The sequence below is a fragment of the Alnus glutinosa genome, chromosome 7 (genome assembly GCF_958979055.1).
Source record: "Alnus glutinosa chromosome 7, dhAlnGlut1.1, whole genome shotgun sequence".
NCBI lineage: Eukaryota > Viridiplantae > Streptophyta > Magnoliopsida > Fagales > Betulaceae > Alnus > Alnus glutinosa.
The window spans coordinates 1,881,143-1,983,282 of record NC_084892.1 but is presented as its reverse complement, the minus strand read 5'-3'; the positions used below and the strand labels follow the sequence as shown (position 1 = coordinate 1,983,282).

The window sequence follows — 102,140 nt, the reverse complement described above, 5'->3', positions numbered from 1 at the left end:
ATAATATAACAATAAATTCATTTGAACAATTTTTAGCACTGTGTTGACTGTTAACTTTTAATGTTCGACTCCCACCCTCTATTCTTTGTATTTAACTCATTTTATTAATGAAATTTTATCTTATCTATAAAAGAAAAACTTTAGAGTTGTGGGTTACTAAAAGTATACGCAAGTGGTAGGGCAAAATGGTAATACTCCTAGGCACGGTGTGTGAAGCGTCGAGGCAGGACCCAACCACGTGAACGAACTGAAGATCAAAGAGGTTGACGTGGCATCTCAACCTTGACGCTTGGCACTTGGGGCTCGTTAAAAGTCGATAATGGGGCTAATTTGGACGGTGTCAGTGCACCCCGTTAGGATTGGCGACGTGATCGAGGGGCTGGCCGGCTGGGTCTAATTTTCTTTTTCACACCTAAACACGCCATTGACGCCGTTTGCGGTCCCTTTCTGAGTGGAACATGAGGGCTGGGTCTTCTATTATTTGTGTGGTTTTCTCAGTCGTATTGAAGCACGTCAGTGACGCCGTTTTTGTGGTCCCCTTATAATGAGGCAGCTTATCTAACTGGAGGTTGGTGGTGTTAATTGGATTTAGTGCGTATGGTTTCGGGAAGTTATGATTTCTGATCAGATGGTGCTGAACTTCTGGGACTTTTGTTTCTGCAAATTATTCGTGATCACCCTATTGATCACACCCTATATTATAATTTAGGATGAAAACCTACGCGGTTAAAAACTATTTTATTTTTTCTTTATACTTTATTTATGGTTAAAGATAAATATAATACTCTTAAATAACTTTTGTAATAAAATTGATAGAAGTTCACGTCATTGGCCTTAAAAAATTAACCCATGTCTCTTGCTTAATTAAAAATAATAAAAACTTTTAAAAAATTAAAAGAAAAAAAAAGAAAAAAAAAAAGAGAGAGGGGTAACTCGAGCCACCTCCATGGCTGGTATGAGGTGGCCGAACCACCACATGGCCCTTGGGGTGGTCTGGGGGTGATAGTAATTTTTTAATGTTTTTATTTTTTTAAAGACTTTTAACATTTTTAGTTTTTAATTGTTTTATTGTTTAATTTTCTTTTTAAAATGGCATAGAACATGTGTCAGTTTCTTAAAGGTGCTGGCTGACGTGAACTTCAGCTAACTTTTTGATGGAAGTACCTTCTTTGTTTTTAATTATAAACAATGTATCACATGTAATACGAAATAAAGTATAAAGAATAAAAAATAAAATCTTTAAACCACGTGTGCCAAAAAGGTATTTAACTTTATAATTTATCATATTATTTATTATTTTTATTATTCCTTCAAAATTCTGCATGGCATGCAATTATCCATTCCTGCGACTCCAACGTAAAACAAGGTTCTTTAGCTTACCAGAAGTCTACAAGAAACTCCAAAACTTTAGCCGTCTTTGTAAAAGTACGGGTGGCCTACCATATCCTTTTATTCAGACTCTTTTTATTATTATTATTATTAATTGTTTGAATTTTATTTTAAGTTTGGACGTATTGAAATTTTTAATAATTTATATAGGATCCACTTATCGAAATAAGTTTTAGGTTTTGATAGATAAATTTTATGTAAACTATCTCGTAATATATTACTGTTTAAATTACTGAAAATTTCAATCCAATTTAGATTGTCTTATTTGACTTGAATAATAATTAACTTTAGTATCAAACGTGCATCATTTGAAAATCATTCTGTATATATATATACGGTGCAAAAGTATATGAATTTATTTAGGTATATGTGTTCATGTGTCATGCACACACGTGACTATTATCATTTCTCTAATTATTTTATCTATCAAATTGACCAATCAAAAGATTTTATGATAATTAAATTTGAAAATAGTATTCATCTCGTGTTGGACACTATAAATTATCCATCGATCAGTTCATTTGAACTATTCTATTGGATTATTAGGTTATAGTCTTTTAAAATTTTTAGAGAATGTTATATAATGGTGTTCTTTAAATTTTTATGTGAAAAAGAATTTCTTTTTGTCTATTTCGCAAAAGAATGGAAAACTTCAGCCATTCTTGTAATAGCCACCGATAGTATTGTAATCGAATCGGCTGGGGATCACGTCTCATGAAGTAGAGGTCACTAGTTCGAATCTCTACTCTCTCCTCTTGTGTGGACATGTCAAAAAAAAAAAATTGAGTTAGTTTGAACTTATCACCTAATTAAACAATTTGTTGAAATTCAGCTTATTTATTTTGAACATACTTGAACTTATTCACGAACTACCCAATTAACGTATTCATTTATTGTAAAAAGTAAAGAGTAATGGTATATACTATATTTTTATTTTACAAATATGCTATAATGTTGACGTAACAGTCCCAACCGATCTTAAAGATTCGTCCTTCTTAAAACAAATTTAAAAGTTTGTTGAGACTGTCATGTTACACTTTTATTCCATTTTTCTCTCACTTTGATAATGTAAAATCGTCAATGAGCCCTTAGATTAGTTCTCGTTAAAATAAAATAAAATAAAAAATTATAATGGCCAATTAACAATGCCACATTAACAAAATAAGATAAAATGAAATAAAAGTGTAATTTGTAATATTTCTTTTACTTATATATTTTAAAAAATGTCATTTGCATTTTTTATTTTTTATTTTTAAAAATTAACTATTAAATTTGTAGGACCACGTTAAATGAAGGTATGAGTTGTACGAATTTAGTGACTAATTTCTCTTACTTGAAACTCATCTCCCGCATGATCATTGATCAAAACTAAAAGCGGAAATTATGATGAGATGGTGAACTACAATCTAGCGGTGGCAGCTCTATGAGAAATTATAGGCCGCAGCTACACATGAGCTAACGGATCTGATTTCAAGAAGGTTGCGTAACCGTTCAATGCTTGTCTATCCGTAACGCCTTGGTTTTCTCTTTATTCGCTGAGTGACCGCACTGATCTGTCGGTCACAACCACCTCTCGTGACTCTCGAGCTCGAAGCGAATCTTTCCTCCTCTCTCTTTTTTGGCTTTTTTTGACTGCTCTGTTTCGAGAGGGGATGATAAAGTATGCAACCAAGGAACAAGTTGTTCGTGACATGGGGTTCGCATTCTGACGCGTGTAAGGTGAGAAGACAACTCGATCCTTCTATTGCGCTTGTCCCATTGGCTGGTTCGTTCGCGATTTCTGACGTGCTAGTTTTGTCGCTTCCCCTTGTTACTTTTTCTGTGTTTGGTTCTGCATGAAGCGGGGGCCAGTTTTAGCATTTCTCGTTTTTCTCCTACTTTAATAACCTCGGAACTGAGATCTCCAACAATTCCCTTTCTTTCCGTACTTCTCATTTCCATCAGAATGTTTGAATTAAAGTTCTAAAAGGTCATCATTTATTCTAAAAGTTTAAACAGATAAAAAAATATAAAATTAATCATTTAATTTATATTTTAATATTTTCTTTCACGTGTCGACTTAAACACTTATTTAATAAGTGAGACCCAACTCATAAAATATTTAATTAAAATAAAAAGTGAATGACAAAAATAGAGTTCGATCTTTGATACCATGTTAAATCATTACTTATTCCAAAAGCTTAAGTTAATTAAAAAAATGAATTAAATTATCTAATTTATAATCTAAATATTTCACGTGTTAGACCTCACTCGAAAAAAAGATGCGAAATAAGTAAAGTCTAACATGTGAAATATTTATATTATAAATTAACGAATAAATTCATTCATTCCTATCGAAAGAAAAGATAGACACATAGGAAAAGAAATATAACAGTGGAAATAATAAAATGGAGAGAAGAGATTTTACGCGGTTCGGTCTATGACCTACATCTACAGGATAAAGCCCAAATGGCTACATTATGCTTTTATTCATTAATTGATTTACAATACAAAATACTCATATTTATAAAATAATTGAGATAAGTAAGAATGATTGTCAATTTTGATTGATTTGATTACTATCAAACCTAATTACAATCACCCTGCTTATAAATGGGAAGTACCGTATAATATATTCCATTTCACTATAAGGAATATATTAAGGGAAATAATGTACAATATCAATATAATACATTTCTTATAATAATAAGAAATATATTCTTCTAACACCTATCAGCTCAAGCTTTTGGGATAATGATGATTTTATATACTCATAACGTATAATACATGTAATGATTTAGGAAAAATGTTAGTCACGTATACAGTATCACACCAAAAGAATTAGTTAAATTGTAATTGAACTATTGAAACTTCTTAAAATTACTTATGAAACTCATTGTCGCCTAGTAAGAAACCGTAGGACTTAGCGCCTATAAACTCTTTTATATCATTCACTTATATTAAATCATCACTTATTTCAAAAATTTAAGTTGATTAAAAAAAATGAATTAAATTATCTAATTTATAATATAAATATTTCACGTGTTAGACCTCACTTGTCTAACACGTGAAATATTTATTTTATAAATTTAACAATTAAATTCATTAATTCCTATTAAAAGAAAAGATAAACACATAGGAAAATAAAGATAATAACGGAAATAATAAAATGAAGAGAATATATTTTACGTGGTTCGGTTTATGACCTACATTCACAGGATAAAGCCCAAATAGTTACATTATGCTTTTATTAATTGATTGATTTACAATACAAAATACTCTTACTTATAGGAGAATTGAGATAGGTAAGAATGGTAATCAATTTTTATTGATTTGATATTATCAAACCTAATTACAATTACCCAACTTATAAAAGGGAAGTACGTATAATATATTTCCTTTTAATATAAGAAATATATTCAAGGTAAATAATGTACAATATCAATATAATATATTTATTATATTAATAAAAAACATATTTTTCTAACATCTATTAGCTTAAGCTTTTAGGATAAATGATGATTTTATATACCCATAACATAGAATACATGTAATGATTCAGGAAAAGTAATAGTCACGTATACGCTATCACACAAAAAGAATTAGTTAAATTGTAATTAAACTATTGAAGCTTTTTAAAATTACTTATGAAACTCATTATCGCCTAGTAAGAAACCGTAGGGCTCAACGCCTATAAACTTTTTTATAATTCATTCACTTTATATAAACTATTCATCCTTTGAATATGATATATAACATGGATTTCATAACCCCAAGGTAGGGAGGTGCAAATTTGATTCCAATTATATATACATAAGAAATAAATAGTAGAAATAAAGAACAAGGATAGGATAGAAAATATAAATAAGGTATTTCTAAATTTTGCAGTTGAATGCATATGGCAGAATGTGCCTTTGTGGCAAAAAATAAAAAAAATAAAAAAAATTACAAATTGGGCAATTCTAAATTCTGCAGTTCCACGCATAGATTTTGTGATACCATAAAGGGCAAAGCAACTGAACTACTGAAGTCTGAAGTCTGAAGTTGGCATGCATTGGTCCTGAACTGAAAAAGGTTTATTTTCTACTTGGCTGACGTATTTCCTACTTTTACTTTAGAATTTTCTCCTTTTGGGACTAGAGTCAATCCAATTATTTACCGTTATAACTGTTATAATAATTACTTTGACAAATTAATATATTGAGGGGTAGCCGAGCCACTCGGCCACTCTTTTGACCAAATGAGAAATAGCATAGAGGTAATTCTGTCACCTCCAAATGGCAAAAAAATAAAATAAAAACCACTCACCCTCCATTTGGTTGAAGTAGATAGTTGGACCACCCTCTTTGTTTTTAATTTTCTCTTTTGATATTTTTAATATATTTCATTTTTAGTTTTTTAGTACTTTTCTTTTAGTTTTTTTGTTTGACAATGTGATTAGTGTTGATGTTGTGTATTAACAAATTTTATCAACTTTTTAACAGCAAAGACCTATTTTATTTTTTTAACTTACGCCAAAAAAATGTTTAGTCACATTTTAAATCTGACAGAGCTATTTATAAAAACCTTAACCCATGAGCCAACGGAAAGGATCAAAAGAAAATATTTTCTTCGATCACCTCATATATGGAGCCACTATATGAAAACCACTCTCTTGTGTGTGGCCGCTGCTCAATGGAAGTCTTTTTGAAAGAGTAATGAGTATTATTGTTTATGAGAGAAGTTGTATATTCATCTCTTACTCATCTTTTATTTTTTATAAATTTATTATTGAATTTGTGTGACATTTCAAGTGGCCGGTCTCACATATTCAATAGTAAATTTACTCATTTCATGTAGAGAGATGAACAAAATATGAATAAAAGATAAAAACTAAACATTTATCACTCCTCTATATACTCGAGGAGTTAACACAATATTCGGATTTGGATAGGGTATAACGCTCATGTGGGAGGAATTTTGGACCCTGCCTGCCGAGTGATTATAACATTCTCAAAATAATGATTATAACATTCTCACAAAATTGCATAAAACAGTTTTGTTTAATAATATATTTTTTAAAATAAAAGTATTAACAGATAAGAAAAATACAAAACATTCAAAACTAGCTACTTTTACTTCTATTCCATATAAAAACATTTTTTTAAATTAATATATATATATATATATATAAACAAAGCCACTATTTAGAACTAGGTTTGAAATCTACACGTGTTGAATTACGATAATTATTAGTTTCACATGCATTGATGCGGGCTTAAGAAGCGTGTACATTTCTTTTTATAATATAGTTGGTTGTTCCAAGACCTCAAGACTTGGGTTATCAGGTTATGTAACATTGAAAATGGTGGTTTAGTGACTTGGGATTATGCCTAGAGATACGGGCGGACCTAGGTATTAGTTTGAAGCCTCTCAAAATTTTAAAAATTATCTTAAAGTTTATATTTTTCTACAAAGTGGACGTTCAAAGATTAATTGTGCTATGTAGTTAACAACAATCTAGTGAGAGATGCTCTCCCATCTCTCTAGAAATATCTTGATCTTCTTTTGCTACTGGTGATCCCTCCATGGGAGGGGAGCTTCTTGCTTCCCTCCCGTATGTTCCCTCATCCCCATCCGCTACTCCCCCTCCCAAAACACCCTAACACCCACACCCATAACCCAATAAATTTGAGATTTTTTTCTCAAAACACCAAGCCGGCTTTGCACCGGATTTATCCTCACCCTTTTCCTGCTTTTCCTCAATTTTCTTTCAACCAGCAGATTCTTTTGGCTTTACCCCTCTTTATCCACCATGTTTATGGGTTTTTAAGGTTTGGAGTTTGGAATCGTTTTTTGGGTTTTAGATCTACTCACCTCCATCCTCTCTCTCAAGACATGCTCCTCAGCAATGGGTTCGCCGGAGTTTCTGGAGTCCGCCGGTGGTCTTCTCCTTCTCCGCTGCTTCCTATTGCTGAGAGGTCTTCCCTAGGCGGCGTGTGGTTCTCACGCGCCTCCTGGGATGGCTCCCACACCGCCACTTTTGCTGCTGCTGTTTTTGTATTTGTTTGTTTGTTTTATTGGACTTATTTGTTGTACCACTCTCCCTCTGTTTTGGTGTTTGGGTCCTTGTGACTCAATATACTTGTGAAATCACTTTCATTGGTGACCCCGGCTTTGTGGCATCCGTGCCTCGAGTTAATGGGCTCGCATCTTCGGAAGCATTGCCCCCGCGTACTTACATTCCTAGATTATATTTTGGGTTGCCCAAGCCCTTTTGTATTTGTGTTTTTAATATTTAGTTTGTAATGGTTTCTCTTGTATTTATAAAAATTAAAAAAAAAAAGAAAAAAAGAAAAAATATATATTTTTTTTTAAAAAAATATTTTTATAATTTTGACCCATATTAAAATCTATAGTTTCCCACCCCTGCTCACAGGATTACGGTCAATAAGCCTTGAGTTTGATGTTTGGAATTGATATTCTATGGACTATTATAATATGAGAAATGATTGTTGTACAACTCTTGACATAATTATTATACACATTCAATAACTTTTTTTCAAACTAACTATTGGATTTGTTTTCCTATATATGGGTCTTACATATCCAATGATTGATCTTAAAAATAGTTATTAGAGTTGTACAAAAATAGTAAACGTATCGTATCTCTTATAGTATTATGGATTTTTCAAAATCGAGTTTTTTTTTTATGGGAAACTAATATATCTATATTCTTTAACGGGACATTAGTCCAATTCCTAAGGGGATTTCAATCCCTGCAACTACGAGTTGAAATTATTTGTAATTATTTGTTTAAATTGCTAATGATTTTAAAAGATAATTGTAAAAATGTATCTATGGGGTCTACATATTTGCACAAGTACTTGAATAATCAAAAGCTTATTTAGACAAGTGAGCTCCATAGAAGTATCTTACAATTGTTTGCCAAAATTACTACTAATTATTGAAAAGAGTAATGCTTATATATATATATCATACAATGCTAACTTGTTAGTCCCAACCAACTCTTAGGTTAAGTTTGTAGGTGTAATAGTTATGCTCCGTTTGTTTCGGTGTTTGGTGCGTACGAAAAATTACAAATATTTTTTATATTTTTATTCAATAATATTAATTTTTAAAAATCAAATTCTATTCACAACATAAAATATATATATATAATATTTGGCGCATACGGATTCCAGCAAAAGTGGCCGAAATCCGGCACAAAACTGTTGGAAGCCCGCTTACAAAAAAAAAACGTAAGTGAAATTTTTTGAATTTTCACGTGACATTACTATCTCATCAGAGTTAATTATTGGCAACAGAATATATATATATTACAGACTTAGGTTTAATTAACACTTCAGAGCTTCTAACTGAAATAACTCAAAATAAATATTAAAGTAAGTCAATGTAATTATACAGAAGTAGTAGTCATGCTTTACAGGGCGCATATAATTATACAAGTCGAAATATCTAGAGCTTAATAATTACATAACAGCAGAAATATAAATATTATCTTTGAAACTAGGTTAGTGAATTACGTCATAGTAGTTCCCAAAAAGGAGGTAGTCTTGCCTCAAATATCAGTATCAGGATCCATCTAAGGGTTTGGATAGTCCTGATATTCTTCCTCTTCATATTCTGTATTAGCACACAATACAAAAAGAAAACAACAATACAAAATATCTAAGTGAGTCCGCTGTTTCCAATAATATAATGAATGCTGATTTATTTAATAAATGCAACATAATGCAGATATGGCTTTATAGTCACGTATATATGCAATATATGATCCATGGTAGCCAATCATAGTCATAAATTAAATATATACATAACTATAAAATAGTAATATGACAGTTTTATATGCAAGATTTAATTATCATCTTTTGCACTTCTCTTGTGATGGAATCAACGGTCCGAATTAGCGTGTTGTGGGAGCCAACGGTCCCAACTGGCAATACCATCACCCCCTCCCCGCGCGCGCGCGCTCTGTATTAGCCAACTCTCACTTAAAACTTATTTGTTTGTCGCTGGAATCCAAAGATCCTAGCAGACTAAGAGCCAAAGGTCTTAGCCTGTTTGTTTATTAAGTGCTACTGGCAGCCATCACTCCCTCCCTGCATACCAGCTTTGTTATTAACCATTTTAGTTAAAAATAGAAAATATGTAAAATCACATGCGCAAACAAATAAATAAGGCAGTAAACGCAATATTATAGAAAAGTCCACCAGCTTCGTCTTCAGTAAGTATGGAGATACTTACTTTTTCTGCTCTAAAGGTTACTCTCAGAAACTGCATAATTGTAATCATGTAATAATACTAAATTAGTGAAAATGGTACTTACGAAAATATTTTTTATTATTACTACCCCTATCCATAAGAAATTATCTTCCATTACAACGGCTACAGATTTAAATATAGGAAAAAAAATCATATTTAGTCCTTAGGTTTTTATCTTATTTGAATTTAGTCATTGGGTTTTTAATTTCAAGAATATGGTCCTTAGGTTTTGCACAAATTCTAGATAGGTCTCCTTGTCACTTTTTTCCTCAAGATTAATAGTTTGTCATATTTCATGTGTGTCTCAATTGACAAATCAGCGTCCCTATTAGCACCTAATATCAATGCCACATCATTAAGCGTCAAGTCATTCATAGAAAATGAAAGAAAAAAAAATAGAAGAAGAAGAAGAAGAAGAAGACCCAACTTTGGAAACAAAAACCATCTTCTTCGTCATCTTAATATTTTATATTTGTAACATTAGATGGAAAATCGTTAAATTTGATGCTGACATGGACATTGACATTGTATTGGGTGCTAACATGAATCCTATAGTGTCAAATGAAACATATGTGGCAAGTAAAAAATCGTTAACTTTAACATTAAATTAATAGAGGGATCAATTTGAAACTTGGGTAAAACCTAAGGACCTTATTTTTTAAATTGAAAACCTAAGGATTAAATGCAAATCAGATAAAAACTTATGGACTAAATATGATTTTTCCCTTAAATATAATAAACATGACCTTATACCCATTTTATCTCGATTTAGTTTTATCTTACACCAAATATCCACATTAATATTATAATGGTGCTACTAGAATTATTCTCTCTTCCCCAATAAACATACCTTTTATTTAAAAATACTTGCTTTTATATATATATAGAGCACATAGTAGGCGTCTAAGCTTAAGACAAATATACAAATGTCACCTAATTTAAGCACACATATTTATAGTCTTGCCTTCCTTTAATAAACACACTTGTCACATACACATCCATATAATACACACACACACACACACATACTCATTTACATGCACACACTTCTCTTTCAAATACTTGAATTTACTTCTTTCTTTTCTTCCACACCATGCACTCACACACACACACACTTCAACATCCAATTTTACAACATACACACATACATATTTCAGCAACATATACACACTCACAACATTACTAACACACTTTTTATTTCCAAAAACATACTTACTTATTAACACATGCACACTATATATATCTTCTTCAAACTTTCACACACATTCTTCACATAATAGAACAAAACTAATTTTATTCTTAAATTCAGTTATTAAATATTATAAATTCATCTTTAAACACTCCATTTACCAAGTAGAAGCTTGGATAATAATCTGGAAAAGCTCATATGTTCAAAGAAAAACAAACACCAAAACAGTATTATTAACATGCATTTATACATATATCTTCATGGCTGTAGTTTTCTCTAAAAGAAGAAAAATCAACCATGATTTAAAGAAATAAGTGCTGAATTTCAAGGTGGCAAAATGAAGGTTTACTTATTGAAAATTCGTACAGAAAGTCCAGTGAAGAAAGAGAGAGCTGGTCTGGGATAGAGCACTCAAAAATAGGGCTGAGCATGGGGTGGGGGGGGGGGGGGGGGGGCGGGGATGCCCATTTTTTGGCACCGCCCCGCATCCCTGCGGGTTGCGAAAATCGCACCCGCAAACCGCACAAAATGGGGAGAACCCGTGCGATGCGGGGTGGGGGTAATGCGGGGCGGGGAGTGCGGGTTATGCAGGGATATGCGGGTTTAATACCTAGATCTAGAAAAATGATAAACCAAACCAAAGCTAGATTTTCTCAGGAACCAAACAAGAAAATCAGATTCAAACAATACCGAATTCAAACAAAATCAGATTCAAACAGGAAAATCACAAACAAATCACAACAACCAGACTCAAACAAATCACGAAAAAGGGATGAGAGGCCACTGACCTCAGGATCGGCGACTCGGCGAGGCCTCTTGAAGCAAACGTCGACGATCTTCCCACCGTTCCCGGTCTCCTCGCCAACCCTGATGTTCCCACCGTTCATGGCGTTCCCACAGAACCGGTGACTCAGCAAGGCCTATTGACTTCCATATTTCCATTGGAGTAGACGCAGCACGACAGAAATCGTGAAGAAGAAGAAGAAGAAGAAGAAGAGGGGAAGGGTGCGGTGCTAGGGATTAGGAAGAAAAGAAAAGAAAAAATGGGAAAGGGAGGGGGGCGCGGCTCTGCTAGGGTTAGTAGGGTATTTTTTTTTTTTTTTTTTTTTTAACTGTGTGGGGCGGGGCGGGTCCTCGGGGTTTTTTTAAACCTCAACCCGCAACCCACCCCGCCCCGCACGGGTATATCAATTTTTGACCCGCACCCGCAAAAAATCACCTAAAACCCGAGATTTTAGGGGCGGGTTGGGGCGAGGATGCGGGTTGGGGCGGGGGATGCGGGTATTTGATCAGCCCTACTCAAAAACTCAGTTTGAAACTTGCTGGTTTTTGGATTAAAAACAAGGGAAGGATTCTGTTTTGGTTTCCAATGCATTTCCTGAAAAATGAAGGGTGATTATAGGCTTCAATTCTGGTCTCTAAGTGCTGGCTTTATAGGAGAAATAAGAAAGTTTTTCCCTTAAAGTTTCTGCACTAAATAGTGAGAGAATAGGGGGCTTACGTGAGAGATATAGAGAGAGTTTGCTGAAATTTTGTACACTATTTGATCAATCTATGGCTCTATTTATAGAAGACTTGTAAGGCAGAGATTAAAATGGTACAAAACTCCTCAATGGACGGATTTTTGACAGCTGGATGGAGAAGATCTTCATCAAATCATATAAAATCTTATAAGATTTTTTAGTAAATATCTCATATAATCATTATCATATCTAGTTCATTTTCAACCAAACTAAACTAATTAGACTAACTAGAGGAGTTTTTAATTATTTAAAATCATCTTCACGCATTGGGTTTGAGAATCAAAGGTAGAAAAATTGACATTTGTAGTTTATATGCAAACTGTATCGCACTGGATAATTAAGTCGCTCGATCGACTTCGACCCAGAATCGCTTAATCGACTATAAAGTCGCTCGATCGACTTTAGTTAATAATATCTTTACTTATCCGATTTCTTTATATATATATATATATATATATACACACACACACACACACACAGACACACACACACACACACATTCACAATTCTATTTACTCTATAACTAAAAATGACTAAGTCTTATACCTATGTACACGTACATGTACATATTATTATCTTATGATATTATTAACCTAAGCATGATATTTTTCGAGTATTACATGTCGTCCTGGCCAGATCCCGGCTAGCTGCCCGGGATCTTGCTGTTCTTGGAGGATCCCGGCCAAATTGGCCGGATCCGTCCAGGATTCCGGCCAGATTGCCGGGAATCCGGCCGTTCTCCAGATTCTGACATAATTTTTCAAATTCCGGCACTGACCAATGTCGAAATCTAGCTTGTTGGATCTGGCAATAGTCGATTGCTTGAATGTAAAGGTCGACTGCGTCGTTTAAAAGAGGGTCAACTGCATCTGCCATATACGGAAAATGATTTACGCTTTTAAAAAGCGTAAATCATTTTCTGAAATTTACTAAGCATTTTTGGTCAAACGGAAATCATTTTTCGGTTGACCATTATTTTCGCTCCTACCAAACATTGAAAAATGCAGAAATCATTTTACAGAAACCATTTTACGCCCAAAAAAAATGGAGCATTAATCTATTAGAAAAATGAATAATTTTTAGGGTTAAATACTTTACAGACCCCTGTGGTTTAAAAACTTTATTTTTTGCCCCATCAGTTTTCATTTTTTTTCATACGTAGTACATGTGTTATGCGAAAAGACAGAGATGGTACTTGAGTCAATTTTTCCGTCCAAAATTAATGAATTTTCACGTTAGTGACACGTGTCACCATTGAAATTGTGACATGTGGCTACACTTTTTTTTTTCCTTCTTTTTAAAACTCTACGCCTTTTTTTTTTTTTTTAAAAAAAAAAATAATAATAAAAAAAATTAAAGGTGGCTGAGCCACCCCCGTAGCTCATAGGGGTGGTTTAGCCACCCTCATGATCCAAAACCCCCTTTATTTTTTATTTTTATTTTATTTTTTTTCACTTTGGCCCATAGGGTGGCCGAACCACTCCCATGGGCCACGGGGGTGGCCGAACCACCCCTAGGCCAAATGGAGCCACCCCTAAATTTTTTTTTTTTTTTTAAAATTTTTTTCTTTAAAAAAAAGGCTTAAAATTTTAAAAAAAAAAAAAGAAAAAAAATTGTGTAGCTAGGTGTTGCAATTTCAATGACGCCATGTGTCGCTGACATGGAAATCCATCAGTTTTGAACAGAAAAATTAACGCATGTACTATCTCCATCTTTTCGCATAGTATAGATATCACATATGGAAAAAATGAAAATTGAATGGCAAAAAATAAAATTTTTAAACTATAGAGGGCAAAGATGTATTTAACCCTAATTTTTATTGAAAATTGAAGAATGTATAATGAAATAGCCATTCTCATCACTTATGTGGGAATGCCCATTCCTTAAATGGAAGAATAGCTATTCTTCTCAATTAATTCCCTATGGCTTATGGGCAATAGTAATGTTTATTGTAAGTGTTAGATCCTTATGATATACTTTAATTTTAAGCTATTATATTTTACATCTTTTATTCATAATAAAAATTATTTATTTTTTTAATTAAATAATCATTCCGTATATAAATATGACATTAATTAATTTTAATAATTAATTAAGACTACCACATCAATATTATAAATGATTATGAAATAAAAATGTCTTTTTACTGAAAATTCCGATCCTGACAGGTTCCCAATGCTCCCTTTTAGAAGATTGAAAAAGATAAATATTAATTTTAAAAAGCCAATCATCTCATTCTACCAATGATACGATGTGACGTTATATAAGTTTTGGCATGCGAACATTGATATTTCAACCATTTGTTTTTCTCTCTTATTTCAATTTTTTTTGCCGCAAACAGTATTCTGATGGATTATGTATTTCTTACTTTTAAGGGAAAATTGCACCGTTGGTCTCTGTGGTATTCCATAATTATTTTTTACTCCCTGTGGTTTAAAAAATTACTGAGAGATCCTTGTGGTATGCAATAATTACAAATCGATCCCTGGCGTCAAATTCTGTTAAATTTTTTAACAGATTCCGTCAAATGCCACGTCAGTGACACGTGTCATCATCTTACGGCGACATGTGTCCATCTTAATAAAAAAATATAAATTTATTAAAAAAAAATAAAAATACTTTTTTAAAAAAAAAAAAAAAAAACTGAACGGTTAGCCACCCATTTGGGGGTGGCCTGGCCGCCCCCAGCCACTGGGGGTGGCGGCGCCACCCCCAGAGGCCGCAGGGGGTGGCGCGCGGCCACCCCCAAGCCACAGGGGGTGGCCCGATGGCCACCCCAAGCAACTGGGGGTGGCCGCGCGCCACCCCCAGACAACTCCGGGGTGGCGCGCGGCCACCCCCAGGCCACTGGGGTGGCTGTGCGCCACCCCCAAATCTTCCAAGGGGGGCCCGAAGGCCACCCCCTGCGGCCTCTGGGGGTGGCGCGCGGCCACCCCCAGTGGCTGGGAGCGGCCAGGCCACCCCTAAATGGGTGGCCAACCGTTCAGTTTTTTTTTTTTTTGATTTTTGATTTTTTTTTTTAAAGTATTTTTATTTATTTTTTAATAAATTTATATTTTTTTTATTAAGATGGACACGTGTCGCCATAAGATGGCGACACGTGTCGCTGACGTGGCATTTGACAGAATCTGTTAAAAAATTTAACAGAATTTGACGCCAGGGATCGATTTGTAATTATTGTCTACCACGAGGACCTCCCAGTAATTTTTTAAACCATAGGGAGTAAAAAATAATTATGGCATACCACAGGGACCAACGGTGCAATTTTCCATACTTTTAATTAGAAAAGGCAAAATTATAAAAAAGTCTTTCATCTAATTATTTATTAAAAATATAAAATAGATTTGTCTTGGACTATTCACAAATGCATCTTTTTTTTTTTTTAATTTTTTTTATTATTATGATTATTTATTTTCCTTCTTTTCTCATAATTGCTTGTGATTATAATTAATTAGTAATTATTTTTTACTTATTCACAAAAAAAAAAACCCCGTATTGGCATTTACAGTTTTTTTCAATTTCATTGATGATATTAGTTTTAATCGAATTTGGTCATTACAGTATAAACAATTCAAGAATTGCAATTCTTTCTATAGTAGGGAGCAAAATAGTAGTGAACTTTAATGATGGTTAGAAAAATGACCGTTAAAAAAATTATTGTGTTAGAAAAATGACAATTTTAATGAAACGATCATTGTAAAATATGACCGTATGAAAAAAGAAAAAAGTACGTTTTAAAAAAAAGGATAGTAGAAAAAATACAATATAATATAACGGAAAAGGGAGGGGTTCATATCCTGTATATAAAGCCAATGTACTGCTGGTTTATTTTATCTAGCAAAATACATTTATTTTGCAGAGCTTTTCAGTTTGGAGTGATATTTGACTCATAACTTCTTCAATCCTTAAAAATGACTACTGTTTCTTAAGTCCTGTGATTCATAATTATTATTTGGTTTCTTATGATGGTTTTTCGGTGATACTGTGTTGGTGATGATGGAGAATAGGGCGGTCATTATGCTGCTAGAGATGAGAGTTTTATTTGGGTTTTTTTTTTTTTGGTAGAGATGAGTTTTTAATTAAAGTGAATAAAATATTCTAAAATTAATTATTTTAATAAAATAGAGAAAGAGTTTAGATAAGCTGCTGAAGTAAGGTCTTGAAAAGTGATTAGCTAAATTAGCAAAAGTGGATTTTGGTTAGCCATTTTACATAAAAATTTACATAAATTAACCATTGTGAGTGTCCCAATGGCTTATGTATATTTTTATACAAAATAGCTAATCAAATTCACTTTATATAATTTAACTAATGAGTTTTAAAATACACCATACATCTGATTATTTATTATTTCTCTATATTATTTAAATATTATTTCTTTATTTTTATCTTTCTTTACCGAAACTCAAGCAAATAAAAAAGCAAAATAAACTTGTTCTCAAACACCCATGCGGCTAGGAAGGCTTGAAACCCAAACATGACAAAACCAAAATCAGCGTCAACCGAGTCGACCTTCACCTAATTTCAACAACAGGAAACTTCTTCCATATTTTTTTTTTTTTTGGAACAAATGGCATATGCCATCATATATTAATGAATAAAGTCCCAGGACAAGGACAAAAACAAGAGGTTCAAGACCCCAATATCCTAAGCCAAATAAATCTGATTTGAAACAGCAACCTGAACAATACAAATCATTACAGAGACAACAATGAGCCGCTCTTTACATTTAAAGTACAACTCACAAATAGAAGAGGGTAGATCTAGCACCTAGGCCAACAAATAGTCCAGTAACTTTTAAGCATCACAAAGACAAACTGTGAGAAAATACTAAAAAAACGAAATAAAACATCATAAACCAGAAGCACAAATCGAGACTGGCATCAGGTGGCACCGTCACCGGAGACCTCCTCAACAACACAAATCCGCCAGAAGACCTCGAATCCACTGAAAAACAAACAACGAAACACGAAACATGAATCATCATAAAAAAAAAAATTAAAAAAAAAAATCCCACAAAAACAAATGCATGAAACAAAAATCATTATCGGCAACAGGATCCTCTCTAGTTCCTTAACCAGAGAGGATCCTGTTCCCAAAAGAAAGACCCATGAAACACAAACCAAAAAAAAAGTTCACCATGATGTCACTAAAAAAAAAGGTTCACCATGATGCAACACAAAAAATTTCAATTTTATTTTTACATTTTTTAAAAAAATCAACATCAAAATATTTTAATTTTTTTTTTATTTTTTATATCATATCAATAATTTTTTATTACTATTTAAATAAAAAAATTCACTACAATATAATTTTTTTTTTATTTTCCTATATAAATTTTTTATACTTTATATCGTATCTATAATTTTTTTTACTAACTTAAAAATTCTTTTCCTACCGTTCTGGTAGACTCACTTGCCAAAAAAGAAAAAAAAAAAGGCTAGAGTGGGCGAGAAACAACATAGACACATGGGAAAACTTGAGAAAAGTGTTGGAAAAAGAGAAAGGGATAGAAAGATACAATTAAAAAATGATGGATTTGTGTACGGTCTCAAAGTGTTGGAAAAAGGGAAGGGAGAGAAAGATACAATTAAAAAAATGATGGATTTGTGTAAAGTGCGACACTGTACAAGAATGAAAGACAAAAGATGAAAAGAAGGAAATGGAAGTCATTAGGAGTGCTCATGTCCATATGATCGGGTTGTGACACTGATGGGCTCGATTAAAATGAACAGTCCAAAACTTATAAAAGTTCTCTAAAAAATTTAGCTTTTGTTTGTAACAATTTATTATTATTATTATTTTTAAAATAAAAATATTAGCAAACAATTTAAAATATAAAATTAGTACATTTTTGGAGCATTGCCCATCACCTCCAAAAGGATAAAAAGATTATATCCATCGACAAAATTGACAGCATGAATTGCCCGTGTTTTTCTCATTTTATTGTGAGAACATGAGCAAACCGGACCTTTGCCAAATCCATGGTCCACTGCCTCAAACATGTCAATGATTTGAGTGCTATATTATATATACAGGGACAGAACAGGGGCAGGGAGGCCATCTTTGAAACTTTTGTTCTTTTATAAGCTATATAGAATTATTAATGATTTGAGTGAGTCAACTAAAAAGTTATGGACCGGTCCGGAGTCCCGGTCCCATGTTGTCTCTTATCATATAAGATTTAGATATTCGTAGTCATATATGCATGTATTATCAAATTAATATCAAGTGTGGAAGTGGACCATCTAAGTCAAGATGTTAGCGATCATCGATCTTCAAATTATTGAATAGATGGTGGCAAAATTTCTTGGAGTTGACCAACAAAAGTCAGCACTAAAATTATCTTTTAATTGGTAGATAAATTTAATTTCTAAGACATCGCATTTTCAAGTAAAAAATATAAACTATTTTTAAATAAATTAGTGTTCGTATATTTTTTCATGCATATACACTTTCCATTTGTATCATAAATGTCAAATTTGTTAATTTTAATTCAACAATCAACAATACAAGTGGGAGGTGTATGTAAGATGACATAATTTATGAAAGATATGAGAATAAGAAAGAGAGACAAATTAAATCAAGGTGGTTCACCCTATGCCTTACATCCACACAATAAAGCATTTTTCTTAGTTGTATAATAAAATGACTTATTTATAGTTGAATAAGGCCATGAATACAATAATTACATAATCAATATGTAACTTACGAGAATTAAAAGAGTTACATGATCAATATATAACATATGAGAATGATGAGAGTAATGCATGAGAGTTACAAATGTAATTCAAAACAACTATTAATTGTACGTTGTCTTAATGTCTCAATACTCCCCCCCCCCCCCCCCCCCCCCCCGGGGCGGCAAACTAACGGTAGATCATGTAAGTACGTTGAAGTTTGATCTTGAACATCAAAGGGCTGAAGAAAATAATGGCTACTGTAGCCTGAATTAGAACATCGGCTACTTTGGCTGAACCATAGACATCGGCTTCTTTGGTTGATTATGGCTGGGACTTGAACAACAGTGACTTTTTTGGTCAGCATTTAAAATACTGCTATGAATTTCACCCATAATAGAATTGATAATCAATGAATTGGCAAGATCATTGCATCTTTCCCATTGAGGAAGATCATTAGGTGAAGTTGGCTTCATCAAAGTGTCATATACAAAATCTAGTAATTTGTTTTTGGCACGTAAAGAAGAGCCTCAAGAAGAGGTGCAATAAGCACGTACCATGATTGGACTATCCGAGTGATGAACATAATGAGAAATGATTCTATGAATCATTGCTCTCAGATGAAGATGTACTTTTGGTTGTGTTTCAACCATTGCAGAATGAGCGAAAATAAGAATGACCGAGGAAAATTTGTGTTTAGAAAAATTGTCGCCTAAGGCTTTGATATCGTGTAAAATCATATAATTGAAGAAAGAGACAAAAACAATGAAGAGAGACACAAAATCAAAGTGGTTTGACCTATAGCTTTCATCTACACAGTAAAGCATTTTCTTAGTTATATCTTTCTTCTTTTTCACTTGATTGAAATTTTACAATAAAATAACATATTTATAGTTGAATAAGGCCACGAATACAATTATTACATAAGCAATATGTAACTTTCTAAAAATTAGAAGAGTTACATAATCAATATATTATATGAAAATTGGGAAAATAATGCATGAGAATAACAAATAGAATTCAAAACAACTGTACGTTGTCTTTATTCATATGTCTGGTCCAATAGTGTATGTAAGAAATGTGCATAAAGATGTACACAAATAATATTTTCCTTATTTAATTCTTTTCTGTTGATTGCCTCGGACGCTCTTTTGTGCAACCACTTAAACATTGGATTAAATCAATGGAAAAGATTCATCGGGAAAACGTGTGGTTGTTCTGAGATCAGTGATTGACACGACGAGGCTTAATTAATGGGGATTACGTGAATGTTAAGTGGTTTTTATTATTTTTCTTTTTCCTGTTCTGAGCGAATATTTGGTGATCGAGTTTGCTTCTATATGTATATATATATACACATAATTCCACTTTTGTATTAGATAAATATACTTTTTTCCTGAGCAGATCGATAAATATTTTATTAAAAGCTGAAGAAGAAAGCAAGAGTATAAGTGGATAATTTTACATGTCAATGAAGGAATCATTTTTGCTTTTTACATCATGGGAATAAGAAAAAGTCGCCATTATGAAAAGTTTGACAAGTGCACCTAGCCTGCCTGCTGTGCATAAGAACAATGCTCTCTCTCTCTCTCTCTCTCTCTCTCTCTCTCTCTCCAGTTTTATGTATATGTAGACGTAGTGAAAAGATCAGAAGAGAAAGTATACATGCATATGGGCAGTACTGGATATGATATTATGATGCTTGAGGCTCTTCTTTCTGAAAGTGAGTACACTATAGTATAACTCACGCATCCTTTCCATTCAAGAATTATGCCCCGTGGTGCACGAGACTAGAAAAGACCTTTGACCGGCCATTTGATTATCACCCTCTGAGCTTATATAGCCTGCTTTTAGGATGGGAAAAGACAGACTTAGAGAGGCTCCAAAGTCTCCCGTCCTAACAAATAAGAAAGCTTGTGTACATGATCACGCTCCTTTGAATTTTAATGATGTTATGATGGGAGTGACATGGGACTGAGTCATGCTATAATATAAGTTAAGATAGCGCCTATAATTTCTCATTGTTTAGGCTCCTTTTTTTCCAATTAGGAAAAAAAAGTATATATATACACACGCACGTGTACTTTACCTCCAACTTACCCCTAATTGCATTTACACTCGCAAGCTTTAACTCAATATAGCTCGATTTTATGAACTACCATTTTACTCTGAGTGGGTCCTTAGGTCGGTTTGGGCCGTCAACTTTGGATGGAACCCGTCAGCACGTGCAACCAAGCCAAATAAAATGAATGAAATGTCCCGAAGGTTGGGGTAAAAGCATGAAAACGCACTGTTTTATTAAAAAAAATAAAAATTCCCTCGATTATCAACAATTCATTTGAAACCCTAAATCTCATTTTAGGCAAGACCACTGATCTTTGATATTCATTTGAAACCCTAATGGATTCAACCGGGTGTTTGAATCCAATTCGGAATTTAGCCATTTTTCAAAACTTACCATGATTTCTTGTGGGTCCCACACGTCCTTCAGCACAGTATACCCACTAAACACAAATAATAATTATTTAAATTAAATAATAGATTTTAATATTTTTTTATAATAAATAATTATTATTTCAATCTTTAATTATTTCACACTACTTTTCATAACACCAATCATTATACACAACTTTTCATATCTCCAATCATTTCTTACCATTAAAAAACACTACTTTTCGATCTCTAAAATCCATACACCCAAACACAAAGAATTTAAATTCTACTCATTATCCAAATACATTTTTTTTTTTACCTTAAAATTCACAAATGAAATAAAAATTCAATTCTAATTTTAAAAATCAAACACCCAAACGAACCATAAATCACCGCCTACTGTCGAGATCGACCACATCCAATTTTGGTCATTTAGTACCGACGAAGGCACCAGTCACCGATCTCCGATACTCATCTGAACCGATTAAAACTCCAACTCACTATTCCGTCGCCCAACAACCCACGACGGAAGTCTTGTCGAATACCTCACCGTCTCCATAGGAAAATGTTAAATTTACAACACCAACACAACAATCACACAACAACTCCTCACATGAGAGTGGATCCCACACACTGGGGCCCACCCTCATGTGAGGGGTTGTTGTGTGGTTGTTGTGATGGTGTTGTGTATGAATCAAATCCCGTCTCCATATATGCACTTTCTTTCTTTGGTTCATATAAAACAATTTGCAAAAAAAAAAAAAAACAGAAATTCGACAACAAAACAACTGGCCTACTTGGAACTCGAACCCACTAGCAATGAAACAAGAAGACACAAACATCTCCTTCACAAAAGTTTTGGTATAATAATTTGACGGTCATATGGTAATGGCACTCAGTTTCATGCAACAGTGAGAAAAAGGTCCCTCTTCAAAACGAGATAGTATAAAAAAAAATAATAAAATAATATATATATAAAAGAGAAGAGGAAGAAATAGACTTCCCGGCCGCTTGAACATCATCTATTTGGCCGGAGGAACGTGTGCATTGTTTGAATCTCTTGAAGTTCTTCTAAGTAACCAAACAATGCCTGATCTAAATGCGTGCAGCCCTCAATTTGAAATCGGAAATTCTTATAATTGGAATAATCCTTCTTATTATTCTTGCTTCTTTTTTATTTTTTTGACAGAATTAATTTATAAAAATAAGCTTTTCCGTCCGAGTAGGAACCCTATTAAAGAATCTTCCTACTCGGGCGGAGCTCTCCTGTTTTTAGACAAGGAGCCCTTAATTTCTCACAATTTCCCTACAATTTTACTTGTTTCATCCTCTTCTGGTTAGAGATTAAAGGAAATCTGCGTCCCTTCATGGCTCCATTTGAGCCCACAACTATCCCATCTCCCTTTGTCATATGATATGTATTATTGAAGGGACCACTCAATTATTGTACATCCATCAAGACCGGCAATTTTCTTTTCTTTTTTTGTTCTTTTTTTGTAAGTAAGCCATCAGGGCTCTCTCTCATTCGGATTTTATGCATTTAAAATGTTTGAATTACTAATAATTTAGACAACTTCCTCTTCAAATAGAGGAGAGGAGCTGCGAGGTCTACTTATTCCTCACTTGTTTCGGGTAGCCCTGTAATCAAGTTATGTAGTTATTTTAATTGTTAACAATTTGAACACCTAAATGCAGGAAATCCTCATCTCTTTCTAGATTAAGATTCTCTTAAATTATCTGTTTGAATTTGAGAGAATTCGAGTAAATGATTGTAAGAGACTATTTATGGGACTCACATGACCGGATAAAAATTAGACTGTCTAATCACTTATCCGGTCAGATAAGTTTCATAAATAGTCTCTCACAATCACTTGTTTGAATTCCTTTAAATTTAAATAAATAATTTAATAGGATCTAATCTCTCTCCCCTCTAGATACAATGGTTGCTTCTTTTACTGCACAATGCAGGACCAGTAGCTATAGACAAAACTTTAGAAAGAGAGAAAGATGATAAAAGCTGGCACCCTCACCACCTCCCTTACTCATTTTGTCTCGGCATTTGACAAATGCGCAAAACAAAGCAAATGAAATTATGAAAAAGCTTCCTCAACTACCAAGCAACCACCGCTAAATAAATAAATAAATAATAATAATGCAAGTGCGGTCAAGCATGCATGGCGGACCCTTGGATGCATTGACTGGGAAGTCAACCACTAGCTCCTTTGCCGTCAATCCAGTCATCAAGAGATAAAAAGCACAATGCAATGGGCCCTGATAGGATCTTATGGAGCCCAATGAGTTTCACTGATTGCTTTGCTACTAGGCTAGTAGCTCTTCGGACAAACAAAAGTCGTCTTCTCCTTTTTTTGGGGTCATAACAGTCATTACACATATTGTAGAATGACGTTTTCGTCCCTAAATGAGGGCAAAACCGTCTTTATGCGTTATCCAATCTAAAAGTGTAGTGTTACCTTTACAACTCTTTTTACAACTTATTAACATGTCACTACGAGATCAGCCACGAAAAAAAAAAAAAAAAAAAATTTGACCTTCAATCACATGCTAACACGTGCCAATAAATTATAAAAAAGTTGTCTGACTAGTATTTTTCAATCCGAATAATGGTTTTTCTCCCAAGAATTGCCAAAAGTATACCCAATTTTCGGGGCATAACAATCATTACATATATTTCAGAGTGAGATTTTTCGGGAGCAAAAACATCATTATGCATAAGAGTAATACCATATAACATACTAATATTTTACAAATATCTCATTATATTGATGTGACAAGGTTTAGTAACTATTAGATTTTTTTATTTTTATTTTTTTAATCAATCCATATGCTCCTACACCCTACCTTGCCAGCGTGAGATATTAGTAGAGTATATATAATTTTCTACACATAATCCAGAATGTCAGTTTTGCCCCAAAAAAGTTGCAGGAAGTATTTTCGGGGCATAACAGTCATTATAGATATTGTACAATGACGTTTTTGTCCTCAAATGTGAGGGGAAATATACCCAATTTTCGGCCCAAAAGGCCCAAAAGGCTCAAATGTCATGGTGCAGAATGCCATTTTTGTGCCCAAAAAAATAGAGGGAAATATACTCAATTTTTGGGGCATAACAATACCTACATAATTGCAGCGTTTTTGGCCCCCAAGGCCGATCATTAACCCAGGAAGAATTCAACAAAATACAAACAAGAAGGCCAGAGGTCTAACCCCAAGAAATAGCTCAATTAAATTGGGGATCACACCTCAATGAAACAAAGAGATCACCAGCTTGAATCTTCCAGTTATACGGCCAATACAACGCCTAATTGCCTAATAGAAGTAAGGCAATATTCTCCATGGAACAAGTTTACAGTATTCTGCCCAGACTTCTTTGTACTTCATGGCACAGCGAGCTTCATCCCTCCTTTCTCTCCAAATCAGCAGAATAAGAAGATAAATGGGGTAAAAGTATGGAATAGGGGAACTGCAAAATGAAATAAATATCAGAATGGAATCCTTTACTAAAGAAATACCACAAAGGAATCAGGAAGTACATTATCCCACAAGGTAAACTGAAGGATAGAGCCAGTAACAAGTCCCCAAGGTAATTACAGTGCCTTGCAACTCCCCTGTAAAATGAATAATTGCAATGTCAGGAACATTTAAGAGATGAAGCATCACGGAAATGTCCATGATGCCATTTAAAAGATGAAAAATGCTAGACCTATAAGTCTTTTACAACTTGTTGACACATGTCAATATGTGATTGGAGGGTGTTAAAAAAATTTAGTGGATGATGTCGCTACAATCACATGCTGACATGGGTCAACAAGTTGTAAAAGACTTGTAGGTGTAACGTTACTCTTAAAAGATTATACAATAGCGTAGTATTTGGTGTCATGTGATGCGCAATACTCTTCTTTGTACCTCCCTCCTCTCCTGTACACTGAGGGGTGGAACAAAGGAGGACTGAGCTTTAAAGATAGTTAGCCACCTTCTAGCTAAAAGTGATACCACACATCAGAGACAATGGTGACACTTTCATCTCACACGGCTCCTAAGTTATAAAAGAAAAAAGAGCTAGCCTTCTTCCTTTTTTTATTATCCTCCTCGCGTATGTATAAGATAATATCGAATGGATTCGATTTCTTAAAAGGATTACTAATCCTTAACTTTTCGAGGAATCCTTTATCAGTCACTACTTATGGGTCTAAACTAGCTATGAATAGACGACAGTTTTTTTAACTTGATTTATGGTTATGGTTAATCAAAACAAACAAAACCCTTCACCCCCTCTTTCAACCCCACTACAGAACATAAACAAGGGGCAAAGATTAGCTTGGAGGTTGCACTTATTTGCTGTGATATTGATGGACTGGTAAGAGTCGCAATCAGAAGCTACGAATCATTATATGGAGCAATAGGCAGTTAGGCACACAACATACAATCTGAAACAATCCAATAGAAGCTCAGGGTTGTAGCTGAGAATCACTGCCTTACTGTATAGAGAAACAAATCGCCATTAAAACCATCCACTTAAATATTCATAATATGCCTATAACAAGGTTCAGTCATCAGGTCATATCCAGGCACATTCCCTGAGATGCTCCTCCAACCAAAGCATATTAGGGAATAGATGATTTCTACTCATATTCACCTTAGGTTTTCCAAATCGGTTTACAGACTGATTATGGATTATGCTTATTGAGAGGTCAGTTATTGTCCCCATTTCAAAATTCTGGGTAGAACTTTTTTTTTTTTTTTTGATAAGTGGTTAGACCTCATCAATCTAAAAATTACAAATTCATCAAATCATTCAAAGAACTTTTCATTTATTTTCAATAATTTTTATTTCTATTAATTGGAATGTATGACAATAAAAATGACGATGATAATCATGATGATGAATGACAAGAGATTTGATCAAACAGTAGTCTTACCAAAAGCCGGAAGCAAGCAACTTCCCCCCAATGACCTTTGGAGGTTGACCCCATATGAGCGCCTTGGGATTCTTTTTGAATACGTGTTTTTGCTTGTTAGCTCCTCTAAATACCAGATACCTGCCCGGTTATAAGGAGTGCAATTTTAGTAATTGTTCATTAAAAACAAAATTCAGGTTAGAGTTCCCAAGTCCCTAACATACATCAAAAGAAAGTTACCCGATCAGAAAAACAAAGCAATTGGCTATTACAGCAGCAGTCGTAAGCTCTGGCTTGTTACTCAAAAGCCACCAACCCTATAACAAAAGCAAAGATGGTTGGTACATACAAACAAGTAATATTTAAATGATCTTCATGATTACAGCTGCATCTGATGAAGCTGTGAATGTGTGCAAAAGTGGTTGTGTACTTAAAACTTGCATAGAAATAAAATAAAGTATATGCTTCTTAGGTGTGTGGGATTTACTACTGGTGATCTTGCACGATGAAGCAAAACAACCACTTTAAAGAAAACAAAAAGACTTGAGTTATAAGAAGAGCCTTAATTACAAAAGAAGATGTCAAATAACTATAAAGAGCCAGTTCAAAGCAGCATTAAACCCAGTCCATTGAGTACAGTCTTACTAGGTTGAAATTTCGTTGTGTTTAGTATGTATGATGCAAACAGTAAGACTGTTCCACTTTTTTTGAGAACTTAGGAGTAAAAGCCACATTCTTGACACCATTCACTCGACTGGAATTCACTTGAACCCAATATTTAAGACTGTGGAACAAGGTTTGGCCCATTTTGATACCAATAATTAAGCAACTGATTTTCTTTTTTACTTTGTTTTAAGTTACAGTCAAACTCCTATCCCTTTACATTTATGTTCCCGTTCTTCAGTTTCTGTTCCTAAGTTGCACTTACCACTTAAGTGCCCAGCATTCGTATATATTTTAACAGCTATAGAATGCGTCTTAAAATTTGAGTGCAAACCAGAAGGCAACAGGGTGATTAGAGAGAAGTAAAAAAAAAAAACCAGAAAAGCAACATAATTCTCTCTCTTGGGTAGCGGGTCCACCCATGTACACAAATTTACTAAAAAAAATATGTTCACAGAGACCCATGGTATAAAGAAAGAAATTTAAGTACCTCCAAACGATGTTGTACAATTCCTCTTTAACAGTTAAGAGAACTTTAAGACTCTTAAACAGTTGAGTACAATTCCTCTATCAATATATTGTAAAAAGAAAGAGAGAACTTTTACAACTGTCAAATGGATGCTGGACCATTCATCACTAGACAAATCATGCTTACAAGAGTTGTGTAGGGCTTGGACATTGAGGTGATGAAAACCATATGAAAGACCTAGGTTAGGATTTGATCAACAAATGGAAATGAACCATTCTCATGTAGAATTTTGAGTCTTATGCTTGGTAGTTTTAACAATGGCCAATCATGAACTAAAAAACAATCTTTCATATTAACTTATAGCTTTAGTTCATGTTCACATGCCTGAATGCTAAAAGTGAACGGAATCCACACTAGATCTCCAAAGACCAACATGAAGCCCAACCTTTCAGCAATTATGTCCCATCTATAAAAGACAATCACATATGCAACGGTTAGATATGTGAAGTAAATGATATATGAATACCAAATTAATATCTTTAAAATAGTTCATTTAAAATACGACAGAAAATGCAGGGAGACAACTGAGTATATAAATATTAGGTTTTAATAGAAACAAAAAAATAAAAATAAATAAAGAATGTACAAAGGTGCATAAGAAAAAATGACAACCATATCATGGAAAGAGTTAACTATAGTGTTCAAATGATGCACTTAACTTAAGCAAAAAAAAAAAAAAAATTTGATGCACTTAACAACTTTAGGACATAAAAGGGGTAAAATAAAGCCCAGACCAGGAAAAATCCATATCCTGATAAAATCTCAAATGAACCACTAAGGACACACACAAGGTGGGTTGAACTAAGTATTTACAGGTTCAATCTTGGCTTTAGACATTATGTCTGCACTCGAATTAGATAATTTTCAAAGGTAAATCCTAGGTTGCTTAACTTCTGGAGTAAACATCAAATAGAAGTTTCTGGACATGCCAGCAAAACAAATGGAGGCACCCATACAAGGTGGCACTACAATAGGTTAGGGTTTGATCACCACTGCAGTGTATGGGAAATTTTCCCTGCTGATCTCTCATTGCCTCATATTGCCACTACATTCAACTCATGCTCATTTATTGACAAAGTTTCAGCAGCTAAAAGTTAACCACATGGAAAACTCTTAGTTATAATCTACTTTGAGTTAAAGAGAGGATCTGATCCAGTAGAAATTTCAGTAGTAATAACGTGTTTTGTGTAACCCACATCGCACCATAACTACAACTTGTGTTTCACCTTAATAATAATGACATGTTGTCTGCGAGAACAACAAGAGTATTCGGAACCACAGTCAAGGATGGCAATTCCTGCTTTTGATTTATGATCAGATTTATTTGGGGCACATTACAATCAGAAAAGGACGAGCAAATGAAGTCAAATTATAGTGAGCCAATATTTGACACAGGAGAAAACTACATTGTGGAATGAACTTGCTGCAGAGGCATGGTACTACACTTACGTGGAGGTCATGTACTCCTCATAAACAAAGTAGTCTAGGATGTATAACTGGAACAAAGATGTAAAAAGAATATTCAGCAACTACATATAATGTCGAAATAAAAGGAATTGGAAAAAAAATATTAATAAAGTATTGCATAGCATCACAAGATTACCGCACAGAAAAGCTGGTACAGAATCATCGATCGGCTCACAGTGGCATCTTGAATACTTCTTGCTAGAACTGATAGGTTGATAAGTAGCCAGCCCATCATTCCAGCTCTGACAAAGAAAAATCTACAGGGGAATTCATCATGTTAAAATAAATATGTAGACTATAACAATGTCAGATTATAATACATCATCAAATCCATCAGTATCCTAAAAGGTTAGGCTGACCAGTAATGATAATGCCAAATAAATTAAGTCATCCTACTCATGATGTTGACAAGGAGATTAAATTGAAATTTTATCATGAACCGATCAGGAATCATGTAGTGACATGCTTGCAAGAAAAGAAAAGAGGCCCAATCCTTGAGTGCACCGGAAAGACAGAGAACCATTGTATGTGGAGAATTGATAGAACTAATATATTAGGCTGTTAAACCATGCTCTATAGATGAGCTTTCATTGAATATATATATAGAAGTATTGCAAGAGATAAACATAAACAAGAACTCCTATACATAATTGATCTAGGACTTCTTTAGCTCTCAACTAACTAGAATACAATTTATCTTATAACTCAATCTTCAGACTAGGACTCCGGATAGGTTTAGAACTCTTCTCAACAGTCTTCAGATTGTATTGTGCCGCACAAGACTCATAAGTGGAATTGGAGTCTTGTGTTGGAGTTGTTATTGGAGTTGTGTTAATACCCTCCTTCAAGATCAATGGGGGAGATCACACGTTGAGCTTGTAACAAAAGTGATAAAACTTGGCAGAAACTAGCGGCTTTGTAAGAACGTTTGCAATCTGATATGAAGTGGGAACAAAACGAACAACCAAAGATTTATCAGCCACACGGTCACGGACAAAGTGGAAATCAATTTCCACATGTTTCGTGCGAGCATGAAAAACCGGATTAACCGACATGTAAGTGGCACCAATATTGTCACACCAAAGAGTTTGTGGAGTTGAGTGAGTGATTCCAAGTTCTTGAAGAAGTGCACGAATCCAAAGTAGTTCAGTTGTAGTATTGGCAACAGCTTTATATTCAGCCTCAGTAGATGATCTTGAAACAGTCGGTTGTTTGCATGAGCTCCAAGAAATTAAATTGGAACCAAGATAAACACAGTAGGCACTTGTAGAGCGACGATCATTGGGACATCCAGCCCAGTCCGCATCGGAATATGCTTGTAAAGTATTAGAAGAGTTGTGATGAAGAAGAACACCATGAGAAACCGTATGCTTCAAGTATCGAAGAATTCTTTTAACAGCTTGCCAATGAGGTTTGAGAGGCCGATGCATGAATTGACACACACGGTTGATTGCATAACTGAGATCTGGCCGAGTGAGAGAGAGATACTGTAAGGATCCAACTGTACTACGGTAGAGAGATGGATCTTTTATTGGATCACCTGTAAAAGCCGAGAGAGTAGATGAAGAAGCCATTGGAGAGGTGATTGGTTTTGCTTCATGCATATTTGTTTTCTTCAAGAGGTCCATGATATAACGATGTTGAGAAAGTAGAAGACTAGAATTGAGCTTGATCACTTACACACCAAGAAAATAATGAAGATTGCCTAAGTCTTTGACAGTAAAATCTGCACTAAGAAGCTGTAAAAGTTCGGTAATAGTTGCTTGATCTGACGCGGTGATGATGATATCATCAACATAGATAAGAAGATACATAGTAATAGTCTTGGTGTGATAAATAAAGAGAGAAGTGTCAGCTTTAGAACCCACAAAGCCAAGTTGAAGGAGCTTGTCACTAAGTCTTGAAAACCAGGCTCTTGGGGCCTGTTTGAGGCCATAGATAGCCTTTTGAAGCTTGCAAACATGTTTAGAAAAAGTAGGGTAAACAAAACCTGGTGGTTGCACCATAAACATCTTCAAAAAGGAACCCATGGAGAAAAGCATTCTGGATATCAATTTGCTTCATGAGACAGCCAGCAGAATAAGCAAGAGATAGGACTATCCGTGTTAAGAGTCTCACATTGCCAAGGAGATATGCCTGAGTTGTGGGCTTTATAAGCCTTGAGCAAACCTCTTCCTTTAATATGTCTTTTGTGGAAGAGTAAGACTCAATAGACTTTATCATGGTATCAGAGTTTCAAGGTCTTGAATAATGTTTGGCATTCACTCCCGTTGTACACGTGTTTGGACAATAGTGCCACACATAAAGGGGCGTGTTAAGAGTCCCACATTGCCAAGAAGGTATGCCTAATTTGTGGGCTTTATAAGCCTTGAGCAAACCTTTTCCCTTAAGGTGCCTTTTGTGGAAGAGTAAGGCTCAATAGACTATATCAGTCCGGATCGTAGTAGGCTTCACTACTGGGTTGTAGGTCTCTCCATAATCCACCTCGGCCTATTGATGAAAACCCTTTGCAACAAGACGAGCTTTATGTCTTTCAATGGAATCATCAGCCTTTCTTTTAAGCTTAAACACCCACTTGCATACCACAATGTTTTGAGAAGGATAGGAAGGAACAAGTGACCAGTCTGATTTTGAAGAAGTGCATTGATCTCGGTTTGCATAGCCTTTTGCCATTCTGGAATAGGGACAGCATTGGAGTAGCATGTTGGTTCAAGATTGGCGGGAGAAGATGCTGCCACTAAAGCTTGAGGAGCTGGATACCGAATTCGACCATCTGTGAGTTGTCGTTGCTGCACAATGATGTTCATTGACTGAGTTCTCATAGAATATACTCAAGTAGGAGGTTGATCTGCATAGGAAGTGGAACAAGGCATACTGGAAACTGCTAAAGAATTATTGGAAGAATCAGGGGAGGACGGGGAGTGAGAAGAAGAAGAAGATAAAATAGAAGGAGAATCCGGGGGACATATAGTGGTAGAAGGAGGAGGAAACAATGATGGAGGAAGCACAATAGGAAGAGAAACACTTGAAGATTCGGGAATAGGAGAGACTGTGGAAAAGGAAAACTGGTCTTCATGAAAGATGACATCTCTAGAGATGTACATCCGGTCAGATTCTAGATGGAGACATTTACAACCTTTGTGATTTTGGCTATACCCGAGAAAGACACATTCCTTTGAGTGAGGAGAAAATTTGTGAGAGTTATAGGGACAAAGATTTGGATAGCAAGCACACCCGAAGATTTTTAGGAAAGCGTAGTCAGGTGTTGTACGGAAAAGTTTTTCAAAGGGAGATTGATTTTGTAACAATGGAGTTGGCATGCGATTAATGAGATAGCATGATGTAAGACAAGCTTCATCTCAGTATTTTTGGGGAAGATGGTTGTCAGTGGGCAATGCCAATGTGGTATCAATAAGATGTCTGTGTTTACGTTCAACACATCCTTGTTGTTGATGTGTATGAGGACAAGAGAGACGATGAGTAATACCAACAGATTGAAAATATGTATGAAGATTACGATACTCACCACTCCAGTCAGATTGAACACTTATAATTTTATGATTAAGTAGACGTTCAACCATGACTTGAAATTGAAGAACGGTGGGCATGACATCAGATTTTTCTTGAATAGGAAAAACTCATGTATATCTAGTGAAAACATCAATAAATAAAACATAATATCGATTTCCATTGACTGAAATAGTTGGGGATGGTCCCTATACATCAAAATGAATTAATTGTAAAGGCTTTCAAACTTTAGAAATAGAGGGATAAAATGGCAGTTGATGTCCCTTTACTTGAGCACAAGCTGAGCAAAAAGGATCTGCCTTATTGGAAATAACAGGAAGTTTAAACTGAGACAGGACACAACACGTTGAACGGTGTGAAAAGCTAGATGACCTAAGCGCTTGTGCCAAGAGGCCGGAGTGGTGCGTTCACCAACAAGAGCTTGATTTAGTGACGGCAACGACAAACTAGAGGGAGAAGGAAGCAATTGATAGAGGCCATCTTTAAGGTGCCCATGATGAAGAAGAAGCCTGGTTTGTTTGTCCTTGATCAAAAAATAAGAAGAGTGAAATTCAAAGAAAACTGAATTGTCAAGGGCAAATTTTCTAACGGACAAAAGATTTTTACAAATAGAAGGGATATGAAGAATTTGATGTAAGATGAACTTTTGACGAGACAAAAGAAGAGAAGCAGTACTAGTATGAGAAATATTCAAACCTGTTCCATCCCCTATGCAGATTTGGTCCTGGCCGTGGTACTCCTCTTGAGCTAAGTTGAGATTCTGAAGATGGCCGGTGAGATGGTGAGTTGCACCGGTGTCAGGATACCAAAGTTCTTCAGCTGGCAGTACGGGTGTGGAGTAATAACCTTGGGGATTTGATGGCTGGTACGATTCGGGCTGTTAAGATGACTCAGGTTGGTCCTGTCGGTAGTAGCAATGGACTGTTGTGTGTCCGGGCTTGCCACAAATTTGGCAAGTAGGTCGAGAAGATGCTGCATCTGTGGAGAAATAGGAACCGCATCCTCTGTTGCTGTTGAAAGACCCATGTCCCCGGTTGTAAGGATGACCGCCACGACCACGAAAACCTCGACTGCGAAAACTTGAATTGCGGGTGGTGATGTTTGTAGCAGGTGGGTGAACATCAATGCTCGGGATTTGTTGTTCCAGTCGCATCTCGTGAGCAAGTAGGTGGCCATAAAGTTCATCAACGGACAGTGGGTCGACTCTGGTTGCAATTGACGTCACAAAAGGATCGTATTCAGAGCCGAGCCCTTTGAGGAGAAAATAAACACTCTCAAAATCATTGAGAGGCTGTCCGACGGAAGCAAGGGTGTCACTGAGCGTCTTTATGGTCTGAAAATACTCGGTGATCGAGTTGTTGCCCTTCTTGACAGTTGCGAGTTGGAAGAAATTTTGCATGACCCAAGCACGGGCTTGAGACGCGAACACGGTGAGCAGTGTGTTCCAGAGAGATGAAGCCGAGGGAGAGCCAACCGCATGGACGACATAAGGTTTGGATAGTGTAGATATCAAAATACTAAGGATCATCTGATCCCATTGATTCCAGGCGAGGAAGTCAGGGTTGACGATGGTGGTAGGAGCTCCGGCAGCAAGGCTTGGATTCGGAATCGTCTGGGCAGGAGGTATAGAGGAACCATCGAGGAAGCCATAAGCGTCTTGGCTTTTAATATACGCAAGAATCTGAGTCCGCCAGGCCATTAAGTTATCTTTGGTGAGTTTGATATTGAGGTTATGGTTCATATTTGGGACTGAAAAGACGATAGTGGACTGTACGGGTGGTGGGGGATGCTGTGAAGCATGGGAAGCTGCCAATGTGGCAGAAGATTCGGAGTCGGAAGCCATGGATCACGATGTTGGTCGATGATTTGGCTCAGATACCATGATAGAACTAATATATTAGGCTATTAAACCATGCTCTATAGATGAGCTTTCATTGAATATATATATATATATAGGAGTATTACAAGAGATAAACATAAACAAGAACTCCTATACATAATTGACCTAGGACTTTTTTAGCTCTCAAGTAACTAGAATACAATTTATCTTAGAACTCTATCTTCAGACTAGGACTTCGGATAGGTTGAGAAGAGTAGTCTTCAGATTGTATTGTGCCGCACAAGACTCATAAGTGGAATTGGAGTCTTGTGTTGGAGTTGTTATTAGAGTTGTGTTAATAAGAATAGAAGTCACAACAAAAGTGAAAGTCGTAGGTATACAGTAAGATTCTTATTTGCAAACATAGAAGAATATGTCCAGAAAAAATGAGAACCAGATCACATACTTGAGGTCGATGCCCAAAAACTGAGGATTCAGCTGAATTCCAAACCACCTATTAAATGACATAAAGGATAGCACTATCAAGATAATTGCTCAAAATGTGTTCTCCAAGGGATGAAGCAAACAACCTGGACAATTGACCCTTTGTCATTTAAAGATCAATAGAAATATATAACCAAGTGTAAAGTTCTCAATCACTGATTTGTTTTTTGGGGGGTCATGTGTCTCAATCATTGGGGAAATGTTGCAATTAGTCAGTTTTTCATCAAGCAATACCAGAGGGTTGGTGTCGAGGCATCTCTACTTGTGTTTTCATTATTTAAATATAACTAAAATGATATAATACGACTAGTCTATGGAAGAATGGTAAACCGGCCTAACCCATTGATCTTAGATATAGTATTTAACTTTCTCTACTTCTTTTTTTTTTTTTTTTTTTGGTTAAGTAATTTAACTTTTACTTACTATAGCTAAAAAGGGACTCAACAGTTCTAAATTGGGTCAAAGCCTTTCAGGAGGAGCGTTATTCTGCATTGGCTGAAATGACCAGGTAGTCATTTAGATTGAATAACCATGTAGAGGATCCTATAGCTTGGGATTAGGATAAGAGTATAAGTTTTGTAGGTTTATCATCCCTCCATAAAAATTAATACCTTCAATTTTTAGTAACATATGGTCTTTGTTAACTGGGGAAAATGCAGATACTTTCTTTCATTGCAGGTAAGATAAAGCTAAAATGATGGACAGGAAAATATTCATGTACATTAGTAGCCCAGATTCTATTTCCTACATAAAAAACTTGAACCTATTCTAATATTCCTCCTAAAATGGATATCATTTCGAACACGATATAAGTGGTTGCACAAGTACCAGTCATGTATTAGATTCCCTGTGAGATGAGGTTTCAGGGAAGAACCCCGATTGCTTGATTTGCAGCCAGCAGCATAGAGTACCAAGGTCACCTAACATTGAAAATATAAGAAATGTTAGCAAATACATGAACTGATCAGAAAGAAAGAAAAATCTGTAGCTTATGGCCAAATAGTAAACTTGTATGAACCACAGCTGGCAGTCAGAAACTAGTCTTGAAAGGGGATCACATATAAATAGGACTATGAAACATTCATCAGTTTATAAACAAAATATACAGCGACATCCTGAATGCTGAAACATGAAGCAAGATTATCTACCGTTCTTTTGCACTATATAGCTTCAAGTGCCAAAGGGATTTCCCACATTCGAATAATTTGGTATCAAATCATAAGTTTATCTTTGACATTGGAGCAGTGAATGTCTTCGGGGTTAATAGTGTGTGTTGTTGTAATGGTCCCATATATCTGAAGATCTTCCACAAGAGACGAACCAACACAGTTGAAGATTTAAAAAGAAAAGTTCAACAACTTTAGAAAAGCTTATCACGATGGACTTTCTGAGCTTCAATGAGGCAAGTTTCATTTTGGAGAATAATGTTAAGACATAAGAGTCGGCATGCACTTCACCAATTTAGATGCATGGCTTTGTGATAAGTTGAAAATGACAAAGTTATATCTCAATAACCACCGAGTAGAAAAAATCTCAATTGTAGCTTACAAGAAAACTGAATGCAAAAGTTGCTGATAGCAGCTCAAGCCCTCTGTCTGATATTGCCTGCAAACATTGTTAGAATGTTAATATCCATATTTGCAGTATGTCAAAACTTGCATTACTTTAATCTCGATATTTGTTTAACTGGCATCAGGGAAGAAGAAAAAACAAAACAAGAAATTATTTCCACTGATGTGGTCTGGCTCTGAATATCTTAGGCTCATCCTACTTCCAAATAACAATCAGGTTGTCAAGCAGTCATATATCTTTTTGTTTTGCCATAACCTTCTAGAGATATGCTGGTTGCCTGGATGTACTCTGATAAATTTCATGTGGGAAAATATGGAGATTAAAGTTTTTAATTCTTTCACAGGTTTTTGTTTTTGTTTTTTTGTTTTTTTTTTGTTTTTTTTTTTTCCAGCAATATTTTAACTTGATCTAGAGCTCTGCAAAAATTTCTCATTTGGCACTACATATTCAGAATTTCTACCCATTCTGGGAAGCTAGGAAATTCAACTGCATGTTCCAGAGCCTATTCAAATATATAAAGTCCTAAAAGAGACGTGAACAAATCGGAAGCAAGCCTTAAATGAAAAAGAAAATGGAAAAATAGTTGACAGCAAGTCAACACATACAGTGGGTGATATGTAATCCATCTTTGCACCAATCCCAAGAAGCCCAACCAGCACAAGAAGCGATAGCAAACCTTCATTAGGGAAAGAGGACAAAAAAACCAAGAAGAACCATTTTGAGCCTCAAATTCTCAAACAAAACAAAATGTGATGCACTGAACCGAAGGCATATAAATATAAGCACAGACCGTTGCAGCGATAGTGAAGACGGCTACTGTCCTGTAAAATCACACCAGGAACAACTTTCCCAGGTAGTACAGATCCGACAATGGCCAAGTACGCGAAGAATGAGGCTAAGATAGTAACCTGATGGCCCAAATATATGAGAAATTCATTAGATAACTAAGGGGTCGATAGGGGATTTTAGGAACTTTTGGTGATTGATACGAAGTAAAGGAACTCACTGAGTTCCATGAGGGAATAAGAGCGTGGAGAAGAAAACCCAGATCCATGTTCCTGTAATCCTGTGTTTGATGATTTTCCTCTGAGAAATAGCAGAGCTACACACTGCTGGGTCTACTCAGTGCTGTGTGCTATATGGAACTGACTGTGTGCTGCCTGTGGCTCCGATCGGTACCCGGTCGGGTTTTTCTAAACTTCAAATGGCTGTTTGGCGTGTGTTTGTATTGCTGAATAATATTCATTTTTAAAAAAGAAAAAAAAATTATATTTTATTCTTTTTTTACTTCACAAAGTTAAATCTCGTAATTCGTACATTGAATTCGAATATTCGAATAATATTCGAATTCAACACCCAAACAAACTAGATCGCTATGACATGATGCGTTGTCAGGCCTTTTTGTCACCTCTTAATTGGAGGAATAAGGATCCTTTCCATTTTTAGCGGTTAGTTATAAAACAATTGATAAAATTGTTATTTTAATTTTTTGAATAATTTTATTCATTGTTTTATAACTAACCTTAGGCCTACAATCCACAAACGGATTCTCTTTATTTCAATTGAAATGGAAAGGAGTTGGTCCCTTGTAAAATAAGGGGTAAAATTGTCCAAAAAATTAAAATGATAATTTTACCCCTTATTTTATAAGGGACTGACTCCTCTTCATTTTAGTTCCTTGGGCCTACAATCCTCAAACAAATCATCTCCATTTCAACTGAAAATGGAGGGGAGTCGGTCCCTTGTAAAACAAAGGGCAAATTATCCAAAAGATTAAAATGATAATTTTGCCCATTATTTTATAAGGGATCGACTCCTTTCCATTTCAACTGAAATGGAGAGGATCCGTTTCCCTACAATCCACCGAGACGAAGGGAATAGGTATAAGAATTTTGATATAAAAGAACCCTTTCATCTTTGGATTAATTTTTATAGTACTTAATTATGTATATATTGTCATATTATTTACAAATTTTAAATGATATATGAAAGCGTAAGCAATACATACATTTATAAATCTAATATGAATTATAAAATAGTTCCTCTCAATTTCGTTGAAATAAAGAAACTCCTTTGCGGGAGAAATTTTAAGAGATTTGAGTGATATTCCTTGTTGGATTAAGATTTTCTTGTTCAAGTTGAATTCCAATTGGATGAGCCCCTTGCAAACGAATTGAAAGAAGAAAAATAATAACAAATATTCTTAGAGTATGGATTTGAGGTCACAATTTATAATGGGATTAGATTCAAGGTTTAGAGTAAATTTGATCTACTTATTATTTGTTGCTATGAAACCTGAAGATGTGTAGTCGTGTAGATATAAAACATGCAAGATTTATAAATCATAGCAGGAAAAAGATGGAAATGGATATTCATTTTAAAGCATCTAAATAAAATTTGTCAATCTGAATATTTTTATCCAAAGTTACATCAACCAAAGTCGTGTATGTAAGACTTTAACATTCTAAATATATCATATATCACAACACAAAAGTCGTGCATGTTTGGGTATCCAAACTTTTTCAAATTTTTTTCAAATATTGTTTTTTAAAATTTAAATTCTATTAAGATTTTATCCAATTTTTTTTTAATTTTGTTTCAGATTTTTTAAATCATCCAAACATAATTTCAAAAAACAAATTCAATCAGTATTCGTAATTTTTCAAAAAATCGCACACCCAGACGAGCTTAGATGAAAGTGTCTGCAATTAATGGGTACTGCATTTGACAAACCATTCTTATTTTTTGTTTTTTTTTTTTTTTTGTTTTTGGAATAGTAATAATAATTTATTGATGTAATATAACGGTTAAAATAATTTTGAATTTTTTTTTTTATGAGAGAAAGCAGAGAAAGTTGTTTAGTAACGTGAAAAAAATAATTTGATTTTTTTAAAAAAAAAAAATTAGAGAAGAAAAAAAGAAATAGAAAAAAGAAGAAGAGAAGAGTGAGTTGCCAAACAAGGCTTGCATAAATTTTATAGCTAATTTCGATGAAGAAAGTTAAGGTCAAAGTTAGCTCACTGCCCACATTGTATGCGTTGAGAGTTTAAAATCTCGTTTACATAATAATCCCCTTAGGATCGTTCTTAGGTCTACTTGTTAACTATCTACTATATTAAAATGATTTAATTTATTCTCTTTTATAGGGTTTTTTTTTTTTTTTAACATGTGATTTAACTTTATACCAATTGTTAGTATTAGGAGGTGAGAATGTGGGCGAATAATAACCGTCTGCAACTGCTATCCGCATATGTGGTTAGTAAAAACTACTATCCACATATGTGCATAGCGATTTTAGTACATGCGGATGCGGTTAACAACATCTGCATTTCATTTATATATGATATATTTAATTAAATCCATTAAAATGACATCGTTTGTATTGTTATAGGAGTTCACTGCTATGAAACTCTTACAATTTGTTCAGATTTATTTGTCATATATGTTATTCTTTTCTTATTATTTTTTTTTTTCAAATATTTTTTTTTCCTTCACCAATTATAAATAGATGATGCATAAAGCTAAATAAAGTACAAGATATAAATTCAATGGCAAAATGATTAGAAAGTGTGATTTGAATAATAGTGTTCAACTATAGAATTTTTTTTTTTTTTTTTTTTGGTATGTATGTACTAGAAGCAGGAATTACAACTTCAAGTTCCAAAACGTACATTACCACATATAGATAGTTGATAATAATCGTATTTAATAACCACAATAACCATATAGATACGAATAGTAATCACATACTAACATGTGCAAATTGGCATCGAAAATGTGGTCAATTTTCTTTAAGGAGCTTCGGAGTGGTGAGACCACTTTTGATGTTATTGGGGTGGACAAGACTACTCCCAATGACAACGAGCATGGGTAGTCGCACCACCCCCGATGGTTAGTTAGGGTGGTCAACCACCTCTTGGGGTGGTCGACCACCCATATAATGTTTTTGAATTTTTTTTGTTTTAAAAAATAAATTAAGTATTTTATATATATATATATATATATATATAAATTTTAGGTTTGCCAAAAGAAAAAAGAAAAGAGAGTATTTTTGAAAACTCTATTACAATTCTTCAAATCGTATTAAATCGCATGGAGAAATGACATAAGAGATGTGATTCATGCTCTAACCTTGTATCATGTATCTGCATTATCCCATATGCCATATTAAGCTCATCATGCCTTAGTGCGTAGGGCTATATTCAAGTCGAGTCGAGTCGAATATTGAATGTTTAAGTTTGGCTCATTTAAATTTATTTCGAACACGAGTCGAGCTCGAACTTATTACCAATCAAGCTAGATATTCTATTCAAGCTTAGCTCATTTAATTTTATTTCGAACACGAATCGAGCTTGATTTTATCAGGAACTGCTCAATTAACTTATTCATTTATTATATAAAGTAAATATTATGTTTGTTTTCATTTTTGTAAATCCATACTAATCATTAATTAATTAAGTATATTGGACCGTTTACTGGACTGAGCCATAGACTGTTGCTAGTGTTTGGCTCGGTCGAGTTTTGTTTTTCTTTTGTTTTACTAGACTTTCTCAGAAACCAAACCGATGGTTAGGGTTTATATGTTCTTATTTAACGTTTGTTTATGGCTTTGATTCCTTAGAAATTGTAGTTTATGTTGGTCCCTTGCTGACTATTTTGGTCTTGTAAAGTAAGTTTTTCTTGTTTGCTTGGGTCGAAAGTAAGTAAAAAATAAACTCTGAATGTGTTTATATGTATAGTAGTTCAGCTGGATCACAGCTTATTTGTTTGTCAAGGGCTTCAGGTATATCCATCCTTGCCATAAAAAAGATAAGACAATCAAACTTATATCTCGATTCAGTAGAAGGCGAGCTTGATCCAAGCAGAAGGCGCCCTCAAAAGAATTAGATCGAATAGGGGAGCTATCAATTGAATGCATACCTTCCCATCAAGCAACTGATGGATTATTTCTTGGTTTCATCCAGTCATTCATAGCTTGATTATTTCTAGATAATAGTAGATAGGTACGTATTGTTTTGTTTGGTTGTGCTGGATATTTGCGATAGGTGAGCAAGTAATATGCTATACATGACTTATAGTGTTTTACACTCGCAGAGGCAAATGTTTTGTCGTTTATGATCTGTTTTTAATTTTATTAAATTGTGTGTAAAAGTAGTGTTGAGACAGTTTTCGGTAGGTGACGTGTCGATCAGATGTTTGTCTAGGTTGCTCTTGGTAGTTCCTGGTCCACCTGAAAAATAAGGCTGCGTCGGGGGGTTCCGACAACCCCGCTCCGATGCTTAAGTGAGTGTATGGTTCTGAGAATAAATGTACAGAATAATACCAAAAAGACTGATTAGCATGTACCTTAACATCAGAAGAGGTTCTTGTATTTATAGAGGTTGAGGAGCAGTTATTGTTCCCCTGCATCCACGGGGATCGGCAATTACATGGAGACATGGCTTCGGTTATGCGGATATCTCGGGTTCATAGAATTAAGATCAGAGACACGATCCTTCATGGATGGTGTGCTAAACTGCTGGTGAGGTCACGACCTATGATCTGACTTGGGGTCGTGCGTCACATCCTTAAATCTCGGGTAGTATTAGGATGTCTGCGGATGATGGAGTCAGGGTGCACCCGGGTCGGTTCGGTTGAATCGGATCGGGCCCGAAATGGCGGGACTGGGCCTCCGATGGGTTAATTTGTGGATTGTTGGGCCTCGGTCGGGTGTATGTGATGGGCCGGATTCCCGGGTTGGGCCTAGCACCCGAAAAAGTTGAAATTCTTCCCAACAAGTAGGTCTTGGTTTTGTTTTTCAATAAACTTGTTTTTTGCATTTCAATTGCCTTTACATCAACTGCATAGGTTTGGCGTGAGCGTTTATTTTACTTTGATTGATTTTTTATTCTTTTATTTGTAGTGGTTAATTATTTTCTTAGAACATGTAGATTAGGATTAAAATGGTCGAAGACTCGAAGGCAGTCCTTTATTTTGTTTAGTGTATACTTGGGAACTGTAATTTAAAGGGTTCGTGTTTGTTTGTCTATTGTGTTCTGGCGTGGATGATGTGCACATGTTTGTGTGCATTCACCATACCGTTCTGATTTCATCCTGCAAAGCTATACAAGTGCAGCTTTGGCATTCTTTGTTCTGCATAGGCTATTGTTTATATTTTTGCTATGGGATCCAATGTTCAGGTGGTGAGGTCAAAAGCGAAGAGTCCCTTGAGGTGGATCCTGGTGATGGTTTGGTATTGTGTCTTACACAGGTTATAATTGATCATCTATAATCTTTGCTTGTTCAATATTTTTTTTGTATTGACCAGGTTTGTGATATAGCATTTAATGTATATCATTACACTGTAGGCCTGTCTTGGAGAGGTTAAGGACAAAGGAAATGAAAGCATCTGCCTGTTTGTGAAAGTTGATGAGCAGAAGCTAGTTCTTGGAACACTCTCTTAAGGGAAATTCCCTCAGATACCTTTTGATCTGGTGTTTGAAAAGAAATTTGAGTTATCCCAGGAGAAATGGAAGTGTCTACTTCACTGGACATATAGTTTATGCACTTGAAGAATATCCTGTTACTTCCTCTTCTTTTTGAATGTTTTCGGAAGAATTTTACTTATAACCCCTCATCTTTCATCAGTTTTGAAAAAATGTATCCCAACTTTAAAAAATGTCAATTTAGGGTATCCATCTTTAAATTTTTTTCAATTTCAACCATCTGTTAGAATTTTCCGTTAAATTTTGTCAAAATTCTTAAAATACACCTCATTTTTTTTAGGAAAAAAAAGAAAAAAGTTGCTAGGATTTAAACGTTGGTCAGAATTTCACAGAATTTGCAAAAATACCTATGCCTGAATCTTTAAAAAAAAAAAAATACAAGGGTATTTTGAAAATTTTGATAGGATTTAACGGAAAATTCTAATGGACGGTTGAAATTGAAAAAAATTGAAAGATGGATACCCTAAATTAACACTTTTTAAAATTTCAGTATCTTTTTTCAAAAGTGGTGAAAGATCAAAGGTTATAAGTGAAGTTTTCCGTATGCTTCCTCCAATCTATTTACTCCCAAAATATTTAGCTCGTTTAATCACTTTGTTTTTCTTGTTATTAACTTATTATATGTAATCTCCTTGACTGATGTTTGTATTATCATCACGGATGAATCTTCTGGTGAGTCGCTGTTCTAGTATTTCACTGTTATTTTATATTTAATTTCATTTCATTATCTATGCTTACACATGTTTTTTACTTTCAAAATTTGATGGTAACTTTGACACATAATCTGATTCAAATGAGTATTTACCCATCACCCTCCATCATAGCGGTAGGCAACACCCATTTCTTTTTCCAAATTTTTAAGAGTCTTGTCATTTGATTTGTTTTGTTCCTTCTCATGTAGGAAAATCTAAGTTACAAGTTGTACAAGCTGCAAAGCCTGATGGTACTGCAACTAAACAGGTGAAGATTGTGGAACCAAATAAAACTGAAGATACTAATGAAGATGTGGATAAGGTTACATCTTCGGATGAGGATTCAACTGATGCAAGTGAAGCTTAGGTATTCTGTTCTATTTGATAGCAATATGTATTCCTCGTTAAATATCCTATCACTTACGTGTTGGCATCTGATGCAAATTAATAAACTTACTTTCTTGAGACTTTATTTGGTAATAGTGGAAAGTGGTTTTGGGGTCATGCTCTGAAGTTCCAAAGCTTAGTTATTAGCAGAAGACGGTTATGCTGCATTGACTTGATAGACGTAGCATACCTACAACCTGACATAATACATGAAATTGTCCTTAATCCTTATGGATAGTACAGTTCTTCCTAAGCTTCTATAGCTATTAAAAGGTGGAGATCTTATGGCTTAGATAACGGTATAAGTATCTGTATTTTCAATCACTACAATTTCGTGATATTTATTTTTCCCATGTTGTGAAGAATTTACGGGAATTTAGTTCAGGAAGTAACTAGTAATTATATGGTATTAGCGAGTGATTTTGACTATTTTAATTAGGTGCTATCATCTAGATATTCAACTCTACCAATAAATAGTTTTTATTTGAGCATCGGTTAATATCGGTTAGTTAAATGTGATTTATTTCTTTTGAAACGCATTATTATTAAGCGTTTGTTCTGATTTTTTTTTTATTTTTTATTTTTCCCTTTTTTCCTAATGAAATTTTCATCTATGTAATCTCTTGATAGTTGATATACCTGGAAATTTAAGTTAAGCTCTTCGTGTAAAGGCATTTTTGATTTGGATACATATTTTGGGGTTAAATTATTTGTGTTTTGCATGACGTCCGTGATCTGATTAACAACAGAAAGAAAAAGGCCACAAAACTATTAAATGTGTGTGAAAGTTAACGAACTTCTGGTTGCATGGTTCACTTAGCATCTGTTGTGCAAAAACATGTCTGACCTTGAACAAGTAATGTTCTTATTCTTGATATCTGAAACTTGTGCCAATCATCCCTGTTCTGTGTTGCTCGTATATTTTGTTCATTGATGGGAAATTGATAAAATGATATATCCAGATTACAATGGTGTTTACTTATTATACATATTATTTTTGCTTGTGGTCATGAGTTTTCTTTTGGCATGTGCAAGATTGCGGATGATGTTTCCCAATCACAACTAGTGACTAAGAAATCGAGCTGCTAAACGTTGGACAGGAATCCTTGCATATGTGTTATAAGCTTAATTGTATATGCACTTTATCTTTTATAACTCGTAGATCTCAATCGCATCAAAGTCATGATTAGTGAAGACTCCATGCTAGCTAAATGGTGTTACTAAATTTACTTGTTTAAATATTATATTGAAAACTTAGCCTAGTGGTTGTTTGAAGTACTGGGAATTCTGGTTGGTGATTTGTTGCTCAGGCTATGGTGATTCGTGAGGAGGAAACCAGTGAAGGTGATGACAAAAGTGAAGATGAGGACAGTAGCGAAGACGAGGATCAAGAAACCCCATCGAAGGTAAAGACACTCCAATGAACTTTTTTATTTTCTCAGTTCATTGTCACTGATAAATGTACATCTGTTTTGTTAAGTTGAAGGCTGAAGCAAGCAAGAAGAGACTTGTTGAAGCTCCCAAGAAAACACATGTTCCTGATCAGAAGGCAAAATTTATTACTCCTGAGAAGACTGGTGAGTTTTTTTTTTTTTTCACGAGTAATTTGTAATGATGCAGCACATAGGATCTGTTTGTAGGTTCATTGGTTTTAATGAATGAGTACCATTCATTATTTTTTAGATAAGATTCTAGATGTATACATTTACCAAATCTGCACCAGATTTAGTCTGGAATTATTGTCTGATGTTGCCAATGGTTATGGTAGATATTCTATTCTGCTTCATTGCCGCAGATGGCAACAAAGCTGTTGGCCATGCGGCAACTCCTCACCCTTCAAAGCAGGCTGGGACAAGATAGACTCCGAAACCAGGTGGAGCATTCCCTTGTAAGTCATGTAACCAGGTAATTTTCTGTCTTCTGACTTTTGACATTGCTCTTACTTGATAGGATAGTACCTATATTTATATTGCTCTAGCTAGCAGGTCATTGAGCTCGGAAACTGGCTTGCAGTCTTATACAAAAGGCAAAAGACGGTGCTGGGAAATGAATGGGCACCATAGTACTATTTGGTGAGCATGTTCCTTTCGGGATGAATTAGAAAGACCAAGTTAGGTTTAGTAAAATGCGAAAGGATGGAGTAGTTTAGTAAAATCTTGTGATCAACATTGTTGGAGTTCATTGATAGTAACTTTGACAAAGTTCTGCTGCAACTAATTCAGGATTGAGTGTCATAATTGTCTCAGTTTCTTGATGAATGGTTGTTTAACCCATTAGTTGCGCAGCAATCTTTTTGTATCTCAATTTTATGAGAAACGCTATACACTACACTTTTATCCCACCTTGCTGATGTGGCATTGTCATCCATGAATCTACCCTTGTTTCAAAAGAAAATAAAAAAATTCAAAGGTTGATTAGCAATGTCATATCAGCAATGTGAGATAAAAGTGGGACAAAAGTGTGGTATATAGAATTAGTCTAATTTTATATGCAGTCCAAAAGATGCTCTTCAGGTTCGCAATCTTGATCCCATGGTTGTCTAGTGTCCGGTTCCAGCTTTAGACACATGGGACATCGACCATTGTAGGATATTAATGCTAGCAATGTTTTCTTCATGCTTGATAAGATCAGAGACAGAAATGCTCCTTTTCATGCTTCAGCACGATAAAAAGTTTTAATGACTATCCCCAGCTGCCTCTCGGACTGCCCATAACCATTCTCGCCTCAAGTTCTTTGGGAGCGTTAATACGACCCCCGACTTCTAGTCCATGCTTGTCACCTCAGTCTTGCTCAATCCTTTTGTATTACGATCTCAATAATAAGAGTGAGGTATATTTAAACATGTAAAAAACATATATTTTTTTAATAATACTATTAAAAAAACATGCAAAAAGCACATGTTATTATAACATATATTTCTTACATACCAACGGACATATGTCACTCTTATACATAAGTTGTATTAAATTTTCTACAAATCAGTTTATAAAAAATTTCTATCCCTTCAAGCGCCCAATTGAGTGTGTTGACTTAGACCCGTTGCCAATGGCGCAATAATCCAGCCAGGACAGACAACAGAAAGAGGTACACCCCTCCACATCTTCCATAATAGTACTGCTATTTTTTTCACACTAGCATATTTTTGTAGCCTTAGACTTTTTTTTTCTTTTTCTAAAATAACTACCATAAGAAGCCACTTAAAACCTCTTAAAACAGGTAAAATAGATGTAATAATGATCGAGGGTCAATTATTCCACCCTTCTTATCCTATCATATGTAAGAATTTTCTGCATTCTAGCTTTCAAATTTGAAACAATCAAACGATTGGTGGCTTTCTTCTGTTGCAGCTCTACTAGCCAGCCATCTCATTCTCTAAAGCTTCCAAATACTGGACTAGACAAAGTTTAACAGAAAACTCGAATTGAAAAACTAACACTTATGGTTAACAACAGAATATCAAGTAGGAGTTCAACAATATATTCGAACAACCAAACCATTATGCCAGATGGATATTCCATACATAAAATTGAAATCCCTGCTGCTTCTAAAGTCCTATATAAACTTAAATCTGTTCTCCCTTGAGAACCTTCAGGGAATTCAGCCAAGCTTCCACAACATACACATCAGATCCTGCACACATGCTCCGCAGACAATGACAGCCAACCTGTATACAAATATCAAAGTAAGCTGCCTGAAAATCGAGGCACGATCCTGGGAAGCAGGAACACCTGAACCTGCAAAACTTATAAAGTAGGTAAGATCACAACTTTCACAGCAAAATTGGGTCGATGAAGATTCAATACCTCAATCCCCGTTTGGTTTTTGGTTGTCATGTGGCCCTAGGTGGTTAAATCTCAACATCGATAACATACTTAATTTTGTACCATAAAGTAGAAAAATCTTAACATCAGGTGATTTGAACTGCTGAAAATTTCTCTTTGAAGAGTTAAATATGTTAGAGAGAGAGAGAGAGAGAGAGAGAGAGAGAGAGAGAGAGAGAGAGAGAGTCCTTATGCTTTCCTCTTTGCTCCAGAAATTATGTTATTTTATATAAGCTACCTCATTTTGACAATAAAACACTTAGCAACAAAAGTTTTTCCTTTGAATAAATAAATACTGATATAGCAAATGATTTTTCAAGGGGGAAAAATCATTTGAAATCACTTTGCAATTACATTAAAATGAAACTGATATATTTAACTGAAGAACAATGAAAAGAGAACATTACTAGAAAGAAAATGACTGCAATTACCTGATTAAGATTGGAAGTGAAATTTAAAGCGTATACATGCATTGCGGCACCAAATTGTAGTTCTATAATTTTTTTGTTTTTTAACCCATTCAATTCTTTTTGCTTTTCATCCTAGAAGGGGGAGAAAAAAATTTAAAAAAATAGATTTTTAATTTCAATAACACATGACAGAGAACCTGTACTCCACCTGCACAGTGGAAATGGGTAGTAAGCTATATTTTCTAAATGGGCTGTCTTAGTGAGAAAAGCAATGTACTTTTCTCTGTCCAAGAAAACAAAAATTCTTATCAATCTAAAAAAAAGAGCACTGGAACAAACCAGAAAAGTCCGATTGCTCTAGTTATTGTATCGACCATGCTGCTGCTGCTGCTGCTCAGGGTCCTCATACTCATCACTGTTCACTGCAAAGCCATTCCCGTCATCGTCAAAGTTGCCCTCATCATTCTTGAGACCAGAGTCTCCATGTTCCCTTTCCCTATTCCATTGCTCAATCTTAGCCCTTCTTTCAGCACTACTTTCCCTGACTGGACTCCTATTCCTCCTTCCCCCAGGGCTTCTACTTCGTTCCGCTCTACGTCCAGGACTGCGGCTTCTAGGCCTCCTGCCCCTATCATGGTAGCGGAAATCTCTGTCATCATCCCTTCTACCATAACCACGACCACCACCACCACCACCACCACCTCTACCAAAACCACGACCACCACGTGAATGCTCCTCATAACCACGAAACCTAACAGGACTGCGACTCCTGCTTCGACTGTGGCTACGCCTTCGTCGGTTTCTCCCAAACAATTTCCTCCTCAACTCCCTAGAATTTAAAGAACAAAAGCATAAGCCAGAAAATCAACAAGAGACATAGCCAAGATACGCAAAAGTTTAAAAATTATTACACCAAAAAACTAACTCACTTGCTTATCTTTTTCAGATGCATGAAGTTGCAGTAGCCACCTCGATTGCATACATTTTCCTCATACTGCCTACATGTAGCTTCACGGAAATCTGTGACCGGAGAGAAGTCAACAATGATGGGACGCCCTGGCACATATTGACATATAAAATTGTCAAAATGAAATTTTCATGCCGATAAGAGTTACATTATTATTTATACTTGCAGTATTACCAGTAGTGGCCCAGAAATAGCAAAAGCAAGTAGGGAGCTGGATGTAATTAAAGATAACAGCAGTGCCAACCCATGAGATTGTTCAATTTACATGCCATTCCAGGATGTGATCTAGAATGTTTACCTTTGTTGGCGAGAAAGTGCACAAACAATTTGTCCCTATAGGATCTAGTAAAATGCAAAGATATGAAGCTGCAGCTTGTAATTGCATAAGTGAAAATCTTGAGAGACGCAGTAGAATATTCCCAATTCCTGGAACATAATTAAATTCCTGACACTAAACAAAATTCCAGTATTACTATCTACCCTCTCTTTTTCATGATCCTTGACTTTAGAAAAAATACCTAATAAGGCTTCTCACAATTACCTTGTAAACAAATCACTCATCAGTATATCTCATAAGTATGTACTGCCAACATTTTCCTCCCTACTCTTTCAACCCTCTGTTTTTTTGGGTAGTGTATTCATAATATTTTCAATATTTAGGGCCAAATTATAACTTCTGCTTGAAACCAAACTTCTTAACAAGTAAAAGAGGAATTTCAGATACTAAAAAATTAAAAAAAAATAAATAGACACAACAAATCACTATGGAATACCAGTTCCATACCATTATAGTCCATGACAATTCGATCAATCATAACAAACCTATATAGAAAACAAAACCTGGTGATAAACCTAAAAGTTGAAGTATTGAACCAAGTAAAGTCCATAAATTTCAAGATTTTTCCGGAATCTACAAAATAACAAAATACAACTCTATCATGCAGCTGCGAGATGCTTTTTTGGATAGCTCATCCGATGGTAATCTAACATAAGTAAAACACGGAAGCAACTTAATAGTGCTTATAGCTCAGAAGTCCCAATGTCCTTGTCCCGCGAGCCATCGATTATCGACCAAAAACCATATTGATTAATTGTTAGATCTCTATCGCAGCTCACTGGCACAATTAATGATCTTCAATAAAATTGACTCATAAAAAACTTCCAAATCCAGTCAAAAGGTGGAGGACACTTGAGCAATCCAATTTGTAAACAAATTTAGCTAATACAATAGCTAATTTATACAGAGCAATCTGGTTCTATACACACACATACCAAAAGGGGGAAAAAAGAACCTCACCTGAGTAAAACCTTCCCGTCAGATTCCTAAGCGCATTTGCGGCGTCTTCTTCCTCTCTGAACTGCACGTACACATTGCCCACCTGCAAGCGCAGAGACAAAAAAGATTCTTTTCAAGAATTCAAGAGAGGGAGAAAGATTGAGAGAGAATTGATTAGGGATTAGAGAGAGAGACCATGTGATCGGCGAGGTTGTCACAGATGTTGAGGCTCTCGATGTGGCCGTACTTGGAGAGCTCGTCGAAGAGGTCCTGGTAGAAGTCCTCGAAGTGCTCCTGGATGTGGGTCGGGTCGAGGTTGGGGTTGGGCTGAGCCTGGGGGGTGAGCATATCCGGCCGCTGGTACATGTTCGAGAGGCACAGCGTGGGGCTGATCGTCGGCTTCGTGTGCAGCCGCGAGCACCTGTCCCCGTGCCTGCACGCCCCGATCTTGAAGTAGAACGGGCAGTTCACCCTGTCCTTCTCCGTCCCGAATATTGACGCCAGGTGCTCCGCCATTTTTTCGCTTCTTCGACTTTCTTCTGATTAACAATGAACAGATGAACTCCAACTCTCGTGTATCTAGGGTTTTTTATATCTCTGCAGCAGCCGCAGCAGTGGAGCGCGTTCTCCTTGTTTACGTGGTCAACTACACCTTTAAATATCATAGCAACGATAAAGTAACAACTAGCGCAGGTTTGCCCGAGAGGTTAAGGGGGCAGACTTAAGATCTGCTGCACATAAGTGCGCGTGGGTTCGAACCCCACAGCCTGCATTCAAGTATTAGGTTTACATTGATTTATTTTCTTTTTTCTTTTTTATTTTTTTTAATAGATACTTGAAAAAGAAATTACAAACAAAAGCCTTGCATACCAAAGCTTAGCCGAACGAAAACAACAAAGCAGAATCTAAAACATATATTACAAACAAGAATGCCGAAGGGTAAGTATCCCAACAAAAAACCCCAATATGATAGTAGTGCCAAAGTGGTAATGAAATAGAGAATTGTGAGTTTTCAATTCTAGAAGAATTAAAAAGGTTTCGGCCCTATCAACCTTGAACAAAGCCAATGATCTGTTTGCACAAGGCAGAGAACGAACAAAACTAGTGGTGAACAGGGGCATGACCTATGTAAAAGCCTCCGACCCTTTTCTAAGGGGTGGGCGAGCAATGATTTGGATATGGGAGTAAAAACCCCTTTGCAGGGGGTGAGAAGGAACAGACATAACAATTATCAAATCAAAGTTCATAAAAAATGGTTCTTCAAGAGAAACCAAAACCCAACAACAAACAAAATAAATACATAAAATATAAAACTTGTTACAAAGTATCGATGGTGGCATAACCACTGCTTGGGACCGGCGTTGATGGTGAATTGTGGTAGAGATCAACTTGCATGGCATTAGACTCTGCCACGTGGAGTGCACTCTCCGACGCGTGAGTATCGGAAGACAAAACAGCTGACGGTGGATTGAAGGGAACAGAGTCGAAAATCCGATGGTGTGGAGCGTATGGTGGAGAGGCCTCTTGAAGTTAATAGAGTTAAGTTGAAAAACATCAGATCTAAGAACTTAAAGATACCAGTGATTCCCCGGCCAAGAGCGGTAGGAGGTGCATGAGTTCGGTCTAGCTATAGAGAAACTGTCGACGAGACTATAGTAACAAGTTTGGAATAAAGCTAGAGAAAACTCTAGCTGAATAATAGCCTCAAAGGAGGCGTAAGCTGTGATGAAAATGATAAAAAGAAGAAGAAAGGGGAGGAAAAAAGGGAAGGAAAGGGGAGAGGAGGGGGGAGGGAGAAGCTTTCCCATGGTGGGCTTTGCAAGAGAGAGAACACAGGGGGTTCTGGAGACAGTTTTTGGTTGTGTACTTGTTTTTTATCTTTGGAGTTTTGCTTTCTTTTTTCCTTTTTTTTTCCCCTAATGATTTAGGATATAAATTTCATATTATATTATTTAATGATGTATATAGTGGTTATGTCATTTATAATTTTTTACGTATCATGTTAAAATATATATCATTAAATATTTTAAAATTTAATCTGAACGATAACAGATTTGGATCTTCTACATTTCAGTAGAAGGGAGAGGATCTAATCCAAGTTAATTTCGTGCAACTTTACTCACTTGCCAACCTACATAGATTAAGTGACAATAATTGAACAAACTCAAGTTATGTTCAGTACACGAAATGATTATTTCAATAAGAAAATAAATAGTTTTTATTAAAAATAGAAGAATGTGAAATAAAATAGCGTTGGAATAGTCATTTTACATTACATGAATAACTATTCATCAATTTAAAGAATAATCTTTCCCTCATGGACAAATGAGAATGGTTATTCAAAGTGTTAGATCATTATAATATTCTTTAACAATAGTGTTATTCTATTCCACCTTCTTCTATTCTTAATAAAAGTTATTATTCTTTTTTCATTTTTTTTTTTTGTTCTCTAATGAAATAGTCATTTCACATACTAACGTAACCTTAATGCTAGTACTTGGTGACAATAGCATATATCAAGAAGTTGCGATGATTTCCTCCATAAAAGAGTTGATATATTTTTTTAACTTCAATGCCTATTTATAACTATGCAATAATTGACAAAGTTGCGATATGTTTGAACTAAAAAAGTTTGGATAGAGTTTTCTTTTAAATTGGGTTTGAAAAAATTCTTTCAACTAAGTCTATTAAAGTGAGATATGTCTTTAGAGCATGTGATTCTCATGTGCATTTTTCATGCTCTAAGGATAGATATCAGTTTAATTGGCTGAGTTAAAGGAATTTTTTCAAACCCAGTTTTTTTTAAAAAAAAAAAATTGTTCAAAATTTTTTTAAAAAAAATAATTTAGTGGATTATTAGTTAAAAGTTACATCATGGTTCAGCAGCCATAATGCTTGCTGGTTCAACCCTGATTAGAGAAACCTTAGCAATCAAAGAACTAAAATGGAAGCGCCCTTAAAAGAAGCTTGAAAAGGGTTATTGCATTACAAGACTTGTCTATCAATCTCATAATTTAAAGAAAGCAAGAAAAAGTCATATGGCAATAAGCTCAAGTGTCTAGTGAAAAGAAAACGCAAGCTGCTTCGTTTGATAATCTTCAGTAAGGGATTGGGCTATTCACATCGGATCAAGTCCTCTTCACAGACGCCAAGTCCAGGCCCCTTGTTGATAGATTGGCCAGAAATGTGACACAATTCCAAAAAGTTTCATCAAATGACCGGATCGGGTCGGGTTGAAGTAAGGACGGGCAATAATGATAATATTCCGCAGAGTACGTCTCCTTGAGTCGTTGATGATCCCAAACAAAACAAAGCCAAACGGGGAAATGCACCGCGTAATCGAATGGCAAGCCATGCGCTGCATTGTAATAAACTTACAGATGCCTGCATTTTAGAATTTGTTTGATCCGATTTTGCAGGTAAAAAACGTATTTTTTAACAAAATCGTAAGAAGTGTTAAGATGTGTTTTTAAAAAATTGTGTTTCAAGAACTTAAAAAAAATATTTTACGTTTTCAAATCAGACAAATAATACGTTTAAAAAATCAATAATTTTAGAGGTTCAATCACAATTTTATCAAACTCCAATGATGATATGAAGAGTTGGCCGAAGATTGGTTTGTGATTGAGTAGGGGCTAGAAGCTCCTCTCAGACGCGGTAGGGCTTTAGGGCCTTTCCACAAGGGTTTGGCAATATTTCCAACGGATTCAATTTGACAGCTGAAGTTCTTCTAAGGCCGAAACGCAGAAGCTCCAAAGGCAGCCAAGCATGCTGGACCGGTGCACAACCAGATGAACTGATTTCCATGGCATACCCATATGCAACTTCTCCCCTAACTTTTGCACAGCGGCTGTCAAAGAAGTGGATTTGCTAGAATAGAAGCAATATAAAAATTGTAAGGATAGAAACTACATTTTTATCCCACGTTACTAATGGGACAATACCAATTAACTCTAAAATTTCGTCGACAATAATGCTACATACCACATAAATATCCCTCAAAATTGACATAATAAGTCTAATAGCAATTAGATTATTATTTTTTTTAACAGGGCAATTAAAACTACCGGGGTCAACCTTGTAAAATATTTGTTGGATGTTTGTGATATGTAGCATTACTCGTATAAAAATGAACAAAGAAGACTTCTTCTGCAAGTTAATAGAGGCCAACATCAAAAGGCAAACTCAAAGCCAATTATAATTAAACATGCTTCAACTTCGAAAAATTCCTCAGAACAGCACTGTGACACTGTCTAGGCTCTCGGAACAAAACAGCCGTGAAGATTATTGGGAAAAGGTCTCAAGTTCCATGACTAAAAGCCATTCTATATATATAAACTTATTTTCTCAGATCTCATGTAAACAACTTCTTCTCTCATCCAACGCTTCAAGTTCTAATAGGGCTCAACGGGCGTCCGGAAATTTGCTCCAGCATAGACTGCTTCCGAGCCAAGCTCCTCTTCAATACGCAACAGCTACACGTAGAAGAAAATAGAAATTTAAATACAAACCATGGCCAAAACATTTTAAGTTCTACACTACAGATTCTACCAAAAACAAAAAATGTAATACCAGCAAAATCCAATGGTAAATGCAAACACACAGAATGCTAACCTGGTTATATTTTGCAAGACGCTCTGACCGGCATGGAGCTCCTGTCTTAATTTGACCCTGATCAAGAAGCAAAATATTATGAGAAAAACGTCCCATTGAATCAAAGCAGAAGGATTGTATGCTACAAAGGTCTCAGAATAAGAACTTGAGAGCACATAATTACCGTGGCCAAACCCACAGAGAGATCAGCAATGAAAGTATCCTCAGTCTCTCCACTGAAACAAAATAGAGTAAATTATATTAGTGAATGGAATTTTATTGGATTTGGTGAGGGCAATTAAAGAACACTATTCTCTATGGAATTCAAGGTCAAGTTCAAACCTGCGGTGGCTAGCCATCACACCCCAACCAGCTCGCTTGGACATTTTTACAGCTTCAATGCTCTCAGTTACAGATCCAATTTGATTGACCTGTTCCCAAACCATGTTAAAGAATTATGCATAAGTGGTCATAAAAACCCCGTGGTCCATTGATGAAAATTACAAAAAAAAGGAAAAAAAAAAAAAAAAGAAAAAGAAAAAAGAAAAAAAGAAAAAAAGAAAAAAAAGAAGACAGATTCCAATGGTACCTTGAGAAGGAGGGCATTACAGGCTTTCTCTTTGATTGCCTTCTCAACCCTCTGCATACATTAATGATTTTTTTATTTTGGGGTTGCACCAGTTAGTTAAAGTACTCAAATGGGCGCACTTTATACACATTATAAATAAATTTAAAATAAATAAAAAAAGGTTTAAGAGGATCAGTAGACAATGCTGACCTTGGGATTGGTGACCAAGAGATCATCTCCCACAATTTGTACTTTCTCCCCAATTTCAGCGGTTAGCTTCGAGTAGTGTTCCCAGTCGTCTTGGTCAAACGGATCTTCAATTGATACAATAGGATATTCATCCACAAATGACTTGTATAAATCTTTTAGAGCATTGCCTGAGATCTTTTGTGAACCATCATTGTTCTGCACAGACAATCAATCGAAATAAGTGGATAGATATATAACTCATTTATCCACAAAGAAAAATTAGATTAAAGCTGAGAAAAGCTAGACCCTACCCCATTTGACCAATTTGTAAATGTGGGTTTAACCCGTTGGAAATCCATTACTAAGTCAAGTGCGCACAGACAGGGTAATAAAGACCATGACATGGTAAACACTATAGTATGTAGGAATTTCTGGTTTAACGAACCTACAAATTAGAAAGATTACTATTAAGGTATTATTGCCAGATTCAGTTCTCAAAACTTGTTAGCTTAAATATGGTTTCTCATGTCATTGTTACAGTCGTAACTAAGTTTTAAAATGTCTCTTACCAAGCTTTATTTGCTTTATGAAATTTGAATTGAAGCTATCTGTCTTCAATACTAACAGACTTCTTAATCTTATTGCTGACTCTCATGTCTTTTAGTGAGAACAATAAATGGTCTAATTTACTAAACTATATATAGCCTATAAGTTGCTACAATTTGCTTAAATATGAATGATTGAAGTGGATTATTTAAGTTCACTGGCTATATGCACATTTCATGAGGCTGCAACCATTTTGAATCGTCAGTCATAAAATCCTTTCAACTGCCGGACCATCATCAAGCAAGGAACCAACCTGCTGCAGGTCTGGCTCTGATTTGATACACGGACAAGCAGCTCAATCATTGCATTCACCTAGAGAAAAGACAAACTCACCTCTTCCTTGAAGTTTAGGTCATATCTTTTATCTTCTCCATAAAATTCAGATGCAGCAACATCCATTCCAATGACAACCTAATAAATCAATAGATATGTCTCAGTCCCTCTATTCACTTGATATATTGAAAACTCGACTATAAAGAAAAAGAAAGAAAAACTAACTTTGCCAGTGTAACCAGCTTTAGCGATGGCAGTTTTGAGCAATTCAAGACCCTCCTTGTTTTCCTGAATTCGCACAAAAGAGGATGTGAAAAAGCTAGTACTATAAAAAATGAAAAATTAGTACACAACCTAATTCAATGCCAAGATGTTCTATCAAACAATGTCTGACCTGAATATTAGGAGCAAAGCCACCTTCATCACCGACATTTGTTGCATCCTGACCATATTTCTTCTTAATCACAGCCTGGAAATATGAAAGACACCAAAGTCAACAATTATTAGGCTACCAAAGACTAGAAGTAAACTTTGTAACTATGCAAGAGCACCAACAGGAGAGCTATTATGTATGTGCTAGCTAAAAACCTTTTAGGCAATGTAAAATAATCATTCAAAGACAAACCATAGAAAGGACAGGATGGACAAGGACAAGGTCCTCTAGAAGGACCAACTACTTATGCCATGGAAAATGAAAGCACTCTTGAGTAGCTCGAGCCAGGATGGATCCACAAAATGCCTAGGGTACCATCCACTTCACTAGGAGTAACTATATTCAACCATTTAATATATGATGGTCAAAACAAGAAAAATGGAGAAGTGCATATGGATCAGATTACTTAAGATCATTCAGATTTCATTACACAAAAAAGCATAATCAATCATTGGTGGTGGATCCCAAAAGTCCAAAGTTGAACAAAGAAACACATTCCCTGATTCTGGCCTAAATCTAGAAGCCCTGAGTAATTAAACGAAACAAGCACCAATCCCAACACCCCCCCTACCCCCCCAAGTAAAAAAAAAAAAAGGAAAACCGCAAAAAGATAGGTTATAACCAACCTTTAAGTGGTGATATACTTCCACACCCATCTTCATGGCCTCCTTGAAAGAGGAAGCTCCTACAGGAAGAATCATGAACTCCTGCAGACACAAGTTGATCAGAAACTCGTAATCAAGGAACATAATACAAAATAAATCAAATTAAAATTTCAGGAAGCGTGCCTGCATTGCAAGCTTGTTTCCTGCATGTGATCCACCATTAATGACATTGAAAGCAGGAACAGGTAACACCAATTTCGGGTTTCCAGCAAGGTTTGCAATATGCTGCATCCACAAGACAGTAATACATTTTGATCAGATCGTCTTCAAGCTAAATCCAGAAATTTTACATAGACGATTATCTGGTTTGTTAGGGTCTATATCTGTTACTGAACATTACAGAAGTGCCTAATTTGGTGGTTTTGGGGGTGGAAAACATCATTTTAATATACCTAGAACCCATGTTTTAAGAGAATACATAATGCATTCGGTCATGGCTATAAACTCCAGCATGCTACACAAATATGCCATGGAAGTTTGGTTAACAATACAGTGACAAAATTCTGTTGGTAAGATAAGCCAACATGGTACACCTCAAAGAATTCTGTAACAGAGAATCCAAAGGTACAAGCACAGTACACAGTTAAACAACTAATATATGACATACCTTGTAAAGAGGGATTTTTTTAACACTAGCCCCAGCCTTGCAGACTGCAAGAGACACTGCCAGTATGGCATTTGCTCCGAGCTGAAAACACCACAATGAGCATTAGAATCATATAGAATAATATGATTCACATGAACTATGAAGTCCTTACAAAAAGCAGTCACGAAGAATACCTTTTGCTTGCACCAACCCCACTCATTAACAGTTCCATCGAGTTGTTGAACAATGAAATTATCAATAGCAGTCTGCTCAGTTGCATCCTGTCCCACACAATAAAACAACACGGCAGTTCATATCCAGGCAACCATATTGAAATATCAACAAAAGGAAAGCAATTCATGAGTAACTAGATTCAACCAACCTTGCCAATCAAGGCCGGGCCAATGATCTTGTTGACATTGTCAACAGCCTACACAACCAGAGGAACCGTATGTGAGAACCATATATAGATAGATCAGCACAAAATAGCATCTGGGTAGCACGGTTAATCATAACTCACCTTTAAAACACCTTTTCCAAGGTAGTCTGACCCTCCATCTCTTAGTTCAAGGGCCTCGTAAACTCCTGAAAAGTGGAAAGTGAAAGATGCAATTAACAGTAAATCAATTATTTGTTTTCCCATAATTTTTTGATAGCTGACTTCCCTAACATGATAATAATATACTAATGACAAACACTAACACGAATACCAAGATTTGATTCAAACGCTTTGAGTTGTAGATTAGAGAACCAAAAAAACATACCAGTGGATGCACCACTTGGAACAGCGGCTCTAGAAACAACGCCATTTGCCGTTGTCACCTCCGCCTAAAATAGAACATAATCGAAAACTCATTCAAAGCCCTCGTATACCTCAAAAATCACGAATCGCTTGTTATCACCAGAATCAAATACATCAATATTAGGAAATGAAAAACTGAATATCGCATAAACGATTTCGAAACATAGATTATGATATCTCCGAGTCCTATTATCACCAAGTGAAACGTTTCGTTTCCATAAAAGTTCACAGAGATTTCGAAACGAAATCCTGAAATTATCGAAACCGAATTAATATATCATTAGGACACACTGATTAATTAATTGCTAATTCATCCAAAAAAATTATTAACTAACAAAAACAATCTTTGAGATCTCCGAGTCTTATTATCACCAAAACGAAACGTTTCCAATCCATTCGCAGAGATTTCGAAGCGAAACCTAGAAATGATCGAAAACGAATTAGGTGAATATCAGAGAGATGATCTATTCAGAATCGAACCTCGACCGTCGGATTGCCACGGCTGTCGAAGATCTGGCGTGCCTTGATGTGCGTGATCTCGGCCATAGCTGAGATTTAGATCTTTGTCACTGAGAGTGTGTGCGTGCTGAGAGAGAAGAGAGAGTTGCAATTAGTTGCGTGGTTAGGTGAAACGACAGTGCGCCACGTATTTGTAGAGGAGCTCAGGTTAATTGGAGCCGTACGATTAAGTATTAGGTTTAGCAACCACAGCCCTTGATTCCGACTTTCTCAGCAAGAAATTTTATAAACCTCGTGTGCATGCTTTATTTATGGAAAAAAAAATCAAATTTTGTTTTTAAGTTTTTATGCGATTCTAATTTAGTCTAATAATATAAACCATATTGGACACAATTTTTTTATAAATTGATTTGTAAAAACCTCTAAAAGCAATATCTGCCTCTAAATTTTTTATCTCACTTTTATCTTATTTTGTTGATGTGAAACTATCAATCGGCCCTTGATATTTTTTTTAGTGATGCTATAAACTATATTTTCATCTCACAATTATCACACATGCTAATGTAAGATATTTCTTTAGAAAAAATAGTGACTTATTTAAGGATTGGTTAGTACTATTATGTCAACGATTGTGAAATAGTTGTGAAATAAAAATATGATTACTACTTTCTAGCATTACTCATTTTTTTAAAAAAAACAATAGATGATTCAATGGCTGATTCACAATACCACACTAGCAAAGTGAGATAAAAGTGAAGAGAAATGCTACATACCATAACCACTATTTCACTGTGTTAATGTGACATTGTTAATCTGTTCGAATCTCCTTGCTTGAGTGCAAACAATTCATTGGGGCTAACCCGTTGGCGAAGCATGAGTATTACTCGATCTGTGTGGATGAACGCTTTACATGGATCCGATATTTACCTGATAAGGGTGGGTACACGAAGTGACCCTGCCTTGTATAAAAACAAATGTGACATTGTTAATCTACTATTTTTGTTTTTTTTTTCTTTTAACAATGATTGATCTTAGGTTAATTAGAAATATCACGTCAAAATAGTAAAATAATTGTAAAATAACAATATGATGTATAATATTTCTCAAAAGTGAAATAAAAATATAATATAGAGCATTTATCATAAAATACGAGCCAGTCTGCCACCGAAACTTAGAACTAGTTCTCCCATGATACATTGGAGCAATGGAGTTTGAATCACGGGTCGGGTTGTTGAGCTTTTGCTGGAGCGAGTTTAACTGACTTTCCTTGTGGAGGGGTAGGGGGAGTGGGGGGGAAGGTATAACCGAAATTCATCGGGCACAAGGATTAGCAATTGCCATAGTCTTAGTAAAGGGCTTATGCCCCAAAGTTTTGTCAAAAATTAAAAGGAAAAAAGAAAAAAAAAATGTTTGGCGGTGGAATAAGGAGGGAGAAAGAAGAGTCAATTAGATTATTTATTGTTTATATGGGAAGTCAATTGTCTTGCACGGATTCCATTACATAAAGGATGAATAATTAATTATCTTCATCCCTTTAAAATATTCCCAAGTCTTCTTCAATCAAAAATTGAGCCAAAAATCTCTATTATAATATCAATATGTTTTAACAATTGAATCAACTAATAATGAGTTTATTTAATAATATTTTGGGATTTTTTTTGAAATTTTTACATTTAGTATTTTATGCATGCACTCAACAGAATGTGACTTTTTATCAATTATTAATATTTGGATGACTTTTTAGTGATACTTGGTTAATTAGCTTAAAGTACTCCAAAAGTTAAAAATAACCATCAATTGTATTTACTGATGTCGAAATTCGATCTACTACATTATATTATATCATAAAAAAATGTCTAATTTCAATTACTAATGTGTACGTATTCAAAAAGATGCCTTAATTTACTCATAAAAAAACACATTAAATTGCAAATCAATAAACATTAGGTACGTAGATGCGTGGTCTATTTGAGAAATGATCCCTACACTCATTTCTCATAATAACCCCACAACAAGCTGACGTGGCTGGTAAATCAATAAAATATTACCAGCCTCATTAGTTTGTTGTGGGGCTGTTGTGAGAAATGAGTGTAGGGATCATTTCTCTTATAGAGCATGAAATATTTTACTAATAACTTTATGTTAGAGTTAACTCGTCTATAAATATTTTACAGTTAAGATATGATACGTTTATAATTTTTGTACAACTCCAACAAATTTTTTTTTTTTTTTTTAAAAAAATAAACTATTAGATACGTATGACTCACATGTAGGAAAATAGATTTAATAGTTAGTTTGACAAAAAAAAATTGGTTAGAGCTGTACAGAAGTTGTAAATGTATCATACCTCTTTACAACTTGTTGACACGTGTCAACAAATTGAAAAGAGTAATATTATTTAGTAGACTGTTACACAACTTTTATACAAATGCATGGAATGACATGGTTGCGAAAATCAACCCTTAATTTTTTATTCTATTTTAAAAGTGTTAATCAAATGACTGATTTTTACTGCAACGCTATCCTAATTGTATAACAATATTATATCAGTCTATTAAATAACATTATTCAATTATGAAAGAGTTGTAGGTTTAACATTTTTCAATATAAAAATTTAAAGTAAAATTTCTATAAAGCTCTTTCCTTTTGTCTATTGTCTTTGGCAAAGTAAAATTATTAAACACAAATTTCATTCAAACTGAATCGAAGAAGTTTCATTCAACTCGATCGGTCTATTAAATTTATATGTGTATTTTAGCACGTGAAAAGCATACTATTTTTTATTTAGCATATATGTAAAAACTATTAAAAGGCACGTGGTTGTTACATATTCAAAGAATACGTGCTAATTTTACATACAGGGTTGAAATTTAATTTACAGAAAATTTCTGTCTAAAAATGTGTTTTTTCAACTTATTTATTGGCTTTTAGTTGGGGATGCATGTTCAGCGCCTCTTGTCTCTCGAGGCAGGTTGAGTGTCATGACTGAAACATTTTGCAGATCTCAATTGTTTATCTTATCAACGTCACGCTTCTGATGACTGCAATGTCTGCAGCTACCAATTAAATTTGTTTATAAACGTCTTTTTTTCTTTTTTTCAGAGCAAATACAATTTGTTTACCAACGTCACATTTGGTGGGTCAGGACTTAATTAGGCCTGAGTCATTCTGGACCACAGGCACAGAGCTTCTTACTTCACAAAAATATAATAAATAATTAATGTACATGTCATTATCTGTAGATTTTTGAATTTATTAAAAATCGGTTCATCCTCTCCAATGGAGTCAATTCTAAATATTGGCAGTTTTGATGAGTCTACTTGCTGTATGAGTGTGATCTCCGATAGATTGGGTTACTCTTCAAATTGGCAATTGTCGTTGATATAAGATAAATTTTTTCTTTTTTTTAAAAAAATTTATCATTAAATTTATGGGACTCATATTAGGTCTCACGAATTAAATGGTGGATACAAGTAATGTACGAATATCATTTCTCTTTATTTTTAGAATATGTGATACTCGTTTCTCACGTACATTTACATTTGACTTTTATATGTGGTGTACCCAAGAATAACTCCCAAGAAACTAGCATCCACAATCCAAAGTTAGCCATAATAGGCCCTTTATGAATGAGTCCTATGGACCGATTGAAATCGATCAGCCAAGTCCAGATGGACAAGTGCACAAGCACCACAAGCATGTAGGATATTTGGACCTATGCTATACTTGGGACCCCTAACGCCTTTGGAGAATGATCTATGCACTCATAGTGTACAACAAGTTCACTACCCCAAAGCACATTGTGGTGTGACTTAATGTGTGTGATCCATGCACTACATTAGGTCTCACTCCAAGTGCTTTGGAATAGTACACTTGTTATGCACTATAAGTATTTCTAGCATTTTCCTTCTTGGGGGCAAAGAAACATTCGCGTAACGGGGGGAGCAAATCAAGTTGGATCACCCTCCCTAACCAACCAAGTACAAGAAAACACTCTATAAAGAGAAGTGAGGAAGCCCACCTTCAAAGTACACACCATTTTGGTCAAATACTATTTTTCCGCTAATTCCTTAAGCTCTTTATAATCTCTAACCAATGTTAACATAAGCATTGGATCGAGTGACTCGATCTGTACACAAACTGGTTGGACATTTCATTTACCACTCTCATCGTCTCTTTTTTCATTTCTACTCCCCATTCCTACCATCTCCTTTCCATTATGGTTTTTTCTTTTGCGTACGTGTAGGTGTTCTCTGACAAGATCAGCAATTTTGGCATCTCTGTTATGCATCAGTCCATCTATCTTCATGTTGTGCCGTTTATCTCATCTCTGGCCGCTGTTGCTGTTTGCTAGTTGTATCTTTGCTTTGAATAATAGTTTTCTTCTCTTTGGATCTGCTCTCATGGGCGATCTATGAGATGAAAGTTAATCAAGTGTGAGCACTGTGAGGGGTTATCTCTCACAGCCTGAATAGTTTGGTGTGAGAGTTTATCTCTTACGGTCGGTTTAAATAAATTTTTAGGATAGTTTGCTACCTTTGTCTTAGATCTAGTTTGCTTAGAGCAAATCTGCTCTTTAACTATTTTTGTACATAGGTTAGCAGAAGATGAAAGTCATAAATAACACTTTTTTATTGTAAAAATTTTATTTGTACTCATAACTATATAGCCTCATAGCATGTGGCTATGATTTTGCAAAACTTTATATTTCGTGATGTAAAAGCTTTATACTCCCGTAATTTTTAATTAATGAATTACTTATATATTTCATTAAAATATATATATATATATATATATATATATATATATATATATATTCTTTAATATATATTTCTCAAAATACATATGAGAATCACGTACTCTTAGCCAATATATATATATATATATTCTTCTATACGTATTTGAGAATCACGTACTCTTACCCAAGAATATCACGTCACATTTTGATTATGTTTTCCATTTGACAATCATGATAAATAAACAAATAGATGACGCTGGGCGTGACGTTGGGATCCTGCGCATGGACGTCCATTATGCACTCTGCAGTTTGAACGTTAACATCAAAGAAATATTGTACACCAAGAAGTCAATTGCATAATTCACTTAAACTAATCAATATTTAAGTAGCCATGTTGTTGCCTACACTTTATAATAAGTCATCACAAGAAATGTTACAAAATAAGAACTGTTTTAATTAGGACTATTAGCAAAATCAAATTGATGTATATTTTACTTTAAAAAAGTTTGGGGTACTATAATTTTTTATAATTTGACATGTGACAATTTACATGATACTTACTAATTATCACACCATTTACAATCAAATTTAATTGTCAAGTGACTGGCGTGGTAAATACCACATTAACTGTAAGGTCAGTTTGTAAATTATTTTAGTAAAAGTTACCTAACAAAACTACCTTACTTTATTCATTTATAAGATATTGGTTTCCCAATAATAATATAGCCACACGTAATAACACAAAAATAGTCAGTGGTAGCTCAACCAACTATTAGATTAATTTATTATTATTATTTTTTTTAAATAAATGATTTGATTCACAAGTTGATTGAGAATACCACATCCACATAATAAGATATTTATAAGATAAAAATATAATTTTAAACATCTTTCCCAACTTCAATTATTAAAAAAGCTTAATATGCTCCTCCCTTTATTGATCGGAATGGAAGCAAGAGACGATGTCTCTTGCCTTAGAAAATGCATTTTGTTTTAAGCTGTCTAAAACATTAACAGATGGTTATCAGCTAAAACTGCTTAGTTTTCCTTCCAATATTAAGATTTTTTGTGCTTAATAGAAACAAAAAACCCCCCACAATCAACAAAGATAAATTTAGACTGATTTATGAGGCACTTCTCAAAGGAAGAAACCCTCCAAAAATAGGCGTATGCCGCTATTTGCGGCGCGCACACGGTATTCTTTAGTAAAAGGCGAAAGAATAGTTCGCTTTGTGCTCACCGCGCGGCTGCGTGATTTGCAAGAGCAACTAGCTTCCTTTTTATATAGGTTGTATTGTGGGGTTTCTATTGCTTCTTTCAGTGTGGGACTTAGTAATGAAAACTGAAAAGAGAGAGCACGTGAGTTGATTCAATTACACGGAATAACTTGAGTGAAGCCCACAAGCCCGAAACCAAGACCAAGCCCAAAAACAAGAAAGAGATGGCTCATAATCTCATATCATTTCCTTTTCTATATTTTGTTTAGATAATAAGGGTGATTTGAAACAGTTGAAGATGTCCAGGGTTGATACCCAACGAACTCCATATGAAATCACTTTCATTTTCATTGATGTATGAGTGATAATATAAGTCTCTTTAATGTTTATATATCTATATATAAACCGCTTTTTCTAAATCCTATAACTGCTTTTTGAAAGCAGTTATACGGATATAAACGGTTAGCGGTTTTAAAGCGGTTATAACCATTTCATTTGTACACTCCAACAGTAGGTGGTTAAAAATCACCCCCATTTGTTATTCGTCCGTCCACATGAGTTATAGGTGGATTTTCAGCCCCTTATCCTGAATAGCGGAGACCATATTTCTATTCTCACATATGCGGGCATATAACAGGATATGAGTAGAAAATGAACATTATTTTGTATAGGAAAATAGTAGAAAACAAAACCCTTACACCTCATTTTCTTTATCCCCTCTCACTCTGCAGCCACAACTCCCATTCAACCCCCTCTGTCTAGCTCTCACATTCTCAATCTCTACCTTTCGGCTCTATCTCTCACTACACAATGTAATATGTAGTGCATTATGTTGTGTGTGTGTTGCATGCACTACGTGTGCTGAATATTGGACTTATATTTTTGTGTGCTGAATATATTTAATATTGGCTAATTTGGCATGGTGGTTTGAAATGCCATTAAAATACCAAATTAACGTTGTGTGTCCAATATCAAGATGTGAACATTATATCAATGCAATTGAAGTTAATTCATTTTTATTTTGTAGAAAACATAATTCAACTCAATTGTATTTTGCAGTATTTTTCAATTTACTTGTATTTTTCAAAGTTTATAAATAGAAGTATTTTTTTTTTCTAGATTAGATCGAATTCAATTTTATAAATACTTGTATTGCGCAGTGTTTATAATTCAATTTGTATTTTCATATTACAATTCACAAATGTATTTAGTTCAATAATTGGTTTAAGCCCATGCATCTAAAAAGACCATATAACTTAAGTCTATAGTTAAAAACCAAAAAGCCCAAAATGCATAATAAAAGTCACTGACAGTTAGTACAAAAAAAATACCCACCCTAGATGGGAGGATGGTTACTAAAATCTTCCCTCCACATGCCCAAAGTGCAGATGTAGATGCGGAGTAAAGATATTGTCCGCTAATATAGTACGGTTTACACCTCTAATTAATCAAATTTTTGGATGAATAATGATTATTGTAGAGTGATCTTCCAACATCAATTAATTAGGACTATAAACAAATCAAATTATTCATAAACAGTTCGGGTTCCCTCTCAAAAAAAAAAAAAAATTTGTTCACCTTAGTTTATTTAACAAATAAAACAAGTAAAACTCAAATAATTAATAATGTATTTTTAAAATAGGCTTGTAAATACGAGTCAATAATGTAATTGTCTAGGTTTGAGGAAAAAAAATCATAAAACAAAAGGAAAATCAAATTAAATCCTTAGATTTTTATGCAATTTTAATGTAGTTCTTAGATTTTTCAATTTTAACAATTAGGTAATTAAGCTTTCATTTGGTTTCAAATAGGTTCACCCATCAATTTATCATTCAATTAATTAACGGTATGTTAACTTAGACTAATCAATTAATTAATGTTATGAGGCTGTCGTTTAACATGTCATGTACAAAAATCTTTATTATGGTATATTTGTTATATTTTTAATTTAAAGTAATGTGCCACATGCTATACAATTGACATATAGTGTGTCAAACTAGAGGCACATGACATGACATTAATTGATTAATTGATCTAACGTGGCATATTATTAATTAATTGGACGGTAAGTCTCGATATAAGAATTTGTTTGAAACTAAAGGAAAACCTAATGATTTAATTGTAAAAATTGAAAACTAAGGGATTACAGTGAATTCGCAAGAAACTCATAATGACTAAATTTGATTTTTTCATAAAATAAAATTTAAATAATTCATTATATATATATATATAATGTTATAAATATAAAATCCTTACGTGACTGACCAACGCATTTTAAGGCCATGAGAAACTGAGACATGACCCTTACAAGGCCATGGACCACAGCTCTGGGCCTCTGGCTACGTTTCTCTAGCTCACTAGAGCTTAATTTGCTCTTACTTCTGGGCCTTGGGATTTTATAAGAAGAGCATAATGGAGAAAACTCAAGATTTTGATGTTTATGGGTGTCTTTAAAAGCTGAAATTCTGGACAAACATCCTAATATATTAATCAAGATGTGTTGAAATAAATAATACTAATACAGTGAACTATGACGAGAGATCTGTCTAACTTTCTCTAATCATCATTGAGGAGGTTAATTACTTTATGTTACAAGAGTACTTGAGATAATTACTTTTGATACATTTTATTCATCAATCCAATCGGACTATATAGACTTACAAAGCAATATTATGATAAGAATGTAGCTACACTCATAGAGAATTAACCCACTGTTGACACTTAACAATTGTTAATGAAGATAACAGATAAAAATAACAAGATACTGATGACAGTTATTCATAAAAAAAGAAAAAAAGAAAGAAGAAAAAGAAGGTACTAATGAGGGTAATCCTCTTCCTCTTGAAAGTTCCTTGTTGCACGACGCTTGTTGCTGCAGATACCCAATCATTTACTTCCTCATCCCCTCCCTTTTATGCGTGCATGTTGCTTGCCACGTATCACTCTGCCCCAAATTCCAAATTTATATTATCTAGGTTTTCCAAACAATATTTTTTGGGAAAACCAAACCTTGGATGAACGGTCAATTTACATTGAGTACATTTTAGGCCCACCTCATCGAAATAGTCGCCACATACATCACATGGAGGGGAGTACTCTGTCTTTTGGACAATAGTGAAAGGGTGTTGATGATGTTCATCTTTGTAAGTTTTACCAAACTTGATGTATGGATACTTACCAAGAGCACATTGAGGATGAGAAGGAAAATCGCATTCTGTACAGTAATAAAACCAGAAGTTTGGGTCTCTTTCTTTTTCACAAATTAGACAATAGTATTCTCCAAATTTGTCTTCGGTAGTGTAGGTGAGTTTGAGGGGATGTTCATCATACTTATGGCTAGCTTCAAGTGGAAGAGTTGCACATCTAAGACCCACGGCCAAATTGCAAGGAGAGCATACAAAAATACCTTCTTCCTCACAAAATTTGCATTTTTGTATGGAAGTTGCAGCAAAGAAAAGTGGGTGTTGGTGACCCTCATGCTCAAGGGTTTCTTGAATTGCAAAACATTGAATGTCGATGATCGTGTTCTCAAGGTCTCTAAACATGTAGACGAATCCATGGCGATGTTGCTGACAAAAACAACATTTGAACGCGGCATCAGAGAAAGGTGCCTGTGAGGAGAGGGTAAAAGTAAATGGGAGACTCAAGTGTGTAGAGTTTGTGGGTAGTTTAGCACATATATTATGGAGAAAGAATTGGCATCGTGCACAACTGTAAAACGGAGGCGAGATCAATTGCATACACCCATCACAAAGTTTATCATCCTTGACCTCCTCATAATTTAGGATTAAGTCGTGTTGATCATGACTAAAATGTTTGATCTCTCGGGGCAGACCTCTTTCGTTTTTTGCTCGATTGATATCCTTTAATAAGCCAGTTATATGGCCAATGGATCCAATGAGCGCCGACTCACTAATGATAGCATTCATGTCGACGTCCTTGTCCCACTCATTATCTCTTGCACAACTCAAGTGGGCAGCGTAACCACATTTTTGACAATAATAAATTGCATACGTTATATTTACCTCCCTATGGCAGAGTCTACATAATATGTTGGCATGCTCCTTGACTTGATGAACAGAATAGGTGAGCGTGAGGGGGTGACGATGACTTAAGATACTGATGGTGCGTGGAATTGAAGCACATTTGGTGTGAATCAAGAGTTGACATATGGTACAATATAGGCATAAGACGTCCTTGCCTTCCTCGCCACAGGCTTCGCAAGTGAACTGAATCTGTTTTAAGATGGGAACGTACGCGTGCTGGTGACAATCATCCTTATTTACTCGCCAGCGAGAAGCACATTTAGTGTCAAGGCTGAATTTGCAAGCATACCTGTGATCACACCGGTATAAGAGGCACCTTTTGCAACGTTTTCCGCAAGCAGCACAGTACAAAGAATCTTCCCATGGGTATCGGATACGAAGGGTGTGGTTTGGGTGCAAGGGATGCTGTATCATCTCAGGTAGCTCGAAGCATGATTTGTGGCAGAGGAAGTCGCACTCGGAGCATTTGTACCCGAGACCCGATGGTGGTTCCTCGCATACCCCACAAACAACTTCCTTCTCTCCATCAACTTTCAGATCTTCTATAAAGCTCAATGGATGCTCGTGGATTAAATCTCTGCTCTCCATCTCCTTCAAGATTTCTCTCAGTCTCTCTCTCTTTATGTATAAATTTCTTTATGGGTTTTGTTTGTTTCTCTGTTTCAGACTTGTTCTCTATTTATATCTCGCAACCCTTCAATTTGTCGATCACTTTGTGGATTCTTTTCTTCTTCCCCCCGCTCTCTCTCTCTTTCTTCCTCTGTTTATTTATTCTTTTTTCCTCTATACTCTTCAACTTCAAAGGCTTCAATTAAGTACTACCAAGCCACAACCCTGGATTCTTTTCTTCTTCCTCCCCCCATTTTCTCTCCCACTATTTATTCTTTTCCTCTCTAATCAAGGCTTCAAGCACCAAGCCCCATCCCTTTGTCGAAATTTTTTTCTTTTCATTTATTTTTCCCTTTCTCTCTAGGTTTATTTATTCCTTTATTCTCTTCAAGGCTTAAAGCACCAAGCCAGAAGCCATTGTGGATTCTTTTCCTTCTCTTCGAGGCTTCATGCATCAAGCAACGAACACGGTACACCAGTACATACAACACAGTCATTGGATCGCTTTAAAAAAAGGAAAATGAAAATGATTTTGGCCAAATAAGGATTTATGATTTGTCTGTTTGCCAATTAGGCCTGTTCATCAACTTCTGTGTCCAAATTTTAACCAAAGGTCTACTTTTACATGTTAACCAATAGGAAGAAGTGGCATGCAATGATTATTACGTTAAAGCTTATAAGTTATATTTATTTTTTATTTTTTTTTTATTTTTTAAAAAATAATAATTAAATTACATTTGAATAGCTAAAATAGCTAATATAGCTGGAAATGCATAATTGACTAGAAAAGCTAATATGACCCTCCCTCTATTGATATGCGTGAAGGCAAGAAATGTTACCTACTTTACCAATGTATTGATTTTAAGCTGACGAAAATATTACCGCAATTTTTTATTTTTATTTTTATTTTTTTTAAGTGACTAGAAAAACCGTTAATTGGATTTTTCTAAATCATGTTTATTGAAGGGTAATATATCTTGAATGCTTTCAAACTGTTTTATTAAATTCGTGTTATGGAATTAGATAAAGAGTGAATTTAAGGAAGAAAAGAGAATGTTATTTCTATGCAAATTAGTTAATGATATATTTTTCTCTTTCAATCCACTCTATTAAACTTCGATCTATTTTAAGAGTGTAATTTTCAAATTTCTAAAAATGATATATTGTCCTCTTTCAATCCACTCTATATTTTCCTCTTTCTAAATGATATAAAGCTCAATGGATGCTTGTGGATTAAATCTCTGCTCTCCATCTCCTTCAAGATTTCTCTCGGTGTGTGTCTCTCTGTGTATAAATTTCTTTATGTGTTTTGTTTGTTTCTCTGTTTCAAACTAATTGATGTGATCGTATTATTTAGTATTTTTGTAAGTGTCTAATATCTAATAATCTTCGATAAGGAGTTTGATTTCAATTATTCTTAGTAGAGTTAGAGTCCTAGTCTAGAGTTGATAGAGTCCGTCTTAATCCTAGTCGGTCAGTTAAATTGTTTAAGAATCATATTTTTATTACTAATTATTTTCGTATCAATCAGTATTGCTTCTTTATTTAAAGAAAATTATTAATGAAGAAGATGCATGAGTTGAATATTGTTTGGTATAAGCCCCGTTTGAAATCCCCTTTCCCTTTCCCTTTCCTTTGAAATTTTTTTTAATGATTGAAAAATAGGATTGATGTGTTATAAAGTTGAAATAATTTATATGAAAAAGTGAGAAAAATTTGTATTGTAGTGAGTTTTTTATTTAAAAAGTAATAAAAAAAGTGTTGATGTGATATAAAAAGTAAAAAAAGTAAGAATGTTTTGAAATTGATATTTTTTAGAAAAAGTGAAGGGAAGGGGAGAGGAGGGGAAGAAGGATTTCAAATGGGGCCATAATACAGTTTACTGTGTTTAGGAGATCATGTTCTCTCAAAGTAGAGGTCACAATTCCCTCGAATGAGTCTATCTATCTTTTTCCTGTATTTTGTGTCAATTGGTCCACATCACTTGTTCTCTATTTATATCTTGCAACCCTTTGTCGATCACTTTGTGGATTCTTTTCTTCTTCCCCCCCTCCCCCCGCTCTTTCTCTCTTCCTTTGTTTATTTATTCTTTTCCTCTCTTCAACTTCAAAGATTAACTACCAAGTCGCAATCCTGGATTCTTTTCTTCTTCCCCCCCCCGACTTTCTCTCCCACTGTTTATTTATTCTTCTCTTCTCTAATCAAGGCTTCAAGCACCAAGCACCATCCCTTTGTCGATTTAATTTTCTTCTATTCATTTCTTTTTTCCCTTTTGCTCTATGTTTATTTATTCCTTTCTTCTCTTCAAGGCTTAAAGCCCCAAGCCAAAAGTCATTGTGGATTCTTTTCTTTCCTCTCTTCCCCTTTGTTTATTTATTCTTTTCCTTCTCTTCAAGGCTTCATGCATCAAGCAATGAACACGGTATACTAGTACATTTAAAGAGAAACGTTAGAAGTACAAAATCTTTTATCAAAAGATGGGTACTATGTGGAGCTTATTCATTGAAAATTGTAGCATTTATTTTTATTAATTGTTTTGATATTCTTCGATGGATAAGCTCTACATCATCTTGGTATCCATTTATTGGTAAAAGATTTGGTATTCCTAACATTTCTCCTTAAAAAAAAATAAAGAAAATGAAAATGTTTTTGGCCAAATAAGGATTATTTGTATGTTTGCCAATTAGACCTGTTCATCAACTTTTGTGTCCAAATTTTTGTTAAAGTGTTTATTAAGTGATTAAATCCAACTTTTCATATTAGCTTAAGTTTTTGGAACAAATAGTAATTTAACATAGTATCAGAGCAAAGGTTCTGAGTTCGAACCTTATCTCTTTCATTTACCTCTCATTTTAATTAAATATTTCACGTGTTGGGCCTCACCTATTAAAATGAAATTTAAACCCATACTTGAGGGAGAGTGTTAAAGTATTGATTAAATGATTAAATTTATATTTTCCTATTAGTTTAAGTTTTTAGGATAAGTGGTAATTTAACATGGTATTAGAGCCAAATGTCTTGAGTTCGAACCTTGACTCTGTCATTTACCTCTCATTTCAATTAAATATTCCAAGAGTTAGGCCTTACCTATTAAAATGAAGTTTAAGCCCACACATGAGGGAGAGTGTTGATGTATTGATTAAATAATTAAATTTAACTCTTCTTATAATTTAAGTTTTTAGGATAAATGATAATTTAACAATTTTAACCACATCTCTACTTTTACATGTTAACCAATAGGAAGAAGTGGCATGCAATGATTATTACGTCAAAGCTTATATGTTATATTTATTTCTGTTTTTCCTTTTTTAAAAATAATTAATTTATATTTGAATATTTTTGTAAAATAAAAAATCGCACAAGTGGTGGATGCAGAGGAAACACACCAGAATCCACCACTTGATAGGGGGACCTGAGAGCCCCCTTTTGGAGATCTATTCCTGCAAATGACTAAATCTTACATTTTTTTGGGTAATTACCTTTTTTCCCCAATGACCTACCAAAAAATGCGCAATGCCCCCATGAACTACCAATTTGACCAAAATAGATCATTTAACTACCAAAGACAACAATTTTTCCCTCTTTCGTTAGTTAGAGGGGTTAAAAAAAACAGTCAACGGGTCATGTGCCGTTTTACATGGGGGCATGTTGGAAGATGGCTGTAGTTCATGGGGAAAAAAGAGGAAGATGGTGGTAATTTATGGGGGGAAAAGAGGAAGAAAATGAGGGTAAAACGGCATATGACGGTCACGTGACCCGTTGACGGTTTGTTTTAACCCATTTGACTGACAGAAGGGGGTAAATGGTTGTCTTTGGTAGTTGAATGCTCTATTTTGGTCGAGTTGGTAGTTCATAGAGGCATCGCGCATTTTTTAGTAGTTCATGGGGGGAAAAGGTAATTACTCCTACATTTTTGTTGTGTGGAAATTATTTTGGGTTTGAATAATCTCATACACCATATTTTTATCTCATCTTGTTAATATGATAGGTCTTAGATTTTTTTTTTATTTTTATTTTTTTTAAATATACAATAACTGATTGACACTATCACATTAGCAAAATGAAATAAAAGTATAATGTATGACATTTTTTTAGGGTTCTAAACAATTTCCCTAAAAATATATATATACGAAGACATTGGTCGGTGGGGCTGTTAACTAGCTATACCACTCCGGCATATGTTGGATTTGGGCCATGTTTGTTGCTCTGGATCATAAGCCCAATTCATGGTTGAAGTAAAAAATCCACTTTAGGAATTATGATTCCTTGAAAATCCTATCCTTAATACCCTTCAACACTTGCGAAGATAGACCCTCCAAAACGTTTGCTATGACCTCAAAAGAGTGATGATAATTTTGCAATGGTATAGATTGGTCTAAACTATAAGCGAGTTAGGATGGATGAATCTGGCACCGTTGGATATGGCATGGTACATATTACATTTTGAGTGAGGTATAGCATAATTACTTGATGCAACACTACATAAACATCATTAGATATTACAAAACAAAATTTAGGCTATAAAATAAAATGAATGTATGTTTTTACTTTATTCATTCTTAGCATATTGTTTCTCAAATGATAATTTAGCTCAAAAAATAACAAACAAAAAGTTTGTACAGTCGTATGTACTTTGTATATGCAGTTTTCTTTTTCTTCTTCTTCTAATTAGTAGATGCAGCTTAGAGCATTTTCAATAGATTAGGTAAACCCCTTATTTTTAGTTAATATTATCAAATTTTCATGTCCAACAGATTAGATTTAGAAGATGTAAGAATATATTTTTTACTACAGTGAATAGCAAAATGTTGCTATTCACTGTAGCATACTATAAGAATAAAATATTGTTTCTCTTGTTGAGAAAGAGCCATCGGATTATGTGCTTTCTATATCTTTACTTTTATCTTTATTTCTTAAAACATTGAAAAATAATATTTTAAAAAAAGCATAGAGGAATATTTAATATGTTGGAGTTTCTATTGAAAAGTTAATAGTTAAAATAGAAAAATGTGTATTTTGAATAGCTAAAATAGTTGGTTTTGCTGGAGATGCTTCTTAGGACCCTAGATTTATTAATATTTTCTGCCCAACTATCTCAAGATATTGAGAGAAACATCAATGGTATTTTCATGTTATTTCTTTTCATGCAAGTTTATTTCTTTTCATGTAAGTTAGTATCTTTTATTTCCTTTGTAAGAGTCTTAGTCCTAATTGGAGTTTGTAGGATGCTTCCTTATATGGGAACTCACTTCTCCTAGTCCAAAATAGAATAGGTTTACAAACCTAATTATAAGTCAATTGTAGTTCTATTTAAGCATGGATTTTGTAATAAAGTGGCAAGAATTATTAAGACAAATCAAAACTTGTGTTAAGAGGTGTAAGGTCCCTTAGCTTTAATGACTTTAAAGGCCTAGGCTCCCTCTACAAACCTAAATTATCCCTAAGTTTTGTAACAATGCTTAACTGACTAAAAAAGCTGATATGACCCTTCATCAATGTGAAAGCAAGAAATTTTATCTACTTAGCCAATATGTTGATTTTAAGCTGACTAAAATATTACCACAATTTTTTTTAAGTGACTAGAAAAACCGTTAATCGGATTTTTCTATCTAAATCATGTTTATTGAAGGGTAATATATCTGGAATGCTTTCAAATTGTTTTATTAAATTTGTGCTATGGAATTAGATAAGAGTGAATTTAAGGAAGAAAAGAGAACGCTATTTCTATGCAAATTAGTTGTTTCAAAATGATATATTTCCCTCTTTCAATCTACTCTATTAACCTTAGATGTATTTTAAGAGTATGTAATTTTCAAATTTTTTAAAATACATATTAGAATCACATGCTAGTTAATTTAATAGTACTGTGCTTAATTTGCCTTTTTATGAAGTTTGCTCAACTACTTTAAAATAATAATAATAATTTAGAGTAAGTTAGAAATTTTTTTCCTATTCAATTAAAAAAGAAAAAGAAAAAAACTTTATCTCGGACAAAATTGCAATTCGTATTGGTAGGTAGCATGCTAGTAACATGATTCTTTCGTTCTAACCTTCATAGACGTTGAGAGAAGAGCTTAAAATAATTAGTATTAGTGATAATAACGATAATAACTTTGTTGAAATGAAATTAGACCTAATGGCATCGCTGTTAGGAAAGTTAGTTGCCTACCCTTGAAGTCCAATATTCCTTATTAGCTGAAGTTTTTTTTACAAGCCATAATTTAATTAACACGATGTTGAAATAGATGAGTTTGAATTATGACTCTACACGTGAGAGTGAATGTTAAAATATTAACTTAAATAAGTAAGTCTAACCTTTTCTAAGCAATGACTAACAGCTATAGCTATGAATCGAATGCTCTTAGTTGCACAATCAGGGTGGTGGAGATGTTTTGCAATCCATTGTCCAAAGAGGAGGGTAGAAAAATTGCTTAAAATAGCACTCCTTGCCCGCACGAATAACTTATTGTTCGAACAATAAACCCTCTGCACAGACAAAAAACTCCTACCCGTGCATATGAGTCTTGCTAGGCCCCCTCCCATTCCTTGCCCAATTAATGAGAGTAGGAGAATTGGCCGAAATACGTAATTGTAGATTCAAAAGTATTTATGGAGCCTGCATGTCTTAACGAGTAGGATGATTGCTCGAGATTTGTTCAAACAAATGAGCTCATAAAAACTTTATCACATTTGCTATCCGAATTACTAACCATCCAAACAACAAAAGTTGCTAAAGATCAGATCTCTATCCCCTAAATATAAGAGATCCGGGTCCTCATGAATCATATTCCTTGGAATCTTGGCATACTTATAATATCTACTTCTGCAAAATTGCTTGTGTGAGGAACACACAGCCGAAACAAAAACTTGGTCTCTCTGGGCCATGGAGAGTAGGTGACAGATCAACGCATTTTAAGGCGCCAAGGGCTCTAAGGACATGGACCACAAACTACGTATGTTTTTTTCACTCGCGACAATTTCTCTCTTCTAACTCGGAGCTTTTATTATATAAAGAGCAAGACTCTGATCGATGAAAAATCAATTTTTGTTTATTGGTTTCACCTCCCTTTAATTGATAAATCTTTTGGCTTGGTTTATTAAAACTTTTATTTCCTGTCTTTCATTTTCTATTCTCAAAATAAAAATATTAAAAACAAAAAAATACCTCAAAACACTTTAACAAAGGAAAAATAATTTTTGCACAATATAAAAGATGCACAATATTTACACAACAAGATATTAGTAGGACCTATGCATGTGCATGAGTTATACCGATGTTTCTTGTTGTGCAACTAACAGAAACCCTTGTTTCTAAAACAAATTTTGAGAATGATTTTTGTTTATATCACTAGAAGTCTTGAACTTATGATATCACTAAGCTATTGATTTCAAGTCTAATGTTGTAAGAGTTTCACGATAGTTAATTTATAAAAGATGAGTAGGGTGAAGTGTTGGCTACTATGGTTAAGGTAGTCCCTTATGTCATTGCTCCAATAGTAGTATAGGCTGTGGCATTATGGAGAGTGATAAATCTATGCAGTGAGATGGGCTTTCGGAGGATGGTCTTCAAAGGTGATTTATTAACTGTTGTGAATGCTGTGTGTAAGGATACCCCATGCTGGAGCAAGTATGGCCAGCTGCTCGAGGACATTCGACTCATAATGTCAAGTCTCTAGTATTATGAAGTTAGGCATGTTAGTAGAGAAGCAAATAAAACTACTCATAATATAGCCAAGTTGGCTTTAAACCATTTTTTAGATTAGGTTTGGGTGGATGACTGTCCTCCCTCAATTCGACCTTTTGTACTTGTTGAGAAAGGTTCTCTTTGATGGTCAATGATATTCAGGTTTTCTTAAAAAAAATAAAATAAAATTATATAGCTTAAAAACTTTCTAGTTTCTTCAAGAAAAATAAGATTATTGTCTAATATCTTTTCTTATTATAATTAGTATTATAAATAAACTTTTATTTTATATTATTACCATTACCAGAACCCAAAAGGCCCAGACAAAAGAGTACCCTAAAAAATCACACCCAAATCTCGGGAGGCATCTCAGCCCCTCATTGCTTCCTCCGCCCAAACCAAAATAACCCAAATACACACGGTACAGGACTACAGGTTCTCTCATTCTCCGTCAAACACACGCACACAGAGCAATGGCAGCCTCGCTCTCCATCTCCAGACTCCTCTCCTCCACCACCTCCCTCTCTCTCTCCGCCAGAACCTCAGCCTCTCTCTTCCCAACGGCCAAAACCCTCTCCTCTAAACCCTACTTCACGTCTCTCCCCCTCAAACTCCACAACAGCCACCCAAAACCCCTCAAACTCTCCACCACCACCACACCCAAATCCACAATCTCCGCCGCCATAGCCGTCGGCGACAAGCTCCCAGACACCACGCTCTCCTACTTCGACACCGCCGGCGAGCTCCAGACCACCACCATCTCCGACCTCACCAAGAACAAGAAGGCCATCCTCTTCGCCGTCCCCGGCGCCTTCACTCCCACCTGCTCCCAGAAGCACCTCCCGGGCTTCGTAGACAAGTCCAAGGAGCTCAAGGCCAAAGGGGTCGACACCATCGCTTGCATTTCGGTCAACGACGCCTTCGTCATGAAAGCCTGGAAGGAGAACCTCAACATCAACGACGAGGTGCTCTTGTTGTCCGATGGGAACGGTGACTTCACCAGGGCCATCGGGTGCGAGCTCGATCTGAGCGACAAGCCCGTGGGGTTGGGCGTGAGATCCCGAAGGTACGCGCTCTTGGCGGAAGATGGGATCGTCAAGGTCTTGAATTTGGAGGAGGGCGGTGCGTTTACGTTCAGTGGGGCTGAGGATATACTCAAAGCTCTTTGAATTTGGTGAGCTTGTAACCCTTTCTTTTCGTTTTTGGAGTTCCTTGTTCTTCGTTGGTTCAGTGGATGAACTGGTTTTGTTAATCAAATTTTATGGGACCTGAGTATATGATTTAATAATTGTTGGAAATTTTGAAAATGTTGGGTTTTGTAATGATTTTTACGTTATATTTATTTAACCAGTAGGATTAGTGTGTGGATAAAATTTTCTCCAGATTAGTTGGAGGAAATTAAAATGCCATGAATCTAAAACATGTCATTTGATGTTTGATATTTTGCCTATTCATTCGATCAAATAAATTCATATAGAAGCTGGATGAACTTTATTTTAACTAAGATTTATTATGGCAGTCAATATTAAACCTAAAACAAATTACACAGATTCCTTACAAAATTAGCGAGTTAAGGTTAAAGCATTTGACCCGCCTAATTAAAATGGTTTGATTAAAGTTAATCTATATAGTCTTATGTTCATGTCTCAATACGATATGAACTCGACATACGACATTTTGAATTGACAACTTTGATGGAATTTGCAAATTTAACACAAATTCAATACAAAATTAGTAATTTAAAGTTAAAAATGTTTGATCTATTTAATTAAATTAGCTGTATTAGAGTTAATTTATATAATTTTATATAGATATCTAAACATAATTTAAATCTAACCTGCGAACATGAATTGCCCACCTTGTCCATGAAGTGGGCAGCAGGAATTGACTGAAATGTTTGAGAATGGAGGACATCCTTAACAGGAGAGAGTACCCTTTGTGCTCTGTTTCAAACAACAGTACAACGCAAACCAATTCTTGGAACGCTGTTCAACCATGCAAGCTACAAATCAAGTGCCCAATAGTGTAATGCAACCCGAAAGCAATTCTTGGAACACTCTTCGACCATGCGAGCTACATAATTTTACTGCCCACGGCAGCTAAGGATAGCCAATTAGTGTTTGTCAATGCTAGAATTTATTAATTAAATGAATTGTTTTTTAATTAGGTTAAGTTTTTGAATAAATAATGAATTAACATGGTATTTGAGTATCTGCTAGCATCAAGGTGAATAAGAGATATGAAACAAGTAGAATATCTGCTAATGATCGGATGCCGCATAATTTGTTACGGCGGCCAACAGTACAGTGGTAACAGTGCTACAGATTTTGTAATCTAAAACGTAATCATAAAACTTATGAAATTGCTTGAAATTTCTATACAAGTAGAATACCTGTGGCCCTGGTTGGATATCAAATGTTTCAAGCTAGAAGCTTGTTCACAAGGAATAACTCCTAACAAATCCTCAGAACAGTGTGCACGCCATTGCTCGGCTCAGCCTGCCAAATATTTGCTTCTTTACCACCTTATCTATCATCCTTTCTAAGATCAGCCACACTCTTCACCGTGTTTCAATACCAACAAAGAAGTAATAAGGCAGAAGAGTGTACAAATCGAAGCTATAATACAATATACGTCTCTCTTTATTGATAAATCGTTGTGCTGAGAGCTTAACCACGTCAAAAATCTCCCCTTTACATTTTGGCAACGGCAGAAAGATCCTCGTTGGTGTTCCAATAATCTTTTAGTTTAACCTTCATTTCCGAGCAGACGATCTGGGCCTCTTGCAACCTCCCCTCCTGTTGAAGGCCAGAGGTCAGCTCATTGCATGTAGAGGCAGTTAGTAGGAAACCGTTGTCGGCCATTTCTCTAAACCAAACATATGCCCCACTGAAATCCTTTTGTTCGCAAAACCCTTTAACAAGTATGTTATACGTATCAGCTTTAGGGGCCAATCCTTTAGCCTCCATATCATTAACAAGATCCTTTACCCCTGACAACTTTCCTTCTCTGAAGTGCCCCAGAATCAAGCTATTATAGGTCATCTTGTCAGCATGAATGCCCTGGTCTATCATATCACGCTGCAAGGCAAACGCCTTTTGAACGTCGCCATGTTTTGCATAAAAGTGAATGAGTGCATTATATACCAACCTGTCGGGGACCAAACCCATCTGTGACATTTCATAGACCAAATTGTCCACAAGCACAATATCTTCCTCACCGCCTGCACTAATTAGAGGATGATATGAATTTAAAGTAGGTTTGATACCCAACTTCTTCATATGTTCATACAAGCTGAGACATTTCTGTATGTTTTTTATATTAGAATACCCTGACATTAGGGAGTTGTATGTGATCACATCAGGATTATAACCACTACTTGTGATCTCGGAAACCAAATTTTCAGCTTCTATCACCCTTCCCTTTTTGCACAGCCCATCAATAAGAGCATTGTAGGTTACAAGTGTTGCCCTTATACCATTTTTCATCATCTCATCGAAAAACTTAAAGGCATCTTTCAGTTTCCCCGCTGTACAACTACCATCAATGAGCATATTATATATTTGTGCATTTGGCAAAACCCCTCTTCCTACCATATCCCTGAGGTTAATTTCAGCTTCAAGAAGCTTACCATCGTTGCATAAACAATGTATGAGAGAACCATAGCTTACAACATTTGGCTTTATCCCTTTATTTTCCATTTCTTCGAGAATCTGGAAACACCTGTCGAACAAGCGCTTCCGTCCATAGCCATCAATAAGGGTGTTAAATGTCTCAACACTCGGGGAAACTCCCTTCTCTGCCATCTTCTTTACCCACACCTCCGCCTTATCCATCTCTCTCATCTCACAAAACTTGCTGATCAAAGTATTGAAAGTGATGCAGTTGAGCCTCAACCCATGACTTTCCATTTGTTCAAGAATCGAAATGGATCTGTTCAAATCGCCCCTCCGACAATATCCATTGATAATTGTGTTATACATTACCTCATCCGGAACAAGTCCTCTCTCCATTAGCTTCTTCAGAATCTCCTCTGCCTTTTCCATCTTCCCTTCTTTGCACAACCCATTCAACAAAATGCTACATGTATACTTATTAAACCTTACCCCTTTCCCAACTGCTTCTTCAAACAAAGCCAATGAAGCCTCACCATTACCACATCTCGAATGCCCATCAAAAAGTATACTGTAAGTAAACCCATCAGGCACAAATCCACAGGCTTCCATTTCTTCTAACATCCTCTTTGAATCATCCATTCTCCGTGCCCGACAAAGCCCACTAAGTAAAGAATTGAATGTAACAAGACTTGGCTCCACATTCTCCACCTTCATCCTGTCTCTAAAACCAAAAGCACCCTCCAATTCCCCCACCTTACAATACCCATCAATCATCGTATTATACGTAACCAAACTTGGCACTAACTTCCTCTTCAGCATTTCATCAAACACCTTCTCCGCATCCCTCATTCTCTTCTCTTTACACAATCCACCCAGCACCACATTGTAAACAAACACATTAGGACTCACACTGCTCTTCTTCATGATATCCAGCAACTCAAATGCCCTATTCAAATCCCCCAACTTCACCGCCGCAAGAACCGCCTTCCCAAAGGCAAACCTATCAAGTCGGATACCCGACCCCAGAACATCCGAAACCAATTCCAAAGCTATCTGAAACTGTTTCGAAGCCACCAATGATTCAAGCAACACATTGAAAGAAGCCAAAGAAGGAAACCTACCGTCTCTCTTCATCAATCTGTACAACTCCATGGCTTCGGTTGTCATTCTGGACTCCGAGCAAACCGCCAAGAGCATGTCGGAGAAAGTGCGCATCATGGAGGGCGCAGAGACAGCGAAGAGAGTGAAAAGCTCCGAGGGCGAAGAGAAAGGAGCTTTGGAGAGAACAAGGGACTTGCTGAGCCTCTGGGCACTCTCCGTACGGCCCTGTTGGAGAAGGACTCGGAGCTTCCGGACTTGCTCATGGCGCTGCTGGTCTTCAACGTTGGTAGAAGGGTTCTGAATCTCTGTCAGGGTGGTTTCGGTTGGGTTTTCAGGGGCAGAGGCTGAGCAGAGGGAGTGGGAGAGAGGGAATGAGATGGGGTTTTGGACATCGGTTTGGGCAGTGAGGAGGAACCTGGGAAGACGATGGACGTGCCTTGCCATTTGAGGCTTTCGAGTTTCTGTTCCGTTTGATCATAAACCCTTTCAAAGCCAAGGGCTTAAGGTGAGCCGTGAGCGGCTTTAATGGGCTTTTCATGTTAAGGTAGAGCGGACCATAAAATTTCACGAAGCCCAATTTAGTCATTGTGGGTTGTGATAGAGGGAGGACCTTTAACCGGCTCCCTCCTCTCCTTTACAATAGAAAATGCAAATTTATTCAAAAAAGTGTACTTTTACTATTCATTGTTTTGTCTTTTTCAATACAATTGCATTTTTTATTATTAAAGGGAGGAGAGGGGGCCGGTTAAAGGTCTCCCCTCTATCACAACTCTAGTCATTGTTATGTTTCTGTAACTTTGAGAAAAAAATTTGTAAAATTAGTCATTTTGATTGCATTGAGCAGAGCTCTTGAGTTCGAATCTTGTCTTCTTCATTTACCTCTAATTTTAATTACATATTTTACGTATGAGGCCTCACCTATTAAAAGGGAGTTTGAGTCCACACGTGATGAAGAGTGTTAAAGTATTGATTAAATGATTAAATGTATATCTTCTTATCAGCTTAAGCTTTTGAGATAAGTGATAATTTAACAAATTGCATCGATTTGCAATCAACTTCCTAAAGTTAAAAAAAGTGACTTAAAACTTTTGGTTTTAAGCAAAAATGATAAATCACTTTATATATCCCAAACTTTCATTTGAAATTTTGACAGAATTCGTTGGAGTGCTATACCCGCACTAATCCACATGGATTCTTTCTCATACTAGACTTTGCTGGAGATCCAAATTCTGATTCCACACACGCAAAATTGGGACTGGTTAATGGGACCAATGGTGAATGGCTAAGGGAGATGTTGATATAAAATTGTTGTAGACTGTGTGAAGCTATTGTAACTCTTGGCTTTACCTTTCTGGTTTCAATCTATTTTATCTGAAAGATTAATTTGCTGTGGTGATATATGGAAAAGTGAACTTGGACATGAACAGCTAGAAAAGAAAAGAAGAGAAGATACTGGTTATGAACTACTTACTTCTTTATCTTGTTAAATTACCATTTATTTTAAAAGTTTAAGCTCATAAAAAATGGTGAATTTCCTCCCATATGTGGGCTTAAATTAATCCTGAAATTGAATAAGTGAAATCCAACGCAATAATTAATTGAATAAGCCATTTTATTGTTTTCCTTCTCTGTTTTTTTGGGGCTTTCCCGCTTAGTATTCACTATTCACCGTTTTACTCTCCTGCACTGCCCTATCAAATAATACTTGAGAGAGAGAGAGAGAGAGAGAGAGAGAGAGAGAGATGAAACTGAGCAGTAAAATTAACCTATTTCCCAACTGTTTATTCCCTCTTGAGATAAATCCAACAAAAATAAGCCAAAAACAAAAAGTTACAGAAGCTCAAAATTACAAACAATCCATCCCAAGATGTCTATACTTGTCTATTTGGGTATCCCACAAGCTCCCTTCTGCTGCTCCTTTTTTCTCTGTATAATGCACATTCTCATAACAGCTATTTGTTCTGTAGTTTCCTTACTTGCTTTTAATATACACAAGATAACCAACTCTTTTTTGAACCACTAACTTAAAAACATTATGCGCAACCTAAAAGAATGACCATATATTTTGTTCTTTTTACAAAGCTATTATTGCAGGAAATTGTCGCCATGAATGGCAATCTTATGTTGCTGAAGCAGAAATCAAGCAGAGGAACAAAATAGCAGAAAGAACTTAATTTCACTGTCATTTCGATCTGGAGCCCCCTCTTAAGAGTGGGGGACGAAGGTGCCAACGTACCCAAATCCCATGATGAAGAAGGCGATTGCTTGCATATAAAGGAAAATGAAGAAGTGGTTTTTCCCAAAGAAAACATCGTAGCAGCCGCAAAAGAACAAGTAAGCTCCAACTCCAAGCTCTAACAAATGGAGTCTGTCAAAGTTTAAGAACAAAATGACAAACGTGGATCAGATATTAACCAAATGGTAGAAAATATGTCGTCGAGAGTGCGATTCTAAAAATTTGTGATTTGAAAACATAGAAAAATGTGTATTTAAATCGCATGCGGGTACGTTTTAAAAACACATGTCCAAACTGTAATTTTACCAAATTATTGACTGTGTTTTCAAATCGGGAAATCACAAATCAGACCTAAAATGGAGGGCATGCCCAAATTGCAGAAGAAGTCTATGGAAGAATGCATACCTTTCTCCAATCCTGAACCGAGGTCTTCTTGGGGCTTTTGTCGCTGCCTTAGCCTTGAAAGCATCTCCTAGTTTCTCTGTGACAATCCATTCATTTGATCCGTTAGCCTCTAGTAGACCGATGATGGTAGCCTTTGTTCTGTGCAGGGCCATGACATTCTCAAAGAGAATCCAGAAAATCAACAAGTGGAGTGACCTGAAAGATATAAAGATAGAACATGAACAAAACCCCCAAGAAATTCAGAGAGGCCTAGAATATTATATGGGAAACAATTAATGTCTAGGCAGAAAGACTAAAAACAATAGCTTTTAACGATGAATCTTCATCAAAAACAGGGGAACTTGCTTTCTTAGGAATCATTTGAACATATCTGAACATGTTTAAAAAAGTAGAAAAAAATTGCAGACCTCGGAGTTCCGACAGCATTGAGAAGGGTGATGATGGAAGGAATATAAACTGCCCCCCACTTCGGAACCGCAACTTCCGGCACCACCACAGTTGCCGGTAACACAACGCAGTAAAAGACAAATGTGTTTATGTGGGCTATGATCTTCCGAACGAAGAAGAAGCTGTAAATCACATGTACCTTCTTCCATAACGATACTTTCTGCATTAAACAGGCGACAGTACGTATAACAAATTATTTTCATTTTACTCCCAGAAATTGTTATATTTAATGGTTCATAGAAGCAGACTAACCTTGTTTCTTATAATCTCCATAACCATTTTCCGGAAAAGATTAGCCGGACCACAAGACCATCGATGCTGTTGGTAGCGGTAGGCTTTGAAAGTACTAGGCAATTCATTTTTCGTCTATATATAGCAAAATCACACTAATAAGAACATGTACAAAAACAGTCTCCATTAAATAACATCAATTGGCATAAGAGAGAGTCCACCTCTTTCTTTTTCTTTTTTTTCTTTTTTCTTTTTTCTTTTTTTATTTTTTTTATTTTTTATTTTTTTAGGGTATCTTGGTTTCACCATCCAGCCGAGCAGTACCTAAGGTTTGTAACCGAGTGCAGAGGCCCAGCCAAAATCCACTAGACTAATCCCTGGCCTAATATCCCGTGTCACTCAAAGTATGGAGTGTTGAGTCGTGAGCTATACCAGGGTTGCTAGCCCCAAGAGGGAGGTAGCACTTAGGAGTCTCAAACTCGAGACCTCACAGGAAAATATCCTTAGAAGCCTCGAGCTTCAACCACTAGGCCAACCCCTTGGGGTTAGAGAAAGAGAGAGAGTCCACCTTGTTTATTATTTACTCATGGGCATTCTTTTGTTCTTATTATTAGAGTCCGCTTAGTCCCGTAATTTTGCAGGTCAAAAATCCGTTTAAAACAAAATCATAGAAAAGTGTCCCGTTTGAAATAGCGTAACACAACCCCATTTTTGAAAGACGAACAACAATTTTATCAAATACTTAACTATATTTTTAATAATCATATTTTCATTAATTACGTTTTAAAATCGTTAGATTGAATCATTGGTGAATGTATACCTTGACACTTCCAAGGTATAAAAATTTCCACCCTTTGAGACTAGCTCTCACTGCCAGATCCATGTCTTCCACGGTGGTCCGGTCCTTCCATCCTCCAGCCTCGTTAAGTGCAGCAATTCTCCACACACCTGCTGTCCCTGGATCATTTCATTGATAAAAGCTTGTTTTAATTTCATACCGCTCAAATTCATAATAATAAATACATCATGATCAGATTCTATTGATTCTTTTCATTTCAAAGCAAAATAAGTGTTGGCACATTATTCAATTTTAAAAATGTAAATCTATAAATTAATTTTCTTATAAATTCAAATGGTAGTCTATGTGATTGCCACGTGACACATGAGGGAAAATATTAAACAATAAAACTTGGTAGATAAATTTAAGGGGTAACTTCACTTAGTCTCCTGAATTGTCATTATTTTTGCAATGTCTTCCCTAAAGTTTAATTTCTCTCAATTTAGTGTATTTATTTTTCAATTCTTTGCAATGTCACCAATCCGTTAGGATTTTTAGTTAACTCTTAACTGAGGGGGTGTCAAAATTTCCAAAATACCCCCATTTGTTTTAGGGAAAAAAAGAAAAAAAACAGTATTTGAAAAAAATTCATGGCTCAATCTTTGCAAAAAAAAATTAAATGTATTTTTTAAAAAAAAAAAAGAAAAAAAGAAAAAAAAGGGAGGGGTGTATTTTGAAATTTTTTTTTTACATTTAACGACAAATCTTAATGAACAGATAGCATTGCAAACATGAATACACTAAATTGAGAGAAATTAAACTTTAAAGAGATTATAAAAATGGGGATAATTCAAAAAATTAAATAAAGTTTCTCTTAAATTTAATTATTCAGTAACCAACGTACTAATTATTATTAAAAAAAAGATTGTAATAAAAACTATGTAACCTAAAAGCGAACTTACCATTGAATCCAAAGAAGGCATAGGTGGAAGACCCCACTTCTTGCTCTACAGTGAAATGGTAATCCAATGACATCTCTTGCATTCTTGTCATCAAGCACTCATCGGAGTTCACTGCAAAACAGCCCGGAAAAGCACTGTCTGTCACCAATGTAGTTGGCAAGGGACTTATTATTATATTACAATTCAATAATTATAAATCAGACCACATAAATTCAACTTGTCGGTGAGTAGAGATAGACAGTGACTAGAGAAAGAGGTCCACCATTAAAGTCTGCACATGCAACTGTTGGGGTAGAGGAGAAGAAGATCAAACTAATAAGACGCTTATGCCCCTTCATATAATTTGTGCAGTTAGAGAAAATTAATGGAAAAGATTCTTGGTACATCCACCCCAAAATCTAAGGGCTTCCTAGGCTCCTACAGCAAAGGTAGGGAAATAGGATTCACCCTATTTTAATAGTCATGTCCAGATTTATTGTCGTATTTATTTATCCGAGCAAGTGCGCTTCGCACCTCAAACTCTCCGTCTTAAATCAATGAATTGCAGCTAATTTTGATCCATGCTAAACCACGTGGCAAATTTAGTATAGTTTGGATTTGACTAAGGTTCTTAAAAAAACAAAAAATCAAAAGTTCATATTTAATTAAAAGAAATTAAATTAAATTAAATTTGAGCGGTTAAAATAACTTCAAGAATTTTCTATAGCTTTTTTTACGACATATAAGCCAAATCTTGATAGGGTTTAGCATCAATCAAGCTTCATCTAGAAGGGGGGGTTCAATTCTTCTTACCAATAATCTCAAAGGGGTTCAAGATTCATGTTTTATCAGATTTTTAGGCCAAATAAAATTGCTTTAATTATCATTATGATTTATGACTGCATCCCATCCATCATACTTGTTCATTGCCATGTCCAAACATATTTAATCGACCAGTTCATCAGTAGGGTAGAGGACAAGTGTAGTCTCAAATAATTGTGGCCTTCCAAATATGAAAACAAAAATAGAAAGGCCCCTCCAACTCTACTTTCACTATTTCCAGAAACAATGGGCAAATGGGAGGGAATATGGAACCTGACAACAAAATAGGAAAAATCGCATTCGCATCTAGGAAAAGCAATTAATCTATTTCACAGGCTTTGTTTGTCTAGACTTCGGGTCCCACCTTAGAAAAACCATGAGAAATTTACACGTGTTCAAGCAAAAACATCCCTATGAAGGTGAGAGATGGGACCCAACCCCTTTCCTACCAATTTCTCAATTCTTAGACAAAACAGACCCACCGACAGTTTTCAAAGCCAGCCCTGTTTTTTAGAGCCTAAAACATCGTTGATTAACACAAAATAGTAAACCAATGGCTACTGATTATCGGACCCCCAAATTAACAAAATCAAAGGTTTGGGTGATTAAGCGAGATTACCGAACTTCCAGCGGGTCTGAACCAGAGCGAGTTGAGGGTTGTGGACGAGGAAAGGGATGGTCCGACAGAGAAAATCTGGCTCGGGTTGGAAATCCGCGTCAAAGATGGCTACGTAATCGCACTGTTTCACGTAGCTGCGTTTCATACCTTCCTTGAGAGCCCCTGCTTTGTATCCGTTACGGTTGTCTCTGATCTCGTACTTTACGTTTATGCCTTTGCTTGCCCATCTCTGGCATTCTAGCTCCACCAAGTCCTACATTTTTCGTTCAAATTTTGAAGGGCCCAGATGGTAATCAAACGGGTTTGTTTGTTGGATGAGAAAAGTTTGATAATTTTTATGGAAAATGTAATACCTTGATTGTGGGGTCCGTGGAATCATCGAGGACTTGTATGATGATACGATCAGAAGGCCAGGAAAGCCCACATGCAGCTCCGATTGATAGCTGGTAGACCTGCATTGAAACGTAGCAAAGAATATAAAGATGTAACAGAAACTTAAAGCTAAGATGTTACATACATCTTCAACGAAACAGAGTAGAATTAGGGAGAGAGAGAGAGAGAGAGAGAGAGAAAGAAGAGAACCTCTCTTTCGTTGTACATTGGGATTTGCACCAGGACCATGGGATAAGCCGAGTTTCCCAGCTCAACATCTTCTTTCATTGGCTCCCAATTATAACGCTTCTGGGGCTTTCGACCAAACAGCTTCACCAAAACAATGACAATGCCCATATAAACCCTCTCGATGAATAGCATCAACGACATGATCAAACACAGAAAGACTGAGAGTCTCAAAAGAGGAACAATCAATGGCGCTTTGATCTGGGCCCAAATAATTCCAAGTTGCATGGAAATGTCATCTCTGGCTCCTTGAAAGGCGTCGGGAAGAAGTGTCGTCGACGTCAACCGATCCATTGACTGATTGAAGGCTTTTTCCTCTGTTATTCGGTGTTGAAAAACAGAGCAAAGGCAGGGGATAAGATGATGGGAAGCTTGGAACTAATAGTGTTAGAGTTCAGTAAGGAAACCCACTAGATCTGCATCTATTTAAAGAAGCTCCTTTGCGAAAAGAGCACGAATATTTGCTTTTTTTGTTGCCTTTGCTATTTTGCTTCTTGGTCAAGCAAAACAGTAGAGACAGAGCTGGAATGTCAGTCACTGGCTCAAACCCCCCACTATATTGCAGACACCCACAAGAGAAAAAACTGGAACAAACTCAGTTTATAGAAACAACCTCAAGATTAATCTAAAGGTTGATCCCTAAACAAATGTCGTCTTTCTTTCCCTTCCGAGAAAAAGAAACCCCGAAATTCACAACCTTTTTCTGCACTGTAATCAAATGAAAACAGAAGCAGCACAGCCAACCTACAAATGTGGTAACAGAGAAGGAAAATAAATGAAGAGCAAGAGAAAGAAAGAGAGAGAAAATAGCGTTTTATATGTATGGAAGCTCTCTTTGAGTGTTATGGTTTGTCTCTAATCTTTCTTTCTTTTATAGTAAGAGTAATGCTTTTTAGCTCTTCTAAAGCCTCAAAGACCCTGACTGTTCCAACCACAATTGTGCGGCTTATATAATAGTAGCGCCAACTACCCACGAGTCCAAAATGAATCAACTGCCGGCGGCGAGACCAATCGTCTGAGTCAGATTTTTCTCGGCGATGTGGGGCCGGAACTTCTTTTCTTTTTATTGGTGGAAAATGTGGGTCTCGCTTTCTTTTTCAATTTCGGTAGCTAATATGGAGTAATGATGAAGCTCGAAATTGCATGTATTAACCTATTATCCCCTCGGCTTTCCATCGCTACCAAGAAGATTGCATGTATTAACCACGATTTTTTTTTTTTATAATAATTTGTTTTTCCTTTTTAGATGTCTCGTATTTACCCCTCTTACTAGGATTTAGGTGTTAGTTATAATTTAACGAAATTTATAAAAATATCTATGTCTGAATATTTGAAAAAAATTAATAATTTTTTTAAAAAAAATAAATATTGAGGTATTTTAAAATTTTTGATAGGATTTAATAGAAATTCCTAACGGAAAACTCCTAATTGAAACTTTCCGAAAAATGAATATTCTAATTTGAGATGGTTTTAAGGTTAGGTATTTTCTTTCAAAAATATTGAAACTTCGATACTTTTAAGTGAAATTATCCAAAAAATAAATAAATAAATAAATAAATTTGGTATGATATTGTAATACTAAACACTCCACCTTTTTATGATACTGGCTGAGATGATACATTTTAAATGATTTACATTTAAAATATGTCATGTTAGTTAGTATAACATGAGTACAATAAATGTGTGTATAAAGAATACTATTATTCTTAATTAAAAGAAAAATAGTTGTTATAAATCATTTTTAGTGGTAGATTTTATGTTGATTGAAAAATAAAAGAAAAGAACACTACAAAAAAGGTGTTTCCGGTAGTGAATTTAGCTTAAAACTACGTGGCTATTACATTCTTTATATATATATATATATATATATATATATATATATATGGGGTAAATCAAAAATATTAATTGCCATTACTGCATAATACAAACATTTTATTTAGTAAATTCATGAATAACTTAACTATAATTAAATGACGTGGTAGTAAAAATTAATAAATAATTTTTTTTTTACAGGCGTTATCAAATAATTGACTTTTATTATTACACCATTTAATTGTATAACAATTATACAAAAGCTCGCTAAATAACATTATTCTTTTATTTATGCCCTTTTTCATTAGCTGCGCTTTGTTTATATTTTATAATCATGGGTGATATTTTTCATACACCGTTTTGTAAAAAAAATTCATCAAATAATCATATAAGACATGATTTTTCTTAGATTATAAAACAAAAAAGGTAAAATAAAAGCAAAAATAAAAGGCCGAACGAAAAGGAAAGAAAAGGACGAGACAAGGACGCCGCGCCAAATTTTGTGTATGTACTTTAATGCCCTCGGTATTGTCTCTGTCAACGTGACAGCTCAGATGCTTCTCGTGGAGCATGCCTTTCCATGAAATTACAGCATTGTCCTTGACTTTGTTTATTAATCGGTGTGGGACGAACAAATGTTGGAGGATTACTGGGGAGGAACTGGATCAGACAGTCAGAGGATTTATGATTCACAAATGCTTCTTTGACTGTCTGGCTCATCATCAATGGGAGTCATAGACGATTTCCACCGAGTAGGGTTGCTAATGAATCAGTCTTTTCGATAATCTGCTTCATATTTATTCGTTTAAATTTATTTATAATTGCAAAAATTTGCTTACGACTAATATGACTATAAAAATTCGATCGATTATTAAGTTTTATATGCCTAACTAGTACCACGAAATTTAATTAAGATTTACGAGCCTAGCTCATATTCATACATATTTTTATGTGTACAAAAAATATATACTAACTTAGTACTAACTAACATCTTAAATATTATAAAATTCGAATTATACAGCGTCTAAGACGTTAGCATGACTCACAAGCTCGTATCCTATTAAATTCATGCAGTTATCTTTGTTGTATTTTATCTTAGAATAGTCGTAGTTTAATTAAATAATGATAATTATAATTATCTTTCGAAGTTATAGTCTTTTAATTATTTGTAGCATCATGATACATAAGTCATTCAGCAATAAGTTTCTATTGTTCTTTGAGAGCCTCTACTATAAGGATAGGCTGTAAAACACCACTTTTTATCCTAGGTGTCAGTGTTGGTGTTTTGCAGCCGGTCCGGATTGCAGGTTTATTCTTGTTCTTTATAGGAGTTTATCTTTGAGTTAAAATAAGAGTTTATTTTCAAGTCTTTTAATTTGAGCCGTGTAGTCATGTAGTTCCTTATTTAATGGATGATCAATTAATAAAGAGATAACGAGAAATTAATCACAAACCTTGTATTTGAAAAGGTCTAGATTTCCTCATAATTTAAAAGGTTTGAGTTCCATCAGAACTTGTAATTATCCAGTTGCGTGTTTGCAAAGTCATTCATGTAATATTTTAGTATCAGAGTTGCGTTCTTGCTCAATGGCGAATCCAAGAGTTGACTGGCTTGAACATCAATTTATTAGCCGCAGGGCTATGTTTGAAAGCTTTATCAATAAATCAGATGAACGGATGGAAATGATGGAGAAAAAACTCGACAGCCTTCTCTCAAACTCAAATCAAATTTAGCTCGGATCACATATTTAAAAATTTAATAGCGTAGCTTGAGCTCAGCCTAGCCTTTAGCGCGCCAAGCTTAAACACACGTTTTATACCTTAACTCGAAATCAAGTAGGCATCCTCATAAATGAGTTAATTCTAAAATTTTAAATTCGAATCGATTACAGCCTTACTTGCAAGCATGAGGCTAGCTTCTTTCTCTTTTACACTATGCTAAACCTATTTTTATCTTTTTCCAGTCAAATACAACAAGGAGGAGGATAAAAAAAAAAAAACAATAAAAGAACAACTAAAATATATAAAACTACTTTTATCTTTATGTCATATCTATTTGAATACATTAAAAAATAAAAAATAAAAAATTACCAAAGGAGCATATATCCTTGCTGCTAGCATTTTGTGTTTTGGCATATATATTACAAGTAAGAATTAATTGCAAATGGATAGTTGCAATGTCGACACCACTGTGATAAATGATAATGCAACAGAATTTCTAAGTATTGGTGCCTTGTCCGCACCGCTGTCACACAAAGCTTGCGTTTGTTTTTCTTGTTCGTTAAAAAGGTGTGGTCTACACTAAATACTAATTCTATGAAATCTGCACTTGTACGTGGCGCTCAATTCTACTAGGATTTCCTAGGAATGTTGTATGGAATTAAATAAGGGCACGCGGGGATCACGGGTTCAAGGTTGTGTTAGTTAGATACTTTATTTTTAATTTCATTGGAAAAAAAAAAAAAAAAACTAAATCAATGATCCTTAGTTTATAAAATGAAAGATCCTTGTTCATAAACAAAGGATATAATTCTTTCTTTACTGGTTAGCTTGACAAAATCATTCTCGGTGAGTCCTTGGCCGTCTATCTCACATTATGTTGGAAGATTTCTACTCTAATGGTAGATATTTTTGGTTTGTTAACTAACCTCCGTCGGAAGTTGGTCAGCTTCACAATTTTCTAGTATCATTCTCGATCTCTTGTAATATTTTTATTAATTTATATATATGGGCATCTTGGTCCAACGGTAAAACACAACGTTCATAAAACGCACGGCATGTATTCCAAGCAATCCTATCATGATTTGCAAAAATGAATTATTAATGCTGATCTACCTCAAGCTTTTTAAAAAAAAAAATAAAAAATAAAAAATTCTCGATGATGATGAATATATAATGGCACGAGGTGGAGCCTAGCCTTGTTTTTATATTAATGTTATTACTTAATAAGGTAGTTAGGATAATAATATTTTTGAGAAATTCTTATAATTTCCTCTAAGATAAATTAAAAAGGCTCGCATGTTATTTGGAAGATTTTAGGAAGAAGGTGAAACTGGGAAAAACCATAAATCGATCTCAATGATCTCATGAAAAGCATGCTGTTTATTGCCGGCCACCCGAAGACTGGCAATAGATAATCTATCAGTGTATTGCGAGCAAATTAAATATGTTTATGTTAAATAAACGAGCATTCCACTTGTATAATAAAAAATTAGAAGGAAAAAAAAAAAAAAAAAAAAAAAAAAAAAAAAAGTGGGAGAAGTTCAACATTAATAATTATTTATTAAAGTACAATACGAAAAATTGTTCCTAAATTTATTTACAATATTTATTCAGACAACAAACCATCTCGCATTGACTCCGGTTTATGGATTGGGATTTGATTCTTGTACAACACCAATACAACAACTGTACAACAATCCTTCACATGAGGGTGGGCCCCAGTATGTAAGACCCACCCTCATGTGAGGGATTGTTGTACAGTTGTTGTATTAGTGTTGTAAATCTAACATTTTCCTTATGAATTTGGCTTGGTCCAGCAGATAGTTGGGATTAAAACAAGTTTCTTTTGTGTTGTGTCATGGTATACGTGTACTAAAATCTCAGTGAGTTCAGTTCTAATTGAATATGTCGCCTAAGCCCTCCAAAGCATTATTTACGCAGTTTTGCTGTTCATCTAGAACAACCAGCGTTGACTCCCTCTCTCAATGTAGTAATATTTCTTGCATAATTTTTGTATAATTTTATTTTATTTTATTTATTTATTTTTTTTAAGATCAATAACTGAATATTTAGGATTCACCTATAAAAAAATAGATTCAATAATTAACTATAAAAAATGTTGTTAGAATTATATGAAGTTGTACAAAAATTATACAATAATAATTTTTCATTTATATATATAGAACACCAATGTTGACTATGCATATAATATGTAGGATATTAAAAGCATCAACTTACTATTATAACAATTTATCATAAAGTTTTTATGCAATTTTTATATATATATAAGTGTGTGTGTGACATCTCACATCGTCTGCGTATGAAACTGAAGATATGCTTATATGTATATTCGGACCCTTCTTGATACAACGCGTTTTAAAGATATGATAATCATAAACTTATTAGAATTTCACAATTAAGAGTGCTTCTACAATAGTAGTATCAGGATGAGTAACTTCCTACCCAAGAAATCTAGTTTGGATCAACCAAAAATGAACAATATTATATTGTTTGAAATACGTCGTTCCAATATATCTTAGTTCCAAAAATGCAATTGGAAATAAACATTTATAATATAATGTCCAATATAAAAGCTAAACGAACAATGGCGAAGTTAATAGGAGCCGAGAATGGTCAAATGCTCTATTTAACCCATATAAAGGTATATATGATGGTTGTCCACCTTTACCCACTCACTTACTTAGGGCTAGAACCGTCAAGCAACAACGTTATTGGTGAATGAACCGTCAAGCATCAACGTTACCGGTGAATCAACAATCTCTCAGGATCGACGCCTCCATGGGCGGAGCACTCTGGTGCCACCGCTAGTCATCTAGGCCCACTAAGTCGGAGAAGTAGAGTCTAAGGACAAAGATTGAGTGTATCTGGGTTGACAAATCCACCAATTATATATTCCTCACATCATGCCTCAGGTGTGAAGATACATTCCGCCAAGTCTTGCCACCATGCACTCGTGTGCCCTTGTGGACCTTATTTTGTAGCACAATAATATATTATAGGTTGACAGAACGCCCACCATAAGAAAATAAAGATATGAAAAAATCATTCTAGAGACAGATCTAATTATAAAAGAGATAATTTACACAAAAAAAAAAAATATTAAAGAGATTAGATTTTGACTTCTTTTTTTTACGCATTATAATGTTGGTAATAGATAAGATCGTAAAGGTACAATTCGTATGGTACTCACCCCTTCTTTTGCATTATCTTTTGCTTTAATAATGCAATATCACCAATTATATATATACACGCCCAAGCCTCCTTGCAACTTTTTAAATTGAAAAAAACAACGACTTCATGTTTATACTTTAAATAATGGACGTACGACTTGTGTTAGTGTGACATTTGGAGCTGTCACCTTTGATTCTTGTCGCCCGCTAGTCGCTAGAGATCTATACTCTAGTTTTTGTCGGCAGGGCCTTTCTTTCTATATTTTCCGAGTAACAACGTACGTACCATTGATTCCAAAGGATATGCATAAATACTCCTACGCAATTTACTTGAAATTTATGCGTGTTTATATATATATATATATATATAAAGAAGTAAGAAAAACGAGAGAAAAAGAAGGGCCTCATGCCTGTCTGTCCCGGTGACAACCACTGCTTTACAAAAGGAAAAACCAAAACAAAACAAATAACCAATTGTTGATGAAAATTTTTGGACTGCCAGATCGGTGACTCTCTTAAAAAATAGATAAAGATTCATTTGAAATTGCCGGTTCCAAAAGATCACAAGAGCTTTCAATACTTAAGCCAATAGGACATTTGAGAAAAATGACCGAAATTTTTTACAAATTAGTTTGTAAGAAATTTTATATAACTTATATGTAAGATTGATATGTGTTTATTGACATATGAGAAGCACATGTTGTTTTTATTGAATGTGCTTTTTACATGCTATTTTAATAGTATTAATAGAAAAACATGTAATGTGATTCTCACATGTTTAAAGAACACATGTCATTTTTATATGTGGATTGCATGAAATTTCCTACAAATTTTGTAGATTTTTTGTGAGAGAGATGGTGATATGAGGATCCCTGACTTTTGGGAATGCATACCCCTTTAAAGAGAAGCTCTTGAATATTTACATGTGAATTGAAGAATTTTAAATACAAAAGTATGCCTTGGATTCGGGTTAACAAATTTCTTAATCTACGGTAATCAAATCATTTAAATCATCTACGGTATACAAACATATGCCTAGGGTTTGCCATCTCTTGAGAAGACCCTAGCCCTCGGGGGGGTTTCTCTTCTTTTTGGTCTAAGAGGGGGAGGGGACTTGCCCCCCGACTCCTTGTTTGTTTCTAGTCTTTGTTTTTCGGCCTGTCACTAAGTCGTGGGTTGCTATCTTTTCTTCTTTCTCGGTGTCGTTCTTTGAAACCAAAAGATGAATATATTTTTCTCTAATCCTTCTGGGGATTGGGAGTTTGAGGATTTCAATCTATTGTTAGGTTGATTGGGTAAGGTTCTAGCAGCCACCCAGTGGAAGAAAAGTGTCTACTAATCATTTTTGGCTCGGCTTTCAAGCCGCTTCTTTGAAGCTAGATCTATGCTTCCCTGTCAATTTCTGCATGTCATGCGCCTCTCCAAGGTGTTCGTCGTCGTCGTCATCCGCCTTTGTTGCAACCAAGCGTGCTTTCCTCGGCCACCTGTACACAGGAGCATGGTGTGCACTGTGCATGCGCTTGCAAGTGCTCCTCAGTAGTCGACGCGCATTGGCTCTGGCCACCATCTCCTCCAGTTCGCAGTTGTCGGTTATAGGTAGTTTTGGTGGTTTGATGTCGAGAGGTCTTCTGGTGAGGGCGCGTGGTATACACACACCGTTATCGACGACTCCCTGTGCTCATATTAGTCGGCCAGTGTTGTTTTGTTTTTATTATGGTTTTTTAAGTTTGTGTTATGTTGTTACCCTTTGTAGCCTGTCGTTGTAGACTTTAGATCTAAACTGGACTGTAATAGCTATTTTTAGATCAGAATCTACACTCTTTTTATCTCCTCTAGTGGAACTAATGTGTAAAGAGAGGCTTTTGTCCATCTACTTTGGCAGCTGCTCCCAAGTCAGGATTTAATTCTGGACTTTATTTTTAGGAGTCTTTGTACTCCTAATTACTGCCACTGGCTTTTTGGGTTTCATATTATAATGAAGGTTTATTTGTTCAAATTTTTTTTTTTTTTTTTTTAAAAAAAATCATATATTTTTTAGGTTTCATGATATTGACAGAATTAGATTCCTTTTAGTTCTTATATTTCTATGTGTAGATGGTTATATAATATAAATCGTTGAGTAGACTAATAGTTGAGTATACAGTTGTGAATATAAAGAGATTAAATTCATAGATTATAAATGTATATGATATAAGTATGAGTAGTTAATATAACATAATTAGATTCAAATTTATAAGTTTAAACTTTTAGATTGAACGGTGTCGCGGAAAGACTTTTCAAAATGCCAATCTCACTAACAATGACATCTTAACAATATGCCAAATGATTTTGCATTTTATTTTTTATTTTTTATTTCCTATTAATTTAATAATTTTGCGTATTGATCATTAATTCTTATGAATCAGCCTGTACTAGAAGGTTTGAGTGAAAGAAAAGCAAATTGCCCTTCCAAGATTCACGGCTTCCTGTCGTATACAACCAAACAAATGTCTTGATTTAGTGTCAGAACATTTGGCACTCTCATTTTTTTGGGAAACTAAACTAGCCAGGTTTTGTCAGAATCTGATGAGGGGACCGAAACGAATGGAGAGAAGCCGGTTCTTTATATTTAAGAGTGTTTTTGTCGTTTTATTTATTTATTTTTATTTTACGAAAATGCTCATTAAATATAAGGAAATGGTTCATCTCCAATTCATTTAGAGTCCAAATTCCTAGATGAGTTCGACTCTATAAATGTGAAGTACTTATAATTTATTGATGAAATATTGGCTTATGTCCCACTAATAATCTAGTGGAGCTGGATCAAGTTATAATTCACCTTAATTTGAAGACGTGCCAACGTACTCTTGCTTCTAGAAGCCGTCTAGGCCCCTCCCGTTGAGATTGAGTAGATAAATGATATTATGATCTTGTAGGAGTAGAAAAACCACTATGAATTTCCCGTGCACATGCATGCAATATCCATGCAGCCCTCACAAAATGGTTAATTTGTACGTTGAATCTTTCACAAGATTGACAAGAAGATACGAAAATGTGGGAGAAATCAAAATGCCCTACCTCTCCACGGCCAATCTTTCATAAGAAGATACAAAAATGGGGGAGAAATCAAAATGCCATTAGATATATAATTTTTTAGATTTGATTAATTCGATGGGGTGGGTGAACCTAAATTCTGCAAAGTTATAATTTAAGTCATCTATATCAAAATAAATAAGAAGAAAAAAAAAAAAAAAAAGGAATAAGAGAGAAGAAACACTGTCACTGGTCTTTCTTAATCATCACCTAATACTCCTGGCCTATATATTTTGGTCAATGGAAAATGGATCTCAAAATCATTAGCATTGCTAATATTCATTTTAATTAACTTCAATTTCAAATGCCAAATCATCTCTCCGATCCTCTCACCCACATTCCTAAAGAAAATCAAACAATGGCTTTCCTTTTTGGGATGAAATAGCACTCATCATACGACCATTGACGCTAAGGCTCCTTTTCCTTCCTAAAGGGCTAAAGTTCTTTTTCAAAGCCAATTAAACGAGAATCAAATTGCTAAAATGTTGATGTACACTAAATAAAGAATAATTTGGTTTGTCATAGTAGTGAAATTACCGTTCACCAATTTTGTTGGTATATGTGGCCGGGCTCAAATTTCTCCTTGTTAAGTGAGGTCCAACGCATAAAATGTTTAATTAAAACGAGAAATGATATATGGAGACATGGTAGAACTCATGACCTTATTTTAATATCGTATTAAATTATCACTTATCTTAAATAATGAATTTAATTATTTAATTAATTTTAAAAATTAAATTATTTCCCATGCACGTATAATTACGCGCTTGTATATTAATTTGAGGGCAAGTTTGATTGGCGGACTAGAAGGCCATATTGCATACATATGGAAACAATGTCCTATCTACCATCTCTCCTAAAAATCTTGCTGAAATATTTTAAGTTTGATCGATCTCTCAAGTACTAAATTGTCTTGTGGAATGTTTGTGCTTGTGTCGACGTTCAACTAGACACTATACCTTATTACACCCATCTGACGCCTACTTTAAACTTATTTCCTAAGATTGTCCGTGAGAGAGAGAGAGAGAGAGAGAGAGAGAGAGAGAGAGATGGCCATGTGATATGTTGGCCTGATGTAATAAAAGGAAATAACATTGAAGATGATGAAACAACAATAATCCAGGTTTTTTTTTTTTTTTTGAACTTTACTTATATTCTTTGAAAATTTTTAGGAAAAAAAAAATATATAATTGTTAGGATTTAGGTATTGGTTAGAATTTAATGGAATTTGCAAAAATAATCTTTGAAATTTTTTATAATTTTTTTTAAAAAAATAAACACTGGTATTTTGAGAATTTTGATAGGATCGAATTTAACGAAAAATTTTAACGGAGGGTTGAAATTGAAAAAAATTAAACGATGAATACCCTAAATTGATACTTTCTAAAGTTTCGATATATTTTTTTAAAAGTGATGAAAGATAGGAATTATAAGTGAAGTTTTTTTTTTATTATTATTTTTAGTCCCGATAGTAATATACTAATATTCCTGGTTTTTTTTTTTTTTTTTTTCCAAAACAATGGTGAGATTATTTATTTAGTAAAATTGAAAACTGACGTAAAAGTGGCAAAGAAGAGCCAAAAAAGTTGTCACATTTAAATTACTAGCAATTATGCAATTTAGAATTATATATGATATTGTATTATTAATTTATCTTTGAAATTAACATATTTGATATTTCGTATGTCCAGTTACCATTATATAATTCCAATTCAAGGAGGTTTAATAAAAGTTCTTAGTAGTTAGTTGTTAGTTGTGGTCCAAATTTCCTTTTTTACATTAATCGATCTTTACATATTTCATACCAGACCCTATAAGATAGCCTGACGTGGTCACAGAACAAGCAGACAAGCAGCACCGTACCGCTCGGCTAACCACCAACACCGACACACATATAACTCAAACAAATATCTGTTGTATATATATTACAATTTTTATTATAATTTTTCTTTTATAAATTTACGTAGTAATTTATATTTTAAAAAAATAAGTATCTACCATAAATATAAACTATTACATCAGTTTATAAACATGATAAATATTAGAGTTAAATACATATTTGCCCTCTATATTTTACGACCTTTATTTTTTGTCCCCTCAGTTTCACTTTTTATCAAATTTGATACCTGTGGTATATGAAAAAACAGAAATGGTACCTCCGTCTGATTTTCAGTCCAAAACTAACGTCCACCCACGTCATTGGGTACCTAAAAATTTGAAGCCCAGAACTCAATTCTTTACACATCGTTTCCAACAACATCCAGACAACAACATGACAGAAAATGCCGTGGGTGGACGTTAGTTTTGGACGGGAAATCAGACAGAGGTACCATTTTCGTCTTTTCATATACCACAGGTACTAAATTTGATAAAAAGTAAAACTGAGGGGACAAAAAATAAAGGTCGTAAAACATATTGGACAAATATGTATTTAACCCTAAATATTACATGGAATGCTACGTGACATGCATGCAATTCACATAATAATTATATTTTTGTGCTTAACATAATAATCTATATATTAACGGCTGATTTGATAAATAGTACGTGAATTGCCGTGTGGAGG

The 102,140-nt window shown here is 35.0% G+C and overlaps 8 protein-coding genes and 3 non-coding genes across 12 annotated transcripts; 3 read left to right on the top strand and 8 right to left on the bottom strand.

The window, feature by feature from the left end:
* Positions 1-24,520: 24,520 nt before the first annotated feature.
* Positions 24,521-37,658, bottom strand: LOC133874297 (delta(14)-sterol reductase). The gene is made up of 13 exons (XM_062312183.1): positions 37,463-37,658; positions 37,247-37,364; positions 37,062-37,132; positions 36,433-36,489; positions 35,713-35,804; positions 34,847-34,894; positions 29,170-29,290; positions 29,016-29,062; positions 27,891-27,972; positions 26,615-26,691; positions 26,396-26,515; positions 25,010-25,084; positions 24,521-24,939 (listed from the first exon to the last, which is right to left on the bottom strand). The coding sequence occupies exons 1-13, from the start codon at positions 37,508-37,510 to the stop codon at positions 24,786-24,788; spliced, it is 1,110 nt and encodes a 369-aa protein (XP_062168167.1). The 5' UTR covers positions 37,511-37,658; the 3' UTR covers positions 24,521-24,785.
* LOC133874420 (small nucleolar RNA Z247) lies at positions 33,714-33,852 on the bottom strand. The gene has a single exon (XR_009901281.1). It is a non-coding gene; the product is annotated as a small nucleolar RNA Z247 (small nucleolar RNA).
* A 4,400-nt stretch (positions 37,659-42,058) lies between the features above and the next one.
* LOC133872610 (histone deacetylase HDT1) lies at positions 42,059-46,248 on the top strand. Its single transcript, XM_062310179.1, is given in 10 exon segments — positions 42,059-42,134; positions 42,636-42,706; positions 42,804-42,958; positions 42,960-43,010; positions 43,591-43,613; positions 43,843-43,985; positions 45,331-45,426; positions 45,501-45,597; positions 45,816-45,917; positions 45,999-46,248. Coding segments are annotated over 10 exon segments (912 nt in total). The 3' UTR covers positions 46,097-46,248.
* Positions 46,249-47,423: 1,175 nt separating this feature from the next.
* On the bottom strand, positions 47,424-51,062 carry LOC133872859 (splicing factor U2af small subunit B-like). Of its 2 annotated transcripts, none has more exons than XM_062310485.1 (5): positions 50,690-51,062; positions 50,516-50,597; positions 49,181-49,307; positions 48,591-49,080; positions 47,424-47,754 (listed from the first exon to the last, which is right to left on the bottom strand). In XM_062310485.1, the coding sequence occupies exons 1-4, from the start codon at positions 51,008-51,010 to the stop codon at positions 48,609-48,611; spliced, it is 1,002 nt and encodes a 333-aa protein (XP_062166469.1). In that variant the 5' UTR covers positions 51,011-51,062; the 3' UTR covers positions 47,424-47,754; positions 48,591-48,608. The 2 variants fall into 2 exon arrangements, with proteins under 2 accessions (XP_062166469.1, XP_062166468.1); XM_062310484.1 differs by having other exon boundaries at positions 47,424-47,684.
* A 121-nt stretch (positions 51,063-51,183) lies between these two features.
* On the top strand, positions 51,184-51,266 carry TRNAL-UAA (transfer RNA leucine (anticodon UAA)). The gene has a single exon. It is a non-coding gene; the product is annotated as a tRNA-Leu (tRNA).
* Positions 51,267-54,666: 3,400 nt separating this feature from the next.
* On the bottom strand, positions 54,667-59,887 carry LOC133872843 (enolase). The gene is made up of 17 exons (XM_062310462.1): positions 59,690-59,887; positions 59,172-59,235; positions 58,928-58,992; positions 58,790-58,837; positions 58,602-58,688; positions 58,429-58,509; positions 57,945-58,046; positions 57,783-57,863; positions 57,118-57,192; positions 56,949-57,011; positions 56,784-56,861; positions 55,866-56,060; positions 55,677-55,727; positions 55,430-55,518; positions 55,272-55,323; positions 55,109-55,165; positions 54,667-54,969 (listed from the first exon to the last, which is right to left on the bottom strand). The coding sequence occupies exons 1-17, from the start codon at positions 59,753-59,755 to the stop codon at positions 54,889-54,891; spliced, it is 1,335 nt and encodes a 444-aa protein (XP_062166446.1). The 5' UTR covers positions 59,756-59,887; the 3' UTR covers positions 54,667-54,888.
* A 5,652-nt stretch (positions 59,888-65,539) lies between these two features.
* LOC133874401 (U5 spliceosomal RNA) lies at positions 65,540-65,655 on the bottom strand. The gene has a single exon (XR_009901265.1). It is a non-coding gene; the product is annotated as a U5 spliceosomal RNA (small nuclear RNA).
* A 2,638-nt stretch (positions 65,656-68,293) lies between these two features.
* On the bottom strand, positions 68,294-70,306 carry LOC133874269 (uncharacterized). Its single transcript, XM_062312150.1, has one exon. It carries the CDS (start codon positions 70,255-70,257, stop codon positions 68,563-68,565), a length of 1,695 nt encoding a protein of 564 aa, XP_062168134.1. The 5' UTR covers positions 70,258-70,306; the 3' UTR covers positions 68,294-68,562.
* An 8,021-nt stretch (positions 70,307-78,327) lies between these two features.
* On the top strand, positions 78,328-80,165 carry LOC133872854 (peroxiredoxin-2E, chloroplastic). The gene is made up of 2 exons (XM_062310474.1): positions 78,328-79,136; positions 79,834-80,165. The coding sequence occupies exon 1, from the start codon at positions 78,436-78,438 to the stop codon at positions 79,129-79,131; it is 696 nt and encodes a 231-aa protein (XP_062166458.1). The 5' UTR covers positions 78,328-78,435; the 3' UTR covers positions 79,132-79,136; positions 79,834-80,165.
* Positions 80,166-80,189: 24 nt separating this feature from the next.
* Positions 80,190-83,179, bottom strand: LOC133872852 (pentatricopeptide repeat-containing protein At5g12100, mitochondrial). The gene has a single exon (XM_062310472.1). The coding sequence runs from the start codon at positions 83,122-83,124 to the stop codon at positions 80,656-80,658; it is 2,469 nt and encodes an 822-aa protein (XP_062166456.1). The 5' UTR covers positions 83,125-83,179; the 3' UTR covers positions 80,190-80,655.
* Positions 83,180-84,436: 1,257 nt separating this feature from the next.
* On the bottom strand, positions 84,437-90,670 carry LOC133874155 (glucomannan 4-beta-mannosyltransferase 9). The gene is made up of 9 exons (XM_062312002.1): positions 89,742-90,670; positions 89,513-89,611; positions 89,160-89,412; positions 87,740-87,850; positions 86,820-86,956; positions 86,021-86,134; positions 85,729-85,928; positions 85,322-85,516; positions 84,437-85,048 (listed from the first exon to the last, which is right to left on the bottom strand). The coding sequence occupies exons 1-9, from the start codon at positions 90,069-90,071 to the stop codon at positions 84,886-84,888; spliced, it is 1,602 nt and encodes a 533-aa protein (XP_062167986.1). The 5' UTR covers positions 90,072-90,670; the 3' UTR covers positions 84,437-84,885.
* Positions 90,671-102,140: the final 11,470 nt, after the last annotated feature.

Bases quoted from the DNA above. Each gene is read 5' to 3' on its own strand.
- LOC133874155 (XM_062312002.1), bottom strand. From the start codon at position 90,071: ATGGATCGGTTGACGTCGACGACACTTCTTCCCGACGCCTTTCAAGGA. The intron at 86,135-86,819 runs GTATACATTCAC...TGCTATATATAG, and splicing joins TATACCTTGGAAGTGTCAAG to ACGAAAAATGAATTGCCTAG. The intron at 85,517-85,728 runs GTCTGCAATTTT...TATATCTTTCAG, and splicing joins AATGCTGTCGGAACTCCGAG to GTCACTCCACTTGTTGATTT.
- LOC133872843 (XM_062310462.1), bottom strand. From the start codon at position 59,755: ATGGCCGAGATCACGCACATCAAGGCACGCCAGATCTTCGACAGCCGT. The intron at 56,862-56,948 runs GTTAGTTTTTCT...TTGATTTATTAG, and splicing joins AAGCTGGTTACACTGGCAAA to GTTGTCATTGGAATGGATGT. The intron at 55,166-55,271 runs GTAATTATGTGC...CTTCTTGATCAG, and splicing joins TCTCTGTGGGTTTGGCCACG to GGTCAAATTAAGACAGGAGC.
- LOC133872854 (XM_062310474.1), top strand. From the start codon at position 78,436: ATGGCAGCCTCGCTCTCCATCTCCAGACTCCTCTCCTCCACCACCTCC.
- LOC133872859 (XM_062310485.1), bottom strand. From the start codon at position 51,010: ATGGCGGAGCACCTGGCGTCAATATTCGGGACGGAGAAGGACAGGGTG. The intron at 50,598-50,689 runs GTCTCTCTCTCT...CTGCGCTTGCAG, and splicing joins ACAACCTCGCCGATCACATG to GTGGGCAATGTGTACGTGCA. The intron at 49,081-49,180 runs GTGAGTTAGTTT...TTTAAATTCTAG, and splicing joins CATCTGAAAAAGATAAGCAA to GGAGTTGAGGAGGAAATTGT.
- LOC133872852 (XM_062310472.1), bottom strand. From the start codon at position 83,124: ATGGCAAGGCACGTCCATCGTCTTCCCAGGTTCCTCCTCACTGCCCAA.
- LOC133874297 (XM_062312183.1), bottom strand. From the start codon at position 37,510: ATGGATCTGGGTTTTCTTCTCCACGCTCTTATTCCCTCATGGAACTCA. The intron at 37,133-37,246 runs GTCTGTGCTTAT...TCCCTAATGAAG, and splicing joins TCTTCACTATCGCTGCAACG to GTTTGCTATCGCTTCTTGTG. The intron at 34,895-35,712 runs GTACTTGTGCAA...GTCATTTAATAG, and splicing joins GGGAATCTAATACATGACTG to GTGGTTTGGAATTCAGCTGA.
- LOC133874269 (XM_062312150.1), bottom strand. From the start codon at position 70,257: ATGGAGAGCAGAGATTTAATCCACGAGCATCCATTGAGCTTTATAGAA.